The following is a 144,179-nucleotide window of genomic DNA, read 5'->3' as shown; positions in this document are numbered from 1 at the left end:
GTTTAAAAAAAAAAACTTTTCCTATTTCCCCCCAAAGGCAATATAAGAAAAAAAATTAACATAACTGGTATTGAAGCGTTTGTAAAAGTCCAATCTATTACTCTATAACACTATTTATCCTGCACGGTGAATGCTGTAAAAAAAAAATTCAAACGGCAGAATCGCTGTTTTTGGGTCACCTCAACTCCCAGAATAAATGGAATAAAAAGTGATCAAAAAGTGTCATGCACCCCAAAATGGTAGCAATAGAAAATACAACTCGCCCCGCAAAAAATAACACACCGCTCAATCGACGGAAAAATAAAAAAGTTACGGCTCTCAGAATAGGGCGACACAAAACAATTTATTTGTAATAATTAGCTTTTTCCTTGTAAAAGTAGAAAAAAATATAATAAAAACTACATATATTTGGTATTGCTGTAATTGTATTGACCCGCAGATTAAAGTTAAAATTACATTTTTGCCGTACAGTGAACACCGTAAAAACAAAATCCAAAAAACAATGGAGAAATCGCAGTTTTTTTCCTATTCCACCCAACAAAGAAATTGTTTCCAGTTTCCCACTACATTATATGGTACAATAACTGGTGCCATAAAAAACTACAACTTATCCTGCAAAAAACAAGCCCTCATACAGCTATATCGATGGAAAGATAAAAATGTTATGGCTTTTGGATGGTGGGGAGGAAAAAGCGAAAATGAAAATCCAAAAAATGGCTGTGGAGGGAAGGGGTTAAAAATGTGATTAGGTAATTGCATAAACAACAATTCCCTAGTATAATATTATTTTTGGAAACACTCATTTTACACGTGCAGAGAGGTCAGGTCACAACTTTCTAGGCTAGAAGGAATACAGGCTGCTGTTTATGGAGGTCTGTAATCCGCTAATGGTCTCAACTTTAGGGTTTTGTAAAACAGCCTTAGTCCTGCTGACAGATCTTTTTGCATGGTAAACATGTGGAGTGTAAAATTTCCTGAAAATTGTCAGTTTAATTTTTCTGAGCGTTTCCAATAATACCATGTTAAGAATTGTCTATGAGACTCCTGAAATAGGAGAACTCTCTCAGGCTCCTGTCAAAGCAGGCAAATCTCCCTCAAAGGCTGCTGACAGCCACCAGTAGGTGCAGCTCACTGGGTACGTAGTTATATTGCTCTCACTGATTTCAATGGGAGCAGCATACATATATACACAGAGAGCTCCCCCTTGTGGAAGCTGCAGGTAGTCAGAATTACATTATTTGGCTGTGTGAAGAAAAGCACTATGCTGGTATTGTTTATCAGGGGGCACTATGCTCTCACTATTTATGAGGGGGCACTATGCTCTCAGTGTTTATGTACGGGCACTAGGTTTCACTATTTATCATGGACACTATGTTCTCACTATTTATCAGGCGGCACTATGCTCTCACTATTTATGAGGGGCACTATGTTCTCACTATTTATGAGGAAGCACTATGCTCTCACTATTTATGAGGGGACACTATGTTCTCACTATTTATGAGGGGACACTATGCTCTCACTATTTATCAGGGGCACTATGCTCTCACTATTTATCATTGGACACTATGTTCTCACTATTTATGAGGAGGCACTATGCTCTCACTATTTATCAGGGGGCACTATGCTCTCACTATTTATGAGGGGACACTATGCTCTCACTATTTATCATTGGACACTATGCTCTCACTATTTATCAGGGGCACTATGCTCTCACTATTTATCAGGGGCACTATGCTCTCACTATTTATCAGGGGGCACTATGCTCTCACTATTTATGAGGGGACACTATGTTCTCACTATTTATGAGGAGGCACTATGCTCTCACTATTTATGAGGGGACACTATGCTCTCACTATTTATCAGGGGCACTATGCTCTCACTATTTATCAGGGGCACTATGCTCTCACTATTTATCACTGGACACTATGTTCTCACTATTTATGAGGGGACACTATGTTCTCACTATTTATCAGGGGGCACTATGTTCTCACTATTTATGAGGGGGCACTATGTTCTCACTATTTATCAGGGGGCACTATGCTCTCACTATTTATGAGGGGACACTATGCTCTCACTATTTATCAGGGGCACTATGCTCTCACTATTTATCAGGGGCACTATTTTCTCACTATTTATGAGGAGGCACTATGCTCTCACTATTTATCATTGGACACTATGTTCTCACTATTTATGAGGAGGCACTATGCTCTCACTATTTATCAGGGGGCACTATGCTCTCACTATTTATGAGGGGACACTATGTTCTCACTATTTATGAGGAGGCACTATGCTCTCACTATTTATCAGGGGGCACTATGCTCTCACTATTTATGAGGGGACACTATGTTCTCACTATTTATGAGGAGGCACTATGCTCTCACTATTTATCAGGGGCACTATGCTCTCACTATTTATCATTGGACACTATGTTCTCACTATTTATGAGGAGGCACTATGTTCTCACTATTTATCAGGGGGCACTATGCTCTCACTATTTATGAGGGGGCACTATGCTCTCACTATTTATCAGGGGCACTATGCTCTCACTGTTTATCATTGGACACTATGCTCTCACTATTTATGAGGGGACACTATGCTCTCACTATTTATCAGGGGGCACTATGTTCTCACTATTTATGAGGGGGCACTATGTTCTCACTATTTATAAGGAGGCACTATGCTCTCACTATTTATCAGGGGCACTATGCTCTCACTATTTATCAGGGGCACTATGTTCTCACTATTTATGAGGAGGCACTATGCTCTCACTATTTATCATTGGACACTATGTTCCCACTATTTATGAGGAGGCACTATGCGCTCACTATTTATCAGGGGGCACTATGCTCTCACTATTTATGAGGGGACACTATGTTCTCACTATTTATGAGGAGGCACTATGCTCTCACTATTTATCAGGGGCACTATGCTCTCACTATTTATCATTGGACACTATGTTCTCACTATTTATGAGGAGGCACTATGTTCTCACTATTTATCAGGGGGCACTATGTTATCACTATTTATGAGGGGGCACTATGTTCTCACTATTTATGAGGAGGCACTATGCTCTCACTATTTATCAGGGGCACTATGTTCTCACTATTTATGAGGAGGCACTATGCTCTCACTATTTATCATTGGACACTATGTTCTCACTATTTATGAGGAGGCACTATGCTCTCACTATTTATCAGGGGGCACTATGCTCTCACTATTTATGAGGAGACACTATGTTCTCACTATTTATGAGGAGGCACTATGCTCTCACTATTTATCAGGGGCACTATGCTCTCACTATTTATCAGGGGCACTATGCTCTCACTATTTATCATTGGACACTATGCTCTCACTATTTATCAGGGGCACTATGCTCTCACTATTTATCAGGGGGCACTATGCTCTCACTATTTATCATTGGACACTATGTTCTCACTATTTATGAGGAGGCACTATGCTCTCACTATTTATCAGGGGGCACTATGCTCTCACTATTTATGAGGGGACACTATGCTCTCACTATTTATGAGGGGACACTATGCTCTCACTATTTATCATTGGACACTATGTTCTCACTATTTATGAGGGGACACTATGTTCTCACTATTTATCAGGGGGCACTATGTTCTCACTATTTATGAGGGGGCACTATGTTCTCACTATTTATCAGGGGGCACTATGCTCTCACTATTTATGAGGGGACACTATGCTCTCACTATTTATCAGGGGCACTATGCTCTCACTATTTATCAGGGGCACTATGCTCTCACTGTTTATCATTGGACACTATGCTCTCACTATTTATGAGGGGACACTATGCTCTCACTATTTATCAGGGGGCACTATGTTCTCACTATTTATAAGGAGGCACTATGCTCTCACTATTTATCAGGGGCACTATGCTCTCACTATTTATCAGGGGCACTATGTTCTCACTATTTAAGAGGAGGCACTATGCTCTCACTATTTATCATTGGACACTATGTTCTCACTATTTATGAGGAGGCACTATGCTCTCACTATTTATCAGGGGGCACTATGCTCTCACTATTTATGAGGGGACACTATGTTCTCACTATTTATGAGGAGGCACTATGCTCTCACTATTTATCAGGGGCACTATGCTCTCACTATTTATCATTGGACACTATGTTCTCACTATTTATGAGGGGACACTATGTTCTCACTATTTATCAGGGGGCACTATGTTCTCACTATTTATGAGGGGGCACTATGTTCTCACTATTTATGAGGAGGCACTATGCTCTCACTATTTATCAGGGGCACTATGCTCTCACTATTTATCAGGGGCACTATGTTCTCACTATTTATGAGGAGGCACTATGCTCTCACTATTTATCATTGGACACTATGTTCTCACTATTTATGAGGAGGCACTATGCTCTCACTATTTATCAGGGGGCACTATGCTCTCACTATTTATGAGGAGACACTATGTTCTCACTATTTATGAGGAGGCACTATGCTCTCACTATTTATCAGGGGCACTATGCTCTCACTATTTATCAGGGGCACTATGCTCTCACTATTTATCATTGGACACTATGCTCTCACTATTTATCAGGGGCACTATGCTCTCACTATTTATCAGGGGGCACTATGCTCTCACTATTTATCATTGGACACTATGTTCTCACTATTTATGAGGAGGCACTATGCTCTCACTATTTATCAGGGGGCACTATGCTCTCACTATTTATGAGGGGACACTATGTTCTCACTATTTATGAGGAGGCACTATGCTCTCACTATTTATCAGGGGCACTATGCTCTCACTATTTATCATTGGACACTATGTTCTCACTATTTATGAGGGGACACTATGTTCTCACTATTTATCAGGGGGCACTATGTTCTCACTATTTATGAGGGGGCACTATGTTCTCACTATTTATGAGGAGGCACTATGCTCTCACTATTTATCAGGGGCACTATGCTCTCACTATTTATCAGGGGCACTATGCTCTCACTATTTATCATTGGACACTATGCTCTCACTATTTATCAGGGGCACTATGCTCTCACTATTTATCAGGGGGCACTATGCTCTCACTATTTATCATTGGACACTATGTTCTCACTATTTATGAGGAGGCACTATGCTCTCACTATTTATCAGGGGGCACTATGCTCTCACTATTTATGAGGGGACACTATGCTCTCACTATTTGTCATTGGACACTATGTTCTCACTATTTATGAGGGGACACTATGTTCTCACTATTTATCAGGGGGCACTATGTTCTCACTATTTATGAGGGGGCACTATGTTCTCACTATTTATCAGGGGGCACTATGTTCTCACTATTTATGAGGGGGCACTATGTTCTCACTATTTATGAGGGGGCACTATGTTCTCACTATTTATGAGGAGGCACTATGCTCTCACTTTATCAGGGGCACTATGCTCTCACTATTTATCAGGGGCACTATGTTCTCACTATTTATGAGGAAGCACTATGCTCTCACTATTTATCATTGGACACTATGTTCTCACTATTTATGAGGAGGCACTATGATCTCACTATTTATCAGGGGGCACTATGCTCTCACTATTTATGAGGGGACACTATGTTCTCACTATTTATGAGGAGGCACTATGCTCTCACTATTTATCAGGGGCACTATGCTCTCACTATTTATCAGGGGCACTATGCTCTCACTATTTATGAGGGGACACTATGTTCTCACTATTTATGAGGGGACACTATGTTCTCACTATTTATCAGGGGGCACTATGTTCTCACTATTTATGAGGGGGCACTATGTTCTCACTATTTATGAGGAGGCACTATGCTCTCACTATTTATCAGGGGCACTATGCTCTCACTATTTATCAGGGGCACTATGTTCTCACTATTTATGAGGAGGCACTATGCTCTCACTATTTATCATTGGACACTATGTTCTCACTATTTATGAGGAGGCACTATGCTCTCACTATTTATCAGGGGGCACTATGCTCTCACTATTTATGAGGAGACACTATGTTCTCACTATTTATGAGGAGGCACTATGCTCTCACTATTTATCAGGGGCACTATGCTCTCACTATTTATCAGGGGCACTATGCTCTCACTATTTATCATTGGACACTATGCTCTCACTATTTATCAGGGGCACTATGCTCTCACTATTTATCAGGGGGCACTATGCTCTCACTATTTATCATTGGACACTATGTTCTCACTATTTATGAGGAGGCACTATGCTCTCACTATTTATCAGGGGGCACTATGCTCTCACTATTTATGAGGGGACACTATGTTCTCACTATTTATGAGGAGGCACTATGCTCTCACTATTTATCAGGGGCACTATGCTCTCACTATTTATCATTGGACACTATGTTCTCACTATTTATGAGGGGACACTATGTTCTCACTATTTATCAGGGGGCACTATGTTCTCACTATTTATGAGGGGGCACTATGTTCTCACTATTTATGAGGGGGCACTATGTTCTCACTATTTATGAGGAGGCACTATGCTCTCACTTTATCAGGGGCACTATGCTCTCACTATTTATCAGGGGCACTATGTTCTCACTATTTATGAGGAAGCACTATGCTCTCACTATTTATCATTGGACACTATGTTCTCACTATTTATGAGGAGGCACTATGATCTCACTATTTATCAGGGGGCACTATGCTCTCACTATTTATGAGGGGACACTATGTTCTCACTATTTATGAGGAGGCACTATGCTCTCACTATTTATCAGGGGCACTATGCTCTCACTATTTATCAGGGGCACTATGCTCTCACTATTTATCATTGGACACTATGTTCTCACTATTTATGAGGGGACACTATGTTCTCACTATTTATGAGGGGACACTATGTTCTCACTATTTATGAGGAGGCACTATGCTCTCACTGTTTATCAGGGACACTATGTTCTCAATATTTATCAGGGGGCACTATCTTCTCACTATTTATCAGGGGGCACTATGCTCTCACTATTTATCATTGGACACTATGTTCTCACTATTTATGAGGAGGCACTATGCTCTCACTATTTATCAGGGGGCACTATGCTCTCACTATTTATGAGGGGACACTATGCTCTCACTATTTATCATTGGACACTATGTTCTCACTATTTATGAGGGGACACTATGTTCTCACTATTTATCAGGGGGCACTATGTTCTCACTATTTATGAGGGGGCACTATGTTCTCACTATTTATCAGGGGGCACTATGCTCTCACTATTTATGAGGGGACACTATGCTCTCACTATTTATCAGGGGCACTATGCTCTCACTATTTATCAGGGGCACTATGCTCTCACTGTTTATCATTGGACACTATGCTCTCACTATTTGTGAGGGGACACTATGCTCTCACTATTTATCAGGGGGCACTATGTTCTCACTATTTATGAGGGGGCACTATGCTCTCACTATTTATCAGGGGCACTATGCTCTCACTATTTATCATTGGACACTATGCTCTCACTATTTATCAGGGGCACTATGCTCTCACTATTTATCAGGGGGCACTATGCTCTCACTATTTATCATTGGACACTATGTTCTCACTATTTATGAGGAGGCACTATGCTCTCACTATTTATCAGGGGGCACTATGCTCTCACTATTTATGAGGGGACACTATGTTCTCACTATTTATGAGGAGGCACTATGCTCTCACTATTTATCAGGGGCACTATGCTCTCACTATTTATCATTGGACACTATGTTCTCACTATTTATGAGGGGACACTATGTTCTCACTATTTATCAGGGGGCACTATGTTCTCACTATTTATGAGGGGGCACTATGTTCTCACTATTTATGAGGGGGCACTATGTTCTCACTATTTATGAGGAGGCACTATGCTCTCACTATTTATCAGGGGCACTATGCTCTCACTATTTATCAGGGGCACTATGTTCTCACTATTTATGAGGAAGCACTATGCTCTCACTATTTATCATTGGACACTATGTTCTCACTATTTATGAGGAGGCACTATGATCTCACTATTTATCAGGGGGCACTATGCTCTCACTATTTATGAGGGGACACTATGTTCTCACTATTTATGAGGAGGCACTATGCTCTCACTATTTATCAGGGGCACTATGCTCTCACTATTTATCAGGGGCACTATGCTCTCACTATTTATGAGGGGACACTATGTTCTCACTATTTATGAGGAGGCACTATGCTCTCACTATTTATCAGGGGCACTATGCTCTCACTATTTATCAGGGGCACTATGCTCTCACTATTTATCATTGGACACTATGTTCTCACTATTTATGAGGGGACACTATGTTCTCACTATTTATGAGGGGACACTATGTTCTCACTATTTATGAGGAGGCACTATGCTCTCACTGTTTATCAGGGACACTATGTTCTCAATATTTATCAGGGGGCACTATGTTCTCACTATTTATCAGGGGGCACTATGCTGGTATTGTTTATCAGGGGGCACTATGCTCTCACTATTTATCAGGGGGCACTATGCTCTCACTATTTATCAGAGGGCACTATGTACTCACTATTTATCAGGGGGCACTATGCTCTCACTATTTATCAGAGGGCACCATGCTCTCACTATTTATCAGGGGGCATTCCGCTGGCACTGTTTTTTTGTTATGTTGTTGCCACTGTTTATAAGGTGCACTTTGATGCTCCTGTTTATTGGAGGGAATTTTGATGGCACTGTTAATAGGGGCACTCTGATGCTGCTATCAATTCAGGTGCTTGTTGGGGGATGGCCTCTACTTGTGGATGTACATTGAGTCTCCCTGAAAATGAATCTTAAAAATAAGGAGTGTACTCCACAGGAAGACAATTGCTATATAGGTTGAGGATCTAGTTCCATAATATAATTTTTCTTTCTTAGGGATTTGTTAATGGTAGAAGCAAAAAGGGGTTGTTCAGTTTAGAAAACCCATTGTCATACACACTATTAGGGAATTGTGAGTTAATAGACAGGGGGTCCTCATCTCTTGGCCATTACAAAGAGTGTCTTTCTTGGTACCTGGTGAATGGCGTTCTATGATTCTGGTGAATGGTACGCAGCCACTACTGTAGCCAAATAACCCAACACACCATTTTTACAGTTATAATAATTGCATACCGGATTAATATTATTCCCCTATTGGATGTCATTTGACACTTTCAGCACTTCTCTTTATACTTCTAAATACAAGGAAATAATCATTTGCAGGATCTGCACAATAATAAAGTTTTATTTTCAGAAATCATAATATGTTAGGGCGCCATCTACTGGATAATTTTGGTATTTAATAAATTCGGCGTAAAGTCACACATAATAGGAAGCTGACCAACTTGTGCTAAATAATAAATAAAAATATGGAATAAAATGTATCTTCTTTTCTCTCCACACTAGAGTAACATCGTTTGAAGGCTGAAAAAAGACACAGCTCCATCTATTTCAGCATACTCTTCTGTAATCTTGACAGGGCTGGCCTTAGGATAGATGGCACCCTGTGCGAAATTATCTTTTGTCGCCCCACCCCATCATAAAAAAAATACCCTATAAAAAAGTATAATGCCCTATATAGTGCCCCCACACAGTATAATGCCCCTTTAGTGTCCCCCATACAGTCCCCCATATATTTATTAATATATTATAACCCCTTCAAGGACACAGTATTTTGTTCTCTAATTGCGCCCACACAGTATTATGCCCCCCTAAGTGCCACACGCAGTATATTGTGCCCTGTAGTGCCCCTACAAAGTATAATGTCCGCTTGCCACACACAGCTCCCCCCCACCCCCCCGGCCCCCCCCCCCCCCCGTCCTTAGATAGTGCCTCCCTGTAGATTGCGGCATACATCCTCCCTGTAGGTGGACAGTGCCATACATCCCCCACCTCCCCCTTGTAGATCGTGCCATACAGCCCCCCACCTCCACCATGTAGGCAGTGCCCCCAAACAAACAAAAAACTTTTACTCATACATGCCATTGTTCCCACAACAAACTGAGCTGCTCCATGACGGGATCCCTGCATAGGCTGGTGTGATCCTGTAGCCTAGCACAGAGTTTCCCAACCTTTTCAGCACCACTGGAAAAAAAAAATCCTCATGGCACCCCTACCAAAAATTGTTTCCAGAAAGACAGAAAACAGCTAAAAACAAGCACTACACTCTTAGGGTATGTCCACACAGCATGTAAGGCAGAAAAAATGTGCCTCAAAATTCCTTCAGGAAGTGACAGCGTTATTTAACAGGTTTTTTTTTTTTGCATTCTTTTTTAAGCCGTTGAAGCAAATGCACAAGCCGCAGGCAAAAAAGCCCCAAACGAGCGCCACAGGAATTTTCTGCCTCCTATTAATTTCAATTGGAAGTCAGAGGTGGAAACCGCTTGAAGACAAGCAGCTCCCACTCACAGTAAAATGACCATCAGCCCCCACTCACGGTAAAATGACCATCAGCACCACTCACAGTAAAATAACCATCAGCCCCCACTCACGGTAAAATGACCATCAGCACCACTCACAGTAAAATAACCATCAGCCCGCCACTGGAATTCATCTCCTTTAGGGAACTACAGTGGCGCTAGTAGATAGCAGAGCAGGGAGATACCTCCCTGCTCTGCTATAGTGTTCAATAGTATCTGGATCCTAAGGACGCAGATACTATTGAATGTGGCATTGCTACCACTGTAGCAGCTGCAGTGGCTGCTAGCGGCGCCACAGGCCATGGAAGGGCCCGACCCGACGGGCCCTCATGACCGGTGTCGCCACTAGCAGCCGCTATGGCTGCTACAACGGTAGCAACGCCACTGAGAGAAGAAGCGCCCGGGCGGAAATGCAGCTGCTGAGCTTCTGAAACAAGCAGGTGAAAGAAGATAGTGCAGCCCCCCTTTCTACCTGGTGGAGTAATGCGCCCTGTGCAATGGCACAGGTCGCACACCCCTAAGGCCAGCCCTGAATGTTGATAATATTATTTAAATGGGTGACGGGGACTTTTTAAGGTCCAAAGATTGGGCTAGCACTCCATGAAAATCTATGGGAGTTGTGGAAAGAGCCGAGCAACCGCTCCTAGATGTAATACAATACCGTAAGCCAAGGATGTGTGCACACTGGCCGAGATTGTGCAGTAATGCTTTTCATCTCTGTTCTACTCTACTTGCCAGAGAGTGGGCAACTACTTGGAGAAAAAACACCCATGTGGTAGGGTATCGTCCTGTGTGATAGTGCAGATGTCTGACCTTATGACTATCGGTAACGTGATGGACGCTGACTCTCAAGTAAAATGAATCAAACCAAAGAATGCAAAATAAATACCTGAAACTGAGAATTGGGTGTTAAATGGTCCCAACTTTATTTCACATGAACACTGGAAATGGCAAATCCTCCGGCTTACGAAGAGTCATCCTCCAGACCTGAGGTGAGGAAACACCCCCCCCCCCCCCCCCATAGAGGAAACCTATCGTGAACCATTGCTGAAGGATTTTCTTTCCCTTGGGCTTAGAGGGTAATGCCAACATACAACTTATCATAGTCTGAACAGGATTTGTACATTTAACCATATTACATGGAAATTACATCCTAAAAATAGATGATATCTGTCACCCCATTATTACTTGACTTAATTCGGCTTATCTGATTGGCTAGGCAGACGTCCCCTTTCTCCCATACAGATTCAGGTTGTCCTCTCTCTAAATTGTACACTGGTTAAAGAGGATGTCTGGTTTGGGATTGGGATCCTGCGCTGGGGACCCCTCTTTACTATATTCATATGCAGGACTGATTTTAGCTTTTCTGCTGCCTGAGGAAAAAATTTAAATGGCGCCCCCCAGATGTTGATTGACATCCCCCTGGCTGTTCTACTTCACTAGCATCCTCACAAAAAAATCGTGCCAGATCGTGCCCCCCTGGAGATAGTGCTCCACATAGATCTCCTGATGTCATCGCGCCGCTTGTGTCATTGAAAGGTGCTGTTTGCCAGGGTGCCTTGCCCTGTTACTCAACGACGCAAGCTGCGTGATGATGTAATCACGCCGCTTACGTCATTGAAAGCTTCCGTGCCCCGCCATTCAGCGCTTATGCATGTAATTGTATCTGCATCCCATAGACGTAGGTACAATTATAGTGCAGGAGGGTGTGGTGGCAGCTGGCTTTAGTCGTGCCGCCACCCCCTCAGAGAGACAGCAGGCCGCCGCCTGAGGCGAGATGCTCATCTCGCCTCATGTATGGTGCGGCCCTGTTCATATGCCCCGTCATTGTCTAAGGCAGACAACCCCTTTTCCCTGGTAGAACCTCCAAATTAAACCAAGATAGGCATGTTGTAGGGTAGTCAAGCTCAATATCCTCAAATATGGCACTGCACGTGGCAGCATGCCCTTCTGTTATGGAATCTTTATGAAATAAACCTGTATTTATGACATCATCACAGATGTCATGATTACTACAGGTATTTACTACTAATGCAGGGCCGATTCTAGCTTTTCTGCTGCCTGAGGCGAAAATTGAAAAGGCGCCACCCAGATTATGATTGACATCCCCCTGGCTTGTTCTACATCACAACCAGCCTCCGCCAACTCTTGCGGATGCACCGTTGCATTGTACTGCCCGATGCAGCAATGAAGCTGGTCAGAGTATACCTCACTGCATGGTGCGTGCCCATGGAGTACAAGGCAAAGGCGCATCCGAAAAAGTTGGAAGAGACTAGTAGTGATGTATAACAGCCAGGAAGATGTCGATCAAGCATGGAAAGGTGGGTTTGGACGCAGGACTATGTATCTTCAGGATAGCGGCACCGCCCCATGACCCCTTAAAGAGTAATTAGCATATAGTGTGTGCCGTTTTAAAATTGATTTTTATAGATTTTGCTGCATCTGAAAAAAACATACAGGGGAATGTTTGGAAATATTGTCAGGTCATGTATTACCGCATGGTTCAAGGGGTTAAAACTACCTGACAGGTTCCCATTAAATAGACAATGAATTGAAAACAATTCCATCTGCCCTGTAATTTTGTTATATAATTACAGCACTAGAACCAAACTCAGTACATATATACAACACCAGAACTGAGCTCAGTACATATATACAGCACCAGAACAAAGCTCAGTACATAAATACATCCCCAGAACCAAGCTCATACATATATACAGTACCAGAACAAAGCTCAGTGTAACGTCCACAGCCGCGGACCATCGTGCTTACCGGCCCTCCGACGGCCGCGGCCATGGACAAGTGAGTGCTCGGCGGCATCTCTCTCCTGAGAGACGCCAGCACTCACTTCAGCATCGCTCCACTAGTTCCCGTAGGGTGCACACGCATGCTCGCACCCGGCCTTAAAGGTCCAGCACACACATGAGGAAAATCTGTAATTAGCCCATGATCACCCTGGACTATAAAAAGGGCTCTGCCCTTTCATTCATTGCCCGAGCGTTGTTGTGTTTACCCGTGTTAGTCTTGCAAATGGTCCCTTAGTGTTATCCTGTTCCCAGTGTTCCCGCACCTGCTACCTGTATCCTGTATTCCGTGCTACCGTTGTTCCTGTGCCTTAGAAAGTTGGAGTTTTGTTGTGCCACTGCTCATGCCTGCTGTGTTCCACCACGCCTGGTGTCTGCTGCCAAGGTCCCATCTGAGCCTAGCTGTTACTATTGTCTGAACTGCTACAGATACACTTGTGCTTGGACTATATATACATTGACTTGGTACACTGTTTGGCCAGCTGCTATTCCACTACGCTGGTACGGCCAAGTGGGTTCACATACCCACAGATCGTGACACTCAGTACATAAATACAGCACCAGAACAAAGCTCAATACATAAATACAGTACCAGAGCAAAGCTCAGTACATATATACAACACCAGAACAAAGCTCAGGAGATATATGCAGCACCAGAACCAAGCTCAGTACATATATACAACACCAGATCCAAGCTCAGTACATAAATACGGCACAAGAACAAAGCTCAATACATAAGTATATTACCGGAACCAAGTTCAGTACATAAATACAACACCAGAACCAAGCTCAGTACATAAATATAACACCAGAACCATGCTCAGTACATATAAACCGCACCAGAACAAAGCTCAGTACATAAATAATAGCAAAAATATCAGAGATCCTGGTTAGTTGGCGGGCACAATACACAAATAACAACTAATTGCCAATAGGCAGAAAACCCTTTTTCCCAACTACCATGAAAGAAAGAAATAAAAATAAAATAAATTCTTTAATGTGCTATATGTAGCAAAAAGCACAGACCACACATAAGGTTTAAAATTATTACTGCTTAGGTGCCAGGCAAATGTATGAGAGGTTACTGCACATGCAACAGTGTGACACACCCATAGACCGACGTAAAGCCAGCTATACTAGCAGTCAATGAATTGAGTGTGTACCACAGTATGCCTGGCAACCAGCAGGAATTAAAATATGAGGAGCCCCCCCCCCCCGACATGTTTTGCGTCCTCAGGGGAAACGGGCCTCATTATTTCTTTCATGGTAGTTGGGAAATAGGGTTTTCTGCCTATTGGCAATTAGTTGTTATCAGTACATAAATAAAGCACCAGAACAAAGCTCAGTACAATACAGCAGCAGAACCACGCTCAGTACATAAATACAACACCAGAACAAAGCTCAGTACATAAATACAACACCAGAACCAAGCTCAGTACATAAATACAACACCAGAACAAAGCTCAGTACATAAATACAACACCAGAACCACGCTCAGTACATAAATACAACACCAGAACAAAGCTCAGTACATAAATACAACACCAGAACCAAGCTCAGTACATAAATACAACACCAAAACTAAGCTCAGTACATATATACAGCACCAGAACCGAGCTTACGACATAAATATATTGGCAATTAGTTGTTATCAGTACATAAATAAAGCACCAGAACAAAGCTCAGTACAATACAGCAGCAGAACCACGCTCAGTACATAAATACAACACCAGAACAAAGCTCAGTACATAAATACAACACCAGAACCAAGATCAGTACATAAATATAACCCCAGAACTAAGCTCAGAACATAAATACAGCCCCAGAACCCAGCTCAGTACATAAATACAGCACCAGAACCAAGCTCAGTAAATGAATACAGCACCAGAACCAAGCTCAGTACATGACTACCGTGAACCTCCCACCATATTCCTATTTACCAATAAAAACAGTCTTTACTTAACCCGTTAGTGACCGGCCCATAGTCTTTTTACGTCGGTCACTAACGGGCCTTATTCCGATGCCATAGACTTTTTACGTCGCGGCATCGGAATAAGTAAACAGAGCAGGGAGCTGTCAAATCTCCCTGCTCTCAGCTGCCAGAGGTAGCTGAGGGCTGGGAGCGTCCCTGCTCTGCCGGGTGAGATAGATATTAGTATCGATCTCACCCGTTTAACCCCTCAGATGCGGTGTGCAATAGCGAGCACCGCATCTGAGTGGTTTTGGAGAGAGGGAGGGAGCTCCCTCTCATCCCACCGACACCTGGTGATAAGATCGCCAAGTGTCTGCGATGGCAGCCGGGGGCCTGATAAAGGCCCCCAGGTCTGCCTGTAGTGTATGCCTGCTAGATCATGCCGCAGGCATGACCTAGCAGATGCCTGTCCGTTTTAAACGGACAGGCATAATACACTGCAATACAAAAGTATAATATCGATCGCAGAATCGCATATTAAAGTCCCCTAGTGGGACTAGTAAAAAAGTCAAAAAAAAGTTTAATAAAGTTAATTAAAAAAAATGAAAAACCCACATTTTCCCCTTACAAACTGCTTTAGTATTAAAAAACCAAAATAAAGTAAAAAAGTTACACATATTTGGTATCGCCGCGTCCGTAACGACCCCGACTATAAATCTATAACATTATTTAACCCGCACGGGGAACGCCGTAAAAAATTAAATAAAAAAAGATGGAAAAATTGCTGATATCTGTGAATCCTGACTTTAAAAAAATTTGATCAAAAGTGATCAAAAAGTCGCATCTACTCCAAAATGGTACCAATAAAAACTACAAGTCGTCCCGCAAAAAAAAAGCCCTCATACAACCGCATCGGCAAAAAAATAAAAACGTTACGGCTCTTCAAATATGGCGTTTTTACTGTGTAAAAGTAGTAAAACATACAAAATCTATACAAATTTGGTATCGTTGCAATTGTAACAACCCGCTGAATAAAGTTATTGTGTTATTTATAGCACACGGTAAACGGCGTAGATTTAGGATGCAAAAAAGAGTGGCGAAATGTCAGATTTTTTTCTATTCCCCCCCCCAAAAAAAGTTAATAAAAGTTAATCAATAAATAACATGTACCTTAAAATGGTGCTATTAAAAAATACAACTTGTCCTGCAAAAAACAAGACCTTATACAGCTATGTCGACGCAAAAATAAAGAAGTTATAGCTCTTGGAATGCGACGATGGAAAAACTTAAAAAATAGCTTGGTCATTAACGTCTAAAATAGGCTGGTCATTAAGGGGTTAATATACAACAATTCACTCATATGAAAATACTGTAAATAGTATTATAATTAACATTCTAACCACTTCACTTAAATGATGAGGAGTCCTTGAAGGCATTCACACTTCCTGAAATCCATTAACAGGCCTATGCAGGGGCATAGCTAAATGCTCATGGGCCCCGATACAAAAGTTCTTATTGGGCTCCCCCCCCCGCAAATTTCTCGTGGCCGACGGTCCGCAGCTTCCAGCTGCATCGCTGGGTCTCCTTAGTGACCCAACAATGCTGCACTAGCAGCCAGGGGCGTCACTAAGGACTTAAAATGTCAGGGGAAATAGCCCCAATACATATGTGTCCGCCCCAAAAAAATGTGTGTGTGTGTATAGGAGACAGCATAGCATATCGATAGCACTAAGACCCTATAAACTATGGATAGGATTAGATACATTGGCTCAGCAGACAGTATCACACATGATAGGATTAGATACAATGGCCCAGCAGACAGTATCACAAATGATAGGATTAGATACAGTGGCTCAGCAGACAGTATCACACATGATAGGATTAGATATAAGGCCCAGCAGACAGTTTCACACATGATGGGATTAGATACACAGCTCAGCAGACAGTTTGTGTGTTTGTGTTTTTTTTACAAAATCGGTTGTTGGACTACGTCGGATTTGAGGACTACTTCAATGACAGCATATTTTTATTCTCAATAAAATGGTTAATGGGGGTTGTGTTTTTTTACTTCAATAAAATATTTTTTCTATGTGCTTGTATTTTTTTAAACTTTATTATTACCACCTTAGTAATGGCCGCTGGCTAATTGACAACCTCCATTACTAAGACGGGGCTTAATGATAGCAGGTGCAGAGGCTAACACTAACCCCCATTATTACCCCGGTACCCACCGCCACCAGGGGTACTGGGAAGAGACGGGTACAAACCAGTACCCGACCATCTGTAGTGACGGGCAGGCACCGGGCGGCCTCAGGTTGGTATTATAAGGCTGAGGAAGGCCAAAAACAGTGTCCCTTCCCATGGCTGCCATCAGGGCAGTACTCGCGGTACTGGTGTCAGGGGCCTGGTCAAAATTTGAAAAAACGGGGGCCCGTGCTCCACTGCCGGAATGCATTTGCTCACGGGCCCTTATGATTTCACTTTCCCATCACGGAGCCGGGGCCCATTCTTTGCATCAAAGTAAAATCATAAGAGTCCGCTGTTCATATAGTGCCCGCCCTCCTCCTCCTCCATAGCGGCGTGACAGTGTTTGTGGAGGAGAAAAGGAGGGAGACGTCATGAAGGCAGCGGGAGGATTGAATGCAGTGGAGGCGACAAGCCATAGCAGCAGAAGACCTCTGACACCGTGAGTACAGTTCGTGATGTCTGTGTCAGTATGTAATGTCTGTCAGGCTGCTGCTGCCCGGAGCCTCCTCACATCACATCCCCCCAATAAAAAGCAATGTTACCCATGTCGGCACTATACATTCTCAGCTCTGCTTCATATTCTTGTATCGCTAGTAGCAGTTACCTCTTATCTCCCGGGCTGTGTAGCAGAGGGAGAAGACAGGTTTATTGTCCCGCAGCACAGGAGATAAGAGCCGCCACTGCTAGTCATACAATGGGGTGCTTCAGTGTCCATAGGATCATACAGACCTGGGTAAGGGGGGATTAGATGACAATGGGGGCAGGGAGATGATGGTGTAGTGGGTAGGAGATAATATAATGGAGGATGGATGACACTGAAGGAGACATTATACTAGGGGGATGATAAGGTCCTGTTCACACAGAGTATTTTGTCTAGTTTTTTGGCGCGGAAACCGCTCTGCAAGAATCGTCAAACACTCAACGAAAATGCCTCCCATTGATTTCTCGACATGCCCTATCTTCACGCGGTTACGCAAAAAATGCCGCGAAAAACGCGTCAAACATGCCGGCAAACGCCATGCAGGAAGGTTATGGACACTGATGTCAAGGGCTTCTCCTGGAGTTGAATCCCCGGTCACAGAGTCGGCAACGCTGTAGACGGGGATGCCCCTTCAGGAGTTGCCCCTGATGTCACTGTCCATATACGGACAGAGACATTAAGCGGAGCGCTCCAGGAGCGGAATCCCCAGCCACACAGGGATTTCGCTCCTTCAGTGAGCTACAGTGGCGCTAGTAGATTTCAGTGCAGGAAGATACCTCCCTGCTCTGCTATAGTACGTCGCCGGCCATGGGGGGGCCTGTTCCGACGGGCGGCACGGGCGCCCTCATGCCAGTGTCGCCACCCATGCCACTTTCTGTTCTCCCAGAAATCCCCTCCTCCTTCCCCTGCTGAGCCCTGGCACTTAGACTCTCCACCTTGCCCCCTGATACCCACCAGCTAGCTCTGCCCTGCCCCTCCAAAGAGATCTCCTACTAGTTTGCTTTTCACCGCTGCCTTACCTCCCACCCCTTTACTTTGTGCCTGCCCCAATAGGGGAGCCCCAGACTCCTTGGCTGTATGGGGCCCAGAAATTTCTGATGGCAGCCCTGTATATCACACACAACCTAAGTAACAAACATCTCTGCTTAACTTTTAGTTGTCAGTTCAGGACCAAGATCCCTTTGCTACACATGTCCCAATTTATCCGCTGGAGATATTGTGCTTATTCAGCTGTGGGGATCTGATGTTTGAGCTTTTAGCAGTAAGGAAATTACTGTCACTGTCATTTTGTATTTTATTACTTTTTTTTCTGCTGTCTAAGCGCCTCAGTCACAAGTAAGAGGCGGCCTTCTCATCAGGCCGCAGTGACCGCACTCTCATCCTCATGTCTAACCATGTACAGGACATCTCGTTTTACAGCTGAGAGGATTTTCTTAGAGAGGCAAAACTCTTATAACGTTAAACAATGAAAGATGAAAAACAATATGTACTGGTTGGTGGTGACGACTTCCCAATTTTCAATGTCTGCGTATCCAGTAGACCCGTATCAGCGGCTTCTGCCCCACTTGGCAACTCGGCTTTCAGCAGGCCTCAGCGGCTTCCGCCCCACCTGGCAACTCGTCACTGCAAGCCTTGAACTCTGTAAATCTGGGTTGGCCGACCGCTGCGGTAATTGTACCCACATCTCAGGAACAAGAGTTTTTAGGTCACACTCCGCAGCACAGGGGGGAATCTTTCTCTGTTCACTGGGTAATGCCCAACAACCTTGGCACAAAAATCCCCACCGATTTATAATCTAGGGAGGTTACACCCGCCCCCCACAGATGCGTGACTACATACTTATGCTTAGACCTCCCACAATATGGCGCCGGGAATGAGATTCCCTGAACCGTAATGCCCACTGTACAAGAAAGCCCCATTCTCAATCAAGACCACTGCATCAGAAGAACTCATCACCACCCCATCAATCCAAAACACACATACACGGACACAATTTGAACACAGATTTCATCTTTCTTACAAGTATTATACAGTAAACGGAACATGGTAGTAGGGGGACCTGGTAAAGATTTTGCACTGGGGCTCAGGAGCTTCAAGTTACGCCTCTGCATGGCTCCACTGAAACAGTTTAATACCTGTTACATACATATGCAGAATCTATGTTTATTTCTCTACCCAGAGTTTCATTAGTGAAATCTGTAGGCAATTTCGTTCAGGTTGCCTAGCAACCAACAGTGTTGATGTGTGGGTGACTACCATTTGAGTACGTTAAATTACCTGCCTAAACGTGGTCATGGAAGATCTGCTGTATCTTGTATACAAGAGCTATTCTCTACATGCTACACAGGCTTAAATTAGGCAGGGCCAGTTTTACGGCAACGGAAAATGAGGCCCTGGACACGAAGCAAAATAGTACACCCACCGCTTGCCATTTTTTTTCTCTGAATTTCAGCCCACTTAACATCGCCATATAGTGTCAAGATAATACTGCCCCATACGGCCCAGTAGCCCACATAATACTGCCATATAATTCCCACATAACTCAATTCCCAAATAATTGTGCCATTCACTGCTAAATAATACTTGGTGGTTTTCGTTTGCTGCTATGGTTCTCATTCTTGGGAACCCCCTATGAAAGAGGGTGACTTGGCAATTGCCTAGTATGCCACCTTATACCAGCCTTGTTTTTAGGTCCCTCACAGTATATAAATCAATTAAAACATGAGAGGGCGAACAGAAAGAAGAGATATTGTAATTTACAGAGGTAGCAAGTTATCAGAATCAAGATAAAGATGGCTACATCCATATTTGCTATATGGAAAGAGTTCTTTACAGTAAAAGTGATGATGCTGTGAAATGCCTAGCATGGCAAAGAGAAAGAATGGCAAAAATAATAAAAGTATTGAAAAAAGGACTAGAGGATTGCATAGACTGAATGGAAATGTAAAAATCCCTCTGCTGCCAGTATTAGGTGTGTGAAGGATGGTTTATTTGCTTATATTCTCTGTATGAAATTACATTATGAATTATCAAGCAGGATGCCGAATTACTAAGATATGTATTATGTGAAAGTGATTATAATAATGTTTAAATGATTTAGTTTCCTGCAGCAGCCATCTTGTCTGGAGTTCCCATCTTGGTTCTTTGTAGTGAATAAGAAAGTCATTGTTCCTTTAACACAAGTAATGTTGATTTCATATGTTTTATCTTTGACCTTGGCTCCCATACGAAGCTTGCAGAGAAGGAACAGGGAGTGAGAAGGGAGGGTGGCAAAAATGTGTGTGGGAGAGCCTCCCCCCATCTTACGGGAACATTCTGCCCAAGAGAGATAAGGCCACCTGCAAACCTGATGTGTGAAGAATTATAATGATGTATCTGTGATGTATATTATGGTCTGCTTTTTACTGAATAACAAATATTGTCACATTGTCTCTGATTGGTTAACCTCAAGCCTACACCCCTTCTGAATGATAGTATTATAGTGTGAGTTTGGAAATAAACCTTCAGAGGAGTATTTTGAGCATATCAGCAGCGTCTGTGTGTTTTCTTCTCCTCTCTCGATATATATCGGTATGAAATATCCTGATTAGGATGCTGGATAAAGGGCCTGGCCTGAGAGTCTGTTGGACTCGTCTAAATTTCAGTCTAATATATTTTGAGCCATTGATTTCCACGACGGTAATGGTGCCGATAAAACCCGGGAGATTGCACGTCTGATAAGCTGTCACTGGAGAGGTCTGGCTTTGCATCTGTGAATTACAAAAAAACCGCGGTAGGTAAGGAGCTTATTTTTACACCATTCACACATGTATTGCGTACGCCTTGGAATCTAGCTGTCATAACGTCACATCTTCTGGACGTGGCCCTTTATTCAGCTGTGGGTTGAAAGATGGATCCAAAAAGGTATGTTGAAGCTTTTTGTGTGATGAAAGATTGCAGGTGTGTACGTGATCTTAAACTGTTGATATGAAAGACATGAGAGAATTTTTGCCAGCAATTACATTGTTAACCAGAAAAAATTGTGAGAAGTGTAAGACCTCCCCCTTTGGAATGCAGTGACGTAGCGCATGGCGTAGATAAGTTGTAACTCACATGTGAAATATTTGAAATGAAAAGATTGTAGTCTGGACAGTGAGGGAAAAAAACGTGTGATTGCTGCTCTGTTGTAGTGTGTCATTTGTTATTTAGTTGTGTAAAATTGTTGAGGACTAATAGTAGTTCTGTTACCCATTTGTCTGGGATTATAGTTGGGAGGTACTGACTGTTTGTAGGTGAGAGAAAAGTTGGATAGTTGTGAGTAATATCCTGTAGTACCACAGGGGCTTCAATGGTTAAGTCCTGATAATGGAGAATCCAGTGCAACAGGGAAAACTTTGAATACTGTATTAGAAAATCATTTATATGTTCCTAACTCACTGCCAGCCAGTGATATTGTGTGTAAGGGTCCTTAAACCAGTTGTATGCATTGCCAGACTGGCATAAGGTGGGAATCAGTACAGACTGATTTCTAGCACATGTGATAATCCGGCATACACACTTTGATGTAAAATAACATCCAAGGAATTAAGTCTGTAGTAGAATAACATCAGACCGCTGGATTGAATACCGTTGTAATATAACATCCTGTATTCAGTGAATGACCCTGACACTTACCCCAGGTGCCACCTGTGTCGTAGTAGTAATTACAGTGAAGGACATTGGTATTTGCTCAGACCCAGAGCCCCTAAAGAAATCATCACCAACATACATAACAGCCCTCTAGACTACAACCCACAGAGTGAACGGCTGAGCGGGGAGGATAATATATATGTTACCAAATATAATTTGCATGTGAAACCATTGCAAAGTGCTAGAGGAAAGAGTTTTGGATATATGCTACATCACGGGCTGTATGAACCGAAAGACACACCCCGGCAGCAAGTGTTCTGCATAAGTGAATGTGACCAACTCCTGCTTGAATCAATGGAGGTTCATGAATTTCGATTGTGTTGAAGAATTTGCTCTTGCAATTGTTGATTGGCAGCATTTTGTCTGTTCTTGATGTTCAATACAGTAAGGGATCAGAGGAAAGGGGATCCTACTGCTAGAATGTCTGGAGGAACGACTTTTGATATCGTATTGGTAAGACAGTCTAGGAGATAGACTGGTCTGAGATATCTGTCGGCAAACGTGGCCAGTTTGCCTGGAGGTGGGGGATTTACCGGAAATCACCCTACTGCTCTCCGACCATGGGGTCAGGCGGAAGTGAGACAAAAATGCTTTGGGGCACGGGTCCCGGCCATCATTATAGTAGGATGAGCAAAAGGAGCTGGGGCTTTAATTGTAAAGTATGTGAAAGCAAAATAACACACTGTAAAAAAAATTGTTGAAGAGACTCTTAGCCGTAAGATGGATGTTTGCATGTGATAAATAGAATGGTTTGTGGAAAGTTGAAAAGTTAAAAGGACAAAGTAAGTGATTACAGGTGGTTACAAGTAAGATGATGTGAGAAAGAACAATTTGAATACAGGTGTAAATTTTCATTGAAAGAGTGAAGAAAACGGAGCAGCCGGGTACATTGCAGTGACTAATGTGGGTCAGAACGGGGGGAGTGTAATGTGAACGGTTGCAATGTGACATCTGTGTGATGTGTGTAATGTAACATGTATGAAGTTTGAAACTAGTGGCCACAATAAAGCAGATCTATATTGTATGTTCTTATCTTTAACAGCAGTAATGTCTAAAAATGTTAGTGATTTGTGTATGGGGCTAAAATCAGTTTCTCTTCATAATGGAAAGATTCTTATCTTTGCGCATGCGCTGTCGTCTGTAACTACACCAAGCGAGAAAAATATTACAGCCGGCTGGATCTGTCTGTAAAAAGATAAAAGTTACGCTGCAGATTTATGTGTTATGATGTGATAAGATTTAATGTTGGAATGTTTTGATGTTGATTCAAGTAAATTCAAATACAGATATTGTGAGACACGGGGTCTTGAAAATGTATGTGCCCCCACTGTTCCCTATTCTTATATATAGTTTATTGGTTTGCAGTAATTAATATTACCAGATATATTATTTTCTGTGTTATTGAATAACTAATTACAATTGTTTTGTTTTTGTTTTCACACATGAGGCACGTGCTATTGGGCTGCCTAAATGTTATTTTTGAAAATGTGAGATGTTTTACAGGTAAATGGTTGCAAGTCATTTTAAAGATAAAATGTATTTTTGTCAGGAGAAAGTCATTTTTGTTCCAGGCTGTTGTGTATTACAGGGGTTTAAACTAGTGCCCCCCAGATAGAGTGCCCGATTTTATTATGTTGCGATATGTAGTTTTGTCTCTGATTGGTTAACCTCAAGCCTACACCCCTTCTGAATGATAGTATTATAGTTTGAGTTTGGAAATAAACCTTCAGAGGAGTATTTTGAGCATATCAGCAGCGTCTGTGTGTTTTCTTCTCCTCTCTCGATATATATCGGTATGAAATATCCTGATTAGGATGCTGGATAAAGGGCCTGGCCTGAGAGTCTGTTGGACTCGTCTAAATTTCAGTCTAATATATTTTGAGCCATTGATTTCCACGACGGTAATGGTGCCGATAAAACCCGGGAGATTGCACGTCTGATAAGCTGTCACTGGAAAGGTCTGGCTTTGCATCTGTGAATTACAAAAAAACCGCGGTAGGTAAGGAGCTTATTTTTACACCATTCACACATGTATTGCGTACGCCTTGGAATCTAGCTGTCATGACGTCACATCTTCTGGACGTGGCCCTTTATTCAGCAGTGGGTTGAAAGATGGATCCAAAAAGGTATGTTGAAGCTTTTTGTATGATGAAAGATTGCAGGTGTGTACGTGATCTTAAACTGTTGATATGAAAGACATGAGAGAATTTTTGCCAGCAATTACATGGTTAACCAGAAAAAATTGTGAGAAGTGTAAGACCTCCTCCTTTGGAATGCAGTGACGTAGCGCATGGCGTAGATAAGTTGTAACTCACATGTGAAATATTTGAAATGAAAAGCCATTGATTTCCACGACAGGTGTGTTTGAGTTTTCAGCCTTCCGGATGTAAACAAGAATGTTTCGATTCACCGACAGCAAGCAGGGTTATTGAAAATGGTGACGTACTGAAACTCGGAAGTACACTAAAAAGTTGTGCAATTTCTTAGATAGATACTGATTTACCTTTATTTACATAAAAATGGAAAATCCCTTTAATTACAGCCTAGGTATATAACATCAGCATTCACCCCCCTGAATCTGGACATGTATTTCACTTGTTTTTTTGATTCTGAGATTTGATTTCCCCACCACTGAGCGGTTTCGTTTGGAATTGATGAAATATCGATGATCTGTAGACATCCCTGACTTCATGATCCACAGCCATATCCTACCTTGAACCTGACTCCCCCAGATATCGTTTCACATCATTAAGTGCGCTGCAGCCTGCGGCAACTCTTACACTGTGAAGAATGACTTTTCCTGGAATACTCTTCATTCAGTTTATGCAGCAAGGCATGAAATATACATTACCAGTAGAGAGCCCTGTACTCATCGCTCAGTTAACGGCAGCAATAGATTCATCTCCTGCTTGCCAAGAAGCCTTCCATGTGACAACACGAAGCGTGAGCTTTCTATTTCTCTTACGCCTTTTTTGCTTTACTGCAATATGGCTGTGATGTTAACCATGATGACGTCTGTTAAGAGAAATTCAAAGGTCAAAGCAGAGGTGGATCCAGGAACAAAACGTAGGAGGTCCTGGCCATTCTTCCAATACATGACAGGAAAAAAGATGGAACATGAATTTATTTTTGTTTAATTATAATTCCAAATTATAATCCATTTATACTAATATAGACATTTAGAGTCACGAGTATGCTCGATCACACAAGTTCAGCCAGGGACAAAGATACGGCATACCATCTCTTACCTATATATATATATATATATATATATATATATATATATATAAATACATATATATATATATATATATATAAATACACACACAAGCAGAGAGTAGCAGCACCCAAATTTTGAATCCAAAATGGCAGCGGGTGCAATTAGGTAATCCCGATCCAAGAATTCTAAAATATTTTTGAAGAAATCCTGCAACACTCCAGTATAGCAAAAATGTGGTTTATTCAGTCAAAACTAGATGCAACGTTTTTGGCCAACCATGGGACCTTTTTTAAGTACGACCCCCTATAGCTCCGCCACTGGATAGGATTAGATACAGGGCCCAGCAGACAGTCTCACACATGATAGGCCTAGATACAGGGCCCACAAAACACTATCATACATGATAGGCTTAGATACAGGGCTCGGCAGACCGTATCACACGTGACAAGATAAAAATGCACAAACTAAAGGGCTAGAGAGGACGGCGTGGTTTAAAGGGCCAGCGTTAATCTAGTTGCAAATTTGAGTTGTTGCTTCTGCTTTTCCTCAATAAAATATTTAATTTTCTACCATATACTATTTTTGTTTCCATCCTCATTTCTAGAATTAACTTCTCTATAAAATTATATCATCACTTTTTTCAAAAGCTAAATTGCCTCTCTACTTATAGATAAAAAATACAATGGCAAATGCATATCTTCAGCCGTTTCCTGCTACTTTGCAGGAATTAACAGCCAGAATCCATACAATATAGGTTTTCCTGACCAACGACAGCGGCAGCTCGCTGAATCTCGCTTATTATTACACTTCAAGAAGCTAATCCACTGAAAGCACTGCAGATATTCCCAGGACCGTCTTGGTACTTCGCTCAAGCTGTAAACTAGGATCTCCGTAGAGACAGTCTAAAAATCCAGCCTGGATTATTGTGTCAATTAAGGCTTCGTTCACATCTTCGTCAGACTCCCGTTCTGACGTTCCGTCGGAGCTTCCCGTCAGAACGGGACCCTGACTCAAACAAACGGAAACCTTAGGGTATGTGCACACACACTAATTACGTCCGTAATTGACGGACGTATTTCGGCCGCAAGTCCCGGACCGAACTCAGTGCAGGGAGCCGGGCTCCTAGCATCATAGTTATGTACGACGCTAGGAGTCCCTGCCTCGCTGTGGAACTACTGTCCCGTACTGAAAACATGATTACAGTACGGGACAGTTGTCCTGCAGCGAGGCAGGGACTCCTAGCATCGTACATAAGTATGATGCTAGGAGCCCGGCTCCCTGCACTGTGTTCGGTCCGGGACATGCAGCCGAAAGACGTCCGTCAATTACGGACGTAATTAGTGTGTGTGCACATACCCTTAGGTTTCCGTTTGCATCACTATTGATTTCAATGGTGATGGATTTGGTGCAAATGGTTTCCGTTTGTCTCAGTTGTGCAAGGGTTCCGTCGTTTAGGTTCCGTTCCTGGTTTTGGCTTAAAAAATACATGCGAACAAAGCCTAAGGCCTGATTCACACGAGAGCTGCGCATCTCAGACGTGAAAAACTGCAGTTTTTCACGTCCACGGTGCATTCGTGCTCAGCGCTACGGGATGCGATGTCACGCATCCACCGTAGTTGAGAGTCTATGGAGGGATGCGTGATGCGTGAAAAGAACGGACATGTCCTATTTTCGCACGGACCCTTCACACGGGCCGTTGAAACAACGGCTGTGTGAACGGCCACACTGAATTACATTGGTCCGTGGGATGGCCGCTGTTTCAATGGATGTTTCATGGATGTTTAACACGCTCGTGTGAATCAGGCCTAAGAGTATGTTCCCACACACCGGATACACTGCAGATTTTTTGCAACAGAATCTCAAATTAAACGCTGGTAAATCTGTCACAAAGATCTGCAGTAAATAGTGCATTATTGCTGCGGAAAAGCTGCGGTTTTTCCGCAGAGCTTTTACCTGCGGATTTAGTGTCAAACATTTATTATAACAAAGTATATGCGCACCTGCAGATTTCCAGTGGTTTCCGCTGCGTAAACTCTGTACAAAGAATTTCTGCTCCCCATTCAAGTCTATGGGCCAAACCCGCAGCATAAATTGACATGCTGCTGAATTTAAAGTTGTACCACAGAACACTTTCCGCACGACTTCTGTGCGTTTTTTTCCTTAGAGTGTCTGAGATTTGCTAAATCTCATTCTCTTTGCTGCTGCTGTAAATGCTGCAGAATTTCTGCACAGAATTCCATTGCGTTTACGCTATGTGGGAACCCAGCCTTAGGGTGTTTTAAGGAAAAACTTTCTTTGTGGCGTTTTTTTCTGGCAGTGTTGGCATTAAGTCAATGGGAAAAATATAAAATGCACTACAAACAGTCTTGCAGCAGCCTGGAAAACACACATTTAGTAAAACACACTATTTGCAAAAAAACGCAATAAAAAAACGCATGTACCATTTTACTAAAAATATTCGGTTCTTTGAGATCTGTTTTTTGGGCCAAAAAAAAAGTGTGTGTGTGTGAAGGAACTAGTGACATTACTGAAGTATCAGCGCCAGTGTGTGCATTAGTATGTAAGGTGGTTGGTGAAGGTAAATGTTGGCTCCTGGCCAATCAGCCACACTGGGCGCTTATTTTACACACAGTGAGCACTTTTACATAGGAAGACATTGTAGGGGGGCAGAATTTCTAAATAAAATTAAAAAAAAGCTTTCTTCAACACATTTTTCTCTCTCTAGCGAAGTACCACCAGTTCTTGTTTGTAACTTGTACTATGTTTGTTCAATATATTGGTGATACCTTGATCTATGTGCAGATGTATCTTGACTTTTATCGCATTAAATACACAGTGTCAAGAACCTTTATCTTGACTTTTTCAATGGCTTTGTTGTGTGATATCACGCTGCAGCAAGTTACCAGAGTCAAGATAAACTTGGCTACATCTGTACGCTCATATTTTTCACCACTTTTTGTCAAGTTTTAAATAAAAAAATGATGTTTTATTGAAAATATAAAATGTTATAAAATATATTGATGAAAAAAATCCTTGTACAGGAAATTGGAACTGCAGTCAATGGCCAAGCAACACATGATGCCAAGTAACAATATAAAAAGCTGTACGACAATTTTCTAAAGTTTTTTTTCTCATATAATACATAAAGTAGACAGATGGGCTAAGGTAGTGAAAATAACCCAAAAAACGGAATCCATAAATTGAATATATATTTGTGCACCAGTTATATCACAATTTTTTGGGGTGGAAATGTAAATAACAAAATGAAAACTCTGCAGTAACACTATACTTTTGCTTTATATAGTCCACCATATAAAGACTTTCTCTGGTCTGGTAGAAGCAGTTGTAGTCCTACACTTTCATGTAACATCATCATTGGCAGTAAGCGAGAAGGGTGCAACTTTCCTGTATTCACATCATCTTGATCCTTCCTTCACGTACCAATCATTGGGCTCGTATAATGTTAATGGCGGAGCAGTTGTAGAGTCAATATTTTCCGATAAGTTGCCCCTCTTGGGCATCTTACTTACTCCTCGGCATAACTTGAATGTCCTGGGCCCCAATGCAAAATCTGTAACAGGGCCCACATCTACCGTGTGGCATTTATAATACTGGTGTCTTCTTATATGGCAAAGGGACTTTGGACCCCCTCAGGCACAAGGGTCCAGGTGCAAATGCTACCTCGACATCCCCTATAGCTACACCCTGGCTCTTACCATTGCTGTCTTCTGGGCACTCTGGTTAGGAAACACTGACATAGATGTTTCTGCACATAGCAGATCATGAGACATCCAGGTCATGATCTTGTAATGATATGTCCAAGTCACAATTCTTTGTGGCAGAGGGGCTTCGGGCACCATTGTTACCTCTGCAGCTATTCCTCTGCTCTTCACATATTTAGATGATGAATTTTATCACAGTAGAACTGGAACTAAACTACTGGTGCCTGTAGGCACAAAAACAAGCAAAGTCCCGTCCCATGAAGAAGCCACGCCTTTTTTCCAAAATATTTTGTAGCTTGTTCTAGAGAATATAATAAAGCACTTCTACTTTAAAAAAAAAAAATAATTACATATTGTATAAAGCTGTGTTGTTACAAGTGAAGAGGGTTATATTACAGCGCTTGTGATCTCTTGACTCGTTATTTATCAGGCATTGATGGTATAAGTCTCCTTAGCTTTATATGAGACATCTGCACAAGCCACAATCTTCAGTCCTCAAGAGAAGTGCCTCTGTCTAAAAAAAATTGGGAAAAAAAAGGAATATTTCAGATATTGCATAGATATACATTATGGTATGTGTGGCTTATGACTTTAACTTGGAAATGGTGAGTTTTAATTTAAGAGCCCGATTTCTTGTTAATACACTCCACACATTTGTACCAATGGGTCACCAAAAACTGAATAAAGTATGTAAGTCTGGGTCATACAGCAATGATCACAGTATATACCAGTGGGTTAACGAGGACTCATATGTACCACTAGGCCACCAGTATGTCACAAATAATATGTATTACTGGGTCATCGCTTATTGACCACAGTATGTCCCACTGGGTCACAATGTAGGAATCATAGTATGTACAAAACATAAGTATTCGGCACTCAATACCGTAGTTGATGAAAAATTTGTTTTTATTTACGGAAATAATGCCAGAGGCTTAGTGCGACATTTCGGTTGTTAAATGACCTTCATCAGGCACTTGATGTTGTTACCTGATAGAGGTTGTCCACCTGCCATCTATACCTCCTTATCATCATTGCAAAGTGTTTTTCCCAGATTTGTCGATATTTGATATCATTGAATGTACATGTTTGAGCATATGTCATAGTTCTGTTCATTATGTTTATACTTTGTTTATACTCTGTTAGACATTCATGTTTTGAATTTAAGATAATATATTTCCTTAAAATCGTTTGAACTGTCTCTACAGCAGCTGATGATGGTCATTTAACAACCGAAACGTCGCACTAAGCCTCCGACATTATTTTCGTAAATAAAAACAAAATTTTCATTAACTACAGTATTGAGTGCCGAATACTTATTTTTTCTTACGATTGGGTTGGGACCCTATTCGTGCACCTACCAAGTCTGGTGCGATCTAAACCTTTACGTACTAGTATGTACAAGTTGTTCATCCAGAATTAATCACATTATATAACATATGATTTTAAGGGCTTTATAATGTTATGTTCAATATTTATTACAAAACTAAATTAAAACAAACATATTACGTTGCAAGGTTTACAGTATTACAATATAGCATTATTTCAGTATGTACCACTGTGTCTCCAGGGCCGAGCATTATATGTACCATTCGAACATCGTGTATATATGACAGTATCTGCCACTATGTTACCAGGGACATATGACCGTATATACCACAGTGTTACCAAGGAAATATGAAAGTATCTACCAATGTGTTACCAGGGACATATGACAATTTCTATGACTGTGTTACTCGGGACATATGACAGTATCTACCACTGTGTTACCAGAGACATATGACAGTATCTACCACTGTGTTACCAGGGACATATGACAGTATCTACTACTGTGTTACCAGGGATATATGACAGTATCTACCACTGTGTTACCAGGGACATATGACCGTATATACCACAGTGTTACCAAGGAAATATGACAGTATCTACCAATGTGTTACCAGGGACATATGACAATTTCTATGACTGTGTTACCAGGGACATATGACAGTATCTACCACTGTGTTACCAGGGACATATGACAGTATCTACCACTGTGTTACCATGGACATATAACATGAGCTACCACTGTGTTACCAGGGATATATAACAGTATCTACCACTGTGTTACCAGGGATATTCGACAATATTCACCACTGTGTTACCAGGGACATATGACAGTATCTACCACTGTGTTACCAGGGATATATGACAGTATCTACCACTGTGTTACCAGGGATATATGACAATATCTACCACCGTGTTACCAGGGACATAGGACAGTATCTACCACCGTGTTACCAGGGACATATGACAGTATCTACCACTGTGTTACCAGGGATATATAACAGTATCTACCACTGAGTTACCAGGGATATATGACAGTACCTACCACTGTGTTACCAGGGACATATGACAGTATCTACCACTATATTACCAGGGATATATGAAAGTATTACCACTGCATTACCAGGGACATATGGCAGTATCTACCACTGTATTACCAGGGACATATGACAGTATTTACCACTGTGTTATCAGGGTCATTTGACACTATTTACCACTGCGCTACCAGAGACAAATTACAGTATCTATCACTGTACTACCAGGGACATATAACAGTATCTACCTTTGCATTACCAGGGACATATGACAGAATATACAACTGTGCTAACGGGGAAATATGACAGTATCTACTACTGTGATATTAGGGACATGTGACAGTATCTACCACTGTGTTACCAGGGACATAGGACAGTATCTACCACCGTGTTACCAGGGACATATGACATTATCTACCACTGTGTTACCAGGGATATATAACAGTATCTACCACTGTGTTACCAGGGACCAGTATCTACCACTGTGTTACCAGGGACATATGACAGTATCTACCACTGAGTTACCAGGGATATATGACAGTACCTACCACTGTGTTACCAGGGACATATGACAGTATCTACCACTATATTACCAGGGATATATGAAAGTATTACCACTGCATTACCAGGGACATATGGCAGTATCTACCACTGTATTACCAGGGACATATGACAGTATTTACCACTGTGTTATCAGGGTCATATGAGATTATTTACCACTGCGCTACCAGAGACAAATTACAGTATCTATCACTGTACTACCAGGGACATATAACAGTATCTACCTTTGCATTACCAGGGACATATGACAGAATATACAACTGTGCTACTGGGGAAATATGACAGTATCTACTACTGTGATATTAGGGACATGTGACAGTATCAGTATCTACCACTGTGTTAACAGGGACATATGACAGTATCTGTTCGGAAAGTTTTATTATAAATTTATTCTTACTTATGTAATGGATATTAAATGTGAATGCAAGCTTCTCAGACTATGCTTTAGTTGACAAAGAGTTAAATATGCTGTACTTTTAACTGATCAAGTGTGTGAGACGGTTGAACTTCTGAATGAAGATTGCAATCTCCAGAGGAAGTCCAACTGTGGTCTAATCTCATTCAGAGGTGTAAAACATTTCTTATGACAGGAAAGCCACAAACGGTTTTCAGTTAGTCTGAATTGCAAATACGCCTTGATATCTGTATATAAACCTGTGCTTATGTAATGAAGACAGACAACTGCTGATCTGCCACTTGTCTCCATGCCGCAAGAATAAAATGAAGCTCTTATTCAGGTGAAAACTTGTTGATAAGTATGGAAAATTCTTCTAACATCTTGGTCCTTCGAGGCGGAAACCAATATCTCCAGACCCTCGTCCTCTCAAAGACTGTATACCATGCACGGGGTGAGTTATTCAATGAACTCACTAAATCTAAAGACCTCTGGCTGAATTGCTGTCAAACAAAGACCAGACCAGTCTGATGGGACGGATGAGGTGGAGTGATGGATTTTAAAAGAACATAGACAGGAGAATTGAGTTTTCATCTGAATAACGGTAATATAATTTTGTTTATATGTGTTTTTATTATTTTTCATATTTAGATGTTATAAGGATATGTGATGAAAACCTAAGTTGGATCTTAGGTACTAAGACTGGGTCTTAGTTATATTAAGCACAGGTCTTAATATAAAAACCTGGGAATAACGGTTCTCGAGGTTAGTAGTCCATAGCCTATGTGAGAAGGCTACAGGTAATAAATAACTCCGTGCAGCACGTAATAGATAAAGTACTTGGAGATTTGGAGGATCTCTTATAGATTATTTGTTTTAGAGTATTAGGATTATTTGTTTTATAAAGTTTAAGATTGTGACTAAAAGTATTGAATGATTGAGATAAACTAAATCCAAAATTAAAGAAAGATAAAAGACTTTCAAATTGTGGTATAAAAACACATCCAGAACATCTGCTGCTGCTTGATTGACCTGCCTCTTATTGTCTCTGGACGCCCCTGACACCAGAAGTTTTAAGGTAATCAAGTATTTCTTTGGTGCAGTTTAAAGAAATGTTTGTTATAGATTAAACATATATGAGACTCCTTGACTGTGAAGATTGAATGTATGAGGGTTAAATAAATATAACCCTGTGTGTATAAGGGAGTCCAATTAGGAATGGTCCTTTTTAAAATTGTTACATGGACAAATCAGTAGGAAAAAATACTGTTAAAACACCCAGGAACATTAAGTATATGACTGATCAGCATAATATTTGTGCATGTTGTTCTAAGTTTTGTGTGTGTACTGTGACTTTTGTGAAAATACCTTGTGGTCAAGATATAAGAGGTATACAGAAATATAGAATATGATAGAAGGTTTTGTTATTCATATCGAATTTGTTTGTATGTTAATCATTAATCATGTGTCTTGTCTAAATATGGCAAAAGTGAGAGTTGAGACAGTCTTTCACATTTCCTCGTCATGGTCACCTTGGGTGAGCGACATTACTGTCTTGGTACTGTGTTTAGGTAAGTGGCTCTAGGCGTCTAGAGTGCAGTGAGTCCTACAGTCCAGGGAGAATAACGTTTTGGTAAGCAGCCTTATTTATAAGGTGCAGTGAGCACTGTTACTCAACATTCCCAACTGACCATCAAAATTTTACAAGACTCTTTGAATGAGATCATAGAACCAAGATCAAATAATAGAATAAAGGGATAAATGAACATTAGTAAGCCAAATTGTCACGTAGCAAAAAAGTGGATTAACGTCTATTGTCCCGAAGGCTTCTCATTAAGTTTGGTTGGTATTTCATTATTTACTATATTTGTGATGATTACGATACTTAAAAATATTAGAAAAGGACAAAGGCAAACCAGATTGTTTTGAATGTCTTGTCCTGAGTGTCTCTTTGGATTAATGTTGGCTATTTCCACTGAAGGTTGGAGAATAGTCAAAATAATTGATAAAGGATACAAAGTTAATCAAACAGGATTTGGTTCCTTAACAAACAATCTTTCTACCTTAAAAGTGTTTAGATTAAATATACATAAGACTCTTATTCTAGAAAAAACTATTGCCACATTATTAACGCACCTAGAAGGAGGCAAACTATATATATCCCTAAAAGACGCCCCATTTAGGTGTCCATTAAATAGAGAGGAACCCGAGACATATACTGAAATTGCTAAATTAGATGTCCTTTTAAAAGAACACTGCTTGTAACTTGGGTAATATATCAGGAACAGCTTCAGGATGTGGTTGTTTGTGTTGTTATGAAAATATATATATATATTCCTTTAGAAGGGGATGTTAAGTATATGCACAAATTAGATGTGTAGAATGTAAAACATGACGATGATAAGTGGTGTGGCAAATTTGGATTTAAAGGGAATTTGAGGGTAATTGAATGTTATAATTTAGTGAAGGAAATTGAAAAGTGTGATGAGAAAAAGAGAAGAAAGTGTGGTTTTGATTGTGTAAGACGACGGTTGGAAGAATCTCAGAAAAGGGAACAAGGTAGAAGGTTCTGACAGAATGTTAAAATGATCAGGAATGTCAAAAGAAGGTTGTTTATATAGTTCAAGATGAAAAACTTTCATAGAACAAAATGCTGGCTGGTTGACAGACCATGAGATGATCGGAAAAGCAGAACTATAGAAGAGGGAGTCAATAAATGTTGATATGAAAAGTATGTGCATAAAATAATAACTTTCGATAAGAGTAATACAGATAGGTACTTTGCAATGAGTAAGGTGGATTATGACGAGAAGTATGATGTAGACATGTATACAGTGTGTGTGTCCGTGTATACAGGGTGTGTGTCGCAGACTAGTCTGAGGAGGAAATGAAATTGTGTACTGTTTTGATATGAGATGTTTTTGTCAATCCAGATTAAGAAATGAATTAATTGAACTTGAAATTATTGTTATTATATGTAAAATATGTGTGTAAAAAGTCCTAGGACATTGAAATAAAGTACAAGATTGTGTAAATAGACTGACTTTTTAAAGTCTCTTATCTATAAGTTTTAAGTAATTAAAGTTAGCTGTGTAAAGTCAGGTTTTTAGAGTTATAAATAAAATACAGCAGTTTCCTTTCAGCCTTTTGGCTTGCTGTGCTTTTTAGTTCTTTAAGAAAAGGGAAGTGGTAAAAGACAAGGGGGGAGCAGTGTGTTAGAATGATAGAATGAAGTAAATTGCTGATCTCTCCCTCAAGTGAAATATTACAACAAGCACAGTCTATATAAAAGACAGTGATAATTTATTAGAAAAGTAATTGATAATTATGTATTTTTCTCTATTCCACTGTCTCTAGATTGTTGCCAATATTTTGACTTCACACAAAGAGGCAAACAATATGTCTGGATGGTGCTTCCCCAGCAAACTCCCCTGATATTGTAATCTGTGCAATGAAAGAACTGTTGGATAAGTGGTCCCCCAAACACTCCACTACTTGTCTATTGAAATATGTTGATACAGTGAAGGAAAAAAGTATTTGATCCCTTGCTGATTTTGTAAGTTTGCCCACTGTCAAAGACATGAACAGTCTAGAATTTTTAGGCTATGTTAATTTTACCAGTGAGAGATAGATTATATTTAAAAAAACCAGAAAATCACATAGTCAAAATGATATATATTTATTTGCATTGTGAGCTGAGAAATAAGTATTTGATCCCCTACCAACCATTAAGAGTTCAGCCTCCTCCAGACCAGTTACACACTCCAAATCAACTTGGTGCCTGCATTAAAGACAGCTGTCTTAAATGGTCACCTGTATAAAAGACTCCTGTCCACAGACTCAATTAAACAGTCTGACTCGAACCTCTACAACATGGGCAAGACCAAAGAGCTTTCTAAGGATGTCAGGGACAAGATCATAGATCTGCACAAGGCTGGAATGGGCTACAAAACAATAAGTAAGACGCTGGGTGAGAAGGAGACAACTGTTGGTGCAATAGTAAGAAAATGGAAGACATACAAAATGACTGTCAATCGACATCGATCTGGGGCTCAATGCAAAATCTCACCTCGTGGGGTATCCTTGATCCTGAGGAAGGTGAGAGCTCAGCCGAAAACTACACGGGGGGAACTTGTTAATTATCTCAAGGCAGCTGGGACCACAGTCACCAAGAAAACCATTGGTAACACATTACGCCGTAGTGGATTAAAATCCTGCAGTGCCCGCAAGGTCCCCCTGCTCAAGAAAGCACATGTACAGGTCCGTCTGAAGTTTGAAAATGAACATCTGCATGATTCTGAGAGTGATTGGGAGAAGGTGCTGTGGTCAGATGAGACTAAAATTGAGCTCTTTGGCAGTAACTCAACGTGCCGTGTTTGGAGGAAGAGAAATGCTGCCTATGACCCAAAGAACACCGTCCCCACTGTCAAGCATGGAGGTGGAAACATTATGTTTTGGGGGTGTTTCTCTGACAAGGGTACAGGACTACTTCACCGCATCAATGGGAGAATGGATGGAGCCATGTACCGTCAAATCCTGAGTGACAACCTCCTTCCCTCCACCAGGACATTAATAATGGCTCGTGGCTGGGTCTTCCAGCATGACAATGACCCGAAACAAACAGCCAAGGCAACAAAGGAGTGGCTCAAAAAGAAGCACATTAAGGTCATGGAGTGGCCTAGCCAGTCTCCAGACCTTAATCCCATCGAAAACTTATGGAGGGAGCTGAAGATCCGAGTTGCCAAGCGACAGCCTCGAAATCGTAATGATTTACAGATGATCTACAAAGAGGAGTGGGCCAAAATTCCATCTAACATGTGTGCAAACCTCATCATCAACTACAAAAAAACGTCTGACTGCTGTGCTTGCCAACAAGGGTTTTGCCACCAAGTATTAAGTCTTGTTTGCCAAAGGGATCAAATACTTATTTCTCTGTGCAAAATGCAAATAACTATATATAATTTTGACAATGTGATTTTCTGTTTTTTTTGTTTTGTTTTATATAATCTATCTCTCACTGGTAAAATTAACCTAGCCTAAAAATTCTAGACTGTTCATGTCTTTGACAGTGGGCAAACTTACAAAATCAGCAAGGGATCAAATACTTATTTCCTTCACTGTATATGTGCTTAGAAAACAGTCTCATTGTTGTTGTAAGTTTCCTATATAGGTTTACTGCTATCCAAGACCACCCACTCCCACACAACCATCACTATGTCTATGGTTGTAGAGAAAGGAGGGGAAAGGGGGGGGGATGCCAGGCCCTTAATGTATGAATTTGCAAATGACAATGACTTGTTTGATATGGAACATGAGCCTGATTGTCACAGTTTAAAGGGAATGTGTCGCTAGAAATAATATTTTTTTTTCAGTAAAACAGTTAGTATATAAGTGATTACACATTGTTTTAATTTTTTAAATTTTTTCACAAATCAGGAAATATTATAAATTAGATTCGAATTTATAACATTTCCATGTGCTGGTCACTAGAGGGAGCAATTCCCAAAATTGCAGCATTGGAAATGTGGTAAAGCAACCTCATTGCTTTATGCTGCAAATTTGGGGTAGACACACTCGCTCTAGTGTCCTCACACAATCCCCCTCCCTTATCCTGGCTAGTGCCAGGAGAAGGAGGGGGTTGAATCTTCAAACCTCCTATCAGGGGCGTAACTAGGAAAGACTGGGCCCCATAGCAAACTTTTGACTGCGCCCCACCCCCCCAGCTGGGTATCACACAACCCCCCCCCCCCCTTGAGATAGTGCCTCCCTATAGATTCCACCACACAGCGCCCCCCCCCATAGATAGCGCCATACACAACCCCCTGTAGATAACGCCATACACAGCCCCCTGTAGATAACGCCTTACAGCCCCCTGTAGATAACGCCATACAGCCCCCCTGTAGATAACACCATAGAGCCCCCCTGTAGATAATGCCATACAGCCCGCCCTGTAGATAACGTCTTACAGCCCCAAATCCCCCTGTAGATAACGCCATACAGACCCCCCTGTAGATAACGCCATACAGACATCCCCCTGTAGATAACACCATACAGACATCCCCCTGTAGATGATGCCATAAAGACATCCCCCTGTAAATAACGCCATACAGACCCCCTGTAGATAACGCCATACAGACCCCCCCTGTAGATAACGCCATACAGACCCCCCTGTAGATAATGCCATACAGACCCCCCTGTAGATAACACCATACAGAACCACCCCCTGTAGATAACGCCATACAAACCCCCCCCCCCACCAAAAAAAACGGTCTATAGTTTGTCCTACAAAAGACATGCATCCCCTATCCACAGGATAGGGGATACAAGTGTGATCACTAACAGCGATAAGGAGAACGGGGGACCGAAAATCCCCCAAGTTCTCCATGACAAACCTCGGACTTCCGGCGTCTGCGCAGTTCAATAAAAATGAAAGGAGCGCTGGAAGTCCGAGGTTTGTCATGGAGAACTTCGGGGGACTTTCGGTCCCCTGTTCTCCTTATTGCTGGGCGTCCCAGCGATCACACATGTATCCCCTAGGAGATGCATGTCTTTTGTAGGAACAACCCCTTCAGTGACGTCGCGCTGTAGCAGCTGCTAGCAGAGCATCCGGCCATGTGGGGGGCACGTGCACCCTCATGCTGCGGGCCCCGTATACGGCTGCTATAGTGATAGTTACGCCACTGCCTCCTACACTGTGAGGCCGCCATTTTCTGAGCGAATGCACAGTGTAGGAGGATTAGATACAGTGGTAATCAGACAGTATAACACGAACATAATACACATCACATACACAAACATAACTTACCTGCTCCTGCCGCCGCTGCCTCCTCCGCTCCTATACCTTGCGTCTTCGCTGTGGACCGGAAGTCGCGACCGGAAGTCATCATCTTACTGTCCGGCCGCAGCTTACGGTCCACATGAAAATGGCGTCAGATTTTGCTCTGCCGAAGACCTTCCTTTTGGTCTGTGTGGGAGTGGCGCATGCGCCGTTCCCACACAGACGACGTACGCTATAGTGAATGGAACAGCTCCCGTTCGCATTCTTTATGGGGATGTATTTGCCGTATTCCATCTCTGTATGTGTCGTTAATCGACACATACAGAGATGAAAAAAAAATGGCAACCCCCATAGAGAAGTAAAAGTGAGAAAAAAGTAAAAAGTAGAACACAAAAGCACAAATGAATACAATTTATTTTAATAACACACTAAAAGCAATATTATATTTAAAAAAATGTTCGTGACACCTTCCCTTTAATGCAACTTCAAGCCCACGGGTTAGCAGGTGTCACTGATGTACCTTTGACTAACTATGATGTTCAGTATTTTGTAGACGGATCCAGATACTGGAATAAGCAGACAGGACATTTCACCACCGGGTATGCAGTAGTCCAGGAAGGTAAGACAGTGCTGAAAAAGTCACTGTCCTCCAGCAGCTCTGCCCAAGAGGCAGAACTCATGGCACTCGAAGAAGCATGTAAGTTGGGCACAGGTAAAAGATTGAACATCTATACAGACTCAAGGTACACCTTTGGAGTCGCACACAATTATGACACAATATGGCACGCAAGAGGCTTTCTGACTACAGCAGGCAAATCAATACAACACTGATTTGCCCCTGGATTTCAGAATGCAGCTGCTCAACATGTAGAGGGTTGCCTGACATGCGTCAGACACAACCCCGATAAATGTACAAAAACACCCAGTAAGCACACGCCTCGCCCTGATTACCCCTTCCAGCGACTGTAGGTGGACTACAAACAGCTACCCAAGGTAGGTGTATATGAATATGTCCTCGTATGTACTGACATGTTTTCAAACTGTCCTGAGGTATCGCCAGTAACCAAAAACATAGCTAAAAACACTTCTAGGAAAATACTCAGTGAAGTAATATGTCGATATGGAGGCCCTAAAGTAATTGAGAGTGACAGAGGAACCCACTTCACAGGAGAAGTATTAGGGCATATACTTACTAGCTTTGGTAACACACAGTCATTCCATACACCATATTACCCAAGAGGGTAAACATCTAGATGAAGGAAGAAAGTCAGCAATACTCCAAGCACCGAAACCTCTGACAAAAAGACAAATGATTTCCTTTTTGGGTATGACTAACATCTGCAGAAGTTGGATAGCCAATTAGGCTGCTATTACGGGACCATTGATGTCTTTGATTTAGGAGGAGGCATATTTTTTTTCAGATAAAACAGGTTCTTGTAGGATCTTCAGTGCTTGGACTACCTGATCATTCAAAAAAAGAAAAAACCTTTATTCAAACTGTAGATTGTAAAAATGAATATATTACTTCAGTGCTAACACAGGAGTATGGTGGAAAGGATAGACCTCTATCTTACTACTCATCAAAACTCGACCCAGTAGCTAGAGCCTTACCTCCATGTTCAATCAGTTGTAGCCGCCGCAGAAGCTATAAGAGCTTCCGTTACATTAGTGTTATTTATGATAGAAAGATGTACCACTTTAAATTCTTCGACCTTGATGCCTACTGCGGAGGATGGTGAACCACATGATTGCCTATCCTCCATAGCAGAAAGAGTGTTACTAAGATCAGATCTTAAAGATATTCCACTACTAGTTAGTGATCTCATACTGTTTGTAGATGGATCTTGTAAGAACAAATACATCCTACCCAGCAACTTATTCAGTGTGCAGTCATATTGAGCCATGGGACAAGCCATGTCTCAACAGTGGGGATGGTAGAAATCATATCTAAAGTGTTTACGGCATATGGCTTTACTAACTACTCTAAAAATTTTGTTTAACTTGTTTAACATGCGCCAAATATAATTCACAGGGGAATGTAAGATCAAAGAGAGGACAGTTCTCAAGTCCACAATATTCATTCCACCATATTTGTATGGATTTCATTGAGTTAAACAAGTTGTTTTTAGCTTCCTAAGATATTAGGTATATGTATAAGGGTGTTAATGTTAATCTCAGAGTAGGTAAGAAAAAAATTTGGTTTGAGACACTTGTCAGATAAATATATGATATCTGTGAATATTTTTGTGAGTAGAAGCTGTTACAGGTAATCAGCTCAGATCAAGGTACAAATCCTGCTGAAAAGAGTAACACCAAGTGTGACATAAAATGTACCCAGTAACTACACATTTCTATGTGCCCTGTCCAGAGGGACAGAAAAGTTTTTCTTATATAAAGTTGTTTGTTTGTTTGTTTGATTTGATGTACAGGACTTGTCAATTAACTGATGGGACCCAAACCTGAGGGGTGTTAGCATGAGATTGGTGATAGTATTATTTTATTAGTTGAGGCCCTATTGTTTATATTGTCTGAGGTTTATAATTATAATGTGTGTAAATATGCCACGGTACTGCAAATTACAATCTGAGGTGTTTTATGTGGAGTTATGAGGTGAAGGTCACTGGTTGTAGTCACTCATAAGTAAGAAGTACATGGCAGCAATGAGAGGCCGGAGGTTATGTTACCTGGGTGTCTTTAGGTTTGAGAAAGATACTGCCCATGACCTGTTATATCTGCAGGGGTAAAAGTCCCATTAGGACAGTAAGTGACAGTGCGAGAATTATGACCAATATGTACCGTGGTAGGAGAAGTTTGGATTATTGCCAATATTAGTAGGTTTAGCAGTAAAGAATGCTCATAATATAGAGTAAGTGGCCGACGGATTGGACACTGTTACAGATTAGGTGTTTGATGTTTTGAATGCTGCCCAAGGGGGCATTTGCCAAGTAGTTGGCCCAACTTGTTGCCACTGTATAGACCTATTTGACATTATGCAGGACAAGTATGACCGTAGAGCAAGCTAAGAAAATAAAGTCCATAAAGGGGATAAGCCCTATTTTAAGTACCTGGCTTGGGTACAAAATGTCCTCAAATAAATAAAAGGTGGGAAATGTGAAAGTGATTAAAATAATGTTTAAATGAATAAATTTTTGTGCAGCAGCCACCTTGTCTGGAGACCCCATCTTGTTCTTATGTAGTGAATAAGAAAGACATTGTTCCTTTAGGACGAGTATACTAATGCTGAACTCGTATGTTATTAAAATTTGTTATTTTTGACCTTGGTTCTCATGCGAAACTCAAAGGGAAGAAATATTGCTTAGTGATTATTGATGCATTTACCAAATGGGTAGACCATTTGTAATACCACAGTTAAATCCATTCTCTAGGATGGATGAAGAGTTTGATGTTACACTTGCTGAATATATGGCAAAAATGCTAACCAACAGGGAAGTTTCTATCTCTAATTGTATTCCAGGTGACCCTGAACCTGTACCTATGAAGCCAGGAAATTGGATATTATTTTCGTTGAGAAAGACCATATCAGGTTCTGCTTACCGCACCTACAGCCGTAAAGATAGCCGAACATATCTCTTGGATACACTTAGGGAATTGCCACTGTCCTCCTAGGCTACAAAAGACTGATTACAAAGGGTGGTCATTTATTAGAAGTGACTGGTCTCAAACTTCAGCGAAGAAAACATCCAGAGCCTGGGAGGAGACCGAGCAAAATGTTATTAGTTATTCTAGGTATCCTATGGGTGTCCAAGGTGTGTCAACCTAAGGTATAGGATCCCTGGGAAACAGGGTCGAAGAATGATTCCCTAAAGACTTAGCTTGGAGAGTTAAATATTTTAATTTCACTGAAGGTTAGACTGCAACATATGAAATAGATTTCTTTGCTGTGTTTAGAGATCAATGCATGGATAGAAACATAGCTTATAAACTAGCATATTCAGATAAGTACATTTGTACTATCTATGTAAATGCCCTAAGAAAAAGGATAAGGGACTATATGCTATAGAAGCTGATGTTTTAGGTACTGACCCTATAGGGTATTTCTTTATTGAAGTTAAGAAAAAGGATGCAACTGAAAGTTCTTTAGCCCCGGTGATAGACCTACCCTCTATAGTCTATCCGGCCAACTTCACTAATGAAGAGAAAATGTCATTAGAAACAGGTTACAGTGATACAAATGAATGGCTAGCCTGGATGAGATACATTGCAATCCAAAATAATAGAATTAACTGTATCGCTTGCGCAAAAGCTAGGCCACATCTGGCTACTAGGTCTGCAATGCGTGTTATCTTTATATAATGCATCATATAATCCAGGTGATAAATTATGTAAGACATTCTCTTTATTGTACCCACCTGTAGGGAGAAATTAAATCCCTCCCTTAGTAGTTGCTTACCCAGGCAACTACACCTGCTTTCTGAGGAATGGGTAAGGTAAGAAAGTAGGGAACCTCACTGAAGAGTTTTGTGATCGATAATGGTAATTACTCCTCTAATTGGTTTACCAACCAGAGAAGTGCAAGGACTGAACTCTGATGTTTATGTGGAGACAGGAAGGCCAAGTGGCGGGGAAGCTGTACTGTGGTTGAGCTTCTGATGCCATTCTTTCTGCCCCTGAGTTTCAGAAAAAAAAAAGCCCTGGAGACTATCTGAATCGCTATAAGCGGTCTATCCCTGGAGGTTCCTTTGACCATAGAATATACATAGATTAAATAGGAGTACCCCGAGCAGTGCCAAATGAGTTTAAGGCCCAAAATCAGATTGCATCAGGCTTCGAGTCTGTACTTTTCTGGTGGTCTACGATAAATAAGAATGTTGACTGGATTAATTATATTTATCACAATCAACAGACATTTGTTAATTATACCACAGATGCAATAAAGGGCATTGCAGATCAGTTGGGACCTATATCTTTAATGACATGGTGAAATAGATTGGCCCTGGATATGTTACTAGCAGGAAAAGGGGGTGTTTGTAAAAAAAAATTTGTATCTTCTGTTGTCATTTTATTCCCAATAATACAGCTCCTGATGGTAGCATTACCAAGGCATTGGAAGGACTCAATTCCCTGTCCGAAGAGCTTGCGGAAAACTCTGCAATAAATGACATCTTCACCTCATGAATTGAGGGATAGTTTTGAAAATGGACTGGCCTGGTAACCTCTGTACTCATGACTATTGCCGTTGTTGCCAGTATATTGACTGTTTGTGGATGTTGTGCGATACCTTTCATAAGAGGATTGATCCAAAGGTTAATTGAGACCTCAGTGACAAAGACTATGTACCAAGGGATTCAAAAGAATAGAACCTGTCCTGGATGTCTCACAGAACATTTCTTGATAAATTTACAACAGGTGGGATTGTTAGGAAAGTTTTATTCAAAATTTATTCTTACTTATGTAATGGATATTAAATGTGCATGCAAGCTTCTCAGACTATGCTTTAGTTGACAAAGAGTTAAATATGCTGTACTTTTAACTGATCAAGTGTGTGAGACGGTTGAACTTCTGAATAAGGATTGCAATCTCCAGAGGAAGTCCAACTGTCGCCTAATCTCATTCTGAGGTGTAAAACATTTTATATGAAAGCGACAAACGGTTTTCAGTTAGTCTGAATTGAAAATACGCCTTGATATGTGTATATAAACCTGTGCTTATGTAATGAAGGCAGACAACTGCTGATCTGCCACTTGTCTCCTTGCCGCAAGAATAAAATGAAGCTCTCATTCAGGTGAATCCTTGAATGATTATTCATAAGTATGAAAAATTCTTCTAACAATCTACAACTGTATTACCAGGGATATATGAAAGTATTACCACTGCATTACCAGGGACATATGACAGTATCCACCATTGTATTACCAGGGACATATGACAGTATCTACCACTGTGTTACCAGGGACATATGACAGTATCTACCACTGTATTACCAGTGACATATGACAGTATCTACCACTGTGTAACCAGGGACATATGAAAGTATTTATCACTGTGTTACCAGGGAGGGACATACGACAGTATCTACCACTGTGTTACCAGGGACATATGACAGTACCTATCACTGTGTTACCTGGGACATTTGACAGTATATACCACTGTGTTACCGGGGAAATATGACGGTATCTACTACTGTGACATTAGGGACATGTGACAGTATCTACCACTATATTACCAGGGATATATGAAAGTATTACCACTGCGTTACCAGGGACATATGACAGTACCCACCATTGTATTACCAGGTGTAAAGCATTTCATATGAAAGCCACAAACGGTTTTCAGTTAGTCTGAATTGAAAATACGCCTTGATATGTGTATATTAACCTGTGCTTATGTAATGAAGGCAGACAACTGCTGATCTGCCACTTGTCTCCTTGCCGCAAGAATAAAATGAAGCTCTCATTCAGGTGAATCCTTGAATGATTATTTCTAAGTATGAAAAATTCTTCTAACAATCTACAACTGTATTACCAGCGATATATGAAAGTATTACCAGGGACATATGACAGTATCCACCACTGTATTACCAGGGACATATGACACTATCTACCACTGTCTTACCAGGGACATATGACAGTATCTACCACTGTATTACCAGGGACATATGACAGCATCTACCACTGTGTTACCAGGGACATATGAAAGTATTTACCACTGTATTACCAGGGAGGGACATACGACAGTATCTACCACTGTGTTACCAGGGACCTATGACAGTACCCATCACTGTGTTATCTGGGACATATGACAGTATCTACCTTTGCATTACCAGGGACATATGACAGAATATACAACTGTGTTACCGGGGAAATATGACAGTATCTACAGTACTACTGTGATACCAGGGATATGTGACAGTATCTACCACGGTGTTACCAGAGATATATGAAAGTATCTACTACTGTGTTAATAGGGACAAATGACAGTATCTACATTTGCGTTACTAGGGATATATGACAGTATCTACAACTGTGTTACTGGGGACATATGACAGTATCTACAACTGAGTTAACAGGTGTAACGGTCGCGAATCGCCGCATCCCCTTACCTGCTAATGGCTGCAACCGCAGACCTCTCTCCTCCTGCCGACGTCTCCCTCCCCGGAGATGCCAGCACATGCATCCGCACTGCAGTGATCACTAGGGTGTGCACGCTCATACCTGCACATGTAAATAATTAATTAATTACCCCATATCACCCTGGACTATAAAAAGGACCCTGCCCTTTCACTCCTTGCCAGAGCGTTGTTGTGTATTCCCATGTTAGTCTTAGCAGATGGTCCCTTAGTCATATCCTGTTACCAGTGTTCCCGTGCCCTGCTAACTGTATTTGTTCCTGAGCCTTATCTAGTGTTGGAGTCATGTTGCGCCATCTGTCACTCCTGCTGTCATACACCCCGTCTGGTGTCATCTGCCACGTCTACTGTCATACACCACGTCTGGTGTCATCCGCCACGCCGGTTGTCATACACCACGTCTGGTGTTATCTGCCACACTTGATATCAACTACCACGTGTGGTGTCATCTACCTTCAAGTTCCATCTGTGCCTAAGCCTCTGCTACTGTCTGGACTATTACAGGTACTCTTGTGCTAGGACTTTGCATAGACTGTTGTTTGGTCAGCTGCTACTCCGCTACGGCGGTGCAGCCTAGTGGGTCCACATACCCACGGACCGTGACAGTAAGCTCATGCCATGGACACCGATGGTTAACCCAGGACCATGATGACATCACAAATCATGCAGGCAGACATGCGAGATCTCCGGTCACGACAGGACCAACGCCTCCGGGCGGTGAACACTATTACACATTGTTTGGATGAACAAGCAGCAGCCTTCACGGCACCTGCTCCTGTTGCTCCTGCCGTTCCTCCTGCTACACCTCTTGTCAGTACCAGTGCCGATCCCCGATTCTCCCTGTCCCCCCTCCTCGCTATGACGAAGATGCGAGGACCTGCAGGGGATTTCTGAACCAATTCTAGATCCACTTCAGACTGCATGCAAAGGCCTTTCCTTCGGATGATGCAAGGATCGCCTTCATAATCTCTCTCCTTACTGGCAAGGCCCTGGCATGGGTGAACCCCATTTGGGAACGTCAGGGACCAGAGCCCCGTGACTTAGAGTGTTTCTTAGAGACTTTCTGTACAGTATTTGAGGAACCTGGGAGAGTCTCTTCTCTAGCTGCCTCTCTGCTGACCCTTCACCAGGAATACATCTCTGTGGGTGAGTACACCATTCAGTTCCGTATCCTTGATGCAGAACTGGTCTGGAACAATGAGGCCTTGGTGGCTACATTCTGGCAGGGACTGTCTTCTGAGATTAAAGACGAGCTTGCCGCTCGAGATCTGCCACCTACTCTGAATGATCTCATTCTTCTGGCCACCCGGATTGACGAGGATCCAGGAAAGGACCCAAGATTTTCGCCGGGACAGAAGATTACCTATGCTGGCTCCTGCTTTACAGCAACCGCTGCTGCCCTCATCAGTTGTTCCACCAGAGGAGCCTCAAATTTGACCGGTTCCAATTGTCAGTCCAGGAGAGACAACGCAGACGCACTTCGGGACTCTGTATGCATTGCGGCCTCCGTGGCCATTTTAGGCATTTGTGTCCCCAGAAGCCCAAAAACGCCAGTGCCTAGGACTGGTTGGAGAGACAACCCTAGGCGGAACAACACTAAATAAAAAATTCTCTCCCAAACTGTCCATTCCCGTGACCATAGTGTCCGGTGAGAAGACGCACCGGGTCTCTGCCTACCTGGACTCAGGGTCAGGGTTGACAACCGTCCATAAATTTATGAACAGTCTGCAAAAACCCAGTGTTTTTTTCTGCCGTCCATAGCGTCCGGCAGAAGTAAACACTGTCCTGGTTTCTTCTGTTCCCTCCGATGATTTGCACTGCGTATGTGCTAAAATGTACACGTGCAGACGCAGTGCAAATAAGAAGGGAAGTGCAGCCAGCAATAAGGAGGAGAGCGGCTGCGGAGGAGGAGCCTATGGCGGTCTGTGACTATCTCTGACTGAGGTGACCTCAGTCAGAGACACACAGACCGTCATTGGGTCAGTGCCGGGACCAGTGACGTGAGTCACCTGGTCCTGACCTCATGCCCTGAGACCAGGTAGGGGGGTGTGGGTGGGGGTGGATTGAGTGCTGGACTCTCCTGTCACAGCCCTGCTCATCCGCCACAGCCCCGCTTGTAGCTTTCCTGCGCTTAATTAGCGTGGGAGAGCTACAAGCGGGGCTGTGACTGGTGAGTCTCACAGTCACTCCAGGTGCATACTGCATGCAGCAGCCAGTCTGACTCTGCGTCTCTGACCAGTTACCACCCCCACGCAGCAGACAGACGTTGCCGGCAGGAGAGACTAAGACACTGCCCGCCGTTATTGAATTAACCCTCAACTACTACTGCTTGGCAAACATAAAGTATTGTGGTTTCTATAGTGTAGTAGTTAGCTCATGTGTAAAGTCTCTGGTTCAAAACCAGGGCGGAGTTTTTTGGTTTTTTAAATATTATTAATATCTTAATTGTATTAGGCTAAGTTCACACTAGCGTTAATATACGTTTTCCTCTCTTCCGTCAGAGGAAGAGAGGATCGATACATTAAACGGAAAGCAACGGTTCCATTGGAATTACCATTGAATTTAATGGTAATTCTTTTCTATCAGTTGCTTTCCGTTTGTTTCCGTTCGCCAGGTTTCCGGTTTTTTGAAAAAAACAAAAGTTCTGCAGACTGCACTTTCGATTCCGTTCAAAAAAAATGGAAACCTAGTGAATGGAGACAAACGGAAAGCAACTGATACAAACGAATTACCATTAAATTCAATGGTAATTCTAATGGAACCATTGCTTTCCATTTAATGTATTGATCCTCTCTTCCTCTGAAGGAAGAGAGGTAAACGTATAATAACACTAGTGTGAAAGAAGCCTTACTTTAATCGTTTTTTAATTCAACTTCAGTTGTGCCCGTACTATTCTTTTTACTACCCCACTCGTGTGATCACTTATAAAAGGTGTTAGTTATGCTCTTTAATATCACTTGGGCCCCATGCACATGACCGTGCCCGTAATCACAATCCGTGATTACGGGTACGGCCGGCCACGGACGTCTGCGGACAGTCATCCGCATTTGTGGACTGTGCACCCATTATAATGTATGGGAGTACGGTCCGTAAAATAGAAAAATAGGACATGTCCTATTTTTTACGGAAGGTTTTGTACGGCCATAGAAATGAATGGGTCCGTAATTACAGACCGTAATTACGGACTAAATTTACGGTCGTGTGCATGGGGCCTTACTCTTGATTTTGTAATGTGTTCGTAAAAATTTCGGTCTGTCTGTGATTTTAAGCTCCGTTGTCCAGAAATTTCTGAAGTTGAGGTTGGCACCCCTGCTCAGGGTCCGTGGCAAACTTATTCAACAAGACCTAGTGGATCATCTCCAGTTGGCCACAGTCCCTCTGTAGACGTCTCTGGCTGTTGCCTCGGTGAATGGACTTCCTCTGCCCGATCCGATCGTGTCTGAGACCAAGCCACTGAAGCTCCAAGTTGGAGCCTTTCATACTGAACTGATTACATATCTTGTCCTACCTAAAGCCGTCAATCCTATTTTGCTGGGTCTGCATTGGCTCTGGTTACATGCCCCAGTCCTGGACTGGAATTCCGGGGAGGTTCTCCAATAAGGCTCCAAATGTTTCCACCACTGCCTGTTACAGATCCGTCCTGCCCAGCCTTCTCTGCCTCAGTCATTAGCGGGATTAACTCCTCATTTTGCTCAGTTTGCGGATGTCTTCAGCAAGAAGGAGGCTGAGATGCTTCCCCCACACCGGTCTTACAACTGTCCAATTGAACGTGTCCCAGATGCTTCACCTCCCCGTGAACGGGTATACCCTCTCTCCTTGTCAGAGACCCAGTCCATGTCAGTCTATGTCAAGGAGAATCTGGAGAGGGGCTTCATACGAAAATCCTCCTCCCCAGCCGGAGCTGGGTTCTTCATTGTTAAAAATAAAGATGGATCTCTTCGACCCTGCATTGACTACCGTGGTCTCAACCAGATCACGGTCAAGAACAAATATCCATTGCCACTGATCCCTGAATTATTTGACCGTATACGAGGAGCCAAGATTTTCTCTAAACTGGACTTGCGTGGGGCTTACAACTTGATTTGAATCCGTCGAGGTGATGAGTGGAAGATGGCATTCAACACTCGAGACCGGCACTACGAATACATGGTTATGCCCTTTGGTCTGTGTAACGCTCCCGCAGGCTTCCAAGAATTCGTTAAAAATATCTTCCGAGATCTCCTCTACGTCTGTGTGGTGGTCTATCTAGATGATATTCTTATCTTCTCCCCAGATCCGACGACTCATCGGAGGCATGTCCGTCGATTCCTGTTTCGATTAAGGGAGAATCACCTGTATGCCAAGCTGGAGAAATATCTTTTTGAAAGAAATTCTCTGTCCTTCCTGGACTACATCATCTCTGACCAAGGCCTCAAGATGGATCCAGAGAAACTAAAGTCCGTCCTGGAATGGCCACATCCTGAGGGCCTGCGATCCATACAGCGTTTTCTGGGATTCGCTAACTTCTACTGGCAGTTTATCCCAAATTTCTCATCACTGACGGCTCCCATCTCTACCCTTACCAAGAAAGGTGTGAACGCCAAGGTGTAGACTACGGAGGCAGAATCAGCATTTAATAGCCTCAAATGGCCTTCACTTCAGCCTCGATCCTACATCATCTGGATGTATCTCGACAGTTCTCATTGGAGGCAGATGCTACCTCTGTTGGTGCAGTTGCACTCCTGTTCCAGAGAGGCCTCAAAGGAAAGGCAGTAGTGTGTGGGTTTTACTCTAGGCTGTTTTCTTCTGCAGAACGCAATTACTCTATTGGGAATCGGGAGTTACTGGCCATCAAGCTGGCACTGGAGGACTGGAGACATCTGTTGGAGGGCACAGTTCATCCCATCCTGATATACACCGACCACAAAAATCCCACCTATCTGCAGTCGGCTCAACAGCTAAACCCCCGTTAATCCAGGTGGTCGCTGTTCTTCACCCGTTTTCACTTTGTTCTGCACTTCTGACCCGCTGACAAGAATGTGAGGGCTGATGCCCTGTCTAGGTTATTTGAAACAGAGGACATTGTGGAGACTCCTCAATGTATCATAGATCCATCCTGCATTATTACTTCTAATGCTCTGCAAGTTAGAGACATCCCTCCGGGAGGACTTTTGTTAGTTTGGCAGACAGAGGAGAATTCTTCGCTGGGAACACAGCTCCAAACTGGCTGGGCACACTTGTGTTCGTAAGACTCGAGACCTGATAGCCCATCCTTTCTGGTGGCCCACGCTGTCCAAAGATACTGTGGACTATGTCTCTTCCTGCACGGTCTGTGCTTCTAATAAAGTTGCCTGCTCCAAACCTGTCGGCCTGCTCCAACCTCTGCCTGTGCCTAATGCTCCCTGGCAGCATATTGCAATGGACTTTGTCATGAATCTTCCTCCCTCAGCAGGATGCAATACTGTCTGGGTGGTGGTGGACTGGTTTTCTAAGATTTACACCTGCATGGCTTGCCTCCTCATATCTTGTCTGATCGGGGGGTTCAGTTCACCTCAAAATTCTAGAGAGCCTTCTGCAAACTCCTCGATGTGAAATTGGATTTCTCCTCGGCCTACCATCCTCAGTCTAATGGTCAAGTCGAGAGGAGAATTATGATGGAGAATTATCTTCGTCACTTCATCTCCGTGCAGCATGATGACCGGGTACAGCTTCTTCCATGGGCCGAATTCTCGTATAACAACCACACAAGTGAGTCCACTACTTCCACGCCATTGTCTTCCACATTGTCTATGGCCAACATCCACAAATTCCTCTTCCTGTTCCTGCTACATCTCAGGTACCCGCAGCTGACTCTGCGTTTGGGGACTTTTTACAAATCTGGCAGCAGACCAGGTCCTCTATTCTGCTGGCAGTCGATTGCATGAAGCGAAAAGGAACCAAAGTTCGGCTGTCCTCAAAGAACATTCGTTTGAAGGTGCACTCACACAAATTTTCTTCCAGGTTCTTTGGACCCTTTGAGATCCTGCAACAAATAAACCCTGTCTCCTATAAGCTTTGGCTGTCTCCTAAGCTCAGAATCCCCAACTCCTTTGATGTGTCTCTCCTGAAACCTGTGGTTCTGAGCTGCTACAGTAAAACTCCTAGTCCTGCAGTTGCTCCCAGTAGTTCACCTGATGTGTTAGAGGTAAAGGAGATCCTGGACTGCAAGAGGGTAGGAAGAAGGACTTTCTATTTGGTGGACTGGAGAGGGTTTGGTCCTGAGGAGAGGTCTAGGGAACCAAAAGAGAACCTTAATGCCCCTACCCTCATTAAAAAGTTCCTCTCTCGCTCTGGACCCAAGAAGAGGGGGCGTAAGGGGGGGTACTGTAACCACCGCAGTCGCGGACTGTCGCTTACCCTTACCTGCTGACGGCCGCGACCGCAGACATCTCTTCTCCTGCCTCCCCGGAGACGCCAGCACATGCATTCGCTCTGCCCTGCAGTGATCACTAGGGTATGTGCGCTCATTCCTGGCCTTGAAGGGCCAGCGCGTGCACATGTAAATAATTTATTAATTACCCCTGATCACCCTGGACTATAAAAAGGGCCCTGCCCTTTCACTCCTTACCCGAGTTTTGTTGTGTATTCTCACGTTAGTCTTAGCAAATGGTCCCTGTGTTGCATCCTGTTCCCAGTGCTCCCTTGTCCTGCTACCTGTATCCTGTATCCCGTGCTGTATTTGTCCCTGAGCCTTAGCTAGTGTTGGAGTCGTGTTGTGCCATCTGTCACGCCTGCTGTTATACACCACATCTGGTGTCATCTGCCTTGTCTACTGTCATACACCACGTCTGGTGTCATCGCCACGCCGGTTCTCATACACCACATCTGGTGTCAGCTGCCACGCCTGATATCATCCACTATGTGTGGCGTCGTCTACCTTCAAATTCCATCTGTGCCTAAGCCTCTGCTACTGTCTGGACTATTACAGGTACTCTTGTGCTAGGACTTTGCATAGACTGTTGTTTGGCCAGCTCTTAGGGTATGTTCACACGAGGGCGTCCGTAACGGCTGAAATTACGGGGATGTTTCAGCCTGAAAACATCCCCGTAATTTCAGCCGTAACGGCAGGTGCAGGCGCTTGAACGCCGCGTCCATTACGGACGTAATTGGCGCTGCTATTCATTGGAGTCAATGAATAACGGCTCCAATTACGGCCAAAGAAGTGACAGGTCACTTCTTTGACGCGGGCGTCTATTTACGCGCCGTCATTTGACAGCGGCGCATAACTTACGCCTCGTGTGAACAGACAAACGTCTGCCCATTGCTTTCAATGGGCAGATGTTTGTCAGCGCTATTGAGGCGCTATTTTCGGATGTAATTCGGGGCAAAAACGCCCGAATTACGTCCGTAATTAGTGCGTGTGAACATACCCTTACTCTGCTACGGCGGTGCAGCCTAGTGAGTCCACATACCCACGGATCATGACACCAGGGATATATGATAGATTATTACTATTACTGTTTAACCTGGAACATGTGAAAGTATCTACCACTGTGTTAACTGGGATATATGACAGTATGTGCCATTGTATCACCACGGCTGAGCATAATATGTACCACTTGGTCATCCGGGACCGATGACAGTATTTAAATATAACTTTAACTAATAACTCTGATCTAGAGCATGGAAGTAAACTGAAATGTGCATTTAGGTAATACAATTTACATGGCATTGGCAGCCCTCCGATCCACTATACAGCTATAGGATATAATATGATATTATACTGATACATATAAGACACGCACAAATAGTCAACCTTTTTAAACCTTCAATGACCTGCTCAGTACAGAATAGCAGTAATTACCAGACAATTAGGCCTTGTTCACACGGTGCAGATTTTATGCAGATTTTGCATGTACTGTATATTTCAAGCTTAAATGAGGAATGGAACCCAAAACAGAAAAAATATATAAAGGAAGGTCTTAAAATGTTTCCTCTCCTGGATGCGATTCTGGTTTTGGCTTAAAAAAAAAGCATGCCAAATCTGCACTATGTAAACAAGGCCACCACCTTACAGACTTTTTTTTCAAACAATTCTAAATACTAGTGAATGGGTTTGCTTGCAGCTTGCAATGATCGATGATCCCACTATGTAGATTCCCCCTAACACATTTTTCAAGTAGTGCTCATTCATTTGCACATTAAGTCATTTTAAGCCATAGCAGCAATAGTAACACCACCTTCCTCTCCCCCAGAGGCATTATTACTGATTGTGCGAGTTGCCTGGTTAAAATAAACGGACTAATTTATCAAAGCCGTTAAAAATACTCAATTTAATGAATAGAACTTGCATAACGATGGCTCTTTTGTGTCTCCCACTGCTCTTTATGGCCTCATTCTTTTCTAGATCTCTAAATATATCTTTGATTTGCTAATGAATTAGATCGGAGCCAGTGGATGCCTGATAAAATTAGGAGGGGGTCTTTATTTAGAAGGCAGAAAATTCTGCCATCCCCAACAAAGACATATAGAATTGTATTTGTAATATCTTTGGTTCGCCGTCTTTCTTGCATTGAGGAATCATTTCCCTCTGCTCCCATATTAAGACACTGCTAACACAAAGCCTGCTCCTCTGCGCTTAGACTCATTAGTTCAGTAAGTCTGAAATACAGACAATAAGTATTTGTTAGGGTGTTTTCTTCTTCTGTCTAGCAGAATAACACAGACGGTCAGGGTCAAATTCCACAGTCCCACTTGTTTAACAACAACTGGGCTTTGTGAGCCCCGACCATTGCCCGCTGGGCAATTATCTCATATTATGTTTGATAAAAGTGCTTAAAGGGACACTCTGGCCAAAACTAAATTTTTCCATGTGTACCATTATGGTATTCCACGTGTCAGTCTCCCACTCGTTGTTTATCTCTATATACCAGACTGGGATGGTTGCTTAGCAGCAGTGTGAATCCGGCTCGGTGACTACTTTCTCTACTTGAGTCTATAGAGATCTGTGTCACTCATCACAGGCTTCAGCACCTCCAGACGAGGCTGGACGCAGCCTGCAGGGCTTAGGGGGAAGCCTCCATGACCTCCCTGGTAGGGAAAGGGTTAAGAGGTGAGGGAGAGTAGGAGGGGAGGGACAAGGAGGAGTCAGGGGGCCGTTGCGGAGCTTCCCGCTGTTATCGGCATTGAGCCGGAAGCAGCGGGAGGAGTGACATAGGGAAAGACAAGCTCCCCGTTGCCCGCGCTTATAACAATGTCGGAGGCTGTATTATTAGAGCGGCTGCGTGCCGCTGCTGTGCACCACGGTCCCGGATGGCTTGAGGAGACCGTGGCTGCATTAACTAGGATCCCGGACGCCGTTTCGCCACGTCAGGCCCGGCGTTCGGGGTCTGTTGCAGGGGACAGGCTCCCCTCCCCCGGCCCCCTTACTAGCATTACTATGGCGGCGGGGGGGGAGTCGACAACAACCGCTCCTGCTCGGAGCAGGCTGAGAGCGTTGCCGGGGGTGACGGCGACTCAGGCCGGGTCGACCCGTCCCTCCCGGCGGTCCCGACCTCCAGAGCGCCTCAGTCCTGAGGCAGTCCCGCGGACACGGCGTCGCAGAGGGAGCCCGATCTCGGACGCTGCAGGCCAGGCAGCTTGGAGGACCGCACCTTCCCAGGCCCTGCGTCCTGGCAGGAATCCCAAGCCGCGACGGGGTCCGGCGGTAAGCAGGGAGTCGCAGGCTGGGCTTCCTGTCACCCCTCCCCCATCGGATGGAAGATTCGGAGGACAAGGTACGGCCGCCCCGCCTGGTGATGTTCCGGCCAGGGGGCAGGCTTCTTCAGGATCATCGAGACGGACGCCTAGATCTACAGCGACGACGAGGCAACAGGTCCGGTCGGAAGTCTGGGTTCCAGCGGTCGGGCGGCAGGTTGCCGGCCCATCGGTCAGCACTTCATCATCTCCGTTCCGAAGATGTCGGTGGGAAGGCCAGTCGTCTGCAAGAGAAGAGCTGGAGGAAGGTGAACTGGACGCGTATCGTCGAGGTCAGGATGGTCCGGCTGACGGGAGCACAGCGCCTGTGCAGCCCGGTGAGTGTATAACTCCATCATTGTCATATCCAGCGATTTTTATGTCGGGTATCGGCGGGGGGGCTGCTAGCGTCGCATCGGTGGCCGGTAGTGGCGCGGGCGGGCGCGATGGCGCGGGTCTGGCAGACTTAGTGGGTTGCTTGAGAGAGCTGGTCGGGCGCCTAGATAGGGCGGTGGCGCCGGTAGTCATGGAAGTGTCCCCGGCGGTAGTTTGGGAGGGTCCCAGGGAAGTGGGATTGTTACAAGCGCGGCCCGTAACGGCGGTTAGAGAGGCGGTCGCGGTGTCGGTACAGACCGAGGCGCAAAAAGATGGCGATCGGGTGCGTATTGATGATCGCGCTCGTGGGGAGGTGTATGTTTGTTTCGAAGGTCCGTTGGGGGCGCATTTAAAGCAGGAGGTGCGTGAGCGGATCTGGAAGGACGAATATGTTGAGATTTTTTCTCTCTTGCCGCTCGCTAAATTTAATTTGGATAAGAGCAAGCGGGACGAGAGTAAAAAGGACGAGGAGGAACGGCGGCGGTATAGGCTTATCCCGCAGACGTTCGTTAATTGGTCGCAGGCGTTCGCCATATTAGCCAGTGTGATAGGGGAAAAGGCGCCGGAAAATTGTTCGGCGTTGTTTTGTTATTTTGATGCTATTGGGGAGGCTCATAGGGCGTATGGGGGCCAGGCGTGGCTGCGATACGACGAGCAATTCCGTCAGCGGAAAGCGGTTCGGCCGGCGATTCGGTGGGACCAGAAGGATATTGCTCTCTGGTTACGGGTTACGGCTCCGGTTAGGCAGTCCTTTCCCGGGAGCGCCGGCCAAGGAGGCCAGTCTAGTCAGGTTGGACAAGGCGGCGGGGGAAAGGCAGGGTTTTGCTGGCAATTTAATGAAGGCCAGTGTAAGTTCGGGGCCACGTGCAAGTTCAAGCACGTGTGTTCCGAGTGTAATGGTGCATCACACGGGGCGGCGAAATGTATGCGAAAAAGGAGGTCAGGGAACCAGTCCTCCGCGGCTGGTCAAGGGGGTGTCACCGGTGAGGGTGGAAAAGATGGCCCCTTATCTAAATGAGTATCCGGACAGGGCGGCGGCTAAGTTGCTTTACGAGGGTTTTCGTGTTGGTTTCGTTATTCCCCCGCCTCCTTATGAGGTTCCGGTTACGCGGAGGAATTTAAAATCGGCTTACTTGCATGCCAAGGTCGTGTCGGACAAATTGTTAAAAGAAGTTTCGTTGGGTCGCATGTCAGGGGCTTTTGTTGATTCGCCAGTAAAAGATTTAGTTGTGTCCCCGTTGGGTATTGTTCCTAAGCGCGAGCCCGGAAAATTTCGTTTAATTCAACACTTATCGTATCCCAAGGGTTCGTCGGTAAATGACGGGATAGATCACGAGTTGTGCTCCGTAGTCTATACCTCATTCGATAAGGCGGTGGGTTTAGTGCGGGCTGCGGGTCCGGGCGCGCTGCTAGCCAAAACCGACATTGAGGCGGCGTTCAGGTTGTTGCCAGTTCATCCAGAAAGCCAACGGCTGTTGGGCTGTTTTTGGAATGGGGCTTTTTATGTGGATCGGTGCCTTCCGATGGGGTGTTCCCTTTCTTGTGCATACTTCGAGGCATTTAGTAGCTTCGTGGAGTGGGTAGCGAGGGGAGTATCCGGGGTCGACTCGTTGATCCATTACTTAGATGATTTCTTGTGAGTTGGCCCGGGGGGTTCGCCGGTTTGCGGTAATTTGCTTTATGCACTACAGAAGGTGGCGAGGGATTTTGGGATCCCTTTGGCGCCAGAAAAAACGGAGGGCCCAGTAGCGACGATTTGTTTTTTGGGAATTGAAATAGATTCGGTGGCAATGGAGTGTCGTCTCCCTGCGGATAAGCTGGGTGCTTTGAGGCTGGAGGTACGGCGGGCTTGTAGACTGAAGAAAATGATGCTGCGGGAGCTTCAGTCGCTGCTGGGGAAGTTGAATTTCGCCTGCCGGATTATGCCAATGGGGAGGGTGTTTGGTAGACGGTTGGCAGCGGCAACGGCGGGAGTGCGTGCACCGCATCATTTTGTGCGGCTCAAGGAGGAGCACCGAGCTGATCTTCAGGTTTGGGATGACTTCTTGGCCAGTACAATGGTCGCTCGCTGTGGATGGCCCCAGCGCAGGATACGAGTGATTTGAATATTTTTACGGATGCGGCTGGGGCGGGCGGTTTTGGAGCTTACGGGGGAGGTCCGTGGTGCGCAGGTCAATGGCCGGCTAGTTGGGTGTCCAGCGGACTCACGCGGAATCTGGCCCTGCTCGAGCTGTTCCCCATCGTGGTGGCGGCAACCATTTGGGGGGACAGGCTCAGGGATAAGAAGGTTCGTTTTTACTGCGACAACATGGGGGTGGTGCTGGCCATTAATAACATCACGGCGTCCTCTCCTCCGGTAGTTATATTGTTGCGACATTTAGTGTTAGTATGTTTGTCGTTGAACGCGTGGGTGGTGGCGGTGCATGTGCCGGGGGTACGGAATTGTATCGCTGATGCTCTTTCTCGCTCGCAGTGGGACCGGTTTCGGCAATTGGCACCGGGAGCGGAACGTCTCGGTTTGGCTTGTCCGGAACATCTTTGGGATCTGGTCTCGGTCCCGTAGAACAACTGGTACAAAGGTCTTTGGCGCGCACGACGTGGAGTGCTTATTCTGCTTGTTGGAGGCAGTGGGAGGAGTGGGTAAGAGAGTTGGGTGACGTCAATACGGATAGAGACAGGTTGGTGGCACTTTTGTACTGGTTAGGGGACGCCTGGGAGGCGGGGTTTTCAGTGGCAAAGGTGAACCGGTTCATATCTGCGGTGGCGTTTGGTTTTAAGTTACGAGGCTTGCAGGATGTATCTAAGGAATTTTTGGTGCTACAGGCTTTGAAGGGGTTGCACCGAGGTAGAGTGGAGGCGGATAGTAGAAGGCCTGTGTCGTTTGCGTTGCTTAGCTCGTTGGGCGGTTCATTAGCATCGGTTTGTCGTTCTTCAGACGAAAGGGATTTGTTTCGGTTGGCTTTTTCGTTAGCGTTCTTTGGGGCATTTAGAGTAGGTGAGTTGGTGTCGCCAAGTACCAAACAGGCAGGGGGGCTGAGATATGGGGAAGTGAGCTTATTCGCAGATCGGCTGGAGGTATGGTTGCGTCGGTCAAAAACTGACCAATTAGGGAAGGGTAAGCTGATAGTTTTGTTCGCCCTTCCGGGGTCGGTTATGTGCCCCGTAGAGTGCATGCAGGGTTTTAAGCCGCGAGCGGGGTCTCCAGATTTGCCTCTGTTACGTCATGTGGACGGGTCGTTTTTGTCAAGGTTTCAGTTTGGAGCTGTATTTAAAAAATGTCTGGCGGCGGTTGGTGTCGCGGCGGGCTCATATTCATCTCATTCCTTCAGGATTGGCGCAGCAACTGAAGCGGGGCGCTGGGGGTTGGATGACGAAGGGGTGCGGCGCATTGGTCGTTGGGAGTCCAACAGATTTAAGTCCTATGTCCGCCCCCATTTGTTATGAGGTTTGTTGTTAACGCTTAAGAAATGTTATATGGTGGTGTCTAATTGTTTTTTCCGTTTCAGATTCGCCTCCATGTTTGGTGTGGTTGCTGGGTCATTCTTACGTGCACTGGGGGGCTTTGAGGGCGGACGTCCGCCTGGACGGTCGCCAGTTGCGCATTCCGCGACAGGATGCGGTTGTGCATTGGCTGGGATTTAGAGGTATGTCATGGAGCAGGGTGTTGGCGGAATTCCAGACATATGCCCGGCTTGATAGGGTTCCGGAGGTCTTAGTGTTGCACGTGGGTGGGAATGACTTAGGAGTCCGCCCCTTTCGTGAGTTGGTGCGGGATATCAAACACGATATGTTGTGTTTGTGGGTTTCTTATCCCAAGTTGGTGATAGTGTGGTCGGACATAGTCCCGAGGAAACATTGGCGGTTGGCTAGGTCAGTGGAGAGAGTCAATAAGGCTCGCATTAAAGTTAATAGGGCGGTGTCCTGTTTTGTAGCAAGAAACGGGGGCATTTGTGTGCGGCACAGGGATTTGGAGTCAGGAGTGGGGAACTTCTGGAGGAGTGATGGGGTTCATCTGACCGAGGTTGGCATTGATCTTTGGAGTTTGGCGATAGCAGAAGGAATAGAAAGGGCCGTGGTGGTGTGGCGGAACTCACAGGCTTAAGGTGGTCAAGGCCTGTTTCGCTGTGGCGGGGGGAGTCCTTGAGGTCAGTCAGTACAAAATGGTGGGGGGGTCGCATCGGGGGTATGCGTCCCCCAAAAAAGGTACATGGTTGAAGACTTCATCGGGTGTTATCCCTTTGAAGTAGTCTTCTGGTGGAAGGTATATCACTTGAAGGCTTCATCGGGTGTTATCCCTTTGAAGTGGACTTCTAGTGGTCGGTATATCACTTGAGGGCTTCATCGGGTGTTATCCCTTTGAAGTGGACTTCTAGTGGTTGGAGCCATCTGCAGAGGTGAACGGTGCTTCCGAGCTGGTTTACGGCTGGAGGTAATTGGTGGTTTGCAGATGGCTAACTCGGTGTGTTCTTAAATAAAAGGAATATCTGAAAGGGCTTCAAGGACTTCCTCTGCTTGGGTTAATGTTAACGTTAAATTGTTATTTACGATTCTGACCCATGTTGGGTCATGTGAATTATTAGAAGGAATTCTCTGGTGGATTCCTAACTAGTTATCCGAATGTTTCGGATTTAAATAGTTTTTATAAAACTGTGAAATTAATAAACGGCTGCTGTGGCCATTTCACATCCAACCTCGGTGTCATGTGTCTTTTCTAAAGGTGGGGGTGGAGGGATAGGATGGGTAAGGGAAGGTTCATTAATACACGACTCTACTTAGGCAGGTCAAGACGAGGCTGGACGCAGCCTGCAGGGCTTAGGGGGAAGCCTCCATGACCTCCCTGGTAGGGAAAGGGTTAAGAGGTGAGGGAGAGTTGGAGGGGAGGGACAAGGAGGAGTCAGGGGGCCGTTGCGGAGCTTCCCGCTGTTATCGGCATTGAGCCGGAAGCAGCGGGAGGAGTGACATAGGGAAAGACAAGCTCCCACCCTCCCGCCCTTGGTTTGTTACCCTGGGGGGTCTTTATGTACGTCCGTCTATGAGTGTTGTGTTTTATTTGTGTGCTTATTTAACATGTTTTTCCTTTTTCCGGAGTAGGTTCTGTTGTCATGGCAGTTGGCGGGGGGAGTCCTTGAGGCCAGTCAGTACAAAATGGTGGGGGGTCGCATCGGGGGTATGCGTCCCCCAAAAAAGGTACATGGTTGAAGACTTCATCGGGTGTTATCCCTTTGAAGTGGTCTTCTGGTGGAAGGTATATCACTTGAAGGCTTCATCGGGTGTTATCCCTTTGAAGTGGACTTCTAGTGGTCGGTATATCACTTGAGGGCTTCATCGGGTGTTATCCCTTTGAAGTGGACTTCTAGTGGTTGGAGCCATCTGCAGAGGTGAACGGTGCTTCCGAGCTGGTTTACGGCTGGAGGTAATTGGTGGTTTGCAGATGGCTAACTCGGTGTGTTCTTAAATAAAAGGAATATCTGAAAGGGCTTCAAGGACTTCCTCTGCTCGGGTTAATGTTAACGTTAAATTGTTATTTACGATTCTGACCCATGTTGGGTCATGTGAATTATTAGAAGGAATTCTCTGGTGGATTCCTAACTAGTTATCCGAATGTTTCGGATTTAAATTGTTTTTATAAAACTGTGAAATTAATAAACGGCTGCTGTGGCCATTTCACATCCAACCTCGGTGTCATGTGTCTTTTCTAAAGGTGGGGGTGGAGGGATAGGATGGGTAAGGGAAGGTTCATTAATACACGACTCTACTTAGGCAGGTCATGTACCACTAGTATTCCATAGGGGGGACAGAAACTTCTATCATCAGCCACCACTGATGCTTAGACAGGTTCCTGTCACATAGGTATAATGTAGAAGAATATAGTGCAGCCTCCCTGTTTGTATACTTATGGTTACTCAGATTATTTAGGAGAATATAGAGAGAATGATAATCACAGTGTCCCCCAGCATGCAGAAATGGTATGGTCTTTAGCTGGTCATGTGATGCTGTGCTGAAGCATCATGGGATTGATAGCAAAGCAAAGAGGAAGAAAAAGCTGGGGAAATATATGAATCAAGACAGAGACTTTTTCTAAACACAGACAAGGCAGCAGTTCAAAAGGTAAGTAAAGTATACATAAACGAAGTGTAGAGTGTGGTATACAGCCAGGGGGGTGCAGACATGGAAAGTTGTGTTATCACTGGAGGTCTTCTTTAATGTGCCTAATAAGTGTATATATGTCACATTATTTATTCTGGAAATTCCTACAAAATAAAAAATATCTCTAAGTAAGGGCTGCACATATATGTGTATTAGCTGTATACAGGCCTCATATTGGATAAAAACAAATGTAAGTTTAAGTATTCCGGTAGGTTGCTGCACTTAGCTAAAGGGTAGATGAGGGTTGGTGTCAGCCCAAGGCAAACCTGAGCAGGCTCCTGGCCATCCCGTTAAAAAAACAAACCACTGCTTGTGAAGCTGGGGGTGGGGTAAATTGTGCCGATTGTGACTCTGTTGCCCAATGGCTTAGATACACCTGTAGATGGCTCTGGGGATAAGGGTTGCTCTTGCTTGGTCTCCATTATAGGTAGAACAAAAAATGTTTCTGCTGCAGTAAGCTGTCTTTCAGTCGCGGACAGGCAGCTTATAACTGGCGATACACGTGAGATTTTGACCAATTTTGTCCATTTCGCCGACCATCATTTAAAAAATTGCCACAAACACGATGGCAGACTTCTGTCTGCAGAAAATGTGATCGGCCAGGTTGGAAAACTTTGGCCGCGCTCAGACGAAGCTACATGTGTATGCCAACTTGCACAAGCCATGGGGAGTACGTTTTTAAAAAAAAGACAGATTCCCTGATCGGTCAATTTAGTCTCTACTGTTGCTGGTGGGATTGTTCATAAAAATGATCCCATGGACGATTGATTGGGCGCATGTTGGCCAATCATTGTCTCATGTGTATATCTGACTTGAGGTTGTCCGCTTTAAGCGAGCAAATTATATTTTTTGTATAATCAAAAGATATACAATTTACTTTCTGTAATAATTTCTTATGGTTTCCAAAAATGTTATAACTTTTTATTATAGAAACAATAACATTAATTTACTGCAACTGGACAATCCCTTTAAGTCTTGCTCCTTCCTTAAAGAGGCTCTGTCACCAGATTTTGCAACCCCTATCTGCTATTGCAGCAGATCGGCGCTGCAATGTAGATTACAGTAACGTTTTTCTTTTTAAAAAACAAGCATTTTTGGCCAAGTTATGACCTTTTTTGTATTTATGCAAATGAGGCTTGCAAAAGCAGTGGCGGATTATCATTAGGGCGTTTCGGGCGGTCGCCCGGGGCCCAAGGCTCCCAGGGGGCCCAAGGCTCCCAGGGGGCTCATGACCGCCCAAACCCCCTCATGCCCAGTAGCGTAGGCTAGCACCGGAGGGAGCCCCGGTGCCAGGACCGCACCTGTCAGGCGAGGGGAGCTTCGCTTCTACTTAGCAGCCGTGGTCTGTGCTGCTTTAGAAGCTCCCCCTCCAGCCCCCCTTCCCTGCTCTAAACATCTCTCCTCTGCTGCTAGCTGTCGGGACATGGGGGAGGGGAGACTGTCGGCGGGCTCTGTGTCATGCTGTGAGCAGGAGAAGAGCTGCAGTGAAGACATAAAAGGTAAGTGCATGTGTGTTTAATGTCCATATTCATGTATGTTTAATGTCCATATTCATGTATGTTTAATGTCCATATTCATGTATGTTTAATGTCCATATTCATGTGTGTTTAATGTCCATATTCATGTGTGTTTAATGTCCATATTCATGTGTGTTTTATGTGTATATTCATGTGTGTATAATGTCCATATTCATGTATGTTTAATGTCCATATTCATGTGTTTACAAGGTGTACTTTGTGTATAATGTGCATACTAGTGTGTACTTTGTGTACTATGCATACTTTGTGTATAATGTGCGTACTTTGTGTATAATGTGCCTACTTTGTGTACTTTGTGCATAATGTGTGTACTTTGTGTACTGTGCGTACTTTGTGCATAATGTGCGTACTTTGTACTGTGCGTACTTTGTGCATAATGTGCGTACTTTGTACTGTGCGTACTTTGTGCATAATGTGTGTACTGTGCGTACTTTGTGCGTACTTTGTGCATAATGTGCGTACTTTGTGCATAATGTGGTACTTTGTGTACTGTGCGTACTTTGTGCATAATGTGCCTACTTTGTGTACTTTGTGCATAATGTGCGTACTTTGTGCATAATGTGCCTACTTTGTGTACTTTGTGCATAATGTGCGTACTTTGTGCATAATGTGCGTACTTTGTGCATAATGTGGTACTTTGTGTACTGTGCGTACTTTGTGCATAATGTGCCTACTTTGTGTACTTTGTGCATAATGTGCGTACTTTGTGCATAATGTGCGTACTTTGTGCATAATGTGCCTACTTTGTGCATAATGTGCCTACTTTGTGCATAATGTGCCTACTTTGTGCATAATGTGCCTACTTTGTGCATAATGTGCGTACTTTGTGCATAATGTGCGTACTTTGTGCATAATGTGGTACTTTGTGTACTGTGCGTACTTTGTGCATAATGTGCCTACTTTGTGTACTTTGTGCATAATGTGCGTACTTTGTGCATAATGTGCCTACTTTGTGTACTTTGTGCATAATGTGCGTACTTTGTGCATAATGTGCGTACTTTGTGCATAATGTGGTACTTTGTGTACTGTGCGTACTTTGTGCATAATGTGCCTACTTTGTGTACTTTGTGCATAATGTGCGTACTTTGTGCATAATGTGTGTACTTTGTGCATAATGTGCGTACTTTGTGCATAATGTGGTACTTTGTGTACTGTGCGTACTTTGGGCATAATGTGCGTACTTTGTGTACTTTGTGCATAATGTGCGTACTTTGTGCATAATGTGCGTACTTTGTGCATAATGTGGTACTTTGTGTACTGTGCGTACTTTGTGCATAATGTGCCTACTTTGTGTACTTTGTGCATAATGTGCGTACTTTGTGCATAATGTGCCTACTTTGTGCATAATGTGCGTACTTTGTGCATAATGTGGTACTTTGTGTACTGTGCGTACTTTGTGCATAATGTGCCTACTTTGTGTACTTTGTGCATAATGTGCGTACTTTGTGCATAATGTGCGTACTTTGTGCATAATGTGGTACTTTGTGTACTGTGCGTACTTTGTGCATAATTTGCCTACTTTGTGTACTTTGTGCATAATGTGCGTACTTTGTGCATAATGTGCGTACTTTGTGCATAATGTGGTACTTTGTGTACTGTGCGTACTTTGTGCATAATGTGCCTACTTTGTGTACTTTGTGCATAATGTGCGTACTTTGTGCATAATGTGCCTACTTTGTGTACTTTGTGCATAATGTGCGTACTTTGTGCATAATGTGCCTACTTTGTGTACTTTGTGCATAATCTGCGTACTTTGTGCATAATGTGCGTACTTTGTGTACTGTGCGTACTTTGTGCATAATGTGCCTACTTTGTGTACTTTGTGCATAATGTGCGTACTTTGTGCATAATGTGCGTGCTTTGTGCATAATGTGGTACTTTGTGTACTGTGCGTACTTTGTGCATAATGTACCTACTTTGTGTACTTTGCGCATAATGTGCATACTTTGTGCATAATGTGCCTACTTTGTGTACTTTGTGCATAATGTGCGTACTTTGTGCATAATGTGCGTACTTTGTGCATAATGTGCGTACTTTGTGCATAATGTGCGTACTTTGTGTACTGTGCGTACTTTGTGCATAATGTGCCTACTTTGTGTACTTTGTGCATAATGTGCGTACTTTGTGCATAATGTGCCTACTTTGTGTACTTTGTGCATAATGTGCGTACTTTGTGCATAATGTGCGTACTTTGTGCATAATGTGCGTACTTTGTGCATAATGTGGTACTTTGTGTACTGTGCGTACTTTGTGCATAATGTGCCTACTTTGTGTACTTTGTGCATAATGTGCGTACTTTGTGCATAATGTGCGTACTTTGTGCATAATGTGCGTACTTTGTGTACTGTGTGTACTTTGTGCATAATGTGCGTACTTTGTGCATAATGTGCGTACTTTGTGCATAATGTGCGTACTTTGTGTACTGTGCGTACTTTGTGCATAATGTGCGTACTTTTTGTACTGTGTGTACTTTGTGCATAATGTGCGTACTTTGTGCATAATATGCGTACTTTGTGCATAATGTGCGTACTTTGTGTACTGTGTGTACTTTGTGCATAATGTGCCTACTTTGTGTACTAGTGTTTAGGTAGTGTTAGCAATAGTTACGGCGCGGCAGGGTGGTGGTGGAGAAGGGGGGCCCAAGTTTGGGTAACAGCCCAGGGCCCATGGTCTTCTTAATCCGCCACTGTGCAAAAGTACAACTGGGCGTGTATTATGTGCGTACATCGGGGCGTTTTTACTTCTTTTACTAGCTGGGCGTTCTGACGAGAAGTATCATCCACTTCTCTTCAGAACGCCCAGCTTCTGGCAGATCACGCTGTGACGTCACTTCCCCAGGTCCTGCATCGTGTCAGACGAGCGAGGACACATCGGCACCAGAGGCTACAGATGATTCTGCAGCAGCATCAGCGTTTGCAGGTAAGTCGATGTAGCTACTTACCTGCAAACGCTGATGCTGCTGCAGAATCAACTGTAGCCTCTGGTGCCGATGTGTCCTCGCTCGTCTGACACGATGCAGGACCTGGGGAAGTGACGTCACAGCGTGATCTGCCAGAAGCTGGGCGTTCTGAAGAGAAGTGGATGATACTTCTCGTCAGAACGCCCAGCTAGTAAAAGAAGTAAAAACGCCCCGATGTACGCACATAATACACGCCCAGTTGTACTTTTACTTTTCAACACACCCAGTTGTACTTTTGCAAGCCTCATTTGCATAAATACAAAAATGGTCATAACTTGGCCAAAAATGCTCGTTTTTTAAAAATAAAAACGTTACTGTAATCTACATTGCAGCGCCTATCTGCTGCAATAGCAGATAGGGGTTGCAAAATCTGGTGACAGAGCCTCTTTAAATGGCAGGAGACAGGAGGAGAGGGTAAAGAATCCATGACCCCAGGGAAATAAATAAAAGTTGTAGCAAAAACAGGATTAAGAAACAGGATATCATAGTGAATGTTGGCAGTACTTTTGTTTACTGTATTTTATTAACTTTGGTTCGTTTAGTGTCCATCTTTGGGAACCATTTTACAATTTATATGTAGATATATTAGTTATAAAAAGTTTAGTAACTTTGAAAATACATTGTATTACTTACTGTATCCTAAATTACTGATCCTAAATTAAATCCTGTAATATAGTCCAGAGCTGCATTCACAATTCTGCTTGTGGTTATTGGAAACAGTCGACAAGTTGTTGTCAGATACACCCCCAACAACTTTAGTTGAGCTCCTATTCTGCAGACGGAGAGGTTTTTTCTCCTAAGTCAAATTACTGTACAGTATCTGCTGTTATGATGACCACTTCCCAAACGCAAATCCCAAAAAGCAAGCTATGTGAGGGCATTTGAACCAGGAAGGAATACTAGAAGATTTCAGCTCTGAAGCCTGCAGAATTGTGAATGCAGCTCTGATATATATTACAGACTGTAATTCAGGATCAGAACTATATGTCCATAGGTAAAGATACACTGTAACTGAGTGATGCAATAAATTATTGCGCAATTACCTGAGAGTCCAGTTTATGAGCAGCTTTGTACAGATCCTGAACGGCTCGTTCCATAAACTCAAATGTATGACAGTCCACACAAGGGCGAGCTGCAGAATAAATTTGTTAAGTATTAAAACATTTTTATAACATATGATTGATGGCTTAAGCTTAGTGAATATTGCAGTACCTGACACAGCACCACTATATCATTAAACGTAGTTTTTCTGATACAGCGTTCCAAATCTCCTGCATAGACTAGAGGGGAATTTCTTAAAACTGGCGCTTCATATAATCTTCAGCCTTTATACGAAACAAGCTGGAGTAAGATGTGACAAATTTATTAATAGGCGCAAACCAGGAGCTTTTTCTGGCGTAAATTATAGTAAATGTTTTGGGCCGTGGGTAGCCCCCCCCCCCCTCTACTATGATCCGCCCACTTTTAGAAAATGACAGAGAGTGGCAGAAATGGCTCCAAATTTGCATTTTTTTTTACTTTTGGGCCATTTGCAGAAAATTGCCATAGAAAAGTTTTGCCACCACATGTTAAACAATAAAATTCGAGCTGCCTGCAGCCACCACAAGGGGGAGCTTAGGAGCTTATTCCTATGTGTTTCCATATGAATTTCTCACTACTACTAAATATACATATTTGATAAAGTCCTTAACAAGAATATATAAATCAGATATTCCAGAACCCCAGAAGATTAAAAAATAATTTAAACTATTCCAATGGGGGCAACTCCAAGGCATGGAGAAGTGCCAGCTGCTCCTGGGTCTCCACTTCTACAAAGCCCATAGTCCTCCTTGCCACCTCAATGAATTATTGCACATGGATGTAATCATTCTTTACAGACCTACCTGACTATAAAAATTTATATTTAATCTATAATGTATATGGATCCTACGTGGCAAACAGAAGATTGTGGGTCAAGGAATAATTTATTCTCAGGGGCCCAAGATCCTCATTTTTCCATAGGTTTTGTCACTCACTATCAGCCAAGATGATGCTTCCGGTTTCAGAATTAACTGCGACAATCTTCTCATTCATTGAGGTAGCGAGTGATGTACCCACAACCATCACCATAATCATCAGCCACCAGGTAACGGGCCTGACTGCAAACTGCAACATCATGAAAATCTGTAATATAACAAAAACATTATAAAAATATGTGTTAAAAAGTAGCGACATTTAAAGCTTAATGTCGGTCATACACATAAAATAACTGTCCGTCGAACCCTCGATCAGACAGCAGCTATTCCTCTTGACAGCTGTGCGTGTTTTTTCAATAGGGAGAGGGTAATAAGCGGCTCCACACACCTCTGGCAGCAGCTTATCTCCAATGAGAACAGAGGACTGGGCATGTTGAAATCCAACATGACCGATCCTTTCTTCCCCAACATGTACCACCGGGGAGAGTCGGGCGGGTTTGGAGAAGTTTTGCCTAATGTGTATGGGCACCTTAACTCCAACTACAAATCCTGGTATGAGTGCAGTTCACCGCAGTATCCCAAACCCTTTCCATCTCACATTCGCAAGGGTCAAGGAAGCTGAGATATAGGGAGTTGTTTGACTGGGTTTTAACACTGTAGTGCTGATGTATCTGTCCATATGGTGCTCAGTAGAGAATATTTCCCTGACTTACAGCTTTGCACAGTCTAAGAAGAACTATTTTTGGATCCTTGACTCTGTGCAGCTATTTTAGGAAAGAAAACATCAGTGACCACAGAGTTCATCACAGGTAGCGACAGCTATAGCAGCCTTGCAGTGTGACCAACCCACCAAACAGCTCCATAATGCCGCTTACTATAGTCATACCCTGAATTCTAAAGGCGGTTGTTTGGTTTGGAAAACTATTTTCAAATACTATTAAGGAATTCTAAATTAATAGAGGGGGGTCCCCATTCAGGACCCTCATCTGTCAGCTGAGGAGAGAGTGGCTACTTTGGGGGTACAACACTTTGTGTGGAGAGGCACATGGGGGCATTATCCTTTGTGGTGGGCACTATCAGGGCATTATACTGAATGAGGAGACACTATAGGAGCATAATACTTTGTGTGAGGGGCACTTTGGGTGCATTATACTGTGTGGGGTTCACTATGAGGGCATTAAACTGAATGAGGAGGCACTATGGGGGCATTATACTTAGTGTGGGGGCACTTTGGGGACATTATACTGTGGGGCAGGCTTTCTGGTGGCATTATAATTTGTGTGGGGTAACTATGCTGGCATTATACTTTGGGGGGGCACAGTGGGGGCATTATAATGTGTGGGGGACACTATGAGGGCATTATACTGTATGAGGGGGCACTATGGGGAAATTATACTTTGTGTGGGGGCACTATGGGGCATTATACTGTGTGGGGGCTACTGTAGGGGCATGATGCTGTGTGGGAACACTATGGGGGCTCGATATTGTGTGGGGGCACTTTGAAGGCAGGATGCTGTTTGAGGCACTATGATGGCATTGTACTGTGTGGGGATACTTCTGGGGCGTGATACTGTGAGGGGGTACAAAGTGAACTGGGTGTGTAAGGACAGGGATTCTACGGGGTTTGGGCAAGTTTAGAGGCATGACTTCACATTAAAACAAATTGACTGCACAAGTTGTCCCTCTTCACAATAGTTGAGTTGGGAGGTATGGTGTAATACATTTAGCTGATTGCTGTGTGCCCAATGACGGCTTATTGTCAACACTTGTAACATAAAAGGGTTGTATTGGATTATGCCCTGGAAAATGAAAGGTGGCGCTTAGCCAAATTATATTACATACAAGATAGTAAGGGCCGGACACAGGCTGCAGGCCATAGGTCAGTGGTCTCAAGCACGCGGCCCCTGGGGCTGTCATCTGAGTCCCGGGCAGAGCGCTAGTATAGGCTCTGCTCCGGGACTCTGTGGAATTCCCTGACATTGCTGTCCATATATGGACAGACAGTGTGTCAGGGTCTTCCCCAGAGCGGAATCCTGGGCAGAGCTCTAATATCGGCTCTGCTCCGGGACTCTGTGGAATTCCCTGACATCGCTGTCCATATATTGACAGTGTGTCAGGGTCTTCCCCAGAGCGGAGTCCCAGGCAGAGCGCTAGTATAGGCTCTGCTCCGGAACTCTGTGGAATTCTCTGACATCGCTGTCCTTATATGGACAGTGTGTCAGGGTCTTCCCCAGAGCGGAGTCCCGGGCCGAGCGCAGTCCCGGTCAGAGCGCTAGTATCGTCTCTGCTCAATTCCACGACATCGGTGTCCATGTATGAACACACGATGTCTGGGGCTTCCCCAGAGCCGTAGTCCCGGGCAGAGCGCTAGTATAGGCTCTGCTCCGGGACTCTGTGGAATTCCCTGACATCGCTGTCCATATATGGATAGTGTTGTCAGGGTCTTCCCCAGAGCGGAGTCCCGGGCAGAGCGCTAGTATAGGCTCTGCTTCGGGACTCTGTGGAATCTTCTGACATCGCTATCCACATATGGACAGCAATGTCTGGGGCTTACCCAGAGCTGGAGTCCCGGGCAGAGCGCTAGTATAGACTCTGCACTGGGACTCTGGGGAAGCCTCTGACATTGCTGTCCATACATCGAGAGTGATGTCAGGAGCTTCCACAAAGCAGGAGTCCCAATGATGTCAGGAGCACAGCTGGAGTCCCAGGAAGAGCCTACTAGCGCTCTGCCCGGGACTCCAGCTCTGGGGTTGCCCCTGACATCCATGTCCATATATGGACAGTGATGTCAGGAGCAGAGCTGGAATCTCAGGCAGAGTGCTAGAAGCGGCTCTGCTCCGGGACTCCAGCTCTGGGCAAGCCCCTGACATCACTGTCCATATATGGACACTGATATTAATGGCTAACCTGAGTTCCGGCGCAGAGCCTATACTAGTGCTCTACTCCGGGACTCCGGCTGTGGGGTTGCCCCTGATATCACATTCCGGCCAGGAGGATCTACTTGGGGTGTGTGTGGCATTATCTGCAGAGGCAGCATTTGCAGAGGGCACTGTGGCAGCATCTGCGGAGGGCACTGTGGCAGCATCTGCGGAGGGCACTGTGGCAGCATCTGCGGAGGGCACTGTGGCAGCATCTACAGAGGGCACTGTGATAGCATCTACAGAGGGCACTGTGGCAGCATCTACAGAGGGCACTGTGGCAGCATCTACAGAGGGCACTGTGGCAGCATCTACAGAGGGCACTGTAGCAGCATCTACAGAGGGCACTGTGGCAGCATCTACAGAGGGCACTGTGGTAGCATCTACAGAGGGCACTGTGGCAGCATCTACAGAGGGCACTGTGGCAACATCTACAGAGGACACTGTGGCATTATCTAGGGGTGTGTTGCATTATCTACAGAGGGCACTGTGGCATTATCTACTGAGGGCACTGTTGCATTATCTAAAGAGGGCACTGTGGCATTATCTACAGAGGGCACTGTGGCATCTACAGAGGGCACTATCTGTGGCATTATCTACAGAGGGCACTGTGGCATTATCTACAGAGGGCACTGTGGCATTATCTACAGAGGGTACTGTGGCATTATCTACAGAGGGCACTGTGGCAGCATCTACAGAGGACACCGTGGCAGCATCTACAGAGGACACCGTGGCAGCATCTACAGATGGCACCGTGGCAGCATCTACATAGGGCACTGTGGCAGCATCTACAAAGGGCACTGTGGCAGCATCCACAGAGGGCACTGTGGCAGCATCCACAGAGGGCACTGTGGCACTATCTAAAAAGGGGCTGCCCAATCTTGACATGTGTGTCTGCCAAACGCTGCCAACTGAGCTGCCGGACTGCATTTAGCGACACTTAGACTGGAAAACTGGATTGTTGAAATAAGCACGTGGAGAAATATCTCAAATTCTAAACCTAGCAGTATTATTATAGTAATGTAGTATTATTTATATTATTATTATTATTATTATTATTATTATTATTATTATAGTAATATAGTGTTATAGTAGTTCAAATAACTAATTGATTAATAATAATTTTGTATTGTATCAAATTTGAAAGTAATGCGGCCCGTCATCTTCCCATTTTTTCTATATGTGGCCCACTTACCCGGCCGAGTTTGAGACCCCTGCCATATGTGTAGGCCGGCATGACCAGGGGGAAAGGAAGGTAAGGGGTTAACATTTGTAATAGGAGGAGTAGCAAAAGAGTTAGAGGCAAAGATTAGGGTGGCTTCAAGGGGCGAGGTCAGGGGCTATATAGGGACGAGCAAGGGGTGCTGAGGGCCATTAACGTGCAGTCAGCACAGGAATTGTACAGCACAGAAATCGTCTCTGCACTTGACTTACCTCATACAGGTGCTTATGGTGCAGCTCCGTGCTGCGATAGCAGAGAGAGCAATGGCCTGGCTGGAGGAAAAACTGGGACGGACCGGTCCTGGGGAGCAGGCCCCCGAACTGTCGACAGCTGCAGAATCGCACGCACTGATTGGGCCTTCTGCTCCTGCGACGCCCACGTGCTCTGAGCTGCGGTCCTCCAGGGAACTGCCAGTGACGTAATCACCCATCCGGCGGCGCTCTCGTCGGGTTCGGCCACCGGAGAGTCCCAATGTACAGCCAAGGGCCAGGCACAGGGTTGGGAGCCCCTCTCGGAACCCTCAAGGCCGGGCCCCCGGCACCAATGCCCGGGGTCACAGGGTACGGTCTGAGAGGAATCCAAGGAACCGCCTGGCCCTGCGGAGATGGGAAGGCAGGCTTCCTTGCCTCTGGGACCGCCCCTTGTCTCCCGCCACACAAGTTGTGGAGCTGTGGCGGATCGATCTGGTGATACTCCAGTCAGACAGCCCGCCCGCCACCTGGATGATGCCCCTGGATGATGCCCCTGATGACCCGGCAGTCGGCGGTGACGCAGTGTGGGAGAGAGGGAAGGCGCATTGCTGTGGATCTGGCGGTTCCTGTAGGATGGTCTGGAAGGCCCCGGTTGTCGGTGGAGGTCCGTGTTGTCGCTGTGTCCAGGCCAGGCCGGTATGGATGAAGTAGACAGATTGGTCGATGATGATGGTCGTCAGGAGGGATCCTTCGCTGGTAGGGACACAGCACCTGCGCAGCCCGGTGTGTCTATATCACCTTCATATACTTTTCCTGTTATATTTAGGACCTCGAGGGTAGGGGGTGGTTCACGGGGTTGGACTGCACAGATTTTAAGTATTAGTGGGTTGTCATAGGGGCGTGGTGTTGGGGGTGAGGTCCAGGAATTGTTGGGCTGTGTGAGGGAACTTATTGCGTGTTGTGAGAGCGGTTTGTTGCAAGCTTCTTCACAGATTCTAGTGTGGGTGCCATCGGCGGTTGGGCCCGTTGTAGGGTGTGGTCAACTCTCGGGGGACGCGGGGGTAACCGTCGCGATTCAGACGGATAAGGATAAAGAAGTAGACAGGGTGCGGTTGGATGACAAAGCTAAGGGCGAGGTATATGTTTGTTTTGAGGGTCCTTTGTGCGCTCATTTCAAGCAGGATGTTAGAGACAAGATTTGGAGGGATGAATATGTGGAAATATTTTCCCTTCTCCCCCTTAAAAAATGTAATTTAGATAAGAGTAAACGCTTAGAGACCAAAAAAGAGGAGGAGGAAAAGCGTCGATATCGGTTGATTCCACAAACTTTTGCCAATTGGTTGCAGGCGTTCGCCATTTTGGCGAGTGTCATAGGGGAAAAGGCGCCGGAAAATTGTTCCGCCCTCTTCTGTTATATGGACATTATAACACATTGTATTACAAACAAGATAGTGCAGCCTCTGTCAACAAACCATCACATTTCCTTATAACTTCAAATCTGTATGGGGTCGGATACTCGTGTTAAAGGATATGGAAACCTTTGAGTGGTATTATACAGCTGCTCTATATACAGGATACAAAGCAGCTGTATCTCAAAAAGTTTAAAAAAAATTATAAAAATGCGTATTTAGGAAGTTGCAGCAATCACATTGATGGACGATTTTTATTTTTTTTTAAAAAACAATAAAAACTACGTCAAAGGTTTACATTGCCTTTAAGCCAGTTTCACACAAGCGTAATACGAGCTCATTTCTGACCCAAATCCTGGCTGAACTAACAGCATCACAGGTCCCTAGTCTCATGGGAAACTTGCCTTACAATGATCAATTGAAACAAGCTCATCAGCTGTGTGAGCAGGGCAGTGGTCAACTCCTGTAACCCTTTGAGCGTAAATAATTTCCATTCACCGACAGCAATCAGAGATCTTTAAAAGTTAAGGAATTGAAACATATAGTATATTAAAAAGTTGCTGAACTTTTCACTACACAATGAATGCTATTTATTTCCATAAGCCTAGTCACCTCTTTTAGCATACGCCGTATACATATACATTATTCTGAAACCTGCAGCATGCATTGTGATATTTGCCTGCTGGCTATGTGCCCTGCTAATATTTAGCTAGTGAATAATGGTTAACGATGGCATCTCCCAATTACATGACGTGAGCTGTGCGCCCATCCCAGTACTGACCCATTTCCTACCTTTGGAATAAAGCTGTGTAGCTGCGGCAGACAATATCAGATGAGTTCTGAGCAGATGTGACATAACACACAGTTCCGTCTTGTTCTCTTCCATGCAGAGTGGGTCATTGCTATGGAGAATTACCATAGCAACAGCCAAAACTGTCAAAAAAACAGCTGGTTTCAAGCAAGTCATGTTTCCGGCGTTTATTTTCGGGATGCATAGTTCAGGATTGGATCAAAATTCTTGGGAAACTTATTGCGTAATAGTGGGACAGCTGGAAAAGTAAACTCAAACTGCAAGAGACTGATGTAGCAGTGCTGATTTTGTTATTGAATTCTTTGAAGCTTTATCATTTGTGCATTATGAAAAGTCCCTGAGTTAAGGCAATGCACCAGGTTTAGTCACAGTCCTATACAAAACTTACATAACACATCCAAATCGGAGCTACTTTTTTTTATCATGATCATTTTTACCACAATTTTTTTAGGTTTTTTTTGGTCATGATTGAAAACGCTACTTGGGGGGAGCTTACTGCATACTGTTATACATTGAACTCAATTATAAAATAGTATTCAGGAAGCAGCTCCTAAGCTCCCTCTAGTGGTGGCTACAGGTAGTGAGCATATTAACCTTTTTATATATACTGTGTGTGTGTATATATATATATATATATATATATATATATATATATATATATATACCAGGAACAAAAAACAAGTAACAGCACCAGGACTTCAGTGTTGGGGAGATGTTGGTTTATTCACCACCGGGTGGAAGAATGAGAAACGTTTCGGTTCACACCTGAACCTTTCTCAAGCTTGACGGCGCCCCCTTTACTTAGGAGGTGTGATGCGCCCTGTGCTGCCGCACAGGTCGCACACCTCTAAAGCCGGCCCTGCCCACAGCCACAGGGCTAATCACTATGTCACCCATGATCCCATATCAAGGAATGCTACAGGCCATGGTCCCTTAGTAAAGAACAAAGTCTACTATCCCCTGCCTCTAGAAATCTCGCACTTCACGCTTCAGCAGCATGAGATGTTTACTGCTTGTGTCAGTCGGAGTGCATCGCATACAGGACATCAATACCGTCGTGTGGATATATTATGGGTTAGTCCCTGGGAGAGATGCTGCGTCAGGTATAATGCGGAAGATTTGCATCGATTCATCAGCAAGACTACTGGTTGTAAGAACGATTCTGTTAATGCAAAGTGATTTTCCTCATAAGCTATTCAAGATTAGAGCGGAGTTCCCAGCCCCCGAAACAAGGCAACGTTCCAGCAAATCTGCACTAGTCTCAGAACGCTCCTATTATAGTGTAGTTATTGCTCTAACAAGCATCACCCGAAAATGTTCATCCAACCCTAGAAACATCAATGTCTTCAAATGAATTGTTAGCCTCTGAAGATCTGAAGCAATGAGTTTTGTGGGGCTGTACGTGGTGGGGGATGGGTTGGGGGTTAGACCAATATTGCTGATCAGCAAAAACATGAATCGTCCTTTGTTCTCAGTCCTCTGGAGCTGGAAAATGTTCACATGGAAGCCGTCAATTGTCTTTATTTGCCGTGTACTGATAAAGTCTTATTGATGCCTTATAGTTTTGTTAATTTTTCATAGGTAATTGGCCCAAGGGCGTACAGTGCATACCATAGAGTAAGACCATGGCCTTGGAGAAAGAGGGCCGAGCCCTGGTTGTTCCCATTTCCTTTGGTGTTGAATGGCAAGAACCTATACAGAAACTGCATTGTTTACTAACAAGAGGCTGGAGAACTGGCCCAAGGGTCGGGGAAAGGGAGTAAAGCAGTGGTGTACCTATAAGGGGTGCAGAAGTTGTGGTCACACCTGGGCCCAGGAGCCTGAGAGGGGCCAAAAGTCCTTGTGCCTCATACGAGGAGACTAGTACGATGAATAAAACGTGATAGTTGGGGGACCCCTGTTACAAATTTTGTAATGGAACAAGGTTCGTATTTGGAGTTGGTTCTGCCCTAGGCACTTTTAGTGCTGACAACCCCAATAACACAGCTTTTCCGCCACAAAAATCACAACATGTGCTAATTGTTTCAGGTTTTACCTCCCCAATGAATTCAATGGGGAAAACCTGCAACAGAAAACCAGCGATCCCGCAACATAAATTGACATGCTTGCAGATTAAAAAAACTCAAGGTCAATTTATGAACGGTTTTTCGGTAGGTTTTTTATGCAGCATGTGGATGGGGTTTGTTCAAATCTCATCCACTCTGCTGCTACTGTATTATGCTGTAGATTTTTCGCAATGAAATCCGTTGCAGAAAAACCGCAGTGTTTACGCAACATGTGAACTGACCCTAAAATAAATGCTCCGTGCTACCCTGTTAACGTTCCCTCCCCTGCCCCCCACATGAACGCTGGGGCCCATTTCCCCTACTATTGGTTAGATCATAGTCGACCCCTATTCCCGACTGGAGCAAATTACGCCCCGCCGGTTCCATCAGTACATTGTCCTACTTTTCAAAATAGGCCAATGAATTGAGGTAGCCTTGGATCACGTGATTTAAACTAACCAATGGACAGCTTAGAGCTGTCACTGCTTAGTTTACTGTCATAGACCCAGGAACGTAAGTATAATATAGGTTTTGCTTTTTTAGTTATTAGTGTTACTAATGTGTTTTTTTACATGTTTGGTCATTGGACTACTTTGGATTCGATAACTACGTCGATAACAGCGTTTTTATTTTCAATAAAATGGTTAACGAGGGTTGTGTGGGTGGGTTTATTTCAATAAAATATTTTTTCTGTGTTGGTGTCTTTTTTAACTTTATTCCTACTGCTTTAGTAATGGCGGCTGTCTGATAGACAGCGTCCATTACTAATGCGGGGCTTAGTGTTATGCGGTGAAGAGGCTAACACTAACCCCTCAATTATTACCCCGGCACCAACTGCAACCATGCATGCCGGGAAGAGCCGGGTAAAATCCAGTACCCGACCACCTAAAGTGATGGTCGGGCACTGGGGCGGCCGCAGGCTAGTATAATTAGGCTGGGAAAGCCCAAAAACAATGGACCATCCCACCCTGGTAGTAATATGCTGCTGCTTTATTGTATCTAGCTGGTTATGAAAAATGGGGGGGCCCCATGTTGTTTTTTAAATTATTATTATTATTATTATTTTTTTTTAAAACACGATGTAGGGTCCCCCCACTTTTCATAACCAGCCAGGTACAAAAAAGTAGCCACAGCCTAGCATTACAAGGGTCCATTGTTTTCGGGCGTTCCCAGCCTAATAATACCAGAATGCGGACGTCCCAGTGCCCTACCGTCACTTCAGATGCTCGGGTACTGGCTCTTCCCGGCATCCCTGGTAGCGGTGGGTATCGGGGTAATAATAGGGGGTTAGTGTTAGCTTCTTCACCGGCTAACACTAAGAATCGTCTTAGTAATGGATGCTGTCAATTAAACAGCCGCCATTACTAAGGCAGTAGTAATAAAGTTAAAAAACGACAGACGCAAAGAAAAATATTTTATTGAAATAAAACCCCCCCATAAAACCCTCGTTAACCAATTTATTGAAAATAAAAATGCCGTCATCGAAGTAGTCCTCGAATCCGACGTAGTACAACGACTGAACTTGTAAAAAAAACACACTATTATAAGGGTATGTTCACACAGAGTTTTATGCAGGCAGAAAAATCTGCCCAAAAATTCCTTGCTATTGAGTGCCACGGGCAAAAAATAAAACTCTCTCTGCCAAAAGTGGTCAGAGATGGAAACGCCTGAAGAAAGGGCATGACATTTCGTTTTCCTGCTAGCGGTTTTTCTGCTTGCGGGAAAAAAGCCTCCGCCTCTCATAGATTTCTGGAATTTTGAGGCAGATTTTGAATTGACAGCGTTATTTGACATTTTTATTTGCGTTATTTTACTGCGTTTTTATTAAGCCGTTAAATCGAATGCAAAAGACGCAGGCAAAAAAAATCACTCCAAACGAGCGCCGCAGGTATTTTCTGCCTCCTATTAATTTCAATTGGAGGTCAGAGGTGGAAACCACTTGAAGAATATCAGCCCCCCACTCAGAGTAAAATGACCATCAGCACCCCACTCACAGATGTCCCCGTATATAGTGCCACACAACCGCCTGTAAATAGTGCCACACAGCCAAATATAGATAGTGCCACACAGCCCCCTGTAGATAGTGCCACACAGCCCCCTTGTAGGTAGTGCCACAGAGCCCCCTTGAAGGTAATGCCACAGAGCCCCCTTGAAGGTAGTGCCACACAGCCCCCTTGTAGGTCATTCAACACAGCACCCTTGTAGGTAGTGCCAGACAGCCCGCTTTTAGGTAGTGCCACACAGCTCGCTTGTAGGTAGTGCCACCCCCCCATGCACATAGCACCCCTCCTTCCTGTACATAGCCCCTCTCACTTCCTGTACAATGCGCCACTGTAGCTTCCTGAAGAAGCGGAATCCCCCTTTGGCCGGGGATTCTGCTCCTGGACGGAGCGCTTGATGTCTCTGTCCATATATGGACAGTGACATCAGGGGCAACTCCTGAAACTGAATCTTCGTCCACAGCGTTGCCGACGCTGTGACCGGGGTTTCCACTCCAGGAGAAGCCTGTAATGGCAGGAAGGAGGTGAAGGGAAAGTGAGCCCTAATCTACCCACCGCCCTGTCCCTGCCTACTTGCAACGACCCGCCCTAGGCGACGGGGTACAACTGGGCGGCGGTCCCTACGCTGTCTAAGTGCACGGGAGAACAAACAGGGAACACGCAAGGGAAGGGGCAGCAGCCCACGGAACGCCGCGAAGAAACGGAGCAGCGAACGGGTGGTCAGGATCAGGATAAGTGGAGTATACCCAGGTGAGCACGGAGGAGGAAGCAAGCCGGAGGCAAAGCAAAGCAGGTTAAGCAGAACAGCAGCAAGGCAGAAGCACGGCAGAAGCACGCTGGAGCAAGCAGCAGTGGGGCCAGGAATCCAAAAGAATTACAAGCACTGAGGAGGAGAACACGGCAGGTAATAAAGGACAGGGGGCGGAGCTAACTCCGACTGACCAGGCCACGATAGGCTCTCCCACTCCTGAGCCTGCCGATTTGGTTGGTGGGAGATGGTGTCAGTCGAACAGGTCTGGCCTCAGGTGTGGATTAATTAATCCCAGGAGTATACCTAGACGTAGTACCTGGCAGATCCCTAACAGTACTCCCCCTTTTATGAGGGGCCACCGGACCCTTACTAAGAGGACCCGGTTTAGTAGGGAAGAGAAGGTGGAACCTCCTGATCAATACCCCAGCGTGAACATCACGGGCAGGTACCCAAGTCCTCTCCTCCGGCCCGTATCCTCTCCAATGGACCAAGTACTGGAGGGAGCCCTGGACCATCCTACTGTCCATAATCTTGGCCACCTCGAATTCCACCCCCTCAGGGGTGAGAACGGGAACAGGATGTTTCCTCGAGGGGGACCAGGACGGGGAGCAGCGTTTAAGGAGGGAGGCATGGAAGACGTCATGTATGCGAAAGGATGGGGGGAGCTCCAGACGGAAGGATACAGGGTTGAGGACTTCAATGATCTTATAAGGTCCAATAAATCGGGGAGCAAACTTCCTGGACGGGACCTTAAGGCGCAAGTTCCTGGACGACAACCAGACCAAATCCCCGACGACAAACCGGGGGTTGGCAGAACGTCTACTATCCGCCTGAATCTTTTGTGCACTCTGGGACGCCTCTAGGTTCTTCTGAACCTGGGCCCAGACAGTGCACAGTTCCCGAAGAACATCCTCTACCTCAGGATTTTTGGAACAACCAGGGGAAGCGGAGGAGAACCTTGGGTTAAACCCGAAATTACAGAAAAACGGGGAGACCCCTGACGAGTTACTGACCCGGTTATTCAGAGAAAATTCAGCAAGGGGAAGGAATGAGACCCAACCGAATTGACAGTCAGAGATGAAACACCTTAAATATTGTTCCAGGGATTGGTTAGTCCTTTCCGTTTGGCCATTAGTTTCGGGATGGAAGGCGGAGGAGAAGGTCAGATCAATCTCCAACTTTTTACAAAAGGCTCTCCAAAATAAGGAAACAAATTGTACCCCTCTGTCAGAAACGATATTGACTGGGGCCCCATGGAGACGGAGGATGTGTTTCACAAACAAAGAAGCTAACGTCTTGGCGTTAGGTAGCTTCTTAAGGGGCACAAAGTGGCACATCTTGCTGAAGCGGTCTACTACCACCCACACCACCGACTTGCCCTGAGATGGAGGCAAATCGGTGATAAAATCCATGGAGATATGGGTCCAAGGTCTCTGGGGAATGGGCAAGGAATGTAGTAGGCCCGCAGGTCGGGACCTAGGGGTTTTGGACCTAGCGCAAACCTCACAAGCGGCGACGTAAGCCCTAACGTCTTTAGGCAACCCAGGCCACCAATAGTTTCTGGTAATGAGGTTTTTGGTGCCCAAGATGCCAGGATGACCAGATAGAGCGAAGTCATGGTTTTCCCTGAGTACCCTTAGCCGGTATTGCAGGGGAACAAACAGTTTGTCCCCAGGGACGTTCCCGGGAGCTGCACCCTGAGCAGCCGCGATATCAGAAGCCAAATCAGAATCCGTGGCAGAAACGATTATACCAGGGGGTAAAATACCAGCAGGATCCTTCTCGGAAGGAGGATTGGCCATGAAACTACGTGACAGGGCATCAGCCTTAATATTCTTGGACCCAGCCCTATAGGTAACCAAGAAATTAAATCTGGTAAAGAATAGTGCCCACCGAGCTTGTCTAGGATTAAGCCTCCGGGCCGATTCTAGGAAAACCAGATTCTTGTGATCCGTAAGGACCGTTAACTGGTGTCTGGCCCCCTCCAGGAAGTGCCGCCACTCTTCAAAAGCCCATTTAATGGCTAGAAGTTCGCGGTTGCCAATATCATAGTTACTCTCCATGGCCGAAAAATTCCTAGAGAAGTAAGCACAGGGGCGGAGATGGGTGAGGGAGCTAGTACCCTGGGACAAGACGGCCCACACTCCCACCTCGGATGCGTCAACCTCCACAATAAATGGCTCCTCTTGGTTGGGCTGAATCAGCACGGGGGCCGAGATAAAGCACTTCTTGAGGGTCTCAAAGGCCTGGACGGCCTCAGGGGGCCAATGGAGGACATCAGCACCCTTGCGAGTAAGGTCCGTAAGAGGCTTAGCGACGACCGAGAAGTTGGCAATAAATCTCCTGTAATAGTTGGCGAACCCTAAAAAACACTGTAACGCCTTAAGGGAGGCAGGTTGGACCCATTCCGCCACCGCCTGAACCTTGGCAGGGTCCATGCAGAATTCATGAGGAGTGAGGATTTGCCCTAAAAATGGTATCTCCTGTACCCCAAAGACACATTTTTCAGTCTTAGCAAACAGATTATTCTCCCGAAGGACCTGGAGCACCTTCCTGACATGCTCCACGTGAGAGGACCAGTCCTTGGAAAACACCAGTATATCATCAAGGTACACAACAAGAAAATTACCCAGGTAATCTCTCAGGATTTCATTAATAAAATTCTGGAAGACAGCAGGGGCATTACACAACCCAAAGGGCATGACCAGGTATTCGAAATGACCCTCGGGTGTGTTGAACGCAGTTTTCCACTCATCCCCCTCTTTGATGCGGATAAGGTTATATGCCCCCCGTAGATCGAACTTAGAAAACCATTGGGCTCCCTGAACCTGATTAAAAAGATCCGGAATCAAAGGAAGTGGGTACTGGTTCCTTACGGTGACCTTATTCAGGTTACGATAATCAATGCACGGCCTAAGACCACCATCCTTCTTCCCCATGAAGAAGAAGCCAGCACCTACTGGAGAAGTCGAGGGGCGAATGAAACCCTTGGCCAGGCATTCTTGGATATACACCCTCATAGCTTCACGTTCAGGACATGAAAGATTAAATATCCTACCCTTAGGAAGCTTGGCCCCAGGCACCAAATCGATGGCGCAATCGTAATCTCTATGGGGGGGCAACACCTCGGAGGCCTCCTTCGAAAACACATCGGCGAAGTCCTGAACAAACTCAGGAAGCGTGTTTACCTCCTCCCGGGGAGAAATAGAGTTAACAGAAAGACATGACATAAGACATTCACTACCCCATTTGGTGAGATCCCCAGTATTCCAATCAAACGTGGGATTATGCAACTGCAACCAGGGAAGACCTAATACCAGATCAGACGATAATCCCTGCATCACCAGTACAGAGCACTGCTCCAAATGCATGGAGCCAACCAGGAGTTCAAAAACAGGAGTATGCTGAGTAAAATAACCATTAGCAAGGGGAGTTGAGCCGATACCTACTACAGGGATAGGATAAGGTAAATCAATAAATGGCATCTTAAGAGACATAGCAAATTCCACAGACATAATATTAGCAGATGAGCCAGAATCCACGAAAGCACTGCCCGTGGCAGACCGGCCAGCAAACGAGACCTGAAAGGGAAGCAAAATTTTATTGCATTTCACATTAATGGGAAATACCTGTGCGCCCAAGTGACCTCCCCGATGATCACTTAGGCGCGGAAGTTTTCCGGCTTTTTATTCTTGCGCCTGGGACAGGTGTTCAGAAGATGCTTGTCGTCCCCACAGTAGAAGCAGAGACCATTCATTCTGCGAAACTCCCTACGTTGTCGAGGGGACATGGAGGCCCCGAGTTGCATAGGTACCTCCGAGTCCTCCGTGGAGGGGCGAGGAGACGGGACCTCGGGGGGGATCGCAGAAAAGTCAGAGGGGAGCACATGGAAGCGTTCAAGCTGACGTTCCCTGAGACGTCGGTCAAGTCGTACTGCTAGGGCCATAACCTGGTCAAGGGAGTCAGAAGAGGGGTAGCTAACCAGCAGATCCTTCAGGGCGTCAGATAATCCTAACCTAAACTGGCACCTTAGGGCCGGATCGTTCCACCGAGAAGCTACGCACCACTTTCTAAAATCAGAGCAGTATTCCTCAACCGGTCTCCTAACCTGACGTAAGGTCACCAGCTGACTCTCGGCTAAAGCAGTCCTGTCAGTCTCGTCGTAAATGAGTCCGAGGGCAGAGAAAAAACGATCAACAGAGGAAAGTTCAGGGGCGTCAGGAGCCAAGGAGAAGGCCCACTCTTGGGGCCCTTCCTGGAGTCGGGATATGATGATACCCACCCGCTGGTTCTCGTAACCTGAGGAGTGGGGTTTTAGGCGGAAATACAGTCTGCAACTCTCCCGGAAGGAGAGAAACGTCTTACGGTCCCCTGAGAACCGGTCAGGTAACTTGAGGTCGGGTTCTAGAGGTGAGGTGAGGGGAACTACCAAGGCAGCATCACCCTGGTTGACCCTCTGGGCCAGGGCCTGGACCTGTAGGGAGAGGCCCTGCATCTGCTGGGTCAGGGTCTCAAGGGGGTGCATGATAGCGTCAGCGTAGGAGAAATGGTAGACTAGGTATGGGCTTGTAATTATGTAATGGCAGGAAGGAGGTGAAGGGAAAGTGAGCCCTAATCTACCCACCGCCCTGTCCCTGCCTACTTGCAACGACCCGCCCTAGGCGACGGGGTACAACTGGGCGGCGGTCCCTACGCTGTCTAAGTGCACGGGAGAACAAACAGGGAACACGCAAGGGAAGGGGCAGCAGCCCACGGAACGCCGCAAAGAAACGGAGCGGCGAACGGGTGGTCAGGATCAGGATAAGTGGAGTATACCCAGGTGAGCACGGAGGAGGAAGCAAGCCGGAGGCAAAGCAAAGCAGGTTAAGCAGAACAGCAGCAAGGCAGAAGCACGGCAGAAGCAAGCTGGAGCAAGCAGCAGTGGGGCCAGGAATACAAAAGAATTACAAGCACTGAGGAGGAGAACACGGCAGGTAATAAAGGACAGGGGCGGAGCTAACTCCGGCTGACCAGGCCACGATAGGCTCTCCCACTCCTGAGCCTGCCACCCTGGTTGGTGGGAGATGGTGTCAGTCGAACAGGTCTGGCCTCAGGTGTGGATTGATTAATCCCAGGAGTATACCTAGACGTAGTACCTGGCAGATCCCTAACAAAGCCACTGACATCTTGGTCCATTTATGGACAGTGAAGCCAGGGGCTTCTCCTGGAGTCGAATCACCGGCCACCACGCCGGCTGCGCTGTGGACGGGGATTCCGCTTCAGGAGTTGCCCCTGATGTCACTGTCCAGGAGCGGAATCCCCTGCCACAGGGGGATTCCGCTCGTTCAGGAAGCTTCAGTGGCGCTATCTACAGGATAGGGAAGACGCTTCTACGAGGGGGCTGCAAAAAATCTCCTCCTCCTCACATGCACTACGCCTGGCAGTGTCGTGGCACCCTTGGATGGTTCTCATGGCACCTCAGGGTGCCGCGGCCCCCCCGTTTGTGAACCACTGCACTAGACAGTACATGATTTATACATACCTGCCCTGGCCATGGTGCGGCGCCCTCCTGCTTTTCCGCCTCTTCCCCACAATGCTTCTTAGACTATGAGTCTAAGACACGCCCACTGTTCTTGGATTGGCCACATCTGCTCACGTGAGCAGCTCTGGCCAATCCAGTAACAGAGAGCGTGTATTACAGTCTTAGACGTGATGGTGAAGCGCACCCCCTATCCTGTAAATGACCTGACCACTGGTGGATGCCCTAGGCAGTGCATGCCTAGTGGCAAATGCGGCCAAGATTGGGGCCCAGGTACTTCAAGTTGAACCTCTGGAGAAAAGGGAATGACAAACATCAGGCCCTTCTATCCTAGGTAACAAAAACAAAAAAATGGCTGGCCAGAGTGGTATAGTCAATATGGACGTCACATCACCACTGCGGTCATTAAATGGTTGTTACTGTTAGATATTCAGTATCATTGTGCTGACCAAGTAAATAAGATCCGGCTGTGGAACATGGCACCAGCAGTGCAGAAACCGCGTTGAATTTAAAAGAAAAAATATTATGGGTTGTTATTTTTACACATATTAACCCCTTCCCTCTTTGGCCGCTTTTGACCTTCCTGACAGAGCCTCATTTTTCAAATCTGACATGTTTCACTTTATGTGGTAATAACTCCGGAATGCTTTTACCTATCCAAGCGATTCTGAGATTGTTTTCTCGTGACACATTGGACTTTATGTTACTGGCAAAATTTGCCCGATACAGTCAGTATTTAATTGTGAAAAACACCAAAATTTAGCGAAAAATTGCAAAAATTAGCATTTTTCTCAATTTAAATGTATCTGCTTGTAAGACAGGCAGTTACACCACACAAAAATGTTGCTAACTAACATCCCCCATATGTCTACTTTAGATTGGCATCATTTTTTGATCATCATTTTATTTTTCTAGGACGTTACAAGGCTTAGAACTTTAGCAGCAATTTCTCACATTTTCAAGAAAATTTCAAAATGCTATTTTTACAAGGGCCAGTTCAGTTGTGAAGTGGCTTTGAGGTCCTTAGATATTAGAAACCCCCAATAAGTCACCCCATTTTAAAAATTGCACCCCTCAAAGTATTCAAAACAGCATTTAGAAAGTTTCTTAACCCTTTAGACATTGCGCAGGAATTAAAGCAAAGTAGAGGTGAAATTTACAAAGCTCATTATTTTTTTCCAGAAATTCATTTTGAATCCATTTTTTTTGTACCACAGAATGTTTTACCCAAGAAATGCAACTCAATATTTGTTGCCCAGGTTCTGAAGTTTTAGGAAATATCCCACATATGGCCCTAGTGTGCTACTGGACTGAAGCACCGGCCTCAGAAGCAAAGGAGCACCTGGTGGATTTTGGGCCTCCTTTTTATTAGAATATATTTTAGGCACCATGTCAGCTTTGAACAGGTCTAGTGAAACTAAAACAGTGGAAACCGCCCAAAAGTGATGCCATTTGGGAAACTACGCCCCTCGAGGAATTTATCTAGGGGTGTAGCAAGCATTTTTACCGGCCAGTTTTTTTGCAAAAATGTTTGGAACTAGGCCATGAAAATGAAAATCTACATTTTTTCAAATAAAATGTAGGTTTAGCTAATTTTTTTTCATTTCCAAAAGAACTAAAGTAGAAAAAGCACCACAACATTTGTAGAGCAATTTCTCCCGAGTAAAACAATACCCCACATGTGGTAATAAATGGTTGTTTGGACACACGGCAGGGCTTAGAATGGAAAGTGCACCATTTGGCTCTTGGAGCTCAAATTTAGCAGGAATGGTTTGCGGAGGCCATGTCGCATTTGCAAAGCCCCTGAGGTGACAAAATAGTGGAAACCCCCCACAAGTGACCCCATTTTGGAAACTATACCCCTCGAGGAATTTATCTAGGGGTACAGTGAGCATTTTGACCGGCCAGTTTTTTTGCAAAAATTTTTGGAACTAGGTCATGAAAATGAAAATCTACATTTTTTCAAATAAAATGTAGGTTTAGCTAATTTTTTTTCATTTCCACAAGGACTAAAGGAGAAAAAGCACCATAAAATTTGTAAAAAAATTTCTCCCGAGTAAAACAATACCCCACATGTGGTAATAAACGGCTGTTTGGACACACGGCGAGGCTGAGAAGGGAAAGAGCACCATTTGGCTTTTGGAACTCAAATTTAGCAGGAATGGTTTGCGGAGGCCATGTCGCATTTACAAAGCCCCTGAGGGGACAAAACAGTGGAAACCCCCCACAAGTGACCTCATTTTAGAAACTACACCCCATGAGGAAATTATCTAGGGGTACAGTGAGCAGTTTGATACCACAGGTGTTTTACAGAACTTATTGTAAGTAGGCCGTAAAAATGAAAATCTACATTTTTTCAAAGAAAATGTAGGTTTAGGTATTTTTTTTTCATTTCCACAAGGACTGAAGGAGAAAAAGCACCGCAACATTTGTAAAGCAACTTCTCCCGAGTAAAACAATACCCCACATGTGGTCACAAACATCTGTTTGGACACACGGTAGGGCTCAGAATGGAAGGACCACCATTTGGATTTTGGAATGGTTTCTGGGTGTCATGTCATATTTGCTGAGCCCCTGTAGTACTAGTACAGTGGAAACACCCCAAAAGTGACTCCATTTGGGAAACTGCACCCCCTGAGGAATCATCTAGGGGTATAGTGAAAATTTTGATCCCAAAGGTTTTTTGCTGAATTAATTAGAATTAAGCCATGAAAATGAAAAATAATTTTTTTTTCCAACAAGATGTCGTTTTAGATACACATTTTTCATTTTTACAAGGAATAGAGAAGAAAAAGCCCCCCAACATTTGTAAAGAAATTTCTCCCGAGTGCGGTAACACCCCATATGTGGTTATAATCGGCTGTTTACGTATATGGGAGCATTCAGAAGAAAAGGAGCGGTATTTATCTTTTGGAGCGTAGATTTTGCTGGAATGGTTTGCTGACGCCATGTTGCATTTGCAAAATCACTGATGTACCAAACAAAAGTGACCCCGTTTTAGAAACTACACCCCTAAAGGCATTTATCAAGGGATGTAGTGAGAATTTAGACTCCACAGGTGTTTTTCAGAAATGAATACGCAGTGGATGGTGCAAAGTGAAAATTGCAATTTCTCCACTGATCTGCCCATTCACCGCACAAGATGTTGTGCCCCTAGAGAATCTTACCACATAAATTGTTAAGCGGGTTCTCCCGGGTATGGTAATGCCTTACTTGTGGCCATAAATTGCTGTTTGGGCACACTGTAGGGCTAAGAAGGGAAAGACCGCCATTTTGAGCATGGATTTTGCTTGGTAATAGTTCTGTTTGGAGTTTTGCTGGTATTTCCGTTTATAATGTGGTGGCATATGTAATCTGTGCGGAGTATATCAGGGTATATGTAATCTGTGCGGAGTACATCAGGGTATATGTAACCTGTGCGGAGTACATCATGGTATATGTAATCTGTGCGGAGTACATCATGGTATATGTAATCTGTGCGGAGTACATCAGGGTATATGTAATCTGTGCGGAGTACATCATGGTATATGTAATCTGTGCGGAGTACATCAGGGTATATGTAATCTGTGCGGAGTATATCAGGGTATATGTAATCTGTGCGGAGTACATCAGGGTATATGTAACCTGTGCGGAGTACATCAGGGTATATGTAATATGTGAGGAGTACATCAGGGTATATGTAATATGTGAGGAGTACATCAGGGTATATGTAATCTGTGCGGAGTATATCAGGGTATATGTAATCTGTGCGGAGTACATCAGGGTATATGTAACCTGTGCGGAGTACATCAGAGTATATGTAATCTGTGCGGAGTACATCAGGGTATAATAAGAGGGTATAATAATGGGGTAAATAATACAATTATCCATAGATGTGTGTTACGCTGTGAAGCGATCCGTTATGCACAGGCCGGCGTCACACTGATAAACGGTTTTCTTTCTTATGCCCCTTTTGTAACGCTCTGCACCTTTTGGGGACTTTTTCTCCTTCGTAGTTTGGGAAATTTTGCTGGGAAAGTTTTGCGCTGGTATAATACGGGCGCCCTCGCTTCCAGTGGATGTGCTATGTTCCTTCCCTTTCCTAGTTCCTAAATACTAGGGCCCTGAAACTGAAGGAATGTTCCCCTCCGGCCTGCGCATTGACATGTTTCTTCATCACCGCATTACTAGTGCCGTAACTTTTTTGTTTTTCAGTTGATTGAGCGGTGTGCGGGCTTGTTTTTTGCGAGACGGGCTGTAGATTTTATTGGTACCATTTTAGAACACATACGACTTTTTGATCACTTTTTATTTCATTTTTTGATAAAGGAAATTACCAAAAACAAGCAATTCTGGAATCGTTTTTTATTGGGTTTTTTATCGGCATCCACAGTGCGCCCTAAATTACATGTTAGCTTTATTCTGCGGGTCGATACGATTACGGCGATACCAAATTTATATAGTTTTTTTATGTATTGCAGCTTTTGCACAATAAAATCACCTTTTTTATAAAATCATTTGTTTTCTGTGTCGACATTCTAAGACCCATAACTTTATTATTTTTGCGTGCACAAAGCGTTGTCAGGGATTATTTTTTGCGGCACGGATTGTCATTTTTTATTAGTACTATTTTGGAGTAAATGTGACTTTTTGATCACTTTTTATAGCATTATTTGGAAGGAAATGTGACCTAAAAACAAAGATTCTGGCGTTGTTTTTCATGTTTTTTTTTTACGGCGTTCACCGTGCGGGATAAATTACACAATTGTTTTGTAGTTTGGGTCGTTACGTACGCCGCGATACCAATTATGTATAGTTTTTTTTATGTATTGCGGCTTTTGCACAATAAAATCACTTTTTTTATAAAATCATTTGTTTTCTGTGTCGCCATATTCTAAGACCCATAACTTTTTTATTTTTGCGTGCACAAAACGGTGTCAGGGATTATTTTTTGCGGGAAGGATTGTCGTTTTTATTAGTACTATTTTGGAGTAAATGTGACTTTTTGATCACTCTTGATAGCATTTTTTGGAAGGAGATGTGACCTAAAAACAAAGATTATGGCGCTGTTTTTCATGTTTTTTTTTTACCGCGTTCACCGTGCGGGATAAATTACATAACAGTTTTGTAGTTTGGGTCGTTACGGACGCGGCAATACCAATTATGTATAGTTTTTTTTATTTTTACTGTTTTTCCCATAATAAAAGACTTACTATGGGAAAAAAGTCAGTTTAGCTTTATTTTTATTTGAAATGTGTGTGTTTTTATTGTTTTACCACATTTTTATTTACTTTTTTTTACTTTTTTTACTTGTCCCACTAGGGGACATGAGGGCCTGATGCCCCGATCGCTACTCTAATACACTGCACTACATATGTAGTGCAGTGTATTAGCGCTGTCAGTTATTCACTGACAGCAAGCCTATGAGGACTCGCCGCAGGCGGGTCCTCATCGGCTCCCGTACAAGGCAGACTCGGACGCCATTTTCTGGCGTCCGATTGCCACAGCATTGGCGTCCGATTGCATCACTGGGTTGCCGATCGGGTGAAAACCTATCAGATGCTGCGCTCTATTGAGCGCAGCATCTGAGGGGTTAATCTGCCGGATCGGAGAATAGCTCCGGTCCTGGCAGTTACAGGAGGGTGCCAGCTGTATAATACAGCTGTCACCCCGCGGTGATGGTGCCGGCTCTGCTTCTGAGCCCACACAATCACTGCGCCGTACATGTACGGCGCTTTGCGGGAAGCCCCTCCCGACAGCGCCGTATATATACGGCGGATGTCGGGAAGGGGTTAAAGGGGTTGTTGTAATGTCCGTGGCTGCGGGCTGTCAGCTCCGTTCTCCTCCTGACAGCCGCAGCCACGAGTCGGCAAGCGCTGGCCCCAGCCTCCTCCTTAGGAGACGCCAGCGCCCGCGTCCACTCACCTCAGCCGGATCCCGTAGGGTGCCCGCACACCGGACATTGTGGACGAACCTTGACCCGTGAGTACCCTGGACTATAAGAGGAGTCCAGCCCCCTAGTTCGATGCCTGAGCGTTGTTGTGTTCCCTAACTTTGTCTTTGTGATGGCCTCCTAGTGTGTTCCCTGTTCCAGTCCCTGCTCCAGTCCCTGTTCCAGTTCCTGTTTCAGTTCCTACATTCCATACCATCCTCGTCTAGCACCAAGCTGTGCCAAAGTCGTGCCGTGCTGCATCCACGTCTGAGCTGCTTCACCTCGCCTGACGCCCGCCTGCTACCTAGTCCCATCCGAGCCTGCCCTGCTGCTGTCTGAGCTGCCACAGGTACCTATAGAACTATAGACTCTCACCTGCTCCCTGTTGGCCAGCAGCCTTACCGCCAAGGCGGTACGGCCCAGTGGGTCCACAGACTCTTCGTGAAAGTTGTCTCAGGCCATGGACCCCGCTGGTCGATTCAAGACCATGACGACGTCACAGGAGATGCGAGCGGATATGCTAGACCTCCGGTCTCGACAGGACCAACTCCTCCAGGCGTTGAACATCCTTGCACGTCGGCAGGAGGCACAAGCTGCTGTTCCTCCGACTACACCTCTTGGCAGTCTTGACCCGCGTGTTTCTTTGCTACTTCCTGACCACTATAATGGAGAAGCAAGTACCTGTCGTGGATTTTTGAACCAGTGCCAGATCCACTTCAGCCTGTATAGTAAAACATTTTCATCCGATGGCACAAGGGTCGCTTTCATCATTTCTCTCCTCACCGGCAAGGCTCTTGCATGGGCGAACCCTATCTGGGAGAGACAAGGCCCAGAGACCCATGACTTCCAAGCCTTCCTCTGGACTTTTCGCATGGTATTTGAGGAGCCTGGTCGAGTCTCATCGGCAGCACCATCTTTGATTGACCTACGCCAAGGAGACACCTCCGTGAGTGAGTACGCCATCCACTTCAGCACCCTGGTTGGAGAACTGTTATGGAACAATGAGGCTCTGGTGGCTGCATTCTGGCATGGACTGGCTTCCAGAATTAAGGACGAATTTGCCGCCTGAGATCTGCCGTCTACCCTGGACGGCCTCATCCTTCTGGCCGCCCGGATTGATATATGGATCCGGGAACGCCTCCAAGAGGTTCGACGGGAGGGAGCCCGTCCCAGTTTGGTTCCTACCTTGCAGCAACCCCTGCTGTCCTCAGATGTCGATCCGCCTAAAGAGTCTGTGATAATGGACCAGCATAAGTTATCCATCCAGGAGAAGCAACGCAGACGCACATCTGGACTCTGTCTTTATTGTGGTCTCTATGGTCCTCTTGTGCGCCTGTGTCCCCAAAGATCCCAAAACCTAGAGTTGCTAGGACTGAAAACCTTGGGTAAAGATGGACTTCCGTCTACATTGTCCATACCTGTGACCATAGTGTCCGGCGAGAGAACGCATCAGGTCTCTGCGTATTTGGACTCTGGATCCACTGCTAATTTCATCCGCAGAGATCTGGTGGACCATCTGCAATTGCCCACTACACCCCTGGAGAGCCCGTTGACAGTTGCTTCAGTGAATGGACTACCTCTGCCAGACCCAGTTATAGCTGTGACAAGCCGCTGAGGCTCCAAGTGGGAGTCCTTCACTCCGAATTTCTGCCTTTCTATGTGCTATCCAAAGCTGTTAATCCTGTGTTGCTGGGTCTGCCCTGGCTCCGACTGCATGCCCCAGTCCTGGACTGGAATTCTGGAGAGGTTCTCCAATGGGGCCCTGAGTATCAAGGTCATTGCCTGGTGCAGATTCGTTCGGCTCAGCCTTCGCTACCTCGGTCATTGGCAGGACTGCCGAGTCATTATGCTGCATTTTCGGACGTCTTCAGCAAGAGGGAGACGGAGACATTGCCTCCACATCAGGCGTATGACTGCCCTATTGAACTGATTCCTGGTGCATCCCTTCCCCGTGGTAGGGTATATATCCTCTCTCCTTGCCTGACACTCTGTCCATGTCCGCCTATGTGAAAGAGAACTTGGAGAGGGGCTTCATACGGAAGTCTTCCTTACCGGCAGGAGCCGGGTTCTTCTTTGTCAAGAAGAAAGATGGCTCTCATTGTCCTTGTATTGACTACAGAGGTCTCAACCAGATCACGGTAATGAATAAATATCCGTTGCCACTGATCTCTGAACTGTTTGATCGTATATGTGGTGCTAGGATTTTTTCTAAACTAGACCTGCGTGGGGCTTACAACCTAGTCTGGATTCGCCAGGGTGATGAATGGAAGACTGCATTTAACACCCGTGATGGACCCTAGTATCTAGTAATGCCCTTCGGCCTGTGTAATGCTCCCGCGGTCTTCCAGGAGTTTGCGAATTAAATTTTCCGTGACCTCCTCTATGTTTGTGTTGTAGTCTACCTTGATGACATCTTGATCTTTTCTCCAGATTCTATAACGCACCAGAGACATGTCCGTCAAGTTCTGCTACGATTAAGGGAGAATCGTCTGTATGCCAAGCTGGAGAAGTGCGTGTTTGACAGAGTTGCGCTACCCTTCCTGGGCTACATCGTCTCGAATCGAGGCCTCGAGATGGATCCTGAGAAGGTAAAGTCTGTTCTGGAATGGCCACGTTCTCAAGTCTTGAGGGCCATACAGCGCTTTCTGGGATTCGCAAATTTTTACAGGCAGTTTATTCCGAATTTCTCCTCACTGACTTCTCCTATCTCTAACCTTAGTAAGAAGGGTATGAACGCCAAGGTGTGGACTCCCGAGGCAGAGTCCGCATTCAACAGCCTGAAGAGTGCCTTCACGTCAGCCTCTATCCTCCATCATCTGGATATCTCTCTGCAGTTCTCGTTAGAGGTGGACGCATCCTCTGTCGGTGCTGGTGCACTCTTGTTCCAGAGAGGTCCCAAGGGCAAGTCAAGGGTATGTGGATATTTCTCCAAGCTCTTCTCTTCCGCAGAACGCAACTACTCGATTGGGGATCAGGAGTTACTAGCCATCAAATTGGCTCTGGAACAGTGGAGACATCTATTAGAGGGCGCAGCTCATCCGATCCTAATTTTTACAGACCACAAGAATCTGACCTACCTCCAGACGGCCCAACGGCTGAACCCTCGTCAGGCCAGGTGGTCACTGTACTTTACTAGATTTCAGTTCGAGCTCGATTATCGCCCGGCCGACAAGAATGTGGGGGCCGATGCCTTGTCCAGGTATTTCGAGACGGAAGACACCTTGGAGAGTCAACAGAATATTATCGATCCTTCATCCTAATGGCAGTTGACCGAATGAAACGGAAGGCTTACACAAGGAGAAGAGAACCTCCTCAGTTTCCTCCTGGCACGAGGGTCTGGCTGTCTTCCAGGAACATCCGACTAAGGGTGCCATCATGCAAGTTTGCCCCCAGGTTCCTCGGACCCTTTGAGATCCTACAGTGGATCAACCCTGTCGCCTATAAGCTTCGGCTGTCTCCTACCCTCAAGATCCCCAACTCCTTCCACGTATCCCTCCTGAAGCCGGTGGTCCTGAACCGCTACACCAAGACTCCTAGCCCTGTGGTTGCATCCAGCGGCCCTTCATACACCTTTGAGGTTCAAGAGATCATGGACACCAAAAAAGTGAGAGGAAAGACCTTTTATTTGGTGGATTGGAGGGTGTTTGGTCCTGAAGAAAGGTCTTGGGAGCCAGAGGAGAACCTCAATGCTCCTACTCTTCTGAATAAGTTTCTCTCTCACTCTGGTCCCAAGAAGAGGGGGCGTAAGAGGGGGGATACTGTAATGTCCGTGGCTGCGGGCTGTCAGCTCTGTTCCCCTCCTGACAGCTGCAGTCACGAGTCAGCAAGCGCTGGCCCCAGCCTCCGCCTCAGGAGACGCCAGCGCTCACGTCCACTCACTTCAACTGGATCCCGTAGGGTGCGCGCGCATGCTCGTTCCTGCTCATAATGGGGCCGCGCGCACACCGGACATTGTGGACAAACCTTGACCCATGAGTACCCTGGAATATAAGAGGGGTCCAGCCCCTAGTTCGATGCTTGAACGTTGTTGTGTTCCCTAAGTTTGTTTTTGTGATGGCCTCCTAGTGTGTTCCCTGTTCCAGTCCCTGCTCCAGTCACTGTTCCAGTTCCTGTTCCAGTTCCTACATTCCATACCATCCTGGTCTAGTACCAAGCTGTGCCAAAGTCGTGCCGTGCTGCATTCATGTCTGACCTGCTTTACCTCGCCTGACGCCCGCCTGCTACCTAGTCCCAGCCGAGCCTGCCCTGCTGCTGTCTGAGCTGCCACAGGTACCTATAGAACTATAGACTCTCACCTGCTCCCTGTTGGGCAGCTGCCTTACCGCCAAGGCGGTACGACCGAGTGGGTCCACAGACCCTTCATGACAGTTGTCTCATGAGAGACATTTATGGCATATCCATAGCATATACCATAAATGTCTGATATATGTGGGTTCCAGCTCGGGACCCGCACCTATCTCCCAAATGGGTGTGCTCTGACTCCGTCATACAGGCTGCCTTATCCAGGTGGAGGATCAATGGAGATGTGGCCAATATTCCGGAAACAGCCGAGCTTGCTGACCATAGAAGTGAATAAGAGTTACAGAAACAGCAAAGCTCAGCGGGCTCAGCTGTTTGAGAAATCCCGTCCTCCTCTGCACTGATTCTCCACCTGGATGTAGAGGCTAGTGGCCACCTCACAAGTCAAAACGGGGGTTGGGGGACCCTCGTTCGGGAGATTGGTGTGGGTACTAGAGGTACTGTGAATATGCCATAAATGTCTGTCATAAGACAATCCCTTTAAGCGGAACAGCAATTTATCAAATGAGCCAGTAAACATATTTGTTCCTTTAAAAAGCATTTTCAGAAAAAATATATATTTATTCAGGACTGCAAAAAGTGGCAGTATAGGCAAGAACATGGCATATAAAAAATTGATTTTGATAAAAGTAAAGCAATTCACCTAGGTCACAGTAATAGTATTTATGCACATACATTAAAGAGAACCTGTCACTAGGTCATATAAGTTGAACTGGTTTACTAACCAGAATAGCGCTGTCTCCCTGATTTTTCCTGGACCCACACTGACCAATAAGCACGAGACAGCTTGATGCTAGTTCACACTCTGTTGACTATCTACAGCAAATTAGAATAGAGGGAGCCAACACAACCGTGGCCATTTCTCTGGAACGGGAATGGGGGTCCAGGAAAAAAAAAGCAGCGCTGGAATCAGGGAGACAGCGCTATTTAGGTCACTAATCCAGTTCAACTTATATGACCTAGTGACAGGTTATTTTGAAATGAAATAAATCTGGGGATAACAGAAAGAGAGAAGGAGTTGGGTACTATGGTTACAAACAAGTTAAGTAGCATTACTCAATGTCAAGCAGCAGTTGCAAAAGTAAATAAGATTTGAGGGTGTATAAAAAGAGAAATAAAAACCTGCGAAATCCATTCAAATGTAATATTACTCTCTATAAATATCTTAAGGTGGAACCTCAAATTCTGATCTTATTCTGAGATCGTGCTCACCCAGAGGAGTTAGGACAAAGTTGCAAAGGATACAGGATCTTTGCTTTGGTGAAATGCATCATGGTATCAAAGTGGAACCTGATTAAGGACCATGATAATATATGATAATGTTGATAACACATAGTTGCTTAGTTTGAAAAATGTAACGCGCTTTATTAGACTGTAAGCTCAAGAGTGAATTCCAGGAGCAACTCCCCTTTAAAGGTCAAGGAGAAGTGACATCATGCGCTGCAATAGGTGCCGATGCTGCAACTGGAGCCGCACAACACAACCTGAGGATAGTCATGGCGATCCGTCAAGGTGACACCGCGGCATCGGATGGGCCAACGTTCTGCCCGCTGAGTAGGTTAAAACCGCCGCAGCTTATGATAGCCTGTAGCCAGTGGCGGATTAAGTAGACGATGGGCCCTGGGCAGTTACCCAAACTTGGGCCCCCGTTGCGCACCGCCATCCTGCCGCGCCGTAACTATTTTTAACACTACCTTTTTGGGCAAGCATTAACAAATGGGTGTTATGGATTCCCCTTGTCACAGGGCTGTGTCCCTACATACTTACAGGATCACACTGTGCTGGGACACATCCTCCTGACAAGAGGAATTGTCTATCAGTCCTGGACTGCAGAAAGACTTTTTGTGAAATACAAGGATTTCCTATAAAAAAAATGTCAGGAGAGGTGACAGATTCTCTATAAATCTAGTGACTCACATGTGACGACGTCTCAGATTCTAGTAGTTTTTTTCCTCTTTTCTTCTCCATCCGGTCCAGAGCACATGACGACGTCTACCGGCCATGACTGATTTCTGCAGAATTTGCCACTCAGATGTCTTCAACTCCTCACTTTTCCAACATTTCCACACCTATAAATGAAAATAAAGTTATCATGGTGCCACATACTGTGCCCCTAAATATAATAGCACAAAAGTCTGCGCGCCTGAATACAATAATACCACACACTGTAAAACACCACATACACACAGCCCCCTGTACATAGTGCCACACACAGCCCCCTGTACATAGTGCCACACACAGTCCCCTGTACATAGTGCCACATACAGTCCCCTGTACATAGTGCCACACACAGTCCCCTGTACATAGTGCCACACACAGTCCCCTGTACATAGTGTCACACACAGTCCCCTGTACATAGTGCCACACACAGCCCCCTGTAAATAGTGCCACACACAGCCCCCTGTACAGAGTGCCACACACAGCCCCCTGTACATAGTGACATACACAGTCCCCTGTACATAGTGCCACACACAGTCCCCTGTACATAGTGCCACACACAGCCCCTGTGGATATTACACCCCCCCCCATAGATAGCGCCACACACAGCCCCCTGTTCATAGTGCCACACACAGCCCCCTGTAGATATTACACCCCCCATAGATAGCGACACACACATATCCCCTGTACATAGTGCCACACACAGCCCCCTGTACATAGTGCCACACATAGCCCCCTGTACATAGTGCCACACACAGCCCCCTGTACATAGTGCTACACACAGCCCCCTGTACATAGTGCCACACACAGCCCCTGTGGATTTTACACCCCCCCCCCCATACATAGCACCACACACAGCCCCCTGTAGATATCACACATCCCCCTCATAGAGAGCGTTACACACAGCCCGATATAAATACAAATGAATATCCCCCACAAACGGAAATCTTTAGCAAAGTTTCCATCACCATTGAGATCAATGGTGATGCAAACGGTAGCTAAGGTTTCCATTTGCCTTTCCATTGAGGTGTTAACCAGACGGAAACCCTCAATGGAAGGGCGGCGGTGATGTGAACAGGGCCTTAGATACAGGGCCCATGTGCATGTGTGATACTGTTTGTTGGACCCTGTATCTAAGCCTAATGTAGGCTTAGATACAGGGTCCAGCAGACAGTATTCTTATGCAGTATAAGCTGGTCCCTGTATCTAAGCCTAACACACTTTAGGCTTAGATACAGGCTTTAAAGGTTTAAACATTGATGGCCTACCTTCAGTATAGGCCATTCATAGCTGATGGGTTGGGGTCAGATACCCGGGAGCCACGCCAATTAGCTGTTTTGAAGGGGTTGCAGCCGCTCGTACGAGTGCTGCTTCCCCTTCATCTCCCTCACTTGCTCGCACTGTGAATCGCTGACACGTCCGTGTCGGCGATTCAGTGTGAGAAAGTGACCGGAATGAAGGGGAAGTAGCGCTCGTACAAAAGGCTGCAACCCCTTCAAAACAGCTGATTTGCGGAGGTCCCGGGTGTCTGACCCCAACCCATCAGCAAAACAATAAAACTAAAATTACCTCCTCTTCGGCCGCAGGTCCTCACTGCATTAACTGTCGGGACGCTGTGCGCGGCGCATAGCATCGTGACGTTATGCGCTGCGCACAGCGCTGTGACGTCACAACATCCGATGCGCTCCAGGAAGAGGAGGGGTAAGTACTGTCAGTTACTATAGTAACAGGGGCCCGTGTAGTTTATTACATAGGCCCCAGTTACTATAGTAACTTTTCATTGATGTGTGAATGTGACTGCCGCTACCACCGGGGCCCCCTCCGGTGCTAGCGACGCCACACCGGGCATGAGGGGGTCCGTTCGATCATGGGTGGTTCAGATGGCCATGGGCCCCCCGGGAGCCTTGGGCCCCGGGCGGCCGCCCGAACCGCCCTAATGATAATCCGCCACTGCCTGTAGCTGACAAAAAAAGGCACATCCACCAAGTTTAAACTTTCCCAGATCAATTATTCTTTATTTAATAATAGATAACTTATAACCCTCAATGGCATATGTCATTAGACAAGCATCTCGCCCTTTTGTGAATGATGTCATTTTATCTGCCATTACTACCTCTTCGGTTAGGGTATTTCATGGTTTCAATACAATCTACAAATTAACAATGTGGAGCCCAAAACTGAATCCCATATTTGAGGTGTGGTCTTCTCTTTAATTACTCAGCCTTCACAGCGTTTAATGCTTTTTTCCCCACACAAATCAATGAGGCTTAGATGTTATTCTCTCTTTTTGGATCAATTAAAGGGGTTGGCCCAAGATTGAAATGTATCACCGATCCACTGGGGATTGCTGATTAATGTCGGATCGTGGGGGTCTGAGCATGCACACTGCCGCGGTATTCAAAGTCTAAAGGAGTGCCGAAGATAGCCGAGAACAGTGCTCGGCTATCTCCGGCAATCCCATAGAGATAAATGGGACATAAGTGCGCAAGCTCGATACTCAATCCATTTAAACAGGGAACACAGGGACCCTCATTCTCGTGATCAGCAACGGTCCCAGCGGTCGAACCCCCACTGATCAGACACTTATCACCTATCCTGTGGATAGGTAATAAGTTTGACTCTTGGGCCAACCCCAGGATAATCTGTAATAATAGGAGATAAACCCTCTCCCCTTCTGAGCATTACCACACAAGGATGATGAGCATTATAGCTCGGTTGGTTGAGGATTCTTGTGCAGATGTTTGTGTTATATTCCCAGGACAAGTTGTCTATTTTAGTTTCTGAAAAAAACGTATAATTTACCATTGCTGACAAGAAATAACTCATGGGCCAAATAAAGCAGCTAACGGCCCCATTTATCAGCATCATCCATTATTTAAGATGCAATAAAGCTAAACACAAGCACAATGCCTGTGTTTTCCAGATAAAAGAAACACAAACTGGAAAATAAATAAGATCACGTACTGGACTGGATTCATGAAAGCATGGTGCGTTCGCTTTCAAGCACAACAGGAGTAGCATATATAATAATAATAATAACAATAATAATAATAATAATAATAATAACAATAATAATTATTATTATGATTAACATTTTAGTGTTAAAGGTTTGGCCAGGATTTATTAAAACTATAAAAAAAAATCTTAGCAACAGCGCCACCCCTGTCGATAGGCTGTGTCTGGTATTACAGCTCATTCTTATTCAAGTGAATGGGATTAAGCTGCAACACTAGAAACAGTCCACGGACAAGCGTGGCACTGTATCGGGAAAAAACTATTTAAAGAGAACGTATCACATGGACAGATCTTGTTAGATCAGGGCATTCAATAGTTCCCCATAATAGTGTGAAGCTATTGTATACAATAACACCCCCTGACTATCCAACGTAGAGCATAAATCCAACTCTGATAGCATTTAAATACTTAACCGATTTGCAAAGAGGGATCACCTGACCCAGCTCCACCGGATCTGTGTATATCGTATATGTGTATCTTTTTTTGTTTTTGTAACACAGGCTGTTGTGTTCCTGGTTATATTAACAGGACACTAGTAGGTAAAAGCAGCCATTACTATTCAAATTGTTATTGACATCTATGAAAGCTTCATTTCAAGACTAAACCAGGATGGTAAGAAGCCCCCAACCACCACCCTTCACTACATTTCCTCCTCCTGAATTCTCAGTAGGCCTATCAATCATCATTGGGTAGTCAACAGAGCTGTGTGCAGGTACAACATAGGCGGACAATATATACATATATATACATATATGTATATATTGTCGTGGAAGTCAATGGCTCAAAATATATTAGACTGAAATTTAGACGAGTGTTCCAACAGACACTCACGCCAGGAACTCTATCCAGCATCCTAATCAGGAGATTTCATACCAATATATATTGAGAGAGGAAAAATAACACACAGACGCTGCTGGTATGCTCAAAATACTGTTCTGGGGGTTTATTACCAAACTCAACTACAATAATATCATTCAGAAGGGATGTAGTCTTGAGGTTAACCAATCAGAGGCAATGTGACAATATTTCTTATTTAGCCAATTACAGACATACGATACATTCCAGATACATCATTATAATTCTTCACACATCAGAGTTTGCAGGTGCGTTATCTCTCTTGGCAAGAATATTCCTGTAAGATGGGGGAGGCATTCTCACACGCATCTTTGCCCTCCTCCCATCTCACTCCCTGTCCCTTCTCTCCAAGCCTCTTATGGGAACCAATGTCAAAGATAACTAACTTTAATAATATATGAAATCAACATTAATATACTTGTCTTAAAGGAACAATGACTTTCTTATTCACTACAAAAGAACCAAGATGGGAACTCCAGACAAGATGGCTGCTGCATGAAACTAAATCATTTAAACATTATTTTAAAGAGGCTCTGTCACCAGATTTTGCAACCCCTATCTGCTATTGCAGCAGATAGGCGCTGCAATGTAGATAACAGTAACGTTTTTATTTTTAAAAAACGAGCATTTTTGGCCAAGTTATGACCATTTTCGTATTTATGCAAATGAGGCTTGCAAAAGTACAACTGGGCGTGTTGAAAAGTAAAAGTACAACTGGGCGTGTATTATGTGCGTACATCGGGGCGTGTTTACTACTTTTACTAGCTGGGCGTTCTGATGAGAAGTATCATCCACTTCTCTTTGCAGACACTGAAGCGCCTAGGGAGAGTGTCAGGGACTGCAAGGGGTTAAGAAAGGATGGAACGGTTTAAAATAATGCCCAGGACCAGGATTGGTTAACAAGGAGTAAGAGGGGCGTGGTTAAGAAGATATAAGGCAGGGGTTTGGAGCAGAAACCCCTCTTACCTTCAAGCTGCAGTGGAAGAAACACCTTTGCTGCTGCTGTGGAGATTCAGAGCGTGTTCTTTCAAGAAGATGGCAGAAGAACTGTTGCGGAAGGTGGCACAGCGGGTAGCGTCGGAGGGACCTGCCTGGCTGGAATCCCTGTTGGAGGAAGGAGAGAAGCGAGGTTCAGAGCGCGGCACGGAGCATTCGGGAGCGGCTACTCGAGGTAGGCCGCAGCGCGTTACACGCCCTCCGGTTCGACTGAGCCCTAGCCCCGTTGCTATGAGGGGTGCTGTGACTGCTGCACAGTCATGCGGTGGTCCCAGCAGGTCCCCTAGGCCTATGTCGACGGGTGCTTCGTCGGTCGACATAGTGCCCCCCTCCCCCCCGCCCACTCGTCGCGCTGGCGTCCTTCCCCATGGCGGTAAGAGGGCGGCTGTTAAACCGGCACGGGCTCGGTACAACCCGCCTCGAGCTGCTGATGCGGGCGCGGAGGCAGCGGTCGATTTTCGTGACAGTGGGGTGAATATGGCGGACACAGGTGATTGGTCCGACATGGTTGCTTACCATGCGGCATGTTCACAGGAGCTGGGACTTGCTTCCGGTGCCTGTGTGCAGCCGGGGTCGGCGCCATCTTTCCCCGTGCTGTTCTCTGCGCAGCCAGAATTGGCGGCGGGGAGAACAGGGGCGGGACGTCCTGGCAGGCGCAGTGCGGCCAGGAAACAAGATGGCGGCTCACATAAAAAGAAGATGGCGGCGGGTTCGGGGAAGTGGGCGGTGAGCAAACAGCCCAGCCAGGGGGCGGGGGCTTCTGCGGTGCCTGTCGCTTCTCCACCCCGGTCCCCCCCGGGCCCCTGTCAGCATGGTTTAAGGCCAGGGGGGGAGTGTGCTAGGAAAGATGGGGTCGAGGGTGTTTTGGACTCGATTTGCCCTTCTCCTGCCTTGTCATCTTTTTCTCCTGCAGGTCCAAGAAGGGAGCGTTCCAGGCGAGGGAGGAAACGCCGGGCTGGAGGACATCGCCGGCACGGCCATCATAGACGTCGCAGATCGGGTGACGTGAAGAGGCGTGGTCGGCGGTATTCCTCGTCTTCCAGCGATGGATTCTCCTCCTCGTCGGCGACGACGTCTGCATCGTCAGGATCGTGGAGGAGGTCGTCGCGGAGATCATCACGGCCACAGAGACGCAGTCGACGCCGGGAGGTGCAGCGCTTGTTGGTGGATCAGGAGCAGCTGTCCCAGGTTGTCCCTCCCGCCGGGCCGGTGGAGGAGGTGCAGGCCGTGGTTCCAGTGCCGCGGCAAGTGGCTGAAGGACCCTCTGGAGTCGGTGGGACCTCTGGGAGCGGTGAGTCGGCCTGCGGTGACGAATGGCTTAATAAATCTAATGCATCGGGTGCGGATTTGATTTCTGTTTTAAAAACCGTGGTGGCTGGGTTAAAAGTGAATGAGGGAACGTTGTGTCCCTCGGTGCCACCAGAGGGAGCTATGCCCCCGTCTGAGAAAGAGAATGCTTTAGCTAGTTTGACGTTTAGAGATTCATTGTTTTGTGGAGTCGCTCCTCTCGGGACTCATTTGTCAGCTGAGATCAAGGACAAGATTTGGAGGAATGAATTTGTGGATATTTGGTCCTTGGTCTCGGTGGAGCAGGTGACTGTCGACAAGGAGCGGGGTTTTGAGAGAGGTTCAGATAGGAAAGCGAAAGTCGCAAAAACATTTGGCAACTGGGTACAGTGTTACGCTACACTGGCTCATGTTATTTGCCAACGCTATCCTGGGAAAGGGGCCGAGTTGTTTGTCTATTTTGACACAATTTTCAGCGCCCACAGGCTGCACGGTGGTGCGGCCTGGTGGCGATATGATGAAGAATTTCGGCGTCGTTTGGCTTTGTCGCCTGATATTAGTTGGGCGACGAAGGCAACGGACGTGTGGTTGCAGCTTATCTTAGCGCAAGGGAGCAGGCAACAACGCCCCTTTCCCAGTGCGGCCGCAGCTCCGGGCCCCGCCCCTGGAGTTGCGGCCGCTAGGCCCACGGGTGCCTGTTGGCTCTACAACGAGGGCCACTGTCGTTTCTTTGCCACGTGCAAATTCCGACATGAATGCTCCATCTGTGGGGGCGCTCATGCGGCGCTCCGGTGTTTCCGGAGAGGTAAGCAGCCGGTTAAGGCACCTCCTTCCGGCGCAGCGGAGAACGCCGGTGAACGTTCTCGAGATGGGCCCATGGTTAGAGCGGTACCACAGGAGGCGGGAAGCAGAGGTGCTCACTAGCGGGTTTTCGTTTGGTTTTGAGATTCCTTTTGAATATTCTGCGACATTGTCATTGGCTGACAATTTGAAGTCGATCAATGAGAATGTGGGCATTGCGCGGCTAAAATTGGCGAAAGAAGTGGAATTAGGGAGAATGGCAGGTCCATTCAGCGAGCCGCCGTATACGAATCTGCGAGTTTCCCCCCTTGGTTTAGTTCCAAAGAAGGAACGAGGAAAGTTTAGGCTGATTCATCACCTTTCCTTTCCTCGCGGTGGTTCTGTTAACGACGGTATTTCTAGGGCGGAGGCGGCGGTTTCGTATACGTCTTTCGATGTTGCAGTAAGGCTGGTACAGGCGGCTGGACAGGGGGCGTTGTTAGCTAAATCTGATATTGAAGCGGCCTTTCGTTTGCTGCCGGTTCATCCGGAGTGTTTTCACCTGCTGGGTTATTGTTTAGATAAAGGGTTTTACGTGGATATGTGCCTTCCAATGGGTTGTTCAATATCATGCAGTTACTTTGAAATGTTTGCGTCATTTTTAGAATGGGTAGTTCGTTTGGAGTCAGGTTGTGACTCGGTCATTCATTATCTGGATGATTTTCTTTTTGTAGGCCCGGGGGGCTCTGGGTTGTGCAGCACGTTGCTGAGAGTGTTTCGACAGGTGATGTTGCGTTTCGGTGTACCTATTTCCGAAGATAAGACGGAAGGTCCTTTAACTGTTTTGTCATTTTTGGGTATCGAAATAGATAGCGAGCGGATGATTTTTCGCTTGCCCGATGATAAATTGGCAAGGCTAGTGACGCAAGTTGACCAGGTCATGGGGTCGAAAAAAGTGACGTTAAAACAGTTACAGTCGTTAATGGGATTGCTGGTGTTTGCTTGTCGTATAATTCCAATGGGTCGTGTTTTCTCTAGGCGTTTGTCTTTAGCCACTAGAGGTATCTCGAAGCCAAATCATTTTATCCGGGTAACCTCTTGGATGAAGAAGGATTTGTTTGTCTGGCATTCGTTTTTGAGTTCGTTTAATGGGAGGTCGGTGTGTCAGGACGCGGAGTTGTCTAATGTAGACTTGGAATTGTTTACGGATGCAGCCGGAAGTGATGGTTTTGGAGCAATTTTGGGCCGAAGTTGGTGTAGGTCCCCTTGGCCCTTGCATTGGAGTGATTTGGGAGTTTTACGTAATTTGACGCTATTGGAATTGTTTCCTATTATAGTTGCAATAGAGTTGTGGGGTAGCGTGATGGTGAATAAGAGGATTGTATTTTGGACAGACAACATGGCGGTGGTGCATGCGGTGAACGGGTTGTCGTCTAGTTCATTGCCGGTATTAGCTTTATTAAGACGGTTGGTTTTGAAGTGTTTGCATTTGAATGTGTGGTTTCGTGCGAAACATGTTCCGGGAGTCCGTAATGTGATGGCTGATGCTTTTGTCTCGTTCACAGATGTCCCGGTTTCGGGAATTGCACCCGGCAGCTTTGGCAGAAGGGGTGTCCCCCCCCTTCACTTATGGGCCCTGGTCGAGGACAACTTATGAGGCTGTTGAGGGGTTCGGTGGTACCGGCGACTTGCAAGAGTCATTGCAGAGCGTGGGATCGGTGGTTGGAGATTGCGGGGAGTAACTTCCCATCACAGGATGGGTGTCACCTGGACGTCACGTTAGCAAGTTTGGTACAAATACGTCAGGAAGGGGGTAGTGCGGCCACGGCGAGCAAGTTTTTAGCAGGGGTGGCCTTTATGTTAAAATTGTGGGGATGCAGAGATGTTACAAAAGAATTTGTAGTTCGGCAGTCTTTAAAAGGGTGGAAAAAAGAGGCGTGTTCCAGGGACACGAGGCGGCCAGTATCTTTTTCGCTTTTGGTTCGGCTTCTAGCCGTTTTATGTTTTGTGTGTCGGGATGAATATGAAGTGTCCTTGTTCGGTGCGGCGTTTTCTTTGGCTTTCTTTGCCGCATTACGGGTTAGTGAGCTGGTTCCGCACAGCGTGGGGGCAAGCGGTGGTCTTCTCGGATCGGATGTAGTGACGTTGGGAGATTCTCTCAAGGTCTGTGTGCGGAGGTCAAAGACTGACATGGTAGGGAGGGGGGCTTGGCTGTCGATTGGGAGGATTGGGGGGCAGTATTGCCCGTTAAAATGGGTCCAGGAATTCGTGTTGGTCCGAGTGCCCGGGGCTCAATTCTTGATCCATCAGGATGGATCCGCAATGTCGCGTTTTCAATTTGAGGCGATTTTTAAGGCCGGTTTGAGGTACCTGGGTTTGCCACCGGGTGAGTTTGGTACACATTCGTTTAGGATAGGGGCGGCAACTGAGGCGGATGCCTTGGGCTTGGATTCGGCGGCTATCATGAGTCTGGGTAGATGGCGGTCTAATAGCTATAAGTCATATGTGCGACCTGATTTGGTTTTAAAGAGTGTGTAAGCTGGAAATTTTTATAGTAAAAATGTCGCCCCCTACCCCCCCCCCCCCCACCCATGTTTTCCTTCCTTGTTTTATATGGAGTGTTATGTTAATCCTGCCTGTATCTTCATTTGACCGGAATGTAGCTTAATTTCTTAGGGTCGCGGCGCCCCCAAGTGTGGATCTTGGGGCATTCGTACATGCATTGGGCAGCGGTTCGAGCGGGACGGAGGCCGTTAGGTCCGAATTTGGGCCTCTCACAGGCCGACGTCCATTGGAGAGGTGTCCCGGGATTACGGTGGGTGCAGTTACTGCCAGAAGTAGTGGCAGTTACAAGGCACACGTACGGACCTGTTGTCCTGATAATACATGCTGGTGGAAATGATTTCGGCCAAGTAAAAATGGCCGAGTTATTGTCATTTATACGGACTGATTTGGCGCGTTTTCAGGACCTGTTCGCCCGTTGCGTGGTAGTTTGGTCTGAGATAGTGGCGCGCACGGTGTGGCGAGGAGCGAGGAACATGGCAGCGTTGGAGAGAGTGCGCAAGCTAATTAATGTGCGGGTGTCGCGGTTCATTCGCTCTATAGGGGGGATCGGGTTGCGACACCAGTCCCTGGAGGGGGATAATGCAGATTTGCTGGCGCCGGATGGAGTGCATCTGAATGATATCGGGCTCGATATCTTTTTATTGGACCTCTTGGATGGTGCCGAGAGAGGGTTGGCGTTGCTTGGTGGGGGTGGTCGGGGGACTGAGTAGGTTTCTCAGTTCCCCTTCTTGGCGGAAAGTACGGCAGATGAAGACGGAGGTAGCACCCTACATGCCTGATGGAGACAGGGAGCATCGGCATTTCAGGAGGAGAGAGAAATAAATATATATATATATGTCTTCATGCCGATGTTTGTAAATAAGAATAAAGCTGTGGCCACTTCCACATTTCCATAAAGAAGGTGTTGGTGTGTTGATTCAAAGAAGGATGGTTAAGGTCCTGGGCAGGTAAAGTGGATAATGGGTCCTTGCAGTCTTGCAGACACTGAAGCGCCTAGGGAGAGTGTCAGGGACTGCAAGGGGTTAAGAAAGGATGGAACGGTTTAAAATAATGCCCAGGACCAGGATTGGTTAACAAGGAGTAAGAGGGGCGTGGTTAAGAAGATATAAGGCAGGGGTTTGGAGCAGAAACCCCTCTTACCTTCAAGCTGCAGTGGAAGAAACACCCGCCCTCCCTCCCCTGGTGGTTTTGGTTTTGGTTTTGTTTTTGGTTTTGTTTTTGAAAGATTTTTCTACGGTGATATTCTTGTTCTGGCGTTTTTCTGGTTTTTTCGTAGATGTCACAGCTGGCGGAAAGTACGGCAGATGAAGACGGAGGTAGCACCCTACATGCCTGATGGAGACAGGGAGCATCGGCATTTCAGGAGGAGAGAGAAATAAATATATATATATGTCTTCATGCCGATGTTTGTAAATAAGAATAAAGCTGTGGCCACTTCCACATTTCCATAAAGAAGGTGTTGGTGTGTTGATTCAAAGAAGGATGGTTAAATACGAAAATGGTCATAACTTGGCCAAAAATGCTCGTTTTTTAAAAATAAAAACGTTACTGTAATCTACATTGCAGCGCCGATCTGCTGCAATAGCAGATAGGGGTTGCAAAATCTGGTGACAGAGCCTCTTTAATCACATTTCTTTAAGACTACTCTAGAATTATACAGAGGAAAGGTCATTACAAAATGGAGAATACATATTTTAGTAATTCGGCATCCTGCTCGATAATTCATAATGTAATTTAATACAGAGAATATAAGCAAATAAACCATCCTTCACAAAATATATATATATATATATATATATATATATATACATACATACATACAGGGTGGGCCATTTATATGGATACACCTAAATAAAATGGGAATGGTTGGTGATATTAACTTCCTGTTTGTGGCACATTAGTATATGGGAGGGGGGAAACTTTTCAAGCTGGGTGTTGACCATGGTGGCCATTTTGAAGTCTCTTCTCCCACTCTTCACACACTGATAGCAACACCGCAGAAGAAATGCCTCCCGATCTGAGCCCCTTAGACTTTTATCTTTGGGGTTATCTGAAGGCAATTGTCTATGCTGTGAAGATACGAGATGTGCAGCAACTGAAACTACGGATACTGGAAGCCTGTGCTAGCATTTCTTCTGCGGTGTTGCTATCAGTGTGTGAAGAGTGGGAGAAGAGGGTTGCATTGACAATCCAACACAATGGGCAGCACTTTGAACACATTTTATAAGTGGTCAGAAACTTGTAAATAACTCATGAAAGAATAAAGTAACGTTAAAACCAAGCACACCATTGTTTTTCTTGTGAAATTCTCTATAAGTTTGATGTGTCACATGACCCTCTTCCCATTGAAAAAACTAAAGTTGGATACAAAATGGCCGACTTCAAAATGGCCGCCATGGTCAACACCCAGCTTGAAAAGTTTCCCACCTCCCATATACTAGTGTGCCACAAACAGGAAGTTAATATCACCAACCATTCCCATTTTATTTAGGTGTATCCAAATAAATGGCCCACCCTGTATATATATATACATATATGAGATAGATGCTAAAGGGGTTGTCTCATAAAGACAACCCTTGTTCATATGCCCCATAAGGGCATATGGATGTCTCAGAGGGGGTCCGTGCTCGAAACCCTCCTATATGAGCCAGAACTTTTTGGTGAACCGGCCCGTCCATATACAGATTCCCCCACCAGGGATTAGGGATAGATAGATAGATAGATAGATAGATAGATAGATAGATAGATAGATAGATAGATAGATAGATAGATAGATAGATAGATAGATAGATAGATGGATGGATGGATGGATGGATGGATGGATGGATGGATGGATAGATACATAGATAGATATGAGATAGATAGATATGAGATAGATAGATATGAGATAGATAGATATGAGATAGATAGATAGATAGATATGAGATAGATAGATAGATATGAGATAGATAGATATGAGATAGATAGATAGATATGAGATAGATAGATATGAGATAGATAGATATGAGATAGATAGATATGAGATAGATAGATATGAGATAGATAGATATGAGATAGATAGATATGAGATAGATAGATATGAGATAGATAGATATGAGATAGATAGATATGAGATAGATAGATATGAGATAGATAGATAAATAGATAGATAGATATGAGATAGATCGATAGATATGAGATAGATAGATAGATATGAGATAGATAGATAGATATGAGATAGATAGATAGATATGAGATAGATAGATAGATATGAGATAGATAGATATGAGATAGATAGATAGATATGAGATAGATAGATATGAGATAGATAGATATGAGATAGATAGATAGATAGATATGAGATAGATAGATAGATATGAGATAGATAGATATGAGATAGATAGATAGATATGAGATAGATAGATATGAGATAGATAGATATGAGATAGATAGATATGAGATAGATAGATATGAGATAGATAGATATGAGATAGATAGATATGAGATAGATAGATATGAGATAGATAGATATGAGATAGATAGATATGAGATAGATAGATAAATAGATAGATAGATATGAGATAGATCGATAGATATGAGATAGATAGATAGATATGAGATAGATAGATAGATATGAGATAGATAGATAGATAGATAGATATGAGATAGATAGATAGATATGAGATAGATAGATATGAGATAGATAGATATGAGATAGATAGATAGATAGATAGATAGATAGATAGATAGATAGATAGATAGATAGATAGATAGATAGATAGATAGATAGATAGATAGATAGATAGATAGATCCCTAAGGACCATATTAATTTTTGGATATAATTATTTTTTGCTGTGAATAACAACTCAATTTCACGGATGGTGTGAAAACTATTTACCATCTAATTTATTCCATCTGCAGTTATACTAGAGCGGGTGCTTTATCATCGGTGTACATCAATATGCAGCTCTCTACATGGTGGAGTATTTCTACAGTTTACAGTTGCCTAAAGCAGTTTTTTTATGTGTATTTTAATGTTGCATTACGGGTTTATTTCCAGTCTGTCTATGGTCATTTTTACAATTTGAGTGGAAATCTATTTTAATGGGAAGTGATGTCAACCATAGAACCGATCACTATTATTCTCATTTTGTGAATCCAGTAAGACATAGAGGGGTTACTGCACTAGAGACATCATAGCCTGGTGGAGAGGTTCTCCAATTTTTTGGCATGGTAACACGGAAGATTTTTGAATATCAATATTGGCACCTTTAATTCCTTCCAAGGGTCGATCAAGATTAATTTCCTTGTAAAACATTGTCTTCTCCATTGGGGAGTTTCTCTATGTAAAGACGTTCATACAAATATAAAGGGTTCATCCAAATGGAAATAGAAGATCATATCTGGGGTTGGGTAATTCTTATGCTAAGGATAAACAGCCTACAACCCTGGAGAATCAAGGGGCGTGGCTTGGATGGCAGCCTGAGCAGACGCGTGAACCGGAGCTCCCGCCATCCTGAATAATATCCTGCTTGTAGGCGCCCATCCTCCACTTACCGGGCTGTTGGACCGGAGGATTATCATATGGGCGATTCGGGCGGTCGCCCGGGGCCCGAGGCTCCCAGGGGGCCCATGGCAGCCCGAACCGCACATCATCTTGCAAAGGTACCTATTCAGCGCGCTAGCGCTGCTAACTAACGAAGATGAGGAGGGGAGGAGCAGGGAATTGGCTGGGAAAGGGGTAGGACACGCCTCCCTGACAAGTGCGGGCCGCCGCCATTGAGTAACAGAACAGCGACGGACGGCTGTTCTGTTACTCCGAATCTGCAAGACAAGAGCCGGGCGGTCGGTCACCGGCGCTGAGGTCAGTACAGCAGGCTTATCCTCCTGCCCAACTGGTTCCCGACCGCTGGCTGTATTTTTACGGCCAGCGGTCAGGGTCCTTAAAACCCGAGCCATAGACTTTCTACGGCTCGGGTTTTAACTTGCTGCCCGCGCGATCGGGCAGCTGAATGTCGGGTCTCCGGCTGTCAGTGACTGCCGGGGACCCTGAGGAGAAGACAGAAGCAGCGAAAGCTGCTTCTGTCTTCTCCGATGTCTTCTTACACAGCGTTCAATGAACGCTGTGTATAGGAATAGAGACAGCAGCAGCGGCGCTGTCTCTATTCCTCCCGGTGATCATTTGACTGGTCACATGATCGCCAGGTGCCGTTAGTGGCAGACTGTTGCTGGGTCTAACTAGACCCAGCACAGCCCTATTAGTGACAATCGTCACTATGAGAGGGCTGATTTCCCCTGTAACTGGGGCTGCTGTGCAGCTCCAGTTACAGTGGAAAAACATGGTGTAAAAGAAAGAAAAAATATATATAAAGTTCCCCAAAGGTCTTTTTTGACCTTTGAGGGACAGACCACAGTAATAAAAAAATAGGAAAGTAAAGTGCAAAAAAAAATGAAATAATAAATACACATAAAATACCCACCCCAATAAAAACCATCGTCCCCCCCCCCCCCTGCCAATCATTGTTGTAACGCTAGCGCTGACCCAATCACCCTAATATAGACATGTAATATATTAACATTTACGGTAAACAATGACGATTACAAATAAAAGGTCTATTTTAGGGTAAAACTATGTTATTACCCAAAAAAATAGCTGAAACGTAAAAAAGCTTATTTGTTTACTATTATTTTCAAACTTTATGAATAAAAATTGTAAAATAGCAAAAAAGGTGTGTATAAAAACGATAAAAAACGAAACCTGCATTGTCTACGGAAAAAACGTTGCAAAAATCACGTAGTTTTTATTTATTTTTTATAAAAATGTGTGTTTGGTGCAACTTTGTAATTACGTTTTATTAAAAAATATTTTCACTTTTTGAGATACAGCTGCTTTGTATCCTGTATCCGTCAGGTCAGCAGGACTGACGGGATCAGTGAAACGGGCCCTGCGCTAAATTATAATCTTAGATGTGATAGATTTGAGGTGGATCCTGCGTGTCACTGATCCTGTCAGTCCTGCTGACCTGACGGATACAGGATACAAAGCAGCTGTATCTCAAAAAGTAAAAATATTTTTTAATAAAACGTAATTACAAAGGGGGAGCGCTGTGTGCCACTGTATACAAGGGGGAGCGCTGTGTGCCACTATATACAAGGGGGAGCGCTGTGTGGCACTATATACAAGGGGGAGCGCTGTGTGGCACTATATACAAGGGGGAGCGCTGTGTGCCACTATATACAAGGGGGAGCGCTGTGTGCCACTATATACAAGGGGGAGCGCTGTGTGCCACTATATACAAGGGGGAGCGCTGTGTGGCACTATATACAAGGGGGAGCGCTGTGTGGCACTATATACAAGGGGGAGCGCTGTGTGGCACTATATACAAGGGGGAGCGCTGTGTGCCACTATATACAAGGGGAGCGCTGTGTGGCACTATATACAAGGGGGAGCGCTGTGTGGCACTATATACAAGGGGGGGCTGTGTAGTGCTATCCACAGTGGTATGTGTGTGGCGCTCTTTATAGGGGGGGGGCTTTTTGGTGCTATTTACAAGAGGGGGAGGGCTGTGTGGCGCTCTCTACAGGGGGCTGTATGGCACTATCTATATGGGGCTGTGTGTAACGCTCTCTACGGGGAGGATGTGTGATATATAGAGGGGGCTGTGTATGGCGATATCTATGGGGGTGTGTAATATCTACAGGGGCTGTGTGTGGCACTATGTACAGGGGGCTGTGTGTATGTGGTGTTTTACAGTGTGTTGTATTATTATATTCAGGCACGCAGTGTTTGGTGCTATTATATTTAGGGGCACAGTATGTGGCACCATGATAACTTTATTTTCGTTTATAGGTGTGGAAATGTTGGAAAAGTGAGGAGACGTCTGAGTGGCAAATTCTGCAGAAATGAGTCATGGACGGGAGAAGTCGTCATGAGCGCTGGACCGGATGGAGAAGAAAAGAGGAAAAAAACTACTAGAATCTGAGACGTCGTCACCTGTGAGTCACTAGATTTATAGAGAATCTGTCACCTCTCCTGACATGTTTATTATAGGAATCCTTGTATTTCACAAAAAGTCTTTCTGCAGTCCAGGACTGATAGACAATTCCCCTTGTCAGGAGGTTGTGTCCCTGCACAGTGTGATACTCTCAGTATGTAGGGACACAGCCCTGTGACAAGGGAAATCGTAACACTGTTAATGCTTGCCCAAAAAAGTAGTGTCAAAAATAGTTACGGCGCGGCAGGGCGGCGGTGAGGAAGGGGGGCCCAAGTTTGGGTAACAGCCCAGGGCCCATGGTCTACTTAATCCGCCACTGAGTACCCGGCGAGGCTGCTGTGTCCTTTGGAGGGGTTATTTGTAGCCATACCGACCGTCTGGGACGACACGTGGTGCGGCACTGGACGGAGGCAGGAGCCACCATTTGTAGCTGACATCCCAGCAGGCACACGTGTGCACTACATTGATTGCAGTGCTCATCAACCTGCTGCGCAGACCAGGAGATCGCTGTGGACGGGGTAGGTGATTCCTGGCTGCCGGGACCTCAGCTCTCCCAACCCCCGTTCCATACTTGTCAGCCCTGAGCCGGGCCCCGTGAGGGCCGTGCATGTGTGATCCTACATGTGGAGGGCAGAAATACAGCGTCTGCTGGCTGCGCCTGAATTGAATCTCCCTTCTCCTTAGTACTCCTCTGCTGCTTTATTATATATTACACCTGGTGTTGCCTTGTGGAAACCCTTGTTCTTTGGATACCTGTCTGAGTTATAGCTGGTTTCTTGCTGATCTATCCACTTGCCATTTCTATTGATATACGGTGCACAGTCGGGTTCTCTATACTCCAATTTCTGGACTTTCATTACTTTACTGGCAGGATTTATCTCCTCAGACGTCCACCATTCATTTCTATATTGAAAGTGACTGTACAATTTACCTCAGAAGTTAGTGCCAGTCTCCTGTTGCTGCTATGACTACCAACCGTGCTAAGGGTCCCTCTGCTTCAGAGAAATTGAAAGACTTCACTAGAAATGATCCTCCGGAAGGTACTAGATCCCTACGATGTAACACGCCTAAATCTGTGGATCCGCCGCGTGCTAACCTCTCAGGAGATGAGCAGGAGGAGGAACCTACCCTGCGTCAGGTGTCTCACCAATTACTCTAGGCTATCACGGCTTGCAAGACTTCCCTGACGGGTAAAATTGAAGTGATCAAAATCGACGTTGGTCTTTTGCGACAAGATCTGCAATCTATGCGTGGCCGCTTGACGGAGTTGGAGTCCCGTGTTTCCCACTTGGAAGATAGAGTCTCTCCGATGTCGGTTAAACTCTCCTATGTGTCCCACAAAACAGATGCAGGGCAACAAAAAATGGGTGATCTTGAGAACCGGCTGCGCCGCAACAATCTCCGTATTATAGGCTTACCGGAGCGTGCAGAGGGTCAGTACCCCGACCGTTTCCTGGAGACATGGCTAAAAGAAACCCTGGGTGATGACTTCTCTGTGATGTTTGCCGTGGAGCGTGCTCATAGAGTGCCAGAGAAGCCCCCACCACCTGGGGCAACACCTAGACCTCTCTTGGCTCGTCTACTTAATTGTAAAGATCGTGACACGGCTCTTCGTCTGGCCAGGCAGAAAGGCCCTATACAGCACAACAACTCTACAGTGTCTATTGTCAAAAATATTTTAATTATGAGGGGGGCGGAGTTACGACGCATCGTGATGGCAGCTTAATTCCTGAGCTCCTCACTTCACCTTCAGAAACTACAGCTTTATAGACGATATATCCAACCAAAATGGTGAGAACATCAAGGGACAAGAGCAGAGACTCACCCGGTCCTGCAAAACAGGGAAAAAGTCAGTCCGAAATGGACAAATACCTGAAGAAAAAACTTTCTTCTCCTGCGGCCCGGGAACAAATGGCGCCGGCACAGCATGCAGACGAGGCTGGAGATGATGACTCAGAGGAAGATAGCTCTGCAGCCTGTTCAGAGCCGGTGAGGGACAGAGACACGCTATCACGCTCCTACTTTAAAAAGGTACTGACACAAGCAATCACCCCTGTAATGAAAGAGTTGGCGGATATAAAAGGGGATATTAAACAGATTGGGCAAAGGGTGGAATACCTAGAAGAAACGCAAACCTCTATTTTAAGCCACAGTGCTGTCGTTTCCAATATGCTTGTCTCACATCAGACTCACATAAATAACGCTCATTTGATGATTGAGGACCAGGAAAATCGAAGCCGCCGCCGGAATATCAGAGTGCGGGGCCTCCCTGAAGCAGTAACAGGAGACACATTGCCCCAAGTAATCACACAGATCTTTGCTGACCTTGTGGGTCAAGAGAGAGCCGACAAGATGGTGGTGGAAAGGGTACACAGAGCGCTAAGACCAAAGCCTGCGCCGAACGAACCGCCGAGGGATGTGATTTGCGGCCTGCTGAGTTTCCTGGACACATCAAGCCTGCTGAAAGCGGCGAGGGAACGACAGGAGTATTTGTATGAAGGGTCACAAGTACTCTTTTTTCAAGATATAGCACCCAGTACCTTGGCTAAAAGGAGGATCTTAAAGCCAGTGACAGACATGCTTCGTGTCAAGAAATTGCCGGTGAGGTGGTTATTCCCGTTCGGTTTAGCGACCATGATAGAAGGGCGACAATGCACCATTCGTTCCCCAGATGACCTCCCTAAACTCTGGGAAAAGTTGGGCATTTCACCGCTTGACATCCCATCATGGCTGCCTGTACAAGCAACTTCGGATATACCAGAACTCCCATACTTACCGTCGCCAACAGGATGGCAAGTGGCGTCAAGGATGAAGTCTCCGCGATATCGGAAACACCCAACGCCAGCTCTGGCTGATTGAAAGGCTCACCATGGACGATGAAAATATTTGCCATTACTACATAAGTGGTGAATTCTAGGGAGTGCGTGAGTGATTATTGAAATGCTTTTGTTTATAGCAGCAGATCCCTTTGTGCCTTATATTACACATATAAATGGTCTATTTCAAATGTCCTCATATAATATGTATACTATTATCTGCTGTGTAAGGGTAGATACAGTGGTATTAGATATTGCTATAGTATATTTGCTCACGATTAGACAGTGTTGAACATTGTTAAGCTGTTAGGAGTGATTATACTGTGATAAAATTAGATGCAATATGGATATACTGGTTTACACTAATATAGTGAGATGGCCGGAGAGGACAGCCCATTCTTACTTTAGTATTGTCGATGAGCTTAAAGTGGATAATACAGTTTATGGAGGTGGAACCTTGTTTTCTGGCGTTCCAATCTCCCCCTCCTCCTCCCCCTCATCCCCACCCTTTTCCAGGTGCTTTCTCCGGGTTGGAGATATTGATGGCAATGGTGGATACTAGAGGATGCGCGGGAATTTTTTCTGCCCTTCCTCTGGGATCTCTTCGCTGCGGGCTGGATAGTCTCACAGGAATATATGTATATAGTTTAAGTTTTTATGTTTACACCGTGACCGTGCTCAGACATCACTGCGTTTGTCTCACTGTATTACTTCATTATGGCTTCGCTTAAAACTTTATCATTTAATGTTAAAGGCATGAACGTCCCACAGAAAAGAAGTCAGATTTTCAACATGTTGAGAAGAGAAAGTGCTGATTTAATTTTCTTACAAGAAACACACTTTAAATCAAATAAGCTCCCTTCACTTCCTACTAAGCCTTATGACAAATGGTTTCACTGTTCTTATGATTCGAGGGGGGTCTCAATAGCGATACGAGACACAATACCCTTTGTTCATGAAGCCACACAAAGTGATCCTAATGGTCGTTATATATTTCTCAAAGGAACTATTTTGAACACGAAAATTACATTAGTTAATCTTTATGGACCAAATGTGAGACAGGCGCAGTGGTTGACGAAGGTATTACATTCACTTCAGCCCTTCTTTGAAGGAATGGTGATAGTAGGAGGGGACTTTAACATGGTCTTAGATCCGAACTTAGATTCCACATCCAAAGCATCACATATTACCCATAAGACCCGCAGAAGATTAAAAATGCTGTTAACCAGGTTAAAATTGATCGATGTGTGGAGAGTACATCATCCGTCCGACCGGGATTATTCCTTTTATTCAGCCCCACATAAGTCATACCAACGCTTAGATCATTTGCTAATTTCAGAACGTTTTTTGCCGGCGGTTACATCTTCCGGAATCGGTAACATTACCATTTCAGACCATGCACCGATCTTTATCAAAATTCAGTTAACAGACCTCCCTATGAGAGGGTGGAACTGGAGGCTAAATGACACTTTACTAGAAAATGTAAAAGATTTTGACGCCTTAGAACTCCGGTTGAAGGAATTTTTTGTGGTTAATGATGATCCTCTTATATCTCAGCCTATACTATGGGAGACACATAAAGCTGTTATAAGAGGGGAACTCATTGCCTTGGGGTCTAGAGTTAAGAAAGAACGGATGAAAACTATCAACCAGGTGTTGGGTAAAATCTCCTCACTGGAAAATATACATAAATGTGCACAGTTGGAGTCAGCGCAAGCTGAATTACGACACCTTAGACAGGAATTAAAGAATATCCTTAATGTAAAATCGGCGAAAACCCTTCAACTATTAAAGTATAAAACTTATGCACACGGGGACAAGGGGAACAAAATAATGTCAAACCTCATTAAAAAACAAAGAGGGAAAACGTTCATTTCATCCATCAAAAACAAGGAAGGGTATAAACTCACCACAACAGATCTAATTGCCAGGGAATTTAGGAATTATTATTTGGAATTATATAATATTAAAAAGGATCCTAAACAGGCCAGTAGGACCCCACAGGCGGATGCCATACAAAAATTCTTAACATCTATTGAAGCGCCCTCCTTGTCAGAAGAAGAACGAGCCTCGCTGGTGGTTCCTTTCACTATGTCTGAAATTGAAAAGATTCTGATGTCCATACCAAATGGGAAAAGCCCTGGGCCAGATGGTCTGCCCATAATTTATTATAAAAAATTTAAAAATACATTAATGCCGTACTTTTTGTCACTATGTAATGCCCTGCTGAATGGAGCTATCTTCCCTAAACAAGCTTTAGAGGCCAACATTACTATTCTACCAAAAGAGGGGAAGGATCTGGAAAGGTGCAGCAGTTACAGGCCTATTTCTCTATTAAATTCGGACCTGAAATGGTGGGCAAAAATTTTGTCAACACGCATTAATGGTTACCTTTCTAAATTGGTTGGAGCGGAACAGGTGGGATTTGTTCCAGGGAGGGAAGGGAAGTTTAATACCATAAGAACGGTTCATGCAATATATCACGCTAGACAACACAAAATTCCCTTGATCTTACTAGGGACAGACGCGGAGAAGGCCTTCGATCGCATAGATTGGATATTCCTGAAAGCTGCTCTTACTAAATTTGGCTTCCCCCAAACACTTATAGACATGATTTTCTCCTTATATCAAAATCCTACAGCAAGAATACAGGTGAACGGCACCTTTTCAGATCCTTTCCCTATTCAAAATGGAACGAGGCAAGGCTGCCCTCTGTCCCCCACGTTATTCGTTTTGGTAATGGAAACACTCTTACTTAAAATTAGACAGACTCCCTCTATTAAAGGCCTGAAGGTAGGACAATTCGAGCACAAAACAGCTGCATATGCGGATGATTTATTGGTCCTCATAACAAACCCTGTAGTGGCCCTTCCAAACCTCATACAAATTTTTGAAGAATTCGGTTGGATTTCAAACTTCAAGATTAATTATGAGAAGTCAGAAGCATTAAACATAACCTTACCTAACAACATTTTATTGACAATTAGCTCATGTTCACCTTTTAAATGGCAAAAATCCGAACTGCAATATTTAGGACTGAAACTCACGGCTAGCCCAAACTTGCTTTTTGCCAGGAATTACGACCCATTGTACTACAAAATTAAAAATTATTTGAACAAACTACGCATCCCATACATGTCGTGGATAGGACGCAAAAATCTCCTTACTACATTCATTCTACCACAAGTTTTATACCTGTTTCAGACTTTGCCAATTGACATTCCGAAGTATTACTTCCTAAAATTTAGACGCTTATTCACGGAATTTATGTGGAATAATAAAAGGCCTAGAATCGCATATCAGCAATTGATAAGGAAAAAAACTGAAGGAGGATTGGCACTGCCAGACCTAATTTCGTATTACAATGCAATACAATTGGGGAGATGGACACAATTGGCAAAGGCTGAAGGGGGATTGCCACATGTAGATATAGAGAAGGGGTTATTGATACACAATCAGGCCTCTGCTTTTTGGGTCGGAAACACGCTTCCTGCCAGAACATCGGTAGTGAGTGATATGACATGGGGGATGCTTAAGGTATGCCACACTTCCCCGGCACTACATCTACGTGACAGTAAGTTCTCAATGTTAGCGCCACTCTCTGTACTTCCATGTTTGGTGAACCCCACTTGCTCTAAGGTTCCTGATTCTTGGTCTCATTTGAGTTCCTTAAAGATAGAAAGAGTTTTTGACTCAATGGGACCACCTACACTTCATACCCTACATGAGGAACTGAAAATCCGTAGCCCTTCAAGCTTACAAGTGATAGACTTCACACACACATGTAAGAGGTTTCTCGCTTCCGTAGCTGCAAGCAAATCAGACCCCACATGGTTGGAAAACTACACTTTATGGGATACGACTCCTAAAAAGTGTCTCTCTAAGATATATAAACAGTTGATAACAAATATGAGCAAAGACACGCCAGGTTTTATACCAGCATGGGAAAGGGAACTGGGTTGTTTGTTCAATGCAGAGGAAAGATCTTACATTTTGCGCCATTCACATGGTTTTTCTAGATGTGTTAGAATGCAAGAAAATTCTTACAAGCTACTAACGCGATGGTACAGAACGCCGGATTACTTATACAGGATTCGGGCATCTACTTCAGACCAATGCTGGAGGTGTGAGAGGGAAGTGGGTAGCATTTCCCACATATGGTGGTCGTGCAGGGAGATCCAACCCTTCTGGAAAGAAGTAGAAAATCTGATTGCAAGAATTTGTTCAACTCCAGTGTTACTCACAAAAGAATTGATCTTACTGTGGTTACCCACAAAAGAGTTCTCCCCATCCTCCAAAAACCTTCCCACATACATAATCTCAGCGGCTAAAATATTGATCCCTACCTTGTGGAGGAGCTCAATACCCCCGTCATTGGACCAACTAGTGAACAAAATACACCAAATATGTCGGCTGGAAGAACTTGCAGGGTGGGAAAATAAAAACAGGAAATCATTTCTCAAAATCTGGCAACCCTGGCTAGCGGATAGGGACAAGGCTTTAGGTAACCAAGGATAGGGGAAACATGAGTGGGAATCGTTGATAGAGAGGGGAGCCCAGAAAAATTTTTGATCAAGAGGGACAGCACAGAGTGTTTAGTACTTGATAGTACTTACAGTACGGGAAGAATATTATATGAGTCACGGTCACGGTGATATGTTTACTTGTTTATTTGTGTGTCTGATTGTCTGTCATGTCGCAGTTGAGCATACAAGACAGACTGATTATATACATCAAACATCGGATTGCTATGGCATAAAATTTTAGATGTCATGAAGAGAAGATATTGTTCTCAAGCATAACATATTGATGTGCCAGGCATAAATGCTGCCTGTTATGGTTGTTGTAATTGACTAATGTGTTTCTATGCAACTGCTTCAATAAAAAGAGTTTATACAAAAAAAAATATTTTAATTATCTTTATATGTGTGAACCTAAAAGTGCTATAGACAGTTGTCACTGGAGCTCACAGATCTGCTGACACAAGAGCCTACATGGAGGGATGGCTATTCTATTTGGCTAAGTCGTTTAGTTTATGGCTTTGCATTTCAGCTGTTACAAAGGCAACGTGAGAAAACGTGCTGACATTGTATTTCTTATGGCTAAAGATATATGTGGAGTTTTGGGATATTACCATATTTAGAATGTTCATGCTTTGCAAGTATGAGGTTACCACCTACTCTCATTTTCTTATAAATAAAGATGGATCGCCCCCTGTGGGCAAAAACTGTTTGAACACTGAAGCTGCGTGTCATGGTCTCTCCGGCCGGCCTCTCTCAGATCCACCATTGAGAGAGCATGAATTAATTTGGAACTCATAGACAAATGCAGATAATGTCCAAAGTTAATGGACAATGTAAATTCTGCAGCGACACTATCTTCCCGGATTTTTCTGTGGCTCTTCAAAAGCAAAGAGCCCAATTTACCGAAGTCAAGAGAAGATTTAGAGATCGCGGTATAGTGTATTCCATGATGTATCCGGCTCGTTTACGCATTCTGCATGGGGGATCATTCGTGTTTTTCAATACTCCTGGTGAGGCCATGGACTGGCTCCAATTTCATCCACCCCCACCAAGAACTTAAAGGGAATGTGTTGCCAGCAAAACATGTTTTGTTTTTTTTAGTTAAACAATTAGTGTGTAGGTGATTAAACATTGTTCTAATTATTTTTATTTTTTTCACGAGTCAGGAAATATTATAAATTGGATTCAATTTATAATATTTCCCAGCACTGGTCACTAGATGGAGCAATTCCCAAAATTGCAGCATTGCATGTGGCAACCACATTGCTTTATGCTGCAAAATTGGGAAAAAATCCCTCGCTCTAGTGAGCTCTCAGAATCCCCCCCTCCTTTATCCTGGCTAGTGCCGGGAGAAACGAGGGGTTTGAACGGTCTAACCTCCTACACTGTGTGTCGCCATTTTTTTAGCTAACACACAGTGTAGAAGGTTTACATACACTAGTAAAACACACTGAAACACGAACATACATAGAAATCACTTACCTGCTCCAGTCGCCGCCGCTCCCTCCGGTCCGTCCGCTCCGTCTGCTGCCGCTGCTCCATGTGCACAAGTCCGGAAGCCGCGACCGGAAGTAGTAATCTTACTGCCCGGCCGCGACTTCCGGTCCACAGGAAAATGGCGCCGGACGGCGCGCATTTCAAATCGGACTGTGTGGGAGTGGCGCATGCGCCGTTCCCACACACACGGCGTACACCATAGTGGATGGAACGGGCACCGTTCGCAGTCCCTATGGGACTGGAGCTGCCGTATTCCATGTCTGTATGTGTCGTTAATCGACACATACAGAAATGTAAAAAAAAATGGCAGCCCCCATAGGGAAGAAAAAGTGTAAAAATAGAAAAAAGTAACACACAAACACACAAATAAATATAACGTTTTTAATAAAACCCTAACATAAAACTGATATAAAAAAAAAAAAATTTGGTGACACTGTTCCTTTAACCAGCAGGGGATATTTGCTCGAGACGGCTTCTTCAACATATCCTTTTTGACTTTTTATTGTTATCTGTTTTGCTTCTCCAATGTATATGCTGCATTCATCTTGTGTCTACACAGATATATTCATTTGATATGCCTAAGGACGGGAGCTCCGGGTATCGTCCATATGTACATCTTTACCTACCGTTATCTATAGCGGTGGTAACCCCTATATTTCTAAGATGATCCTTTCTGTAAACGATACTGTTACTTTGCGCTATGTTGCGAGTTATGTTTGTTTCTGTGATTATTTTTTCCCTTTTCTACAGGACCTAGGTGCAGGGCCGCCATCAGGAATTTCAGGGCCCCCTACAGCTAAATTTTCTGTACCCCCCTACTGTGGCACCGCCTGTTAACGGTACTCCGTCCAGTACTATATCATGGTACCCAGGGCCGCCATCAGGGGGGGTATTAGGGGTACTGATGTGAGAGGCCCGGCCAAACCTAATTGAAAGGGGGGCCCGGAAAACTGCCGCGATTTGCCTTTGGTAGAAAAAAAACAGGCCCCTGCAATGGGGCCCGTTTTTTTCACCAAAAGAATGTCATGAGCTGCGGGCCCCCCTTTCAATTAGGTTTGGCCAGGCCTCTCACATCAGTACCCCTAATACCCCCCCTGATGGCGGCCCTGGGAAGCATGGGGGCCGTCAAACACCGCCGCCCGTGCGACCGATGACGCGCACCCGCAAACTCCCGCGCATGCGCACCGGCGACCGCCTGGAACCGCGCACCGAATTTTGAGGCAGATTTTGACCTGCCCACACTATCTTGCCGTGTTTTTTGCCTGCGGCGATTGAGGACAGCAGACAGAAAACGCAGCGAAAAATGCATTTTCTGCCTCCCATTGATTTCGATGGCAGGTCAGAGGCGGAACCGCGGCAAGAAAGGACGTGCTGCTTTTTCTTTTTTCCGCGACTGGCTCCCATTGATTTCAGATTAAATCAATGGGAGGCGGTTTTGGAAGTTCTTTGGTGCTGATTCTGACGCAGTGTCCGAGTCAATATCAAGGCCCAAAAACTCTGTGAACTGGGCCTTATTGTTGGGGCTTATTCAGACGAACGTGTAATACATCCGTGCAACGTGCGTGATTTTCACACGCCTCGCATGGACCTATGTTACTCTATGGGGCCGTGCAGACTGTCAGTGATTTTCACGCAGCGTGAGTCCGCTGCGTAAAACTCACGACATGTCCGATATTTGTGCATTGTCCGCGCATCACGCACCCATTGAAGTCAATGGGTGCGTGAAAATCCCGCCCAGCACTTCCGCAGCCGTATAAACTATGAATGAAAACAGAAAAGCACCACGTGCTACAAACATACAGACAGAGTGTCATAATGATGGCGGCTGCGCGAAAACCACGCAGCCGCGCATCATACGCTGCTGCCACACGGAGCTGTTATGGACCTTTTGCAAGCGCAAAACGCCACGTTTTTGCGCGCGCAAAAAGCACACGCTTGTGTAAATCCGGCCTTAGGGTAGGAACACACTAGGCATGAACACTGCGGATTTTATGCAACACATTTTATTGTGGAAAATCCGCAGCATATTACAGTCGCAGCCAAGTGGATGAGATATGAACAAATCTCATTCACACGCTGCAAAAATAATGGACCTGCAGTGTGGCTTTTGGCTTTTTAAGCCGCAGCATGTTAATGTATTGTGTGGAATCGCCGCTCCTCTGTTGCAGAAATGCTGCGGTTCTGCCGCAAAAATCACAAATGAGAAAAAAAAAAAAGGCACTTTTTTAAATTTATAAAAAAGTTTAGACTTACCCCGGCCGTAGTCCTGGTGACGCGATCCTCTATTCTTAGCGCAGCCCGGCCTCCTGTCATGACGTTTCATCCCATGTGACTGCTGCAGCGGTCACATGGTCTACAGCGTCATCCCAGGAGGCGGGGCTACGTTCAGAACAGAGAGACGCGTCGCCCTAAACTACGGCCGGGGCAAGTCTAAACTTTTTTTTCCCTGCAGGATTCCCGCAGCGGACACGCCTCACCAAACCTGCGCCACTATTTGGTGCGGTTTTGCTGGCAGAATTCCCTGCGGCTACCGGGGCGGATAAGCTGTGTAGTTTTACTCAGCATATCCGCCTAGTGTGTTCCTTATGATGTCGCTCCTGGAGCTGCTGCCGCTCTCTAAATAGGCAGTTGGTCCAGTAGAATTTGGAATTATTTTTTTTGGTGAACCAGCTTAAAAAAATACAAAACTTTTGTGTTAGGGCCTGTTCACATCACTGTTCGCTTCCGCTCCGGGGTTCCTTCTGAGGTTTCTGTCGGGTGAACCCCGCAACGGAAAGTGAAAGTGATAGCACAGCTTCCGTTTCCATCACCATTAGCGCAGTCGACTGCGCTATTGATTCCGTCCGAAAACCAGCCGAAATGGTGACGAACCACCGCTCCGGGGTTCCGTCTGAGGTTTCTTTCGGGTGAACTCCGCAACGGAAAGTGAAAGTGACAGCACAGCTTCCGTTTCAGTCACCATTGATCTCAATGGTGACGGAAACATCGCTAATGGTTTCCGTTCGTCACCATTCCGGCTGGTTTTCGGACGGAATCAATAGCGCAGTCGACTGCGCTAGTGGTGATGGAAACGGAAGCTGTGCTATCACTTTCACTTTCCGTTGCGGGGTTCACCCGACAGAAACCTCAGAAGGAACCCCGGAGCGGAAGCGAACAGTGATGTGAACAGGCCCTAACACAAAAGTTTTGTATTTTTTTAAGCTGGTTCACAAAAAAAAATAATTCCAAATTCTACTGAACCAACTGCCTATTTAGAGACCGGCAGCAGCTCCAGGAGCGACATCATAAGGGACACACTAGGCGGATATGCTGAGTAAAACTCCACAGCTTATCCGCCCCGGTAGCCGCAGGGAATTCCGCCAGCAAAATCGCACCAAATAGTGGCACAGGTTTGGTGAGGCGTGTCCGCTGCGGGAATCCTGCAGGGAAAAAAAAGTTTAGACTTGCCCCGGCCGTAGTTTAGGGCGACGCGTCTCTCTCTTCTGAACGTAGCCCCGCCTCCTGGGATGACGCTGTAGACCATGTGACCGCTGCAGCAGTCACATGGGATGAAACGTCATGACAGGAGGCCGGGCTGCGCTAAGAATAGAGGATCGCGTCACCAGGACTACGGCCGGGGGTAAGTCTAAACTTTATCAATTTAAAAAAGTACCTTTTTTTTCTTCTCATGTGTGATTTTTGCGGCAGAACCGCAGCATTTCCGCAACAAAGGAGCAGCGATTCTGCAGAATAAATTGACATGCTGCGGCTTAAAAAGCCAAAAGCCGCACTGCAGGTCCATTATTTTTGCAGCGTGTGAATGAGATTTGTTCATATCTGATCCCCTCTGCTGCGACTGTGATACGCTGCGGATTATCCACAATAAAATGTGTTGGATAAAATCCACAGTGTTCATGCCGAGTGTGTTCCTACCCTAAGGCCGGATTTACACAAGCGTGTGCTTTTTGCACGCGCAAAAAACGTGGAATTTTGCGCATGCAAAAGGTCCATAACAGCTCCGTGTGTCAGCAGCGTATGATGCGCGGCTGCGTGATTTTCACGCACCCATTGACTTCAATGGGTGCGTGATGCGCGAACAATGCACAAATATAGGACATGTCGTGGGTTTTACGCAACGGACACACGCTGCGTGAAAATCACTGACAGTCTGCACGGCCCCATAGAGTAACATAGGTCCATGCGAGGCGCGTGAAAATCACGCACGTTGCACGGATGTATTACACGTTCGTCTGAATAAGCCCCAACAATAAGGCTCAGTTCACAGAGTTTTTGGGCCTTGATATTGACTCGGACACTGCGTCAGAATCAGCACCAAAAAACTTCCAAAACCGCCTCCCATTGATTTAATCTGAAATCAATGGGAGCCAGTTGCGGAAAAAAGAAAAAGCAGCACGTCCTTTCTAGCCGCGGTTCCGCCTCTGACCTCCCATCAAAATCAATGGGAGGCAGAAAATGCATTTTTCGCTGCGTTTTTTGTCTGCTGTCCTCAATCGCCACGAGCAAAAAACGCAGCAAAAAAACGCGGCAAGATAGTGTGGGCAGGTCAAAATCTGCCTCAAAATTCTTTAAGGAATTTTGAGGCAGATTTTTTTTTGCCTGCAAAATACTGTGTGAACAGGGCCATACATAAACAGCACTTTGAGATAATTTACTCACCGTGTCAGAAGAGATGCTCCCACTCCAGTCCTCTTCCGGCGATGTCTTCGGTCCAGACGTCCAGTCCTTCACCTCCAGCCAGGCTCCAGGTAAGTTTTGTCCATGTGTGTCCGCGGCTGCGCGCGCGGGCGGTCTCCAGTGCGGGCGTTCGTGTGTGCGCGCTCGCGCGGGAGTTTCCTTGTGCGCGCGATCGGGTGCGCGCGCGTGGGCGGACGGTTTGACGGCCCCCCATGACGAGGGGAGGGGGCCCGCAGCAGCAGCAGCTCACAACATTCTTTTGGTGAAAAAAACGGGCCCCATTGCAGGGGCCCGTTTTTTCCTACCAAAAGAATGTCGCGGCAGTTGCCGGGCCCCCCTTTCAGTTAGGTTTGGCCGGGCCCCTCACACCACTACCCCTAATACCCCCCTGATGGCGGCCCTGCCTAGGTGCTCATGAGCAGTGCTCTGCGGGAGTTACTTCCTTCCATAATTTGCATACGGTACTCCCACTGATATTTTGTTTCAGCACGGGGTATCAGGGCGGTGCCGGACTGCGAGGACCCATTGTCCACTTTACCTGCCCAGGACCGTATACCATCCTTCTTTAAATAAAACACCAACACCTTCTTTATGGAAATGTGGAAGTGGCCACAGCTTTATTATTATTTACAACCATCGGCATGAAGACATATATATTTCTTTCTCTCCTTCTCCTGAAATGCTGATGCTCCCTGTCTCCATCAGGCATGTAGGGTGCTAACTCTGTCTTCCTTTGCCGTACTTTCCGCCAGCTGTGACATCTACGAAAAAACCAGAAAAAACGCCAGAACAAGAATATAACCGTAGAAAAAATTTAAAACCAAACCAAAACCAACACCACAAGGGGAGGGAGGGCGTGTGTTTCTCCCGCTGCAGCTTGAAGGTAAGAGGGCTTTCTGCCCCAAACCCCAGCCTTATATCTCCTTAACCACGCCCCTCTTACCCCTTGCTCACCAATCCTGGTCCTGGGCATTATTTAAACATTCCATCCTTCTTTAACCCCTCGCAGTCCCTGACACTCTCCCTAGGCGCTTCAGTGTCTGCAAGACTGCGAGGACCCATTGTCCACTTTACCTGCCCAGGACCGTATACCAAACATCAGAGGGAGGATGGGAAAAGGAAACTCACAGGGGGGGGGGGGGGCACCATGATTAATCACACTTTAAAACCAAATCCGGTCGCACATACGACTTATAGCTATCAGAACACCATCTACCCAAACGCATGATAGCCACTGAATCCAAGCCCAAGGCATCTGCTTCCGTGGCAGCGCCTATCCTAAACGAATGCGTACCAAACTCGCCCGGTGGCAGCCCCAGGTATTTTAGCCCGGCCTTAAAAACCGCCTCAAATTGAAAACGCGACATTGCTGAACCATTCTGATGTATCAAGAATTGAGCCCCGGGCGCCCGGACAGACACAGATTCTTGAACCAACCTTACCGGACACTCCTGGCCCCCAATCTTCCTAATCGACAACCAAGCTCCCCTCCCTGCCGTATCTGTTTTCGACCTCCGAACGCAGACCCGGAGGGAATCCCCCAACACCACCACATCAGATCCGAGAAGCCCACCGCTTGTGTTCACGCTGGGTGGAACCAGCTCACTAACCCGCAATGCGGCGAAGAAAGCCAAAGAAAAAGCCGCGCCAAACAATGAAACCTCATATTCATCCCGGCACACAAAACGGATAGAAGCCGACCCAGGAGCGCAAAGGATACCGGACGCCTCGTGTCCCTTGAAAACGCCTCTTTTCTCCACCCTTTCAAAGACTGCCTAACCACAAATTCTTTTGTAACATCTCTACATCCCCACAATTTTAACATAAAGGCCACACCTGCCAAGTGTTTTCCTGCAGTGGCCGCACTGCAACCCTCCTGACGCAATTGCACCAAACTTGACAGGGTGATATCAAGGTGACAACCATCCTGTGATGGGAAATTACCCCCCGCAATCTCCAACCACCGATCCCACGCTCTGCAATGACTCTTCCAAGTCGTCGGCACCACAGAACCCCTCAACAGTCTCATAAGTTGTCCTCGACCAGGGCCCATAAGTGAAGGGGGGGGGGACTCCCCTTCTGCCAAAGCTGCCGGGTGCAATTCCCAAAACCAGGACATCTGTGAACGAGACAAAGCATCGGCCATCACATTATGGACTCCCGGAACATGTTTTGCACGAAACCACACATTCAACTCCAAACATTTGAAAACCAACCATCGTAACAACGCTAATACTAGCAATGAACTAGATGACAAACCGTTCACCGCGTGCACCACCGCCATGTTGTCTGTCCAAAATACAATCCGCTTATTCACCAACACGCTACCCCACAACTCTATAGCAACTATAATAGGAAACAACTCTAATAACGTCAAATCCCTAATGCGAGGGCCAAGGGGATCTACACCAACTTCGGCCCAAAATTGCTCCAAAACCATCACTCCCAGCTGCATCCGTGAACAACTCCAAATCTATATTAGACAACTCAGCGTCCTGACAAACCGACCTCCCATTAAATGAACTCAAAAAAGAATGCCATACACACAAATCCTTTTTCATCCAAGAAGTTACCCGGATGAAATGATCTGGTTTTGCTATACCCCTAGTGGCTAATTACAAACGCCGAGAAAAAACACGACCCATAGGAATTATCCGACAGGCAAACACCAGTAAACCCAATAACGACTGTAACTGCTTTAATGTCACTTTTTTAGACCCCATGACCTGGTCAACCTGGGACACCAAACTTGCCAATTTGTCATCAGGCAAGCGAAAAATCATCTGTACTGTATCTATTTCAATACCTAAAAAGGACAAAACAGTTACTGGGCCTTCAGTTTTTTCTTCGGAAATAGGTACGCCAAAACGAGACATTACCTGTCGAAACACCCGTAGCAACGTGCTGCACAGCCCAGAGCCCCTGGGGCCCACAAAAAGAAAATCATCCAAATAATGAATGACCGAAGCAAAACCAGACTCCAAACGAACTACCCATTCTAGAAATGAAGCAAACATTTCAAAATAACTGCACGATATAGAACAACCCATGGGAAGGCACATATCAACATAAAATGCACCATCCAAACAGCAACCCAGCAGGTGAAAACAGTCCGGATGAACCGGCAGCAACCGAAACGCCGCTTCAATGTCAGACTTAGCTAACAACGCGCCCTGTCCTGCCGCCTGCACCAACCTAACTGCAACATCGAAAGAAGTATACGAAACCGCCGCATCCGCCCTGGAGATCCCATCATTAACCCCTTAGTGACCAGCCCATTTTAGGCCTTAATGACCAAGCTATTTTATTTGTTTTTCTATAGTCGCATTCAAAGAGCTATAACGTTTTTATTTTTTCGTCTACATAGCTGTATGAGGACTTGTTTTTTGCGGGATTAGTTGTGCTTTTTAATGGCACCATTTTTGGGTACATATAATTTTTATATTAACTTTTATTAACCTTTTTGGGGGGGATTATAACAAAAACCTGAAATTCCGCCATTGTTCTATGCGTTTTTAAATTGACGCCGTTCACTGTGCGACGTAATTAACATGTTACTTTTATTCTATGGGTCGGTACGATTATGGCGATACCACATATGTATATATTTTTTATGTTTTACGACTTTTGCACAATAAAAACACTTTTGAACTAAAATTATTTGTTTTTGCATCATCGCTTTGCAAGAGCCGTAATTTTTTTATTTTTCCATCAATGTAGTGATTTTTTGGGCTTGTTTTCTGCGGGACAAGACGTAGTTTTGAATGGTACTGTTTTGGGGTGCATGGGACTTATTGATTCATTTTTATTATGACTTTTTTGGGGGGCAATGGAAAAAAATTTCAATTTCGCCATGGTTTTTTGCGTTTTTTTTTTACGGTGTTCACCTTGCGTTTTAAATGACATATTAACTTTATTAATGGAGTCATTACGGTCGCGGCGATACCACATATGTGTACTTTTTTTTTTTTTTTACACTTTTACTAAATAAAACCAATTTTTATGGAAAAAAATGATTTTATTTATTTTTTTACTGTACTTTTTATTAATAATCTTTATTTCACTTTGATGACTGATTTTATTAGTCCCACTAGGGGACTTTACTGTGCGATGTTCCGATCGCTGCTATAATGCTTTGGTATACTTCGTATACTAGAGCATTATTGCCTATCAGTGTAAATCTGACAGGCAATCTGTTAGGACGTGCCTCCGGCGCATCCTAACAGGCATATGTCCAGGGCAGACCTGAGGGCTTTTATCAAGCCCCCGGCTGCCATGACACCCCATCGGAGACCCGCGATTGCATTCGCGGGCCGCCGATGGGTGACAGAGGGAGCGCACTCCCTTTGTAAACAAAGTTAAATGCCGCGGTCGCTATTGACGGCGGCATTTAACGGGTTAAACGGCCGCGATCGAAGTAAACTTCATCAGACAGCCGAGCCCCGGCTCCTGCCTGCACGGGAGACCCGTGCAGGACTTAGACTAGGCTGACGTGAAAAGGCGTCAGCCTAGCCTAAAGCCCATTAGTGACTCACGTGAAAAGGCGTATTGGTGGTCACTAAGGGGTTAACCGATCCACCGCGGGGAAAGGAAAGGTGATGTATCAACCTAAACTTCCCCCGCTCCTTCTTTGGAACTAAGCCAAGTGGGGAAACTCGCAGGTTCGGATACGGCGGGTCGCAGAATGGACCTGCCATCCTCCCCAACTCAACTTCCTTAGCCAATTTTTGTCGCGCAACACCGACATTCTCATTGATCGACTTCAAGTTGTCAGCCAATGACAACGTTGCGGAATATTCAAAAGGGATCTCAAAACCATAGGAAAACCCACTAATGAGCACCTCTGCTTCCCGTCTCCTGTGGTACCGCTCTAACCATGGGCCCATCTCGAGAACGTTCACCGGTGTTCTCTGCTGTGCCGGAAGGAGGTGCCTTGGCCAGCTGCTTGCCTCTCCGGAAACACCTGAGCGCCAAATGAGCGCCCCCACAGATGGAGCATTCATGCCGGAATTTGCACGTGGCAAAGAACCAACAATGACCCTCGTTATAGAGCCAACAGGCTCCTGTGGGCCTCGCAGCCGCAGCTCCAGGGGTGGGGCCTGGCGCTGCGGCCGCACTGGGAAAGGGGCGTTGTTGTCTGCTCCCTTGCGCTAAGATTAGCTGCAACCAGACATCCGTTGCCTTTGTCGCCCAACTAATATCCGGCGACAGAGCCAAACGACGCCGAAACTCTTCATCGTAACGCCACCAGGCTGCACCACCGTGCAGCCTGTGTGCGCTGAAAATTGTGTCAAAATAAACAAACAACTCGGCCCCTTTTTCAGGGTAACGCTGGAAAATAAAATGAGCCAGTGTAGCATAACACTGTACCCAGTTGCCAAAAGTTTTCGCGACTTTTACTTTTTTATCTGAACCTCTCTCAAACACCCGCTCCTTATCGACAGTCACCTGCTCCACGGAGACCAAGGACCAAATATCCACAAATTCATTCCTCCAAATTTTGTCCTTGATCTCCGCTGACAAATGAGTCCCGAGAGGAGCGACCCCACAAAACAAAGAATCCCGAAACGCTAGACCAGCTAAATTATTTTCTCTCTCAGACGGGAGCCTAGCCCCCCCTGGTGGCACAGAGGGAACTGACGTTCCCTCATTCCCATTCAAACCAGCCACCACGGCTTTTAAAATAGAAATCAAATCCATACCAGATGCATTAGATTTATTAAGCCATGCGTCACCGCAGGCCGACTCACCGCTCCCAGAGGTCCCACCGACTCCAGAGGGTCCTACCGCCACTTGCCGCGGCACTGGAACCACGGCCTGAACCTCCTCCACCGACCCGGCGGGAGGAACAACCTGGGACAGCTGCTCGCGATCCACCGACAAGTGCCGCACTTCCCGACGTCGACTGTGTCTCTGCGGCCGTGATGATCTCCGCGACGACCTCTTCCGTGACTCCGATGAGGCAGATGCAGATGACGCTGACGAGGAGGAGAATCCTTCGCTGGATGACGATGAAGACCACCGACCATGCCTCTTCGAGCCACCCGATCTGCGACGTCTGCGATGGCCGTGGCGGCGATGTCTCCCAGAACGACGTTTCCTCCCTCGCCTGGAACACTCCCTCACCGAACCTACAGGAGAAAAATGAGACAAGGCAGGAGAAGGGCAAACCGGACCAGACGTTCCCCTGATCCTACACTCACTAGCACAATCCCCACCCGGCCTCGCCCCCTGCTGGCAGGGGACTGGAGGCGACTGGGGGTGAGAAACAGCAGGCGCAGCAGAAGCCCCCGCCCCAGGGCTGGGCTGAGTACTCACCGCTCGTTTCTTTGTGCCCGCCGCCATCTTCTTTTCATGTGCGCCGCCATCTTGTTTCCTGGCCGACCTGCGCCGACCCGGAAATCCCGCCTCTGTTCTCTCCCCAACCATTTCTGGCTGCACAGAGAACAAAACGGGGAGCGATGACGTCGGCGCTGGCTGCCCGCGGGAACCGGAAGCAAGTCCCAGTTCCGGCGAACATGCCTCGTGGTAGGCAACCATGGCGGACCAGCTTTCTGGACCCGCCATACTCACCCCACTGTCAACGAAGTCGCCTGTCCCATCCGTACCAGCAGCTGCAGCTCGAGGTAGGTTGTACCGTGCCTGTGCCGGTTTAACCGCAGCCCTCTTACCGCTATGGCGGGGACGCCAGCGCGACGCGTGGACGGGGGAGAGGTCGGCACTATGTCGCCCGACGAAGCGCCAGGCGAAATAGGCCTAGGTGAAATACTGGGACCAGCGCGCAACGGTGCAGCAGTCACCGCGCCCCGAACGGGAACGGGGCTGGGGCTTAAGCGAACAGGGGGACGGATAACACGCTGCGGCCTACCTCGGGTAGCCGCTCCCGGCTGTTCCATGCCCCGATCCGATCCACTCCTCCTCCCATCTGACAACAGGGATTCCAGCCAGGCAGACCCCTCCAAGGCTACACGCTGTGCCACCTGCCGTAAAAGATCCTCCGCCATCTGTACAGGAACCGCCAGGAAAAAACAACAGCTCTGAAACTTCCAGCTCCAACAGAGGATGTTTCTCCAGCTGCAGCTTGAAGGTAAGAGGGCTTTCTGCCCCAAACCCCAGCCTTATATCTCCTTAACCACGCCCCTCTTACCCCTTGCTCACCAATCCTGGTCCTGGGCATTATTTAAACGTTCCATCCTTCTTTAACCCCTCGCAGTCCCTGACACTCTCCCTAGGCGCTTCAGTGTCTGCAATGACCTTCACATTGTATATATATTCTAATGACTGATAACATTGTATGCATGTCCTGGAATGTCAGGGGGCTAGGTGCACCACTTAAGCGAGTAAAGTTATTTTCTCATATTAGGCAATATTCACCTCATGGCCTAAGTCTTCAAGAAACACATTTGACATTGGAATCGGCTAGATGGCTGAATAAACCATGGGTTCAGTGGTCTGCACATTCGTTTCATACATGTTATTCTAGGCGGGTGTCCCTATTGGTTCAAAGATCACTGCGCTGGGAGGCTAAGGTGACTCGTAGATACTCTGAGGGGAGGTTTATCTTTACCTATGCTGAGATTGACTAAGGGCTACGTCATTATATGTATCTATAACCCTCCTTCGGCCTCTTTGGAAATTTTACATTGGGCGGTTTGTTTTGCCCTTGACTACCCAGACGTTTCTGTTATTTGCATGGGGGACTTTAATCTCTTAATGGATAGCAATTTAGATAGATTTCGTAATTCCATACCGTCTAGTGTGGGCGGCATGACAAATACCACTTTATATACATTCATAACTGGTACTGGATGCATAGACCTATGGCGCTTTAAATGTCCTGATTTGTTAGAATATACTTGTCATTCCTCAACAAGACGTAACCTATGACGCTTGGATTATATATTTGGGACACCTGATTTGGTATTGCGCATGGCCTCTATAACACATGGTCCCCGGGGAATATCAGATCACAATCCAGTTATTCTCACTCTCCGGACTCTGTCCAGTAGAAGTAGGCCCCTGTGGAGGGCGAGTCCCTTCTGGTTGTCTTTAATCGGCCCATCAGATAGTATCCCGGATCAATTAGATTGTTTTATGTCCACTAATGATATACATACGGATGCCTCTAATTTTTGGGATACCCCCAAAGCATACTTGCGAGGCTGTTTATCCTCTACTATCTTATGTTAAATGTATGTCAGCCCAGGATGAGGAGATTCTGACAAATAGGCTTGCATTAGCTGAACGGTCCTATGTCTCTGACCCTACTGATGCACACAGGTCTGAATGGTTGAGCTTTCAGAGATTATACGCCCAACAACAACACGTTAAATCTAAACGGAAGTTATTTTTTTCTAGACAGTCATATTTTGAACTGGGGAATCAGTCTAGTAAATTATTAAAATTCATGGTGAAGCAAAACTCTGCCTCAAATGCGGTTTTGAAGCTTAGGGCCCCCTCCGGGGATATACTTATGGAAGCAAAACTTTTGACTCAATGCTTTCATTATTATTATACTTCCCTTTATAAGACTACGCTGGCAATAACTGATATGGATATATCTGCTTATCTCTCAGATTTATCTTTCCCGCAGCTTACAGACACTCAACAGGCATTTTTGGATGCTGATATAACAATAGACTAAATTACCCTGGCCATCAAAGCTATGGCTAAAGGTAAAGCCCCCGGTCCAGATGGCCTGCCTATAGAGATCTATAGTAAATACAGCGACCATTTAACACCCCAGTTACAGAAGGTCTTTGAGTTTGCCATTGCTTCTGGGGCATTGCCATCCACATTTTATGATGCCACCATAGTGGTTTTGCTTAAACCCGGAAAGGACCCCTTGGACTGTAGTTCATATCGCACCATATCGTTGGTAAATGGCGATTATAAGATCCTGACTAAAATCCTTGCTCAAAGACTGAATACGGTCATCTTGGATTTGATACACCCGGATCAAACCGGCTTTATGCCGGGTAAAAGCACATCTATAAGTATTAGGAGGGTTCAGACGATAGTTCAATATAGTGCATTGCAGGACAACACTTGGGCTTTGGCGTCTCTGGACGCAACAAAGGCTTTTGATTCCATTGAATGGCCCTTTTTATTTGCTTGCCTTGAAAACTCTGGTTTCGGTCCCGTTTTTCGTGAATGGATACAAATAATATATGCTTCACCCCGGGCTACTGTCTTGGTGAATAATATACTATCCCCGTCATTTGCTCTTCAAAGGGGTACACGTCAGGGATGCCCCCTATCGCCCGCTTTATTTAGTTTGGCAATTGAGGCTTTAGCATTGCGGATACGCTCTTCTCCACTTATCACAGGTATAACCATAGCAGATCGTATGGATACCATTGGTCTCTATGCAGATGATATGGTGCTTTTTATGGATAGAGTGCAGGATACCCTTCCCTCTGTAATTAATATAATTGAACGTTTGGGACAATATTCCGGTCTTTCTATTAATTGGGGGAAATCATCTCTTATGTCCCTGTCCAAAGTACAGCCCCCGGGCCTGTCTGAGCTGTCGCCCTTGCCTCTAGTAGATAATTTCAAATATCTGGGCATATTTATAACCAAACTTCCCGATGTTGACCTTTCCTTAAATATGTTGCCGCTATTGGGCTTCACACGGTCTAAATTTCATGCATGGGGTAAACTGCCTTTATCGGTCTCTGGCCGTATAAACCTGGTTAAAATGATTTTGTTGCCTAAATTTCTATATGCCCTTCAGCACAGTCCGGTTGTCGTACCTAAGTCCTTTTTTAAACAGCTCAACTCCTTGTTATTACCGTTTATATGGGGAAATTCTAGACATAAACTTAGGTTGTCCACGCTCCAAAGGCCTAAGGCAATGGCAGGGACGGCTCTACCAGATTTCTTTTTATATTACTTAGCGGGTCAACTGAAAACTTTAAGTTCCTGGATGCCTGAAAAGGATCTTCCCAACTCAGAGCACCATTTGGCTCATGTACTAGGGAGTCAATGTCTGCTCGGCTCCCTTGAAGTAAATTCTCTCCCTGCCCATATTAAACCCCTGCCCTTACACAAGCTGGCTCGTGTGGTTTGGAGACAAGCGAAAAAGTAGCTGGGTTACAGTGATATTGTGTCTGAAATGCCTTTATGGAACAATGCTTCTTACTTTCCTTTAATGCCCCCACGGTTATCTCCAGCTATTGGAATTATAGGGGACCTATATGAGGATAATGTCCTACTTTCATTCACTCAGTTGCAGACTAAGTATGACATACCACAAAGTAGAGAGGGTTGGATCCAGCGTGGTTAGTAGATAAAATGGAAGCTAGTTCCAATTTTAATTAGGTCGAGTTTAAAAGTATGACATACCACGTATCCATTTTCATAGGTATCTACAGATTCGTCATATTGTACAAACCCAATTCCATCACTTGAGAAATAACTTAACAATCTCTTCCTTCCCACTGATAGGGATTCTTAACTCCCAGGGTCCACGAGGCCTGATATCCGCCCTCTATACCCATTTGTTATCCGTCACGGTGAATTCCACACCACTTGCTATAGAGAGTAGATGGAAACGGTGAATTCCTACCATTCAGACAGATGATTGTGTAGCGTCCATGGCCGCGGGCCGTCGGGTTTACTCACCTCCCGACGCCCGCAGCCATGGATCTGTGAGCGCTGGTCCCCGTCTCCCTCCTAGGAGATGCCAGCGCTCACTTCCGCTCCGTTCGGCTGGGTCCCGTAGGGTGCGCGCGCACGCTCGCGCCCGGCCTTAAAGCGCAATTAGGAAATCGTCATCACTATCAACTGCCACGATTTCCTGGTCTATAAGAAGGCCCCTGGCCTTCTAATCCTTGCCTGAGCGTTGTTAGTCTTTCCCAGTCTGTCTCGCAATGGTCCCTTAGTGTCTCCCGTTCCAGCTGTTAACCGTGCCCTGTTACAGTTCCTGTATTCCGTATTGTTCCTGTGCCTACCAGTGTTGGAGTGTCATCTGCCACGTCAAGTGCCATCTGCCACGTCAAGTGCCATCTGCCACGCCAAGTGTCATCTGCCACGCCAAGTGTCATCTGCCACGTCAAGTGTCTTCTGCCACGCCAAGTGTCATCTGCCACGCCAAGTGTCATCTGCCACGTCAAGTGTCTTCTGCCACGCCAAGTGTCATCTGCCACGTCAAGTGTCTTCCGCTTCATCGGATACTGCCCGCCACATCTGGCGCCACCTGCCGCATCTGCCTCCATCCGCGCTGAAGCCACAGCCACCGTCCGGACTATTTCAGGTACCCAAGCATTACTGTCTGCCATTGACTTCCGCATAGACTGTGACCTGGTCAGCTGCCTCCCCGCTACGGCGGAGCGGCCTAGTGGGTCCACATACCCTGTGTCCGTGACAGTACGCTCAGGCCATGGAACCCGCTGGCCAGCCCAAGACCCAAGTACAGAAGATTCAGACAGAGATGCATGACCTACGCACACGTCAGGATCAACTCCTTGAGGCGGTGAATTCTATCCTGGTCCGCCTGGATCTACTCGCTGTTCCACCTCCGGTTCTTCCTCCTGAAGCTGTTGCCGTGCCACTGCCTGTTGCTCCTCCTGTTTGTTCCGGATCCTCAGTTCCTCTGCCCCTTCCTCCTCGCTACGATGGTGACCCCAGAGCATGTAGAAGATTTCTCAATCAATGCATGGTGCATTTTAGGCTACGGCCTCATCTCTTCCCCTCCGAGGAGGCCAAAGTGGCGTTCATTATCTCCCTCCTCGCTGGCAAGGCCCTCGCATGGGCGAACCCAATCTTGGAGCAACAAGGACCTGTATCCGCGGACCTAGCCTTGTTCCTGCAGTCCTTTCGTGCCGTGTTCGAGGAGCCGGGTCGAACATCCTCTGCCGCAGCTACTCTATTGACCCTCAGGCAAGAGGGCTCCACAGTAGGGGAGTATGCCATCTCCTTCCGTACCCTAGCAGCCGAGCTGGCATGGAACAATGAGGCACTGGTGATGACCTTCTGGCAGGGACTGTCCTCTCACATCAAGGACGAACTGGCAGCCCGCGACCTTCCTTCTACCTTGGATGCCCTCATCCTGTTAGCCACCCGGGTTGATATGAGAATCCGGGAGCGCTCTCAAGAGGTTCGTCAGGAGAGCCGGGCCCACAGACCAGCACCCTCTGCCCAGAGACCACTATTGTCCACTCCTAGTGCGCTACCTGAAGAACCCATGCAGGTAGACAGAGTCCGGTTATCTGAACAGGAGAAGCAGCGCAGACGCTCCTCTGGACTTTGTATGTATTGTGGCCTCAAGGGTCATTTTGTGCGCCAATGCCCACAGAAACCGGGAAACTCCAGTACCTAGTGTTGGTTGGAGAGGCAACTCTAGGTGGAACGTCTCCAAACGTTAAAACCTCTTCCAAATTATCGATACCTGTGGCCATCGTCACCGGACAGACATCTCATCCTTCCTCCGCCTATCTTGACTCTGGAGCGGTAGCTAATTTTATCCACCAGGATCTAGTGCATCGGTTTCAACTACCCACAGTCCGTCTGGAGAGACCCCTGGCAGTTGCCTCTATGAATGGTCTACCGTTGCCTGATCCGATCATGCTCATCACTGAGCCATTGACACTATGGGTCGGAGCTCTTCACTCGGAACAGATCTCCTTCCTGGTACTACCTAAGACTATCAATCCTATCCTGCTGGGTCTGCCATGGCTCCGTCTACACGCCCCGACACTCGACTGGAATTCTGGAGAGGTTCTTCAATGGGGTTCCAGATGCCATAGCCATTGCCTGTCTCAAGTCCGTCCTGTTGTGCCCCCTCTGCCTCAGTCACTCTCCGATCTAGCTTCTCAGTATGCCAGTTTTGCGGATGTCTTTTGCAAACGAGTGGCTGAGACGTTGCCTCCACATCGGAATTATGACTGTCCCATTGAACTGGTTCCCAATGCTTCTCTTCCCCGTGGACGAGTATATCCTCTCTCCTTGCCAGAGACTTTATCGATGTCAGCCTATATCAAGGAGAACCTGGAGAGGGGTTTTATTCGAAAATCTTCCTCCCCGGCCGGGGCAGGCTTCTTCATCGCTAAAAAGAGAGATGGATCTCTCAGACCCTGCATTGACTACCGTGGTCTCAATCAGATCACGGTCAAGAACAAATACCCGTTGCCACTAATTTCCGAGCTGTTTGATCGCATACGAGGAGCCAACATTTTTTCCAAGCTAGATCTGCGGGGGGCCTATAACCTAATCCGCATTCGCCGGGGTGACGAATGGAAGACGGCGTTTAACACCCGCGATGGGCATTACGAATACCTAGTGATGCCCTTCGGACTGTGTAACGCTCCCACAGTATTTCAGGAGTTCGTTAATGATATCTTCCGAGATCTCCTCTATATATGTGTTGTAGTTTATCTCGATGATATTCTAATTTTCTCCCCAGATCTGATGACCCATCGGAGGCATGTCCGTCAAGTTCTTCTGCGACTAAGAGAGAATCGCTTGTATGCCAAGTTAGAGAAATGCACCTTTGAAAAGAGGTATTTGCCCTTCCTGGGCTGTCATCTCGGATCAAGGCCTTAAGATGGACCCTGAGAAATTAAAGTCTATCTTGGAATGGCCACGTCCTCAAGGCCTAAGGGCCATACAGCGGTTCCTGGGTTTCGCCAATTTCTACCGGCAGTTTATTCCGAACTTTTCTTCTCTGACGGCCCCCATCTCTACCCTTACCAAGAAGGGTGTGAACGCCAAGGTATGGACTCCAGAGGCAGAGTCCGCATTCATTAGCCTCAAGAAAGCCTTCACTTCAGCTTCAATCCTCCATCACCCTGACATGTCTCGGCAGTTCTCACTAGAAGTGGACGCTTCCTCTGTTGGTGCAGGCGCACTTCTGTTCCAGAGGAGCTCCAAAGGAAAGGCAGTTGTATGTGGCTACTATTCAAGACTGTTTTCTTCTGCTGAGCGCAATTACTCAATTGGAGATCGGGAGCTACTGGCCATCAAATTGGCCCTGGAGGAGTGGAGACATCTTCTGGAGGGCGCTGCTCACCCCATCCTGATCTTCACCGACCACAAGAACCTCACCTACCTTCAGTCCGCTCAAAGACTGAATCCTCGTCAAGCCAGGTGGTCACTGTTCTTCACCCGTTTCCAATTTCTGCTCCACTACCGTTCCGCTGACAAGAATGTGAGGGCCGATGCCCTGTCCAGATCATTTGAGACGGAAGACACGGTGGAGTCCCTTCAGACGATCATAGACCCATCCTGCGTGGTCACCGCCAATCCTCTGCAGGTTAGAGACATCCCTCCGGGGAGAACTTTTGTTCGGTTGGCAGACAGAAAAAGAATTTTCCGCTGGGGACACAGTTCTAAACTAGCTGGGCACGCCGGTGTCCGTAAAACCCAAGACCTGATAGCTCGTCACTTCTGGTGGCCCACGCTACCTAAGGATGTTCTGGACTTTGTCTCTGCTTGCACGGTGTGTGCCTCTGATAAAGTGACTCACTCCAAGCCTGCCGGCCTGCTTCAACCTCTGCCTGTACCCAGTGCCCCCTGGCAGCACATCGCTATGGACTTCGTCACAGACCTTCCTCTCTCAGCAGGATGCAACACCATCTGGGTGGTGGTGGACCGGTTCTCTAAGATGGCACATTTTATTCCGCTGACCGGCCTACCCTCTGCTCCCCGACTGGCGAGTCTCTTCATTCAAGACATCTTTCACTTGCATGGCTTGCCTCTTCACATTGTGTCTGACCGGAGGGTTCAGTTTACCTCTAAGTTCTTCAGAGCCCTCTGTAAACTCCTGGATGTGAGTTTGGACTTTTCCTCTGCCTATCACCCCCAGTCCAATGGGCAAGTTGAGAGGATCAACCAGATCATGGAAAATTATCTCCGTCACTTCATCTCTTCACAGCACGATAACTGGGTACAGCTTCTTCCATGGGCCGAGTTTTCTTACAACAACCACACAAGTGAGTCCACCACTTCCACTCCGTTTCACATTGTGTACAGTCAACATCCCAGAGTTCCTCTTCCTGTATCAACTTAATCTCAGGTACCCGCTGCTGACTCTGCATATGGGGACTTCCTGCAAATCTGGCAACAGACCCGGTCCTCTATTTTGCTGGCGGTAGATCGCATGAAGCGAAAGGCGGATACTAGGAGAAGAGAGCCGCCTCAGTATCTTCCTGGGACTAAAGTCTGGCTGTCTTCTCGGAACATTCGCTTGAGGGTGCCTTCATACAAGTTTGCTCCCAGGTTCCTTGGTCCTTTCGACATCCTGCAACAAATTAACCCTGTCTCCTATAAGCTGCGGCTGCTTCCTACCCTCAGAATCCCTAACTCCTTCTATAATGATGGGGGTAGGGAAACAGACAAGTGAGCCCTAATCTACCCGCCACTCAGTCCCTGCCTACTTGCAACGACCCGCCCTAGGCGACGGGGTACAACTGGGCGACGGTCCCTACGCTCAGTAAGTGCACGACAGACAAACAGACAAGGGTACACAAAGCTAAGGGAAATGGGGCAGTTGCCCACGGCAACACCGTGAGCAACAAGAGTGGTGAACGAGCCGAGTCAAACCAGGAGTGTACGAGGTACCAAACGCTGAGCAGGAGAGTAGTGAACAAGCCGAGTCAAACCAGGAGTGTACGAGGTACCAAACGCAGAGCAGGAGAGTAGTCAGTAAGCCAGGGTCAGAATGAAGCAGGGTCAAATAGTTCAGAAGCTGCAGCAGGGCCAGGAAACCACACGAGAAGAATCACAAGCAAGGAGGAACAGGAAAGGCAGGTATAAATAGACAGAGGGCGGGAGCTAGCTCTGTCTGGCCAGGCTGTGATAGGCTCTCCCACTCCTAAGCCTGCCATCCTGAGTGGTGGAAGATGGAGTCAGTCTCACAGACATAG

At 45.5% G+C, this 144,179-nt stretch overlaps 1 protein-coding gene across 3 annotated transcripts; it reads right to left on the bottom strand.

Annotated features, from left to right (window-relative positions):
• Positions 1 to 28,733: 28,733 nt before the first annotated feature.
• Positions 28,734 to 98,388, bottom strand: LOC142724184 (NELL2-interacting cell ontogeny regulator 1-like). 3 transcript variants are annotated; one of them, XM_075848957.1, is made up of 4 exons: positions 98,307 to 98,388; positions 69,375 to 69,522; positions 68,403 to 68,491; positions 28,734 to 29,981 (listed from the first exon to the last, which is right to left on the bottom strand). In XM_075848957.1, exons 1-4 carry the CDS (start codon positions 98,355 to 98,357, stop codon positions 29,925 to 29,927), a joined length of 345 nt encoding a protein of 114 aa, XP_075705072.1. In that variant the 5' UTR covers positions 98,358 to 98,388; the 3' UTR covers positions 28,734 to 29,924. The 3 variants fall into 3 exon arrangements, with proteins under 3 accessions (XP_075705072.1, XP_075705078.1, XP_075705077.1); XM_075848963.1 differs by lacking the exon at positions 98,307 to 98,388 and adding an exon at positions 75,847 to 76,013; XM_075848962.1 differs by lacking the exon at positions 28,734 to 29,981 and adding an exon at positions 46,627 to 46,732.
• Positions 98,389 to 144,179: the final 45,791 nt, after the last annotated feature.

The sequence above is a fragment of the Rhinoderma darwinii genome, chromosome 1 (genome assembly GCF_050947455.1).
Source record: "Rhinoderma darwinii isolate aRhiDar2 chromosome 1, aRhiDar2.hap1, whole genome shotgun sequence".
In the NCBI taxonomy this organism is placed as follows: domain Eukaryota; kingdom Metazoa; phylum Chordata; class Amphibia; order Anura; family Rhinodermatidae; genus Rhinoderma; species Rhinoderma darwinii.
This window is presented reverse-complemented; position numbering and strand designations above follow the sequence as displayed.

What these genes read in the sequence shown, in the direction of transcription:
- LOC142724184 (XM_075848957.1), bottom strand. Translation starts at nt 98,357, where the DNA reads ATGGAGAAGAAAAGAGGAAAAAAACTACTAGAATCTGAGACGTCGTCA. An exon ending in AATCTGAGACGTCGTCACAT is followed by an intron (nt 69,523 to 98,306) that starts GTGAGTCACTAG and finishes GTTATATTACAG; the next exon opens with ATTTTCATGATGTTGCAGTT. An exon ending in CTCATAAACTGGACTCTCAG is followed by an intron (nt 29,982 to 68,402) that starts GTAATTGCGCAA and finishes AATTTTTTTTAG; the next exon opens with ACAGAGGCACTTCTCTTGAG.